Raw genomic sequence first — 128369 nt, 5'->3', positions numbered from 1 at the left:
ATATTTTTTAAACCAAACCAATAGTCAGTTATTGGAAGATTCATCGGCAATGTTGTCATTTTATTACGTGTCCACCTTCAAACTCTGCTGTCAGCTCGTTAATGCGTTCAACATCTTCTTGTCTGTTTATAATATTTAAATAACACTTCACTTCACTATCACCGCGGCTAAATCTGCATATCTTCACACTCTTGAGTCTGTGCGTGGTGTCACATTCATCATTTTGAAGGAAACACACAATGACCTCTCTGCTCTGAACCCTTTCTCTCTCTGCCCGTGTTGTCCAGGCCTTTGTCTCCCTCTCTCTGCTGTTCTGGGCTCTGCAGAGCTTCTCCCAGCTGCTCCACGTCAAGAAGAAGGCCGACTGAGTCAACACACACACGGACGGGTCATTTTATGAAGTTCTAGTTGTTGACGTAATTCCATAGTGACATATTTTTAATAATCTTTAACACCGTGTAAAGCCTCAACTGAACATCGTTTCAGTTTCTGCTGGACTCACTTTACTGTTTTTGTCAAACTGTTGGTGCCTGAAGCTTTATCACATACAGCGTCAGTAAGACAGGATGCTCAATAGGCTGCTTTTTTCTGTTTTTAATCAAATGATCTAATTCTCTCTTTAAACATTTCTTCTGTGCTTTTGTCTACACTGTCATAACAGAATTGCAGCAGTACTAATGAATTAACATTTGTATATGTCAGCTGAACCACCGTGTATATGATTTTACTCCTTTATTATGCAACATATACCTCTTACAAAACAAATCTCGCTCACACTGATGCTTTGTACTTTTGACTTGAACGGCGTTCCGTATATTGTTTTCCATTTGTCATCGCGATTAAAACGACGCGAGGGCTCCGGGACAAGAGGATGTCGATATGTGTACAGATCGTAAAGCCCTCCGAGGCAAATTTGTAATTTGTGATTTTGGGCTGTACAAAAATAAATTGAATTGAAAACAACTGAAACTTTGGGCAACCCGTTTTAGATTTTTCTAAAAATGCATATAGACAGAATGACACCCTGGGCGTTCGTGCAGTGTGTCAAAACGACAGATTGTTCGTATGAATTCCTCCTCCCGGCCTCCAGATCTTGAGTGGGAGTGACAAACAGTCCACAGCAGATGGTGCTGTTAACAACTGCCAAAAGTAAATCCACGTCTTGTTTACAAACTCACACGACAGCGTATTTGAGATACATCGAGTCATTCCAGGTGAACAGGGTAAAACATATGACCGATACCACGATGAAACTTCCCAAGTTAAGGCATTCTTTTTTTGTGTAATTTAATGTTTAAATATGCAACGTGTGCATTATATTATTAAATAGGTGCTAATTTACATACATTACTCGATCAGAAATCTAAACATTGGATTAAGTCTGGTTCAAAACTCTAGTTTCATGTTGGTGACATGTAGTCAAAGGTTTTTACTGATGAAATGTTGGATATCTACAAAATGTCAACAGCCATAAAGAATCATTTTCTGGCATTTTAAACTAATACCAGTAAACAACATGGCTTTGAATATATCACAGCACACAATTATACCCAAATAAATAATTTTTTAAAATACAGTAAATATAAGTAGTGTGGGTAAACATGGAAAAACTTCATCTTCATCTCGTTGCTAAATAACTTAAAAATAACATAACATTCACTCTAGAGCGGCGTGTATGTTCACATGCAAATGTGAAAATGTTAATATCTGTGTGAAATGATATAGCAATCATCACAGTAGATTATGTAAATAAATGGATTCTTTATGAAAAGGGTGTGAATATTCATGTCTCATCTTAACAGGCCCACAGATGGCATCACTCTACTGTACATAGTGGCTCCACTGAAACACCAGACATCTTATCAAATGTGTTCACCTGACAGATGCAGGTAACATCTGTGAAGAACTGTAAACAGAATGAGCTGATATGTATGTAAATGTCCACTCGGGGTGTAAGGAAATATTAATACACTTGAGTAAAAATGATGTTCTGACTCAAAAACACTGCATTGAATTTTGAAGGGTAACATAAACCCCAATGTACATGAGTAGTAGTGTTGGTGATGGATTCAGGTCCAAATCTTGACATTTTAGTAAATTCACAAATGATTATCAGGGCTTATACTGTGTTCTGACTTCACAATCCTAATCCTAACCATAGCAATAGTCATCATGCTAATATTTAGCATTAGCTAATTGAAAGGCTATCATGAACAGTACTTTTGAAACCATGTGAAGTCATACCCAGCAGTTCATTTGATGCTTTTTATGATCGGTAACTGTTGCATGAAAGCACGATGGAATTAGCATGCTAACTAGCTAGCTCCAAAAAAAAGGAAAATCTGAACACCTCAAGGCTTCATCCACACACTTTGCTGCAGCGTAAGAAAGCACATCGCTATCGCCGGATAATTCATTAACACGGATTCACCAGATTTTACAATGTGCTGATGGGTTTATTTAACATTTTTACACCGGTTATCAAATCTGCACAGGCACTAATGTGTCCCATTAAAATAATTCCCAAGTGAGGAAAATAGCAGAAATAGCTCAAAGTAGGATCCTGTGTGTTGAAAACGTGAGCAAACGCTCATCAGGCTACATGTGTATGTTCCGTCACTTCATCAGACCAACACAGGACACCTAAAATCAGAAAGCTGCCGCTGCTCTCTGTGGCTTCAAACTGTTCACGTCTCAATCAGAGATGTCACTGATTTCCAGCAGCTGTTTAACCGAAACACCTGCTTGTGACATGGCTGATTAGAGTGTGGTCAGATCAATGCTCAAAGCTCAAAGGTTGAAACCCATGAGGGGATCAGAAATGATGCATTTTTACACATTATTTCGTGACTTTGAATTATTTTGTGCCATTCACATTGAATTTCTTTTTGAGAAACCTCCTCGTTTAACCACAGAAAATAGCAAAGGTTTGACTGCAAACAGCTAACAGCAGGTCAGTCTTTCATCCACTGTATGGGGAAATAAATGGAGTAAAAGTTGGAAGAGTTTTCACCCGCCCAGCCTGTTTTACCAGCAGAGAATGTCATATAACCGCATACAAATGTGAGTATCACGACTGAAATGACGTTTCAGGTAAGTATTCCTGCGTCTGGTTAATAGCACCTCCTTATGTCATTAGCTGCTAAGGAACAGATAAGAGGCTGGTTTTGTGTTTGCCTGGTGTCACGCTTTCCATCGATGTCTGTCTGATGAGAGCTCAGTTTAATTCAGTGTGGATTTACACTCTTAAGGCATAAAAACGTTGTTATAGGGGGGAAAAGTAGGCCTTTGAATAGCAAAATGTGATTGAACTACTATGAATTAATGAACAAAATATAACATTTGATTGCAGGTCGCTTTTATCCACTGGTGAGTAGAAGTATTTAGATCTTTTACTGACGTGAAAATACTAATACCGCACTGTGACAATACTCTACTACTACAATGAAAACATACATTCAAAACATCTTATCAGGAAAATGTACATAAAGTATGAAAAGTAAAAGCAATGTCAGTGTTTTACTATTATTTATATAATGATGTTGGATTCATATTACTGCAACATTAATGTTCATGTTGCATTTTACTGCTGCAGTAGTTTTAAACTCCTTTTTATACTGTTGGCTAGTTTAATCTACAGCAATGCATCATATTCTATAAGATCATCATATGTTTGTAGCGTCGCTGTCCTGTGAGAAACACATATCTCTAAAAAACAGCCCTGTTTTCAGCTCCTGAACGATGCATTTGATACATACTCGATGCTGAACGAGTCTCTTTTTAAACAGCGCCTCGTGTAGGATTTAGTGACATCTAGAGGTGTGGTTGCAGATTGCAACCAACTGAATTCCCCTTTCGCTCACTCCTCCCTTTCCAAGACTGCTGTAGCGTGAGCCACCCAGTGCAAAACCACAGGAGCACCATTCGCCTCGCTCAGCGCTAGCTTCAGTTACGTAGCGCATGTTAAAATATGTCACGTAACATACTTGCATAAAAACAAGTCAGCGGGACCCAAACGGCGTTCTCCTGGGTGAATGTCCTGTGTTTGTATGACAAACGATGTAAACTGAAACAGTTTTTGGTCGCTGTAATCATTGGCCTATAAGAGACTCCTATGCACTTCCCCTGTTAGTGATGGGGGACAAAGTCCAGTCGTCCTTCTGTGGAGCCCATTTCTCACACTGGATGCTCCGTTGACTAACAGTATTTACTCCTTGATTTCATTTTAATGTCACTATCTGAAGTCCATTCAGTGAAACACAACAATATCAACCGTGATAGAATATTCTTTGGCAAAGCTAAAGGGTGAATACAGTACGAGCCTGCTGTGCTCATCCAGTATGCTCTGCTTTTTAATGATCTGTTGGGTTATTGAAGCGATGCACCGACGGGTCGAGAAGCTGAAATATTGATCACAGTGTGGACGGATATGGCCTTAACCTTTACATGAAATCCAACTAATAGGCTGTGAGGGAATTCTGCCCGGGGTCTCGCTTAATGGAACGAGGAAATGTCGCACAAGAAAGACGATCAATGAGACAGTCAATGGGAATTGGATCTCGCTGTAATGTAAAAGAGGCTAAAAGCAAACCAGCAGTTACTTCATCCTGGTTGCGTAATGGCAGCTTCTTAATTAACAGCCTCTGCATCATCTGAAAATGGCATCAATGAATTTTCAAAAACAATTTCATCGACACATTTTCTCTGATTGCAGCCGTGTCACTTAAACCATAAGGATGGCGTTCCGATTTCTTTAACCCGTCTACGGCTCTCAGCCCGTACGTTCCTACTGAGGAGCGTTAAAAAAAAGGTCACAAATGTTTAGTTTCATTAAAATAAAAAGACAAAATAATTTTATAAAACAGCTGGTCACAATTGTTTAGCAAGTATTACTTAAAAGGAGGTATTGCATTTGCTGGGCACTATTTTCAGCTGTGGATTAATACACATTTACTGTTCTACTGAGTATTTACAGGAGCAGTACGGAGTATGTGGGGTCGAGTCAAATAAACTGCACATTGTGTGTGTGTGTGTGTGTGTGTGTGTGTGTGTGTGTTTACGGCAGTAAAGGAGTATGTCAGTCAGCTCAACAGTTTGGCAGATTGATGTGTTTACAGCCGTGCAGGCCGGATTGGCTTTAGGGTGGCAATGCCGGTCTGCCGGTACGTCAAAGTCTTCACGTAGCCTGTGAAATATCTCAACATCTACCGGATGGCTCGGTGCAATATGTTGTACAGACATTCATGGTCCCAAGAGGATTAATCTTACTGAGTTTATTGATTCCATTACTCTTCCTTTAGTGACACCATGATGTTCACATTTGGGGTTTGTCTCAACAAGTATCTAGCACGCTAACATGCTGAACTAAGACGGTGAACATTGTAAACGTCACATCTGGTAAACAGTGGCCCGCTCGCAATGTCATGGTGAATTTGCTGCCATGCTAGTGTTAGCATTTAGCTCAAAGAAACGCTGTTTCAATGTACAGCCCCACTAGACAAGACAAGCTTTCACAAGCCATCATCCGAATCGGGGTGAAATTTTACGAAGGAGCAAGGCTAAAAAAAAATTAAATTGAGTTGGCACTGATCTACTTGGTGCACAAATCCCTTGTCCTTCAGTTTATCTTGAATTTTGTATTAATGTCCCTATTTTTGTGGACGTTATTCAGCCTATTCTGTATGTTCTCTTCGATATTTACTTGACATCTTGGCCCGACTTCTGCTGAAGTCCAAATCAGTCCTCTCCCACTCATGTTAACCTGTCGTTGACCTGCGCAGCAAACGCCCGTCCAGGCAGCCTGCGTTTTGGTTCAGTTCCTGCTATTGGGTCAGATTACGTTCTCACACTTGGGTTTGCTTGAAAAGCGGTTTGAGACCGCCTCTCTTAAGCGGTCTCGGACTGGTTGTTTTGGTGTGTTCACCGCACCAGAGTTTGATTAAAACAGACTAAATGTTGTCTTGTGGAAATGCCCTTAGTCCTGGAGCTCACTATTGGAATTGGATACACAGCATTTTGGTCTTTTTATAGGATTTGTTGACAACAAGAAAAATATGGAATATCGCCACACATATATATATATATATATATATATATATATATATATATATATATATATATATATATATATAAAACACTCACAGATTAAGGAATTGAACCGTGTCCCTGTCAAGAATATGATGGAAACTTAAATTTTAACAAAAACATCAATATTTAAAGTCCTCACCTCAGGTTTTTCTTCACTCTTCCATCAAAGAAAGTCAGAGGAAAGCAGCTCTGCTGCTGCTACCCACGAGATGTGAATGAAGATATTCGTGTGCCAGGTCGATATCATCACGGCACTTGCGTTTAGCGTAAGAATGCGTTCTGCTCGCTGGGTCGAGTACAAATCATATTAGCAGTGGTCAGGAAAACCTGCAAACGCTCGAATGCACCACTCCAACATCACCTTTGATGTGCAGGCTGCAGCGTACCTGGAGGATATGCATGCCTGTGCTTCCCCTCTTTACTACACCTGGTATCAGTGCATCTCGTGGGGATGAAGTGTCTTTGAGGTGGAAGTTGTTTTTTTTTAAACGGTGCCATCCATGTGATTGAGTCACAATGAGTTTGAGGGGCACACTTTTGGAGCCACGTTTCATAGTTTACAGTTTATATTTACTTTACATTCAATCTTTATGTTTGCAAACAGTTACAGTTTATATTGATCTATAGTGATACAAATGGTTTAATACTGATAGATGGGGAAAATAACATTTAAAATTCCCGTCCATACACGTTTTAATTCATATAAAAATACTTATTGTAATAACAATTTGAGTGTGGGGGGGGCTAGTCTGGCTCTGTCCAAAGGTTAAAAGAAATCCACCGAGCACCTCTGAAGCTCATTTCTCTCGCCTTTGTTTGACCTGTTTATGCTAAGCTAATCTTGAATGTCACTCTTTTCATATTTCCAAAATGAGTCGTATGTTTTTGTTATTGTCTTAAAACTGATTGAAGTAGTTGATGAAAAAGAGAAATGTTTTATTGACGTTTTTATGAGGTAGCAAATGCATTTACCGTGTTGCCAGGCTTGAATGGTTGTAAGACAGCAGAGTGTGGCTTCAGCCCACATGGCCACCAAAGCCGACGAGATAAAGAAAAGAACACCAGCTGCAGAAACTCAAACTGCTTCAATACAAATCCAAAAGAAAAGCACACCCAGTCCCACCCACACTGTTTGATTGTGTAAGTGCAGTTCAGCGATGAGAGTAGCAAAGATTGAAACAATAAAAGAGACATTCAACAGACTATCAATCACGTCTGCTTTTTTTGTGACATTTGTTAAATCTACAATCTTTTTTTTTATCTTTGTATGAACACAAACTAACTTCACACATCAGCTAAACTTCTTTGTCTGTGTGGCTGCTACTCCTCTCCTCCTCTTTGCCTCATTGCATGGCAGATGGGAACAGCTAACAAATGTGATTTACTCCCTCAGAGCCACAGAATGTTCCAGTGACTCATGCTATGATGGTATAGTTCAATGCTCTGCTGTCTGCAGGGGGACAGAGGGGAGTCACACTACACACACACACACACACACACACACATGCATGAATGCACAAACGTGGGCACATGCAAACACACACTGGACAGACATGCATGTAATAAGGTCTGTGTGATGCTCGAGCATCATACAGTATTTATATATGTTCTTTCACTGATGGACTGCAGGCTCAACTGTCTGAACAGGTGTGGATGATGGGCGCACATTAACTGAGATAACTGTGATTCAAAAAATGGAACAACTCTGACCAAGCATGTTATATTGAATACATTGTTATAGCCACTATATGTAGAATACATATAAATACACACATAGTGGCTATAATCTTCAGCCCGTCGCGTACAAATTACATTTCAAATGATATAATCAAACTCTTCTCTTCTCACTATTAACAGCTAAACGTTAATGATGTCGACGTGTTTTAAAATGTAGTGTCAACAGTTTTTTTTTTTTACATTCAAAGGAATTTAAAGGGTCTTCAGGGAAATATCACACATTCCCTTTTTCTTCCTAGCCGGTTGGAGAGGCGTGTCAGTGTGTGTGTGTGTGTGTGTGTGTGTGTGTGTGTGTGTGTGTGTTAGATTGACAGCGACCGGCAGGCTGAGCACCAGCAGGGGAGCCAGAGAAAAAGTTAACAAACTTTCACTCGAGCCACACCAGCATCTAAAAGAACTAAAGTGATATTTAACATGCTGACCAGCTCACAGGCTCACTAGCCTGCAACATGACGTGCACTTCTAGGGGGTGCCAGCATGAAACCAAAACATATCAAAGAGGCTATTTTCTACATTTTGCTTCCTGATTTATTTTTTTTCTCAAAGGAGAACACAGGACACAGGATATTTAAAAAGTGCACTGACGTGAAACATTGCAACCTTCTGGCATCATAATCTTACAAAGTGGTTATCAGCCTAATCATAGTCAACTAGTCAGGTTTACTATAAAATGTATTTTTGAAGCAAACAGTCATTTATATGAAAGTAGAATCTGAGTAGTGAAATACTGAGGTAAAAGCCATTTAACATTAATTTTGGACACAGTAGTCTCGGATGAAACCCCATTTTTAATGAGTACTCGCCCAACATACTGAGGCATTTCCTGAAAATAGAAGAGGCCTACAGGCTAATATGAAGTGTTTGTGTCTCTTGATGCTCTCTTTCAGCCTTGGGATGTATACTGATGGAGAGAGATGCAACTGTCTGTTACTCGGCCAGCATCAATGTGGCCTCAGCCCCGTGAGTGGGAAGAATCTGGGGTCAGCCATGTGTTGATGCACTGGACAGGACCTTACATAATGGTCCCATTATAATACATTGTGTTCTGCACTAGACTCCATACTCAGGCTGCTATTTATAGCACAGATGGCCAGAAGTAGGGTAGAATTGATATATGTGCTTTGGGCTGCTGTGACAGTCAGGGGGGGGGGCACGGTCGTGACCGAGTCTCTGGCTCCGTAACAGGGTGATTTGATTGGAGCTTAGAAGTTGTAATGTTAATTTACATAGCAGTGTATGTATTCTGCAATCCCATCTGCTGTGAGCAGATGGGTTCAGGCTGCATTATGTAGTGAATGAGAAGGACTGTGATTAGCTCGAGCTAATACAGAATCAACGCTGTGTGACGTTGAATCTCACTCTCCACAACAAAGTTGCCACATTATGTTTTGAAGTAATAATCTCACACATATTTATGGAAATCTTATAATGATCGTGATACTAATTTGGCCTATTAGTTAGAATGAGTAGCAATTAACCAGAAGACAATTCACCACCGCGACATTAACGTGTTATCAATGGAAAATCTAAAGAACCGGGTCGGATGTTACAAATCCTGCTCCATTTTCTGAATATCATCCAACATTTCCCCCGATACCTACAGGCTGTGTACCGTGGGACATCACTAGGGCTCCACGCTTTTGTTTTGCTATTTTTTGCTCAGAATTTCACGATTTTCCCCGAGGCCACTTCATGCAGACACACAGTACACACATTATGACCATCAGCTACTGGTATTCGGTTATAAGTGGAGACGGCTTAATCTGCCTAGAAAAGCATTAATCCCTTGTTTTGCAGTGTCAACCATATCCTTTCTGTATTCGGCTAACTGACGTAACTAGCCTTCGTAGGTCTGTTTTTAATATTCCACTGGATGTTTGCGTGGTTTGGCAACAGGGATATTCCGCTTAGCTTTTCAGGTGGTCGTACTAACTGCCGCATTTGATTTTACTCACAAAGTGCTTTTGGTTCCATACTACGGACAGTATAGTGTACAAGCAACTTGAATGGTTGATGCCTGTATTTGCGGTGCAAAAGCTCAGAAAAATTTTACCTGCTTCGAAAAAAGTTACGACACATTTTTAGTGGCCATTTGTCGTATAAAACAAACAATAATCAAACGTAACTGATGCACCGTGGTCGGTATTTTACGCAGGCAGAAGAGAGTAGATTGTCCATGCAGGATTCCGATTTTCTTATTTATTTAGTAAAGCAAACAAAACAAGCAAACAAACAAAAAGAACAAAGAAAACTCCTGTCGTGCTGGTGAAAACTATAAGCCCACCCCGGTGCATGCTGGTCCTTTCTGTCTACTCATATATATATATATATATATATATATATATATATATATATATATATATATACATAGCCACAGGTGCCCACAGTAATTACCAAAACAACAAATCAATGAACTAACTTAAATAAGCAAACATTTAGCATAATTAAATACTACTTATTAATTAAATAACAAAAAACTAATATCAAAAACCCGTAGTTTGCCGAAATTCATACATTCTTGCAGACATCCATACATTCCCTCTATTTACGGAGGCAAAAGGATTGAATTTGATTCGACTTGTTTCATTGATGCAGATTGTGATGCAGTCAGTTGCCAGGGAGGGTCCTCTAACCTGCCTACAGTATGCCTGACCCACATGCATAATGACTGCAAGAGATGTGATGATGATGATGCAGGTCTGATGCACTCAGCAGTGACGGGCACATCTGACATGAATCTCTCGTGACCCCTGCATGTAAAACACAACAACACAACACGAGTTGTGCTACATAAGAGTGCATGTTGAGAATCACATGTATTACCTTGGCGTGATTAAAAACATACTAGAAAACACTCAGACATACAAAGGACTGTCTTTCAGTTCATATAGAGTACATACTACTGTCTCGCATACATGCATGTCTTAATTAAATACGTAGTAAAGTGATTAATGCACACTGAACACTACACTAAATACTAAAAATATACTGACCAATCTGTTTAAGTAAAGTCTACATGTTTATGTAATTTGTTGTTTTATTCACATTTTTGTAATACCTACTGTACGGTTATCTGTTTTTGACTTGAGTTAAACAGACAAGAACAAAATGTCATGTCACAAAAAGAAATACAACAATATTACTGCTACTACTACAGCTAATAATGCTACTACAAATACTATAATAATAATAATGTCTACTTGTTAAGATTATTTCCAAGGCCTAAAGAACTTTCACACTCGATGTGTGTATATATATATATAATTATTATATAAGTCAATATTTTCATAGTAATAGATCAAATGACTACATGTAAAGTAAAAGGAGTCACTTGTAATGACAAACCCATGGAATGATCAGCTAAATCTGCAGTTTCCTCCAGCTGTACGCGCTTTAGCGCCTTTTCAGCTCAAACAGACCAACACTCCCGACTCATCTCACATCTCTATGAGTCTTATTCCAACGTAAACCCATCCTGGTCATTATAAGACTGACCTCGTATAAAGTGGGAGAAAGTCTCGAATTTCTTTTGAAAAGACATGACAGGTCCACAACCGACGCTACACCTAGTGCGTCATAGTTCAATGTGTAGGACCGCTGACATAGTATCGTTACTGGACGAGTGGGGAGTGAGAATGTGTTGGACAGACAGTTAGTGACTAGCTGGTGAACACAGTGGAACATTTAGCAGATATTTAGCAGATATTTCCCTCCGGAGATGTTGGCCACCAACCCAAAACACAAACTCAACTTCAAATCAATGCTAGCGTTGGTTCCAAAAAGGTTGTAGAAAAACTGACTTAAAGTATGATAATCAGCAATGAATTATTACATTTTTCTATCAATAGATTAGCAATTTTACCTAGAATTCCCACATTTAACTAAACATAGTCCAAATATTCTGCAGTAGGTTAGAGTCTAGCTAGTTCACCGTGACGGTCACATGTGAGGGACATGTCATTACTTTAACTTTGCCTCTGACACAAATGTAAACGCCCACATGACCTACACTGACAGCCTGGAGGCTGCACCAAAAACGTTATTTGCACACTGGTCAGCCGCCACCACCCACCCACACACCATATCCCATTTCTGGGTCATTGTCCAGCGATCTTTCATGAAACTCGATCCATGCTGATTCTTGTGGGTTCAGATTAAATAGTGGCTCTTCTAACTTAAAAAGTGTGAGCAATGTAAAGGTTATCTAAAGCTGTGCTGCTAAATGAATTGAAGGTATTGGGTTTTGTTCCAGGTAGCAGCATGCTTATAAGACCTTTTTATCCTTACAGCCTTGTCTCAGAAGCAGAACAGCAGGGCACAAACTGTTATTGAGTAACCTTTATGTCTCCCCCACAAGGGGTTTCCTGTGAACATAACGCTCTGCAAAGCCAGACATTTATACTGTACAGAAGCTCCACTGGCTCTAAATGTCTGGCTCAAGATCGAGCTCAAGTAGTTGAGGAGAATATTACTCATTTATTTTCCTCTCCTTGAAAATGCAAACATTGGTGTTTCTTTTCCCCAAACAACGAACAACCATATATACGTAATATAACAATGTCAACATAGAATAGTATGAACACATTTAGATGCGTTCGGACAACAACTTGTATGAGCTAGTTTGTTAGACGCGTACTGAATCCCTCAGAGCAGTGAACGTCAAGCGTCGGACTGAGGAAGCTTCTCGTCTGACCCACAAAATATTGATGAATTCACTGCGACTGCTGCAAGTGCAGCCTGTCGAGGTATCAGGAAATATCAATGAGAAATAATTGATATAAAGAAATAAATTGCTTATTTTTTTTCATTCTTTACACGGTATCTCGTGATGATTTTATGCCATAAAGTTCCACTAATATGCTCATGATGCTTAACTATCTATCAACCTAGCAGTCCCGCTTTTATGTTTTACATCAATAGCTTATATTTAAGGAGTTCCCTTGTGTGAAATTAAGTGATGGTTGCGCTAGAAACTTATTTATAAATCCCAAGAATTAACACAAATTACATTAAGATTGAACAATTTTATTACAGGCTCCATAAAATGCAAACGGTCTACAACGCGTATGCAGCTATTAAATCGGTCCTTAAAATATTGTACATTTTAAAAAGTCTTTTCTTCCCACCTAAAAAAACAACCTCTCTCATCTGATCACTGTCGCTCCGGGCGGATGGTTGGCAGACAACGAGCAGGACTTTTGACACTGGAGGCTGTTTTTTGCAGCCTGAGTCTCGTGTGCAACAAAAGCACATTGGTAAATGGAGACAGACTGTGGTTGTGATTATTAAAGTAAACATGTCATGTCTTATTCTTTAGGGCAGTTTGAATATGTAACGCTTTGATAGGTAACCTTGGATGAATGAAATGATTGGATAGGCTTAGCGTCGTCCTGAGCGTTGGATTTATTGATGGCTGTCATAAAGTAAAGAGAATTTCAAGAAGTAAAAACTAAACTAAAATACATTACACCACCCGAGCTTTGACCAAGGTCATCACCAAAAGCCTAAACATAAAAATGTTAATCATGCTAAGTTTGCATTCAAAATCATTGATTAATCAGTGATTTCATTTCTAATTTTTTTTATGTTGATAAAAGATGTAATTCGGGGGACATTAAACAGCATGTATACAATGTGTGTGGTTTAGCTGTACACCTATACACTGAATTCAAATTATTTGTTGCTGTTATTTGGTTTTATTGATTTAGTTTTCTGCTTTATTGATCTGTTCAATGTGAATGTGAACTGTGCTGAAAAGCTGAGTGTGCACCTTTTTAATAAACGCAATGATTACAATGTTCTAGAATGCTGTCGTACTCATTTTCTCATTTGATCTTATTGCTTTGCTCTGCTTTTTTTCCCCGCCTGTCTGATCATTCTGCGGTTGCTGGTAAGATTCCTTACATCTCATGTGTTGATGCTGCGTCTCTCACCCCTGACTTCATTACTATCGATTGCTAAAAGTGAGGCCGCCTGAGAATCTGGGCTCATTTCGACATGTGCGCTCATCATTATGCATCTCTGTGAATAATGCCGCTAAATGCCTAAAATGTCAATGACACAGTTTTGAATATTAATGATGGATGAACACATGTGGCCTCAAGCACTACCTTCATTTAGAAATGTAATTATGCAAAACAAAAGGTTATTTTATCCTTTGAGATTTTATTATTTGGAATTATAGAAGTAAAGAAAACAAAGATTTGTCTTTTTTTTTTTTCTACTGTCAAGCCAATGTAGATCCAAAAGAGGTTAATACGCATTTTGAAATGTTAATTAAACCTCCTCTTCCCCAGTATCCTCAGGACATATGGACATATTGGACACTTCAAGATGACATTTATGTCTAATGCCAACGCAGAGATTAGCATGCCTTTTTATGTAAACAGCTGTGGCGGTCGTGCAGTGTATGTGTGTAGCACGTCTGACTGTGCTGCTGGAGAATAGAGATCGAATGGAGATTGCAATATCTGCACAGATATTGTAGATGTTGAGAATTCTAAAAACTTTGGACGTACAATATTGCAGGGTTATGAATCATCCAGATTTTAAGGTTTTGACTGCCGATAGAATTGCTTCGCCAAACTACCTTTTCTTTCTCATGTTGCTGAAGATTGTAGTGGGCTTTCTGGACTTCTCGCACATCTTCACGTTATCTTTCTTCAAGTATACCACCCTCTTGATCCCGTACATTCAGCTACATGCTGTCAACAGTAATGTCATAAATTCAACGCAGTCTCCAGAAAGAATGTTGGCATTGAAAGTTCTCTGCAGCCCACAATACCTTTTGATGTCGACATTTCTGAACCAGAGATGTTTCATTAATACATTACCTATCAGCCTTGTGTCAGGCTTTCAGAAACACACAATGCTACTCTCTTTAAGCTGTGAAATGATGAGTTGGGTTTAGCCGAAAGAAACTACTTTAAGTTTCGAAAAAAGCTCATGGTTTGTATAGTATCGTTATATATTATCAATAATATCGTATCAACGTAACATCAATAAGTACCAATCACCCTGAGCGGACTTGTAACGTTATGTAACAAGCGTAACGTCGTTGTTTAGTTTGGGTTTCACATTGACATGAACGGCGGTCTCCTGGGTGAAGGTTATGCGTTTTAGTTTTAGTTATCAGCCAGAATGCAAAAACTTCAAGATTCAGCGTATCCGGTTATATTTCTTACATCTTTGTACATCTTCATCCTTTGTATTATCATGATACTGTATATCATGGTAACCAAAGCAAAGCTACATTACACTTTTCTTGCCGTGTGTCTTTTTTATATTTTTGAAATATTAGAGATGGAATAAGATATTAGTCGTTTATTTCATTATTATTTTGTTATTCTTTCTTTAGGTATACAGGATATGTAGAGAAGGAGGGAACTGACTTGGATCCTAACGTGTGTTGCTTGTTGCTGCAGTTAAATGGGCTGTGTCCAAAATCCCTCTCGCTCCGCCTCATTCACTTCTCCCTTCATACTGGGCACTCTGCAGAAAGCAGTATATTGAGATTTTGGAACCATGATTTTGCATCAGCACTAAGCACCTGTGATGTTTGTAGTCATTACTGTGTAGAAAGTATAGTGCACAATAGTGAATAGAACCTTGGCTGTGTTCAAATCTATTTGAAGGTTTTTGATTTGAATGGATCTAGAACAGACATTGTCTTTTAGTAGTGTATATAGGTATGAATTTTATTAACGAGTGTGCATTCTTTGACTGAATGCTTTCAAATCTCCATGTTTCTGTGTCCCTAGGAAGCAAAATGGGGAAAATAAGAAATTGGTCACAAAAACGTAAACCCTCCTCCACCACCTCATCATGTCCCTCTGCATAATCTTCATCTTCCTTCTCTCTCTATTTGTCCCCATTTCCCGTCATTCAGTCTTTCTCTGTGCGTCAACCCCCCCCCCCCCCTCTCCTTGTCTTCATCTTTCTCCTTTTCCCGCCTTCTTCTCAGCCCTGTCAGGGCATCCCACAGGTTGCTGCACTTACCGCCTGTCACGTTGAATGCTAATGGGGTAGAGATGGCGTGAAAGGAAGAGAGAGGTGTGTGTGTGTGTGTGTGTGTGTGGGGGGGGGGGGGGGGGGGGGGGTGTAGTAGCGAGCGGGATGAGAAAGACGGAGAGAAAGCAGGGGAGCGTAGGACCTCAGGGTATTTTTTCAGGGGGTGGGGAGAGAGGACCTGAGCGATTGAGGGGAGGGATGGAGGGATGTGACGTGAGCGAGCGGGAGTATGGAAACTGATGATTGCAGGCAGAGCAGTGTTGGATAATTATTCTCTCTCTCTCTCTCTCTCTCTCTCTCTCTCTCTCTCTCTCTCTCTCTCTCTCTCTCTCTCTCTCTCTCTCTCTCTCTCTGTGTGTCTCACCGCTCCACATCCCCGGCGATGCTGCTCTGACCAGACACCGCAAAAACAAACACCATCCACATACTCATACACTGACATGCAGCGGAGAGGGCTGCTGCTGCTGCTGCTGCTGCGGCTCTTTCCTCTCCTCTCTTTCATAAACCGATACTCACACTCCAGCTAATTACAAACTCCCACTTTTGCCTCGCAGTTGACAGAAGACCCAGAGGAGGGACACGGCAGGCAGGAAATGTGACTGAGGAGCTTCATCTGCAAACATCTGCCCTGGAGGACTCCTCCCTCATCCTCTGTTGGCGGTAAACCCCAGCTCTGCAGCAGGTGAGCTTCATGTTGATACCACGTCTCATTCATGGTGCTGTGTGGTGTGTCGCAGTGGCCACTGACTACCGACTCTGTGTATCACTGCATCAGTGGTGTCTCCTCCGCTAAGATCTTCTGTCACTGTGGTGTAACAGCGCACGGGTCCCACGCTGAATGCTGTAGGACTATGAAGCTGATCTGGTGATAAGTGTGCAAATGGATTCTGGTTGTTGAAAGGATGCCAGTCGAGTGTTATGTGAGGATGCGCTGCAGCAAGGCAACCTGGGAAGGAGCGGGAGGATCAGTGCAGTGCACAGCAGGAATACACTGCACACATCAGTGCCAAATTAGAGACGATATCACCGTGTTGGGATCCACCTCATTGGAGATTTAAGATGAAGAGTCTTCATCAGCTCCTTTCTTCTTTTTCTTTTTTGCCCTTCTGTGCAAAACATTAAATAAGACCTTGCAGAGCGTTTTTTTTAGTTTCAGCTCCAGCGGCAGATCAAAGTTTTTTGCGAGGGAGGCTGATTCCCACGCACCCAGCGTGTTCGCACTGAAACACTGGTGGCTGCACATTGCGTTGACTCCCTTTTTTTTTCATGTAGTCTATATAATAATAATAATAATAATGACGCTATACCCTTCATTATTTATATTGCTTTTGTTCCCGGAATTGCCCTTTCATGCAGGGGTTCTTCAAGGTAAAACGTGGCACCGCGAGGGAGAGTTTCCTGCTCATGTATTCTTGCACGGATACACACACACACACACTTGCATGAACACAGGCACACTGTGTACACGCATGAGGCCAAACCCAATTAAGACACATTTATACCTCACTCAAAAGCACATCAATGTATATTATTTGCATGCAAACACACAAATCCATCCTCCACGTGAATGAGCATGACCACTTGTTGATCCACGGTTTCAGTAATTGGGACAAATGCCTCGCTGGCGACGTAACACACACACACACACACACACACACACACACACACACACACACACACACACACACACACACACACACACACACACACACACACACACACACACACACACACACACAGATGCCTGAGTGACTTCTACACAAACATACAATTACGCTAATCACACTTGCTCAAGAGGGACAGCGAGGTCAAATAAATCTAAACAGCTGTGATGTTGTTCTAATCAGCACAGTGACACGGTTTTGTGTTGAGCCGATAAATCAGCTCGACACTTGGCTTTAATCAAATGACAAATATCGGTGAGTCATGTTATCCACCCAATGATATGACGGAGGATCTTGTAACCTGTAAACCCTGAAATGGATTTAAATGTTACACACTTGGGTGATTCTCTTGATTGCCTTTGGTGAAGGGCATCGTTCTGCCTCAGTGATGGAGAGGTCTTTGTGTGGCTCAGGTTCCATCTCTTTGGAGACGTCTTCCCGGATCCGTTCTCCATACACGACTATAAACCATCTATGATTTCGTCGTCTTGTTTTGTCGATACACTCACGACATCTATTGCATAAGGGTTCCCTCCTCTTCCTGAGGGTTCTCATTATCCGAATCGAGTGTCTCGGGATTCGCTGAACAAACTGTAAACCCATTGAGGCAAATTTGTATCTTGTGATATCAGACGATATGCTGCGTTAAAATGACTTGCCCTGACTTAAGCAGCGGTTGCAACCCTTGAATATTTTGTTTGCCTTGATGGTTTGAGTGCTGTTTTAAAAAATTAGTACAAAAATACAATTTTAGAACCAACACTGTCTCTTTCTAATTTACCGCCATTGAAACAATAAATATGCTTAAAAAATGTAAGTACCAGCCGACATAAATGCGATTTAGCTTGAACTTGATTGTGTTGTCATCATAACAACCAGTCGGGTTGATGCGAGGTCACTTGAAAAGAAGCACCGACGCAGTTTCAAATGCCCAAAATAGGCTTTTTTTCCACACAAGGACCTTCCCTTCTACTGGATGCAAACATTTCATGACGCTTCACTCCGAACCAATCAGTTGAACTGACGGGAGATTCAGGTTTTTTGAAACCTTGCTCCAGTAATCTATTCATTTCTTATCACTCACAAACATGAATGTCAAAGCCTGAAATGTCAAGTCCTTGCAACAACTCGATCAAGAGACAAAAGGAACATTTTGGCATTTGGTCTTTTTTGAGAGGCGTTGAGATTAAAATTGCAGAAAGGGGAAACATATGGCATATGTGAGATAGATGTATATTTAGTTTGTTGTATGAATATCTTGACTTAACTCATTTTATACTGTAACGTGCGATATATCTAAAACAGCCGGCAGATGTCGCCATCTCTCCACTAGGGGGCTTGTATTCACGCTTTCTTGTCAAGTTTGTCAGAAGACGAACGGTAGACAAGAGAAGAGTGCAACGCTGGAAACAGGCACCCTCAATAAAACAGTTCAAACTGTATTTAAGGTGACATTTCTATTTTAAAAGCACACATTGTTTAAGGCAACTGTTACGCTTGTTCGCTAAGGTGATAGATTGTAAGTCGTTGTTGATAACGGCGTTATTAGCATTAGCCTAACAAGCTAACCCGTTGGTTTATGTGGCAGCATGTTTATTTCAGTATTATTGTCTAGTTTAGACATTATTCAATCATTTTTATGTATCTCTGTATGTATTAACATATCTAATTATTTACAGCCTTGAGTTATATTAGTAATTTATATAATAGAATATTTATAATATATTATAAAATGTATATAATTGTAATTATATAATATATTATAATTACTTATATTATAGTTATTTATGATTTAATTCATATTATATATTATATACATATTATTACTATTTAATAAGAAAAAAGTATTTCTGACCTTTTTACAACACAGAAACAACCGCAGCCTCTGACTTCAAACAAGCGTTTCATTTTTACCTGCTTTGTCATTTTCACATCCAAAGTATGTAACGAGAGCGGTGGTCTGACGTCTGTTGTTGTTCTTCCAGCGTGTGACGCCCCGCTGTGTGCCGCCGCCCGGGTAATGCTCTGCGGACGGAGGTTCGAGGCCTGAACACAATGAGCAGCCAGGACACGTGGGTCACACTGACCCCAGCTGAATTCGCCCTGCTCCAAGAGTACACTCAGTGTGAGTAGGACAGCCACTCTCTGTTTGTGTCTCACTGTGATAAAGACGCTCTGTATTTTTCTAGGTGTCTCTATGTGTGTGTGTGTGTGTGTGTGTGTGTGTGTGTGTGTTTTCGTGTTCTACAAAGAACAGTAACCAGGTGACATGGCACTTTTCTCGCAGCCCCAAATCAACATCTGCTGGTGCGAATATTGTTTCACCTTGAATTTCATTATTATCAGAACAAAGCAGGGAAAAATGATTTCAGGGATTTCTTTTAACTTTTTCGTCTGATAAAATGTGACCGATTTAATTTTAGATTATGTAAGCATCTTTGTTAGCTACTAAGCTAACAATTGATCAAAGTGTGACATATGAAGGGGTTGCTTGTACAGAAAATGATCACACAGATCTGCTTTTCCTCTCATCTCTATGGAGAGTTTTTGGTTCTTACAGCTCATTGTTTTGGTTTTACTGATCGGCCCTGTTTCCTGCTGTTTTGAACAACAGACACATCCACTGCACACGCCCTACCCAGCACCAAACGTCAGATAAACACAATTAGTGACTGGCTGGTGAACATAGTGGAGCAATTAGCAGCTAAAGCCAAAAACAGAGCAAATTTTACAAGGGGATTGAGGAAACTGTATATCTGAGGTGTGTTAACATCGTTGTGATAACCCCAAACTGGCCAGAAAAATCAACTAATGCAAGTTTAACACCGGTTTGGGTAGTGTGACATTTCTCCTTTGGCTCGTGGTGGACAATTATTTTTTTTTGTTGACATTTTTGCGAATGAAACTTCAAATGACATGAAACGGGTAGCCGTAAATTGGGGGCTCTGATTAATGCAAATGTTGCTCATGAACAGATATAATTCATCAAGTTGAAACATATGTCAGTTATGAGGGTTTGCTGAATATAAGTAGCAGCACTCGCACAAGCAAACCTCCAAAAAGTAAGAGGTTTAGGTTAAGATCACACAAAACTATTGTTGATTGAATTCGGCTTTTTGGTTGACATCATTGCGTGTGTCAGCGAATGAACACGTTCGTTGTGAAATTGTTATTTTTGTAGGATAAAAGAGATATTCAGAATTAGACAGGTGGCTGCTTTTACTGGATTCTCTGTGTGAGGTTAACCTTGAACCATTTGCTGAGTGGTTTGGTTGCCATACAAAGAATTTCCAAATCTCATAATGTTATCACAGTTAGAGCAAGTAGAGAGCACTACATAGTTCATCTTCCTTTTAAAAGGTATTACATACTTATTTTGTTGGTGTTTTCACTTCATTCATTTGGGTTTTATGGAAAGTTGGAAAGTCTGATTTCTGCCTTCATATCTTCGGTGATCCTCTCGCATGGGGACACGTTAACAGATGGAGACATACATTCTCTCTGATAGCATCAATCCACCGAGTTAACAATAACAGGAGTGTTCCTCTGTCTGCTGTATGCACTGCAGCATAAATCAATTCACTGTGGTGAATCTCAAACATCTCTTGTTCTTCTAATGATAAAATGTTGACGTTTCACAGTAATTGCAGGCTGCATGTTCCGTCTTGCTGATGTAGGAAGCTGAAGCCGCTGAAGCATTTAATCTGTGTGTTGCCGCATTTAGCTCTGAATGATTAATTCGCAAACTCCCAACAAATGGCTCCCCTGCTCACCAGACTGTGCTCTGGACGCCTGGAGTTTACGTTATGCTCCCGAGATGTTGACACATTTCATCATTTGAAATGGTACCAGGGACGGAAAATATGACGATACCTTGGCAGGCTAACTGCGGGATTTTGTGCACCACCTTCACAACGTTTTTTTGGACAGACTTTGAAAGCACAAGTCACGGTAAATCGTCCGTAGGCAGACAAAACAATGGAAGTAACCGTGGACCAGAAATGGAGTCGTTAGGTGTCCCAACTCTTTTAGAGCCTAAGTGCTTTTCGCATGAGGGCCGACACAGCAGCGGGATACATTTCAGAGCTATTTTCAGTGTCAAACACGACATCTTCGAGGCATTTCAACCGCTGCACCGAGTATGAATCTTAATAATGAATGCTTTTCTCCCTGGATCTCGTTTCACGTGGTAATGACATCTCTCCCTTTTAATTTGCTCTGTGCCTGGTGACAACAGTGTTCCTTACTCTCTTGCTACACTCAAGAGCCAATCAGGTTTTTTTATGTTTGTGGTTTGTTTTTTTGTGGGTGGCTGAGGAGTTTGACGAATTAAACCAAATGTTTCAGGGACGTGAGGCTTAACGCTGTGTCGTGAATTTGTGTGGGAATAAAAGGCGGAATAAAATAAAAAGTGAAGCAGCAAGAGAGAACTAAAGAGTCTTGGTGTGTGTGTGCACGTCTGCGTGCACGCTAGACTGCTTTGGATAATCATGTTTCAACGAGCTCGGGGTGACTCTTTGTGCGCCGTGCAGCTACAGGTTATAAAATAACCCGTTCTCCGAGCAGCAACAATGGGCATCACATTGCCTCACCTTCTCTCCTCATCTCGCCTCCTACTGTATCTCTCCCTTCCTTCTCATTAAAGTGAGCCGCCGCACGCTTTCATAACATTTTAATAGCTGTGCACTGAGTCGGGCACACAAGATCTTACTCACAACAATTACAGTTTCTATTTAACTGATATAATTGCTAATGGCCATATAGCAGAGTGCTGCTTCACAGAGGGAACATTCTTTTACTTCTAAAGGTACAGAACATCTTCACTGTGTTTGTGAAACTAAAAAACAGGGAATAGGTCTTGTCCTCTGATTGCCGTGTGCCACACAATGCTTAAATCATTAGCCTGATTGAGAAAAAACATTGTAATTCAGCCGGCCATGTTGAACGTGACAGCCAATCAGTGGATTCATAATCACCCTGCCGCGTAATGGTTTTGTGTGTAGACGGCGCGCTAATATAGGTGGTCGTCAATAATGATGATGACACACTCGGCCCAATGGGAAGCAATTATTTCTACTCACTGTTGGTAAAAATGCATCTTCAGAAAATCAAAAGGTCCAGAGCCATTAGCGCAGGAGGCGACGCAATGTTACCACCAACAAAAAAGCTGTCAAGAGGAGCTCAAACGCACATTTTAAATGGCTGCAGACCATCACCTATCGGCTGTCGCCATACAGGCATTGAACACAGAATGAATGCATCAGGGAACACTTTTATTACATATTTGCTCTTGTAATATTTATATAACTTATGTGCTGCTACCTGCCCCATTTGCACTATTGTATATTTATATGTTTTATTAGTGAATATTATTATAATGTGTATTGTATGTGCCTTTGCTGTACTTTGTCAACTCATGGAATTCGTCAAATTCCACAACTTAGTCATTGCTCCACGACGTCTGACCGCGACGCACGGAGGAACCCTTTAGTATGTGAACGCGACTCACCGAGCGTTCAACTATCTCCAATGTAAACACACCTGTATCATTATTAGACGCTCAGAGCAAACAAACACAGGACTTTTATCCAGGAGACCACTGTTCGTGTCCTGCGAGAAACTGAAAGTGGACGTTGAGCATTTTGTCAAGTCACTTGCCAGTTGCACGATTCATTAGTCACGTGACTCGAGTTGTTAGGGTCAACCGCACCCTTCTCCTTCCTGTGAAGATGGAAGTTTATTTTAAAAAGAAAACTATGCGTGTAACAAGTGTATATTGACATGCCGTCCCCGACACCTTCAATACTGACGCTGGTGGTTCACGGTTTAAAGCTTAAAGCTGTGGTGTTGGACACATTGGGGGGGGGACGATGAGTTGACTTGGGAGAAGCCGAAGAAAAAGTTCCACTGAGGTTGACGATAAAATCGTATCTAATGCAACACAATACTCGTACAGCGTATGTCTGCTAACTAACACAGACGTATCCGTGTAACGTCTGATATTTTTGGGATATTTGCCTTAACACTGATGAAAAGCAAAAACGAATCAGTGTTGCATTTACTCAATCACACACTGTAACATTTATGATACGGTTTCACCAAGTTTACTGATTTTGAAAAGAGAATTTTTTCCTTTCTTACCTGCAAGGCCGAACCTCCCCCAACACACATGCTGATTATCAATCAGTGGCATGCTGTGCACTTTCATGAGCAGCAACTTTCCCTCACGGTCTCTGGCTGCTCCATTTAGATAATGGCAGGTCGGAGAGCTGCTGGGGAAGCAGACATGATTTCTTCTCGTGCTAATTAGGCCTGTGAAGAGGTGAGAGACCAGGTAGCTAATGTGGAGCACCAACTCAAACAAGCATCTGTGCGAGAGCTGAACCAGGCCCTCCAGTGCATGTGAGAAAATGGTACTTCTAATTAACTTCTGTAACATTTAGAACCTGGTATCCGCGGCGCAGCAAATTGATTTAGCAGCGGAACTCATAAACGCTCTGCAGCGTGCAGTAATTATCACAGAAAATCTACGTCTGATTGAGTTATTTTGGTCCATAACTGAGTGCGAAAACAACTTAACAAATTTCTTCAAACATGTGAAATAAATACAATATATTAAATATTATTATCTATTTTTTTTTAAACAAGTTCACTTGATTTTAAAGTGTCTATAATCAAGCTGAAAAGGAGAGTGAACTGTATGTATGCTAATGCTTCGTATTTGCTAAATGTGTTGCCTAACAAGTTCACCATATCAATTTAAAAGATGATAATCTGTCAGTTTACAGCTTGTTTCTGTTGTCCACAAGTTGTCAGAAAGAAATCCGTTAATGTAAGTTTGAATGCATCTTAATAACTGGCCCGAATTCGAATTAGCTTCATGGCTATAGTTAGCTAGTTGTTCACCTTTCAATATCATCAATGCCATATCTATGAAATGGGATTTGTGTGTCTACTTCACCAGTTTGGGTAATACACATATTTGCTTCCTAGAGAGGGAGAAGATTGATACCACACTCTTAACGTACGGAGCTGGAGTCAGGATGGAGTTAGCCTAGCTTAGCATAACGACTGGGAGCAGAAGCGGCTAACGTTAGCTTGGCTCAATGTTTAACTTTCAGAAATATGCCTTCCAACGCCTCTAAGGATGATAACGCGTGGTGGAAAGTAATTAAGTACATTTATATGTACTATACTTAAGTAGACCTAATTTTGAGGTACTTGTACTTTACTTGAGTATTACCATGTTAACTACTTTATTATTTTACTTCACTTCATTTCTGAGAGAAATATTGTTACTTTTTACTCCTTTACATTTATTTTTGATTTTTAGTTACCAGGCACTTTGCAGGTTCAGATTCATACAAAATATTATCAATAAATACATAATGATATACAAATATATGCTAAGATAAGATTACATATCTATCTTTATGAATTCACAAGATACCCAGCAGTGTATAAGTAGACTATTTTACCAGCTGCAACACTGATGTGATAAACACATTAATGCATTGGAAATTATAATATATTTAACAACTAATAACCAAGCAATTAAGTTCTTTATTATGATTTATTTCATACATGTTTGCCTGTTAGCTAACCTGTTGCTAACAGCTGTTGCTTGTTGTAGCTGCACATATTGAAGATTACAATTATTTTCCTTTCCAAGGGCCCAAAGGCAGTTAATCACTGAATAAGACGGTAGAGCTGAAGTGAGGTTCACCTTGTGTACCGACGTGACCTCGGTAGTCAGTACAGGATGTGGATAGGCGGTGTTTCTCTCTGCAGACATCATGGTGACGCATCCAAACCAAATGTATGATCCCATCAGGGTGCATGCAGCTTCTGCAGCTCTAAGAGGTGCAGACAAAGTGCAGAAAATCCATATCCATAAATAAGCCTGACCACTTGTTGCAGACTGAATGCGAGCAATAATCAAACTTGTCCTGTAAATGAATGTTTAGTATCAAATATATACTCTGATGCGAGAAGAAGCCAAACTTTCCAAACATAAACCGATCACAACACTCAAACACGGTAAATGGATTTTCCTCAGACTCGACCAAGAAGCTGAAGGATGTGCTGCAGGAGTTCCATGGAGATGGTGTTTTGGCTAAATACAATCCAGAGGAGGTACGTGCCCTTTATACTCTATTATATAACACATGGTTTATAGTGTTTTGAATCCAACTGGGCTAAGAGCCCCCGTACAGCGCACCTATCTGCATATTGACTTTTCCGTTATTTTCTGTTCTTCTATTAAAAATCTTGATTTTTTTTTCTTTTGTTTCGTTGAGGGGCTTCAATAATTTTGATTTTCCAGACGATTGAACATAAAACAGTTTTTTATGGTTTTATCATTTTCAATTCCTCTGCCTCGTTCACACCTTTTTTTTCAAAGAATATTTCGACGCACATCTGAACTGTAAGCTGCCGTTTAAGCATGAAATGTAATTGTACATCACTATGATAACAGTATTTCATGGTTAGATTTGTGTTTTCTTGCTTTGAAAGCATGGTAGCGTTATTGGGGTTTGGAGAATAACTATTTTCTCACTACATTTAACAGTCAAATAGAAACGCATACTAAAAAATCTTTCAGGAAAAGGCAGTATTTTAATAACAGGATCTCAATTTGTAGTATACAATACACTATTTCCATCTGCTATGCATGCATTATTAATTGTTCCATGGCAGTTATAATACCCTTTATATAGCGGAAGTCAATAAAGAGAGTTAGTCACCGTAAACCTGCATTCACAGACATCATGTCTTTGTGATTTTTACATGCACAGGTGTAATAAGGATATTTAGCACATTTTTAAAGGTGACAACTGCATGATACATCCATGAACATATTGGGTTTCTTTCTTTCTACAATGCTGCATGTTTAGAAGCAGGACATCCTCAGCCAGGTAATCCATCTCTCTCCTCTCTTTATCGTATTGTTGGTGTGTTTTGTTGAGTGTTCATAAAGTTTCTCGCCGGATAACTCCACTTTCTCAAGTAGTTTTTAATGAGAAACAAAAGTAAAGGCATTTATAGAGGATGTGCATCTATTTACGGGGAAATATTACTCATCTTAAATGTAAGACAACATTAACAACTCACAGATTTAAACAATCAGCCAACCTAATAGTCGTAGAGATGGACGAAGCTGTAAGCAGCACACACGCTGGAAAAACATTGAAAGCCCTCTGAAATAGCTCTTCGCCCGCCCACAGCCCAAACAACACTTGAGGCATCTTTCTGAGTGCAGAAATCTGAATTCTGCAACATTTTTGCAAAAGATCACAGATTGTTCCCCCCCCCCCCCCCCCCCCTCAAAGGTCAAACATTCCAACATTCACATTCAAAATCATCTGTGTTCCCTTGAAGCCCTTTTAGGCGCCGACTGCAGCTCCACATGACCAACGACACGCTCTATTTCTGCCCTGTTTTTTGTTATTTTAGGAGATTGACTTTGAGGGCTTCAAGGTCTTCATGCAGACGTTCCTGGAGAGCGAACTCCCCGAAGAGTTCTGTCAACACCTCTTCATGACGTTCAGCACCAAGGGACCCAAACCCAGTCCCTCATCTTCTGACAAACCCAGAGTCTCTGGTAAGTGTAGAAAGGAAGTCATCGCCATAACAAACCCTCGAGTTGTTAGCACAGCGTGTTGGTGTTGTGTAGCTGATTACTGCTGTTGTTGCTAATGTGCAGCCAGTTTGTCACTTATTCCATGCCCTCGCAGCAGTGACTCATTCTTGATTTTTAACGACAGGATACTTTCTTTGCCGTGTTAAAGCAGAACCGTTTTTGTGTATTTATCCGATTGTTTTTTTTGGGGCCATTAGATGATTACAGATTTCCTGCCAACTTCAGCCCCGTGGCACACAGTGTAGATTGTAGTGTAGCGGCTGCCAATTGTGTTGTTTTCAGCATGTGTACTAATATCTTGTTCTGGTGTGGTAGTGAGTCACCGGTACTAAAAGGAGAATGCTGCACCTTTTTTATGTCGACATCTGATCTAAATGTACTCCAATAAATTCCTCAGTGCTAGCTTATTAGCGAGAAAACTGATTTCTTCTGCTCGGGGTCACCTGCAGTGACTACATGTACCAGGATGCATTGCGTTGAAGCTACTGACGGGCAGCCAAAATGGGTTGTCCCAAGACGGCACATAAGACTCTTATGTGCCTTCTTTTATGGTTGAGAATTACAATCCTGCAATTATTGAAAAGATCTTTAATAAAAGTCCATAAACAAATGCTTTTTATTTGAATAAGTTCTATATAATTAATACCCAAAACGGCATCTCGAGAACGACAACCCAGAGACGTACAACTGAAACAGTAGCCGTCGCCGTTCTTCCTTGCATCCAACTACAATCACCGTCACGTTAAATATGACGGTGTGCTGGATGCAGGAGAAACAACAGATTTTGTAGCTCTACCTCAGAGAACACGGAGAGCTTCAGCAACCGCTGCAGACATTTTTCACACAATATCCCGAAACTCTGACAGACAGAGATGAGCTTCAAAATTGGCCAATTTTCCCTTGAAAGCTAAAATTCCCCTGCACTGACACTCTGCTGCACTCTTCTTTGACTGCCTGATATCTCAGGCAAATAATGATAATATGAATAATAATGACCTGATTTTTACCTGTGATATGTTTTCAAATATCAGCATCCACTTTGAGACTTGGTTGTGTTTTAGGCTGTAAGAGCTTCTTACACTTTGTCCAATGTCTCTGATGAAAGCTCATATAACTAGCGCTCATATTAGTCTTTGCATGAAGCACAGATGACTTTGGAATCCTCAAATAACTTGAAGTTTGTATACCAAGCTGAGTGGAAATGAACAGTGCATGTGTCGTGATGAACAGATGTTGATTTCCCAAAAAAAGCACGCATACTGTAATAGAAATAATTGGATTGCCTTTCAATCCATCTTGCCTGCATTTACCCCCCGTGGTGACTACAGCAGAGATGGTCCTGCACAGAAGGTCAGACGAGTGTGTTATGAAATAGAGTAACGTTCCCCAGTGACTGGCAGCGTTCAGCGGCTGGAAATTGGAAGACAACTCCCCACGGAGAGTGAGCTGAGGTTGCTACAGTACGACTGTAAATCTGTAAACGCAGCAGTGGGATTCCCACTCTGGCACAACTTCAAACACTAAAACCAAGCTGACGTTCATTAAAGCAATAGTTGACCTGCAGTTTAGCACTGAAACTATAATCTAGAGTCAGTTTATGATCACAGAGGCAAGTATCCATCAATTGCATCTTATAAGACAATTTGACTCCGTAAACTAGACTAAATTATCATTATGAAACATTATTAAGACATATTAACGTCTGATAGAACACTGACGTACAGAATACTCCCTGATATTTACTTTTTAAAATTTCAAAGCTTCCTCTTCGTGAAAAAAAACAAGAAAGTACAAGAAATATGCATATTTTCACAACGACTAAGAGAGCCAAATATTCTATACATTCATTGTAAAATCTTACTAAACAGTTTAATATAAAGCTAAAAGCTGTAGTAGAGGACAACGCGAGTAAACTCAGGACATCACCTCACATGATTTGGCACGTGAGGAGCTGCATCAGTGCAGCCTGCTGTATGTGAGTTATGTAGGCCTCATTGATCCAGTTTTAACAGTAAGTCCTCCCATCCCCCCCGACACAGATAGAGGAACCGCTGTACACAACATCATTAAAGGCTTTATTTCCACTTTAAAGCTCTTTTAGAAGCGATCAAGTGCTTGTGTGAGAGGAGAGTTTGTGGCCGCTAGCTGGACGTACACACTGACGTTATGAACAAATAGCCATCGCTGAGCTCTTTGCTGAGAGCACGGTGGTGAAGAATGAGTAGATTCATTAACGCTCCTTCTGTCTGTGGTTTCCATGCTGGCTTGTACGTCTCGTTAAATTAGAATTAAAGGGCCCAAAGGCCCTGAAGGTGACAATGGACGCGTCTCTTTTGATACACGTCATTTGATGCTCCTGTGGCGCACTGCAAGGCATCTGATTTGAGACGTCAACGCTACAGAACAAGCGTGACAAGATCAGAATTTAGGTGAACTCGGTGAACCGGGCACCGCCCCCACCAACGATCAAGCCGACTGCATGACTAAAGCCGGGCCAGCAGGGTATCGGGCCGACATTAGAGGCGTTGCGGAGGATGTTTTGACCTTTGGTCTCCGTCTCCCTACAGGCCTGAAGCTGATCAAAGTCAACTCGACCCCCGTGAGGACGGACGCCCTGCCCCCGCCTCTGGATACGGTGCAGCTGAAGGACATCGTGTGTTACCTCTCGCTGCTGGAGGGCGGGCGTCCCGAGGACAAGCTCGAGTGTGAGTGTCATCCCAGATCACGTGGGGCCGTCTGTTCATATACTGTACGACGAGCATTTTCCTCAGTATGTGACGAAAATGCATAGGATTTGAAAAGTAGACAAATCCTATGAATCGAAATGCAAGAAACACGAAAGATCAAATACACAACCGGCAAACTGAGACATCAGCAGGCAGAGTTAATGTCACCGGTCGAGTGGAACGTCAGTGGGTGGAAGGAAGTATTAGGAGTCAGGCTCAGTAATGTCAGACTGACACTCAGTGAAACAGACAACGGGGAAGAGAGGACACACCACGGATCTTTGCTCTGCTGCTTTGTGGAAACATGCAACATCAAGCCTCGCTCAGTAGCAGCTCTTTCAGCTTTTAAATACCTGGGCGGCCTTTAGCTTTAATCTAAACTAAGACCTGCACTGACTCACTTTTTAATTATTTAAAAACAGGCTGGGGAAGGGTGGAAATATTCCATAAAACAAACGTACGAGAAAAACTAATTCTCTGAGATTAAAATCACAGATTTATGAGACTATTAAATTACATTACAGTCATTTAGCAGACGCTTTTATCCAAAGCGACTATATACAGGACTGTCTCAGAAAATTAGAATATTGTGATAATCCCCATACGTGTGATTTAGTTTACTGAACCAAGCTGAGTGTTTTTCAAGGCTCAGGAAACCCTTGCAGGTGTTTCGAGTTAATTAGACGATTCAAGTGATTAGTTGAATACCCTACTAGTATACTTTTTCATGATATTCTAATATTTAGAGATAGGATATTTGAGTTTTCTTAAGCTGTAAGCCATAATCAGCAATATTAAAAGAATAAAAGGCTTGCAATATTTCAGTTGATTTGTAATGAATCCAGAATGCATGACATTTTTGTTTTTTTAATTGCATTACACAAAATAAAGAACTTTATCACAATATTCTAATTTTCTGAGACAGTCCTGTATATATTTTCTAAAGGAACCACATGACCTCACTTTGCCAGGTTGGATCGACCTCCTCCCACTGTCTGCCGGGTATTATTATGCCTGCGGTGGATGATCATCAGGTTATACTCTGCAGTCTGATTCTGCCGTCAGGAAGTACTCGTGTCTTCAGCCCAGAACCATCACCGCATTATCACGAGCATGGGATAGACTGTCGGTTGGATTAAACAAGCTTTTTAAAATAATGGGCTCTGGGACATTTGTTTATTTTTATTTTTTTGGACAAAACAATTAATAATTGGATCAAGAAAATGATCGTCAAATTAATCAAAAATGAGATTATTTATGTGCAGCCATAGTCCTGATATTACTGGATGAAGTGGAGTCTGTCAGCAGTCTGTTCTCTTCTATATTAGGACACTACCCGGTGTGCTGCGGCCACTAATCAAAGGAAAGTTGGTTTGCAGTCGGTCAGGTCGGGATGATCTGGTAATGCAGCATCCAGAAGAACTACTGTTGCTATGGTTACCTGCAGTATGATGTAACTTTCACACTCGGTGAAAACACCTGTTTGACGGACGCAACTTTTCCTCTGGAGATGCACGTTGTGGTTGTATACTCTTGTCTCCAGACTGGACATTGATAACGAGCACCTCACGATACACTTCAGCACGGAAGTACTCGGATAGAAATACCACAGTGTAGAAATACTGCAGTATGCGTGACAAGTATAAGTCCTGCAGTCACAGTTTTACTGTGAAAGGCTCTAATTTCTAAATTCAGTGCTGTTAGCATTGTTTGCACTGTTAGCATCGTTAGCTGCAAACCGCCGGCTCAGCTGTCGCCATGTTGAGAACCATTTAGAGGAAATCCTTCAATCGTGGATGTTATGAATTTGGAATTTTGCACATTTAAAAAAAAGTGCAAAAGTTATTGATGCATTGATATGTACGCTAAATGTTGGGCTTATTTTCCACTATTTATACAATAAGTACTCTTTCCAGCACTGCCCTGCATCAGTTTCATCCGTTTCTTTTTCTAGTTTCCTGTTTGCTACTAAGGCCTTTAAATCTTTGATTACAAATGAATGAGACTCAGGGGAAAACTTAACAATACACTCATTTCACAAAAAATATATACAAAGTTGTATGTCATATTGATACTCAGTTTCATTCTAAATGTTGCAGGTGTGTCTTTGTGTCTCAGTCTGTTTGTGTGTTTTCTCTGGTAGATTTTGGTGGTTCGCAATAACATTCAATCAAACTGCATCTTTATGTCGTCTTATTCTTTCCCCCTGGTGAACATAATAACTGAAATAAGCCATTTCAGCTCACAAACCAAAGTTAGTACCTTTCAGGTTTCTTCTGAATTCAAAGGCGGAGCTTTTATTTTGAATCGATCAGCACTATTTACTGTTTTTCGATCATTGCAGCAGCTTCCTCATAAAACTTCTCTAAAGAGAAGCTCGACGCCTCGTGGTCGCAGTTTATCGACACGTCTCTCCAGGTCTCTTAATTGCGTTTATCTCATGATTTATTCACAAGATAGCATCGCTTAATTGGTCATCAAACTTTTTTTTCCCTCTCTGTGTTGCTTTAATTCTCATCCATCTGCTGAATTATTGAGTAGAGTAGCACTCATTAAGCACATGGATGGCTAAATAATTCAACTGATGTTGCCTGTGTGTGAGAGCACATCGTGGATTTAACTGCGGCTGATGTCTTATTGAGCTCTGCGTCCGACTCGCTCCGACCACACGGTTGTTGTTTGTGAGGTGACGTCTCCCTCTGCTGGTTAGTCTGAGAACTGCTCTGGTTTCATCAGGATCATCATCTGACGTTCCAGCACGGATGTCTGCAGGTGAAAATACTGATATTTATCTTGCTCCAGTGCAGTTTCCCTCATTCAAGATAAGGCAGAATCAAGCCCTGTTTCGTGTTACAAAAAAACAGATACATTAATTAAAAATATATAGTTTAAGTCTCACAAGGTGTCACCGAAAATAGAAATCTCACTGTAAAATTGCTTTAACGCGTTTAAGGAGGATGATGTGTCACCGTTAAGCAGCCATAACCTGTTTCAACAAATGTCTTGCACTTATATGTGTTTTGATAGTTGAAGTTATTTAAAGCTTCCAAAACACCTTGAAGAAATTAATTAAGGATGTGAGATTACAGAGAACAAATGAAAAGGTTAGTAGTTAAGTTACATACAACAGAAAGAAATAGATAACGGACGAGTAGGAAAAAAGAGAAATTCACAAAAGAAAGGTGGGAACAAATAAAGAGAAATAAACTAACGCATGAAACTCCTAAAGTTAACTTGAGATCCGGTCAAAGTCAGTAGTTTACTGTACTAAAGTATATTTAGGTATTTAACTTTAAAGATATTTCATGTCTACAGCTTTATTGACGCCCAAAAATGACTTCTAAATACTCTGAACTGTGATATTGATACTCGGTTTATAGTAATTTGAGTACAAAAAAAAGCTTTCACTGAAAGTATTTTGAAACTTTTTTTATTTGAATTCATAAAGCATCATTTCAATTCGATTCAATACAACTGTATTAATCCCCGCTGAGACAATATGTCTTATATTGCATCTTAGTTGTACTGTAACGGCAATCATCAACTTTTCTGGTGGTTTTCAGTGGTTTTCAACATAAAAAGTAAAAATAAAAACACTTATAAAGAGCAAACACAATCCAGTCTTCCTCCTAAGAGACCGCTGCTGTCGCTCCGTGTGAACGGAGAAGTCAGCGTTGATTTCTTTGTCACGTAACTGCAGAACTTCAGTAACTTTAAGTAACCTAAACCCAACCAAGGAGTTGTGTTGCCTCAACCTAACTAAGTTGTGTCCTGTGAAGATGGAAGTTTATCCTGAAAAGACTGTTATGCCTGTAAAGAGCGGATATCGACTCGTGTTGTCGTCAATATGCAGATATGGCAAAACGTTATTTTTAATCAAAGTTACAAACTGTAGCTTTAATGGATCCAGAGGTTTTATTTCTCTTTCGTGAGAACAGTCCCAGAGGAAACTCTGTCCAACCCATTTGTACTGCAGGCAGAAGTTACCAACAATTCTCATCATCTTTAGCATTTTATTACCTCTTTGGGTCACCACAAGCACCACCTCGTGACACCACCAGCCTCCACCCAACGCCCAACGCCACACACCAGCAGCACTTCCCCTCCCTTTACCCCCCCCCAAAAGGTCACACCCCCTTCAGGAAACTGGCACTTAGCTCCTCGTTAGTGGCTTGACGAACCGCCATCTGACGTCAGCTCCTCATGATGTCAGCAGCACCCACCGTCTGCTGCACCTCGACCGCGCTCGCATGGAAGCCGGGGGTGGAGGGTGGGTGGTGGAGGGTGGTGTTGGGTTGGAGCACCTCTAAGTGCAGATATTAGCATGGAAATGATCTGCAGCCGGGTCATGTTGTTGTTATTGTCACGACGTTCAGACACATCACCGAGACGTCACGCCAAGAGCCAATCACGGGCCTCGATGTGGGATCTGTGTGTTTCCATGGTGACACGGTTGAGTGGTAATTGGGGGGGACACTTAAAGTCGCAGCGTTTCAGATGCGTCCAACTGCAGAGATCTGGGTTCTTGTAAAGGGAATAAAAGCTGTTTTATGGCGCTGCGGTGCCGCGGCTTCACCTGCCAATGACTGCGTTTAATGTTGACTTGAAGCGATGCTGCAGCTTGACACTTTGAGTTTTGTCTCCACAGTTATGTTTCGCCTCTATGACACTGATGGAAACGGGTCTTTGGACAGCTCGGTAAATATTTCTCCTCTTTAAGAACAACCTTCACCTGAAGTTCATTCAATCAAACAATCAAACTTTATTTCAGACTCAGGGTCCATATAAGACACATACATAATATGACATACAAGAATAATAAAAGTTGTTCAAAAGTGCAACATGTTACAAAGTACGAGAGGTTACATTCTCCTTTCTAACTAGCGTTTATTATTCTTATCTGCTGGTTTATTTCTTGATTAATCAATTAATAGTTTGAATTTAAAATGTCAGAAATCAGTGAAAAATGCTCGTAAAAATGTTTATTCTAAAACAGTCAAAACCAAAAGACATTACATTTATTATCTTTGGCCCACCGCCGCCCAGTACATTTACTTTGTTTTTATTATTTTTTCAGATTAGGAGACAATGAGGGAAAAGACAAATAATGGCAATAATATTCATTGTATTAAGGATAAAAACATTACTTTAAAAAAAGGAGATAATAAGCCGGCCACGTTGACGACATATAGACAAACGGGCAACAGTAAAGCACTCCTGAGTGTAAAAGGACCCAGATATGTAAGCAGAAGAGGAAAATAACAAAATCAACCATTGACATGATAAATCAATCTACGTAATTCTTCTCTGTGTGTTTCTGTACTTTCATTCAGCACAATATAATATCTTATTTAATTACTACCCATTATTTTATCTTATATTTTGGATATTGGCCACAAATCATAGAAAACATATTATTCTCTTCACTTCTTTATATTTATTCAACATTTAGTTCTAAAATTTAGTATAAAATTGTATAGGTTAATTAAACATCAGATCAATGTATAAAATATATAAACTCTAGTTATTGATTACTCACTATATAAACTTTAACATTAAAATGCTGCTCAGTAGTTATAGTTAAAAAGAAGTAAAGTACGATGAATACAGCAGTGTTTTGCATAATGAGTACTTGTATATTAAATGCTATGTACTCTTTGTAGTCTTAAGTACTTTCGGTGTAAATAATACGAACACATAATCAGTTTGCTCCCATTATCTCCATGTTATACATCAACATTGGTACAAATACATGAATGGATGACAGGAAAGAGAAAAGTCTGGCGTGGCGTATGTTTTATGAATGAAAGCGCGTCAGTGCCTTTGTGTACATGTATAGAAGGTGTGTAGGAGGGTGAGGGCTAAGTGGGTGGAGGGGTTTTGTAATGTATCCCATTATTGGCTGGGATGGAGAGCGTAATGAAAAGAGGAGGAAGAGCAACACAAAAAAAAGAGAGATATTGATTTAAGAAAATATTAAAACAACAAGAAGTCTTTTTTTTTATGTGTGGACTCTTGATTTGCACTCAACATCTTAAAGAAGTCCAAAGTGCATCATAGTGATTCACTACCACACTAGATAATAATCCCCCCCCCCCCCCAAAAGAAAGTCAACCATTGTAATTAAACCATCAGCCTCGGAGCTCTTCCCACGCTCTCTTTGTTTTTCTCAAAAAAACCTCTTCTGTGTGGAACAATGACATCTCCAACCTGCTTATTACGCGCCGTGCATCAGTCTATTCACGCCAAGGCCACTTAGCAGCATCGACTTGTAAAGGCTGCAATACACGGAAAAAGGTAAATACAGTATTTTTTGGGGGGGGGCCTGTGATTGAATGTCTGTGGTCTCACCGCAGGAGCTGGAGCACATTATCTCCCAGATGATGCACGTAGCCGAGTACCTGGAATGGGACGTGACTGAGCTGAAACCAGTAAGAGAGACATTTCACCCAGTTAACAGCAGTCGGTAATGGTGTGAGTTCAAACCTCTCAGCTGGTTAACAGACACTTCTTCAGCTTGCTGAGAGCTGTTTTTCTTCCACAACAATGATTTTGTGACTGAACTTTAACACTAAAGCCTGAAAATACACTTTACACGAGTTGAATATCATTTTCAGTATCCACAGATTTTCTCTCAACCCCACAGGGTTCAACTTATTCCAATTTACTACTTCTTACTGTCTCTGTTTCCGCTGCAGATCCTCCAGGACATGATGCACGAGATCGACTACGACCACGACGGCACGGTGTCGCTGGAGGAGTGGATCCAGGGAGGCATGACCACCATCCCGCTGCTGGTGCTGCTGGGCCTGGAGACGGTGAGTCCACAGAGAGACCACGTCCATTGGACAGTTGACGCCGGTCGCGTGCTGACAGCGGTGCAGCAGCTTCCATCAGTTTTAGCCATTTTACAAAAATGTAACCATATCAAAAGTATATTAAGATGACTGAGTCTACAGCCGTGATAGAAACCGTCCTGCAGTGAGAAAAGGTGTTGGCATTGTACGTTTCTGCAAACCACAGGATACGTTGAATGTTTATGTAAATATGAACTTTCATAAATACATTTTAATATCAGCCGCATATCACATCTGCAGAAACGCAACGTCACGAGGTAAACGTTGAGCAACGAGTTGTTCGGTTTAGGCAACAAAACTACTTGGTATTGGTTATAAAAAAGATCGTGTTTTTTGTTAATTTAAAGATGTAACAACGTAATGTAAGAACCGTTCTCAGGTAAATAAAGAACAGCTGCCCTTAGCGGACTTTTTTCTACGTGACAATACAAGCATTAATTTAACGATTACTTTTGGTTTCACACGGGACACGAACTGTGGTCTCCTGGGTGAAAGTCCTGTGTTTGTTTGACGTTTTTTGCAACAAAGGCTAATGGGAAATGTCATCGCAGGTATTAAACCAAAGTATTAATAAGAAATAAAAAATGGACCTGATGATGTGACTGGATGAAAAAGTACAATTCGTCCTGTGTGTGTGTGTGAGCCAAGTTTCATGTGAATCCATTCAACAGTTGTCGAGACATTTCACTCAAAACCCCAAATGTGAAAAAAGAAGTCAACGTTGATTATTTGTCGCGTGACTTCCGTACATAAGTAACACTACCTCGTAGTTATTGTTACCCAACCCACTTCTCCTGAACTGAGTTTCCTGTGAAGGCGGAAGTTTATTTTGAAAAGACTGTGTGTGTGTAACGAGCTGGACATTGACACGCGTTGCTGGACGTCTGTGGTAGAATACACAGAGAAAGATATTCACTCTGTTAAAAACAGCAACAGATTCACACCTTAGTGCATAAAATACAAGCAAACACATCTGTCTCCTGTCTGTCCTCCAGCTCCTAACTTTTATGATCAAAACATCCTAAACACACGGACTTTCACTGACGTATTGTTTAACAATGACCGATCACACAACACATGTAAATGAGCAAATTCATCATGTACTGTAGGTTTGGTGGCATGACTGTCATTTGAGGTCTGAAGCTCACCTGATCATGTTCGTGTGACTGTCTTGAGGGACAACAGTTCAGTTCCTGTATCTGGGCAAATATCACACGGGGGGGGGGGGGGGGGGGGGGTGAACTGTGCAAAGCTTTTCAACATGTGTTTTAAAAGTGATGCTCATTCAACCTGATGTGGTTAAATGTTACATTCCTTTCTGTTCATAAGAACGTGACACGTATTGCTATTTTAGAACAGGTGTTTAAGAGTGTGTCTGCACAGCTTTTCGTTCATCAGTCTTGCAAAGAAACAGAGAAATCTTCTCGCATCTTGAAGTGTAAATTGGCTTTTATCTCTCAGCTCTTTTTTTTTTTTTACTTTACTTCAATTAATTCCTGCAGAGATGACTATGCTAATCACTTTAAAGTCACAGGAGTAGTTCATACATCTAGAGTTCATAGTGTCAGCTAAACTCAGAGAATTTAAAATCTGAAATGTGTTGTTGTTTTCCTGCTGTTGTTGAAGATCTGGAAAAAGGACGAGAAGCAGTGAATATATTCCTCACCATTACTAATCCATTTACTGCGATGCATAATTGATCTGCTAACAGCTCACACACTCCCCAGCGGTTTCCTGACAACATCTGTACACATGTGTACCCCCACTGCTGCTGTTTTCCTGTGATCAGTTCTGCCTTCAGTTCATACTTCCTCCACTAGATGGAACCATTTGACCAGCTTCAGCAGAAATCCCTCCCTGAGTGTCATTTCTTTTATGAATGAATATTACCACTAAGGGAAGGCAGCTAAACTTGTCCTCCCAGTCGGAAGAACTGGAAAAAATACAACACGTGAGAAAAATTATGGAGCTAAACGACAAATAAATGAGTGAAATGATCAGCTGATGCTTCTCCTGTCAGAAGATAAAACAATGTAGTGACGCAGTTAACCAATTCATATTTGTTGTGTGTCTGCAGAATGTCAAAGATGACGGGCAACACGTGTGGAGACTGAAGCACTTCAACAAGCCGGCGTACTGTAACCTGTGTCTCAACATGCTGATCGGACTCGGGAAGCAGGGACTCTGCTGCTCCTGTGAGTTACATTACAATTATTTAGCTTTTATCCAAGTTAATCGCCGAGTTAATTCACTCACCGCTCAGGGTTCCACACACGCATTGATTTGAACAGCCGAGCTAAGCACACAGTAAACTCGGCCGGCGTCGTCTCCAGTGACACATTTGCTAAACAAGCTGTTGTTGTTTTTTTAAAAGCCTAAAGCTAGAAATGTTGAGTTATCTTCGATTTTAATTGAACTTTTGATGATCGAGTCTAGAAGCTAGTTCAGTCCTGTTTTCATCAACTTTGAATGTTTGCAAAAATGAGATTGTTAGTATCGTCCTCTGACTGTCAAAAGACGGTTTTCCGTGTGTAAAGAATAAAGCACATTCACGCCTTCAGGTTTTACAAAACGCTTCAGCAAGACTGTCGACTAGCTCAATCAAAAGGAGAGACTAGGATTTAGCTTTGAGGACCCTAAACCTCTGGAATAGTCTTCCTGTTGGGATTCGTCTTGAAACCTCGTTGGTTTCTTTTAAATCGCTTCTTAAAACTCATTTTTATGAACCTCCTCTTTTTGTTTCTTGTTATTTTGTAGTGTATTGGTGACGTGCTTTGCAACCCTGTTTTTGAAAGAGGCTTTATAAATATAGTTCCTCTGTGTTGCCTTGACGTATTATGAATGTTACTCTGGAGTCAAATGTACGCGAAAATAACGGCGTCTTATTTCTTACTTGGCCTTTTTAAAAGAGGTTTAAGCCCGAGTTTCCAGCGTCAAACAATGACAACCAAGGCGCTCCGGTCTTAACAAAAGAAACTTTATTCTATATAATTCTGATCTCATTCCTCACTGGCTTTTCTTTCTATAGAGCATCCAACTCTACACCCTCCACAGAAGCTGTTTTCACAAAATATTGGCAACACCTTCAGTGCAGCTTTCACAAACACATTACTCAAACCCTGGTGTAAAGCACTTATAGCACTGTTGTGTTTTCTCCTTTCCTCTGTGTTCCGTCTTCTCCTAGTTGAAAGTCTTAAATTAAAATGTTTTTTTTTCTTCTTTCTTCCCCCCCCCAGTCTGCAAGTACACAGTCCACGAGCGCTGCGTGGCTCGCGCTCCGCCGTCCTGCATCAAAACATATGTCAAGTCCAAGAAAAACACAGAGGTGCGTCCAATTGGAGTGTTTAGCAGTCGGCACGCTTGGCTCGGCGCTGCTCCACGGGGCTCAGGATGAGGGCCTGTCTTCTTCTGCTGGAATTTAAACATCTCAATCTGCTACTAAGCATTGCTAATCACCAGGACAAGCCTGCTTTAAAAAGACACGCTGCATCGTTTGTTGGGCCTTTCTGGCTCTCTGCTGTGCTTTTTTTTTCTCTCTCCATCTTGCTTTCTTTAATTGTTGTGTCACTTGCGCCTTTGTATACATCTTGTTTTTCTGCACCGTGTTTCTTTTCTCACCTCTCTGCCTCCCTGCGCGCCGTCTCTCCCTCTCTCTCTCCGCAGGTAATGCATCATTTCTGGGTGGAAGGGAACTGCCCCACCAAGTGTGACAAGTGTCACAAAACCATCAAGTGTTACCAGGGCCTGACTGGGCTCCACTGTGTGTGGTGTCAAATCACGGTAAGCCGCCACCCGAGGAGAGGCAGCTCACCTCCTCATTATATTCCCACTGCTTCTTGGTTTTTTTTTAGGGTTTCGTTTTAGCACCTCGGATGCCTCACAAGTCAATCCACCAATTTACACCCTGAAAACACTTGTTTGTGGTTGCAAGTTAATAGAAATGAAAAACCGAAGCAATGACACGTGTAACGCAAATAAATCTTTCGAGCATGTACCTGTAAAGTGTACAACTTTAACATGTCTGTGTGTGTGACGCAAGTCGGCTGCTAACTAACGGCTGCGACCTCCTCCAGCTCCATAACAAGTGTGCCTCCCACGTGAAACCTGAGTGTGACTGCGGACCCCTGAAGGATCACATCCTGCCCCCCAACTCCATCTGCCCCGTCGTCCTGGTAAGACTCCTCTCTGGCCAGCGGGCCCTCGTGGCTGACGGAGGCTAACCTTGTTTGACACCGTGTTACCTGAGAATGCAATCATCGGCCTCCGTCCTCCCACTGAGCTCTGAAATGGCAAAGCTTTATTATTTGTGTTTTTCTTTCCCGAGATTATAACCAAAATGGTACACTTCTATTTCAGGGGGAAAGACTGCACCTAACATGTGTCAAAAAGTGTCTGTAAAGTCTGGATTATCCTTGTGTAATCATTTTGACTTCTGTTGTTGGAAATTCAAACCACCGTCTCTGAACTTCACAACGTTGCAACTAGAACCAGATTAATAAAGTTATTTCCAGGTGACTTTCTGGATTAATGAATTATTGAGAAATGATGACCTCATACAACAAAGTGATTTATTTTCTTTTACCTTAACTGTTTCAAAACTTTGTGCCAGGAAAAAAAATTCAGTTGGAAAGATACTAAATCATTTGTTTATTGTTTATTGATTTATTAGCTAAAATTCATAAAATAAAATGTCAACATTGTGACCTCAGTGTCCACGGCCCGGATTACAACAAGAAATACGGCGACAGGTTTAGACAACTGTCACAAAAAACGTGAATAATATACAGAGAAGAAGCTCGTATTGAAGTTTTCAGACTTATCTAAATATCTTATCTTTTTATTTTTTAAAGTGCCATTCCTTTCTTTAAAATAAATCATTTTGTCAGAGTTGAAGTCTTCCTCGTGGTGGAAATCACCTCATTCATGGATTCCTCTGTTTGACCGTTGACCCTCAGGAGAGACAGTCGACGCTGAGGAAGGACTCCCGCTGCAGCCAGTCGAGCAGAGGGAAGATGCAGAGAGCCAACTCCGTCACGGTGGACGGCCAAGGACTGCAGGTGAGTCCGATTCTACCTCTGTGTTCTATTCTCCTGCTGACATTTGAATACATATAATATACCTCTATCAAACCGCCCTGCTCCAGTGTAAAACACACGGATCACTTCAATTTCATTCAACCGAATGTGATCTAAAGCTTTCCTTTCATAATAATACTGTTCAGTGATAATCAGGTTACACTGTGGTGGGAAAGAATTGGCAGAATTGGATATGAGAACCACCTTTTTAAGATTTTTCAAAACAAATCTAATGCACATTTCAGCCTGGACATATTTCACCAGAAATGTATTCATCTGAGTCACAACTTCAGTAGTAAGCCATTCGTGAGTAAGTCAACTTTGTCTTCATAGCGCATTTCAAAAGCAGAGGTTCAATGAGGGCCAAACGTTAAAAAAGATAGAAAACAGAAAAGATTTTAAGTGATTTTTGTAATATAATGCGGCTCTGACTCAGCTGATCTGATCAGAGCAGGAGTTGGTCCCTAAAACATAAATAAACCACGATCCACCTTTCTGTCTTATGCATGAACTTTTGACAATATCCGATCTGATCTGAGGCGTCTTGGTGCAGAATAAAAGGGTTTAAAAGTTGTGAACATAATCCGAAATTGAGCACACAGGACTGGACATATAAGAGGCCTCTCTGCTGCATTCTGCACCAATTGTGAACCAGCAGCCTTTAGTATTTGTATTCATGTTGAAATGAGCCTCTGCAGTGGGTCACATGCTGGTAATCAGTATTATACAGCAGCCCAGTCCGCTCAGATCCCGTCTCATATCTGTCAGCCAGCACGCCGTCTGTGGCGACTGCTCGTCTGCGCGGTGGCTGGGAGAGAAATCTGATGAATCATATCCCGGGCACATCCATCTATGCCTCTCGCCGGCTAACCAGCGTAATAATCAAGATTATTATTTATAATTACAGGAAGTAATGGATCACTCTGGACAGGGCGGGGAGCTCATTAATTCACCCTCGGCCTGCTGGGATAGCAGACAGGGGGAGTTAAGCGCTTCATCTGTGTCAGGGAGAGCACACGGGGCGAGTTGTCGCACGAAAGGGGCCGATTCAAACGGGGGCGCCGCTGGATCAGAGCTTCGTTTGTGTGGCGCTCTGTGAGTCCGGCCTCCGGCACCGCCGCCCTTTTTCTGTCCGTCCAAAAAAAAAAAAACCCCATCCCACGTCACGGCAGACAAACTGCCCTGCCAATTAGGAAGCGGTGACTAATGACTATTACGACTGAATTGTGAATCATGATTTATCAGGTTGAGAGTATTGATCGGCTGAGAGATGGATGGGTTGTTTTACTGAACTGTATGTCTGCTCACTGAAACCCGGCCGGCATCCGACATCATTTGCCACCATAACCTCTGATAAAAACCTTCATTTCGGGTCAAAACTGGAGCGAACGCACAATATTTAGTTAGTGTGACATATTCTGCATGCAGTATTCTTTATTTTTTTATTATTCTTTATTTTCGTCACAAAAACAAACAAGAAGAGAGCTCCATTGTTGTACAAAAACCATGAAAACACATCGATAAGCCTCACTGTTGCACTGGGTGACACGTTCCCTCATTACCATGAACACACTCTGAAGTTTTATTTTTTTTAAATCACACACTGTTCTGCTGAAAATGCTCACCAGAGCACTTCATTTGTATTAATCCGCCATTGAAAATAGTTCCCAAACAAATGCACTATAACGCTTGTTTGAGTCACGTTTGATAAACACTACAGTTCCCGGCTGTTTTAAGAAATAACTGAGCCTTTTTTAATTTAAACTAAATATATTGTGAGCTGATTTGTACCTTCAGGAAGAATGACTGCGGCTGAGCACCACAGACACAGCAGGGAAAGTCGTAAAGTATTGACATGCGTACTAATACATTGCTTTTTTTTAAAATCCTTTTATAGGATTCTTTGAATACACTACTTCAGCTAATCAGAAAAAGAACATTTATGTGATTTATTTTTCTAAATTTTTACTGTATAATACATTTCTTTGAGGACTTTTATCACTGTTCTCCTTTTTATAATTAGATATTATAATTAACACAAGATTAGATTTTGGACTCGGGCACAGAAAACGGTGAGCGGCCACACTTTGCCGTACATCCTGGTACCACTCGTGCATCCACGAAACAGGAAAGCTATGAAACGAATCGGATGACTGGCACTGCTTGGAAGTGCTGCGTAGACTCGATGTGAAAAAAAAAAAAAGAACAACGTCTGAGGGATATGGCTTGAAAGTGAATTCCTGTGAAGCATCCTGCAGTCTCCAAACACCGACGGTTTGTTTTGACATCTCCCATTCAGATCACAACAATAGAGGGCACTCATCCTCTGCTAGTGTTTGTCAATCCGAAGAGCGGGGGGAAGCAGGGAGAGAGGTAAGTACACAATCTGTCTCAACATGCTACAAGAGGCCTCTGAAGCGCCGCTCCTCCATCGCAGAGGGAAGGCGGCGGCGGCGGCGTGGCCTCTGGCTGCCGAGTGCCTCGGGCTGACTTAAGTCGAATATAAAACCACGAGGACATCAACCCTGGAAGCGCCGACCGCCTCCACCGCCGGCTCTCCGCAGACACCCTCCTCGCTGTCACATCAGGGCCGGGCCCCCTTTCTTTAACCCAGGGCTAATTGGGTTATTACTGAAACATATTCATTCGCTCCTTATTACGCCGGCCCCTCATTTGTTTAAATTATGAGATCAAAATATGACTTCAGCCAGTTGATGTAATGAAATTGAAATTAAAATGAATTAGTCTTTCTAATGGTTTCTCCTCAAGGGTATGTCTTTGGGTATGTCCCACCCCGCCGCCCAGTCCGCTGCCTCGTCCCGCTCTGATTGGACACTGGCCGCTTACAGGACAGAATCTGACACTAAATCCACTTTTAAAGTGTTCTCTGTGATTTAGTTTTTCATCTTTGAATGTTTGTGACTTTCGGTTTTGTTGCCTTGACTTTTATTTCTGATCCGTCTGCGTATTCACTCCTGCAGGATTTACAGAAAGTTCCAGTATCTTCTGAACCCGAGGCAAGTGTACAACCTGGCCAAGAATGGACCCATGCCAGGGTACGTCATGTCTCTAATGAACATCGCTGACAGCAAAGATTGAATAAGCAATAGGTGCAAATATATACATTAAAGCAGTATATCTTGCTGTTATCATTCCTCCTGTTCATACTGGCCATAGTGGTGGAGGAAGTACTCATGTCTAAAAGTAAAAGTAGCAATACTGCTCTGTAAAAATACAGTGTGTAGCATTTCTGGGGATCTTTTAGCAGAATTAGCCACCGCATTACGTCCGTTGCTCTTTTATAGCAGTAAGGATGTCACAGAGTTACCAGTGTTTTACATTCAGTTGGTTGCATTCTGCAACGTCACCACTAGATGCCACCAAATCCTTCACACTGTCCCTTTAAGGAAAAGTGCGAACGTTTGTTTATAACTAAAATGTCTCTATTATAAGTAAGTATAGTATAGTAAGTATAAATAACGATATTAGATGTAATATATCGATGATTTAGTGCATGAAACTACATGAAGAGAACAAAGCATTTCGTTATTACAGCGTGTTTAAAACACACTTCTAAAATACATTTTTGCTTTTCCTATGGTTTATTTTGTTTCATTTATTTAAATAAAAAAAAGACACAAAACAGAGAATGAATGCAAGAAATACAAAAAAATAAAGCAAATTTAGAAATGTAGTTTAAAGATTATAAATTGATCTGTCAATGTGTTTTTAAAAACTTAATTATGACGTTAATAGTCGTAAATACCAAAATAGAAGGAAGCGAAGAAAGACAAATCGTACAGTATCTGCTAATGATCTTCTGTTTACAAACAGGCTGCTCACATATAATAATAATAATAATAATAACCTCCATCACATGCAAGAGAGGGCCTTTAATATTAGACCCTTCGCTCGCTTCCCTCACGCGGCGCCGACACAAATGAGGTGGGCTCACTCGTAAGCAGTCCTGGAGACGACGGCATCATGCTGTAGCCCGGCTCCATATGCATAAGCCCGCATGTGAAACGGAGAGCGGGTGACACCGATGACTGACGGATGGAGACGGGGTGACGCTCTCGCCGTCCCACGTGTGTTCACGCATACAGACGAGCAGCTCACCGCGGGGCTGTAGGTGCGGGCGGCGTCGGGCTTCCTATGGTTCACATCTGTGATTAAGAGGATGAATGGATCATTTACATGCATAAGGCAACCCCTCGCCACTTTGGCGGTACACGACATACAGGACCGCCTCTCCGCCGTGCCGCCACGTTGTTTGGCTTTGATTAGATCTGAAACACAGGCTCTTTGTGGCTTATAAAAAATAAATACACAGCGGCACACAACCTCCTCCAAGGGGGTTTTTTTTTTCCCGCGCACGAAGCTGGAGCAGCTCTCTCTCGCCACAGATTGTGCCGATGCAGCACCCAAGTTTTTTTTCTTTTTCTTTGGGAGGGCTGACCTTGTGTCCACTGTTTTGTCTCTCTTCCCCCGCACGTGGCCCGGGACATCGCCTTGTCTGGAGCTGAAAGCCAGAGCTTCTCCTCAGAGCTGACAGCATTCCAGATGACCTGGCCCCCGACGTAACCTTGTTAATATTTAGTCAAGTGTACGCACCGCCGCGAACATTAGAGAAGGTGAACGGTCACCGTCGGAACACTGCAGGCCGAAGCAGCCGCACACGCTGCTGTCAATTAGCAGCCCCGCTAATGCAATCACGGCAAATTAAGTGTTTTTGTTTCTTGGTATTTAAATATCCCCAAAGTTGCCTTTCATGTTCGCGGCCGTCTGTTTTGCGTCTAATGCGGTTTGCGGTCCCAGTTGGAGAGTAATTGAGCGAATCATTTACCCGCCATACGAGGCTCGGAGGCTGGCTCATTCAGTTAGGGCTTTGTTATTGTGAAGGAACGGAAGAAGTTGGACTGAACATTGCCTGTCATGATCCAATTAGCCCTCCAACAGGCGGGCTAGCTCGTCGAATGAGTGATTGTCAGTGCGACATGTGTTGTGTGGGATTAGAGGGGGTTCGCAGTGGGCTCGAGGACATGATCCGCACACAGATCTGTCATGTGAACACTCGACACTCTCTTTTATCGGTGAGAGAATAGCTGATATTGTCTTCAGTAATTGTCATTTCTTTTAACACCTGATCAAACCATATCATATGTTTGACCGGAAAGAAAAGAATTGACTCATTCCATGTTATACAATATGACATGAGGGACATTTCAGCAACAAGGTGCCTTCTTCAGCACTTAATAGAGTCATTTTAACTAACTAATCAGAGCAACTGATTGACCTTATCTTAACCCTAATGTTCTGTTCAGAGTCCCCGGGGCCACTTTACTTAGATTGGTTTTAACAGCTTGATACTTTACGACTTTCCACATTTTAGGAATCTAAGAATCTAAGGAGCAGTGTGTAGGATTCAGAGGATTTATTGGCAGAAATGGAAAATAATAATATTCATTACTATGTTCAATGAATCAACAATCACCTCAAACTAAGAGTTCACCGTGTTGCTCCTCCATGTTTCTACAGTAGCCCAGAGCGGACAAACGGAGCACTGACTAGAGAGCCTTTTGCCTTTTTACCTGAAGGCCACACGCTTGTGAAGGGAGGAGTGAGCGGAGATTTTTTTTTTTAGATAGTTGCAATCTGCAACCTCACTGCTAGATGCCACTAAATCCTACACACTGTCCATATGTCTGCTTGTTATTTGCATTATCATTGGTGCTGCACTACCCTCCTTTCTGTTATTGGAGTTGTTCTCATGACGTTACACAACTATAGAGATGCTGATGCATAGCCCATATATAACATATACAACATGACATTTTTTTTTCATATCACTTTAATGTCTTTCTACATATTAGGTCTTAATAAGGTCAGAAGAATACTGATTTTGCAGTATTTTTATTATTTTTACAAAGTGTGTGTGTGCGTGTGCGCTTGTGAGACAATGAGGAAGTAAAGCCACGTCCACAAAAGTGTTAAATCCTTCAACCTGATATCAGCAGTGGAACGGACCACTTTGAGAACCTTAACTTCCCGACTGAAAGTAGAACGAGCACACCGGGGGAACATGTGGGTTAAAGTTCATCGTTCTAAAAAGATAAAGATAAAAAGTTACAGCGATGTTACACCACAGCGCTGATGATTTGTAAATAAGCACAGAACATTTATGTGCAGGTAACGTATCTTTCATTACACAATGAAATCCAAAGTGAACGACACCGTGTAGTGTTAGTGATGTGTGTTAGTGATGTGTGTGTGTTTGCAGGCTGAACTTCTTCAGAGATGTTCCTGACTTCAGAGTGCTGGCCTGCGGGGGGGACGGCACCGTGGGCTGGATCCTGGACTTCATAGGTACAGAATCGTACATTTCATAATAGCAACAATCTGGTCCATTAATTACTTCAAATTACTGACTTTACAAACTCTCAAACCTCCTGAGGTGGAACTTAACCATTTCCATTCCATTTATTATTATTTTTTTTGAAGGGGGGGGGTGAATTACATTTGTTTTTATTAGTTTTTCTCAGCCAGCAGCAGCTGAGGTAGTAAAGCGTACTTTATGGTTTGTATATAAACACTTTCATTACGTCCGAGTCTGCGTAATCAAGGGTGGTAAAGTGGGATGATTACGTGGGTTGGAAAACAACATACAAGTCATCATTTGAAGGGAGAAAAAGACCCCCACCTGGCCTTCTTTATTTGATCTCGAAGACGTGTTCTGGCTTTGAAAAAATTGCCTCAATTTTTTATCAATCAAAACAAAGAGAGGTAATAACCATCTCTTGAAATAGACTGTACAACTGGACGCTCGCGTTGACTTGTAGTTGTACGAGCGGGGGGCTGCAAAACGGATTTGATGCTTTCTTTGCAAGTATTCGCCCAGAGTTTTGTTTTCTCGGTGCGGCCTTGTTTGGTATGGTGTTGTGATATTTGTCCCGCTGTTCCAGATAAGGCCAACCTGGACAGGAACCCCCCCGTGTGTATACTTCCTCTTGGCACGGGCAACGACCTGGCAAGATGTCTGCGATGGGGAGGAGGTACTGACCGAAAATAGAAACGTTGCAGTGAAATACATGGCCTCAATTCTCCTCATTACATCCATAGTTATATACCATACTTTAACCCAGCGTGAATATTATAATTATCATTAACGCTGTTTTAAGTAGAAAGAGGTAGTTTGCGATCTTATGAAAAAAAACAGAGAAAAGCAACGAATTGTCACATTTGAGAAATGACTTAAACAGTGATTTGATTATCAAAGTAATCGATCAACTGAGCGATTAATCTGATTGTTTAAACTTAATTAATGCAAACGTTACACTACGAGGGGTTTGAGACCCACTGGTGACCCCTAGACTGAACATATATGGGGTGCAGTTCAGTAGAAACAATTTTAAAGCCAATATTAGTTTTCATTCGACTAAAATATAACGTTTTTAAAATTACAAATATTTTGTGTTCCCCTTTGTTCTTGTCAGAGAAAGAAATCTCTAAATACATTTGGAAAAGTCTCATGAAACTCTTGCTTTGAAACACACACAACAATCTTTAGAGCTAAATTAGTTAAAATATGAATACTTAAATTAGATAGTTACAATAGTTAAAGATAAAAAGTTATTCATATTTCTGGTTGCATGAATCCCTTGCTCTGGTTAGAAGTCTATAAAAACAGCTGTATATATCAGCCCTAAAAAACAATAAACCAGAGGAAGTTCTCACTCATAAGTCACCTCAAAGCATCAGCCAAGTAGTGAAAGTTGTCCTGGACATATTGTAACGCACATCTCGTGGTTTGTTTTCCTGAGGCTATGAGGGCGAGAGCCTCCTGAAGATAATGCGCGACATCGAGAACAGTTCAGAGATGATGCTGGACCGCTGGAAGATTGACGTCACGCCCACCGACAAGGAGGAGCGAGGGGACCCGGTGCCGTACGGCATCGTTAACAACTACTTCTCCATCGGAGTGGTGAGTCGGACTTCAGTCAGTAACCGTGGGACTGAGGAGACATATATTTACATATAATTATTTATACCTCTTGTAGTAATGTGTAGCTGTGCACAACGATCGACAAAAAGACACCTCAGTGCGATCAGAGCGATGGTGAGTCTCACTTTCTCACTGTCAAATGTGACCGACTCCCAAGAAGACAAAACCCGGCTAATATCTGCACCAACGTTGGTGTTTTTGAGAAAGATATTCATGTTATTTAAAAAATAAAAAGATTCCACCTTTTTTTCTATTATGAGAAAAATGGTTAAATAGTATATTTTGTATTGTAAAGCACCTTTCATACAATGCAAATATACATTAAGTAAGTAAAGCAATGTATAATAATAATACCAATAAAACAAACAATCACACCAATGATTAAATATGTTGAATTACTCCAAATTAAAAAAAGTATTTCATTCATTATTTTCTTTGTTATACAGCAAAATATTTAGTATTGTGTGTCAGATAGTGGAGTAGATGTAGTCGTGTGTATAGTCAGATAAACTACTTTTGATCCAGTTGTTAAAATAGCATTACATTCAGGTTTTTTAACAAACCTTTATCATCTATTTTTCCCTGCAAATGCTAATCTCAAGTGTACAATAGCACAAAGACGGTTATTGATCTCTTTAATGTCCTTATAATCGTATTAATTGTTGAACCATCATGGAACAAAAAGCCTCTGTCACATCCCGCTCATGTTTCTAAGATGTATTCGTAGTTTACGTTTAACGGCAGATTTCACCTCTCAGTTTGGTGTAACTTTGTATTTTTGCAGGATTTTCTTGCAGGACGTCTGCATCACAAACCTTTACCTGACTGTGACGGCACGGTTACAGTAATGGCACACTTGAGCATATGGCAGCTTTTCAAACCTTTCACACCAAAGTTAAGTTTAATCGTGGTGATGAAGTCTCAGCCGCAGAATAGCAGAGGTGCCAGTAAACAGCCTAACCCAACAGAACAGACGCAGGGTGGAGTGACACACTGAAAGTTCAACTCCCTTTGTCAACAATTCTTGATTTGGTTATTTAAAGTTCGATGTAAATTGAACCTGGAAAATAAAGAAACCTGCAGTAAGTATAATCAGTCAATTCATTTGTTTTGATCACATTCTGGTTAGGTCTTTATTGAGATGTGCTCAAGCCTCAACCACCTCTGATTGTTAAACAAGCATTCATAAGCCGTCAGCACCCCCCCCCCTCCTGTCCATCTCCAACATAATGACACTGATTTCACGTAGCTCATGTTAGCCATTACTGATAAATGTCAGGGGGAAATATGGTAATTGACATTTGCAGGTGGCGGAGCAGGGAGCCACTGGATGTTGTGAGGTTTGCACAGACTGCGTGGCGGCGACATAAGTGATGCATGGCCTCACAAATGTTAGTTGAATAACACCTCCAGCCCGGGCCCCTAATGACGATGTCGGAGGATCTTAGCGGACGGGTCTCGTTAACATTGTGATAGAGGAGAACACCGGCTGTCATCACGTCTGCAGAACATACAGCGCTAAGTGGTTACAGTGGGAAATAAATCTCTCCGCATTCATCCTGATGTCCGAGTGCATTCATTTGCACATGGATGTAACATAGATGTTAAAAACATGTCTCAAACAATACTTCCTCTATAGATTCATTCAGGCTGTTCTCATCAAGCATTCGTAGCATGATATCATGCGAACCACTGTGAGAGGATACGTTGGTTTAGTACATTAGTTGTGTCTTGGAATGGGTCAGAGCTGCTTTTGGCCTTATTAATACACCAGTTTAAAAACACAAAATAAGTGTGTGTGTTTAGGAAACAAGGTGAAGGGAGTAAAAATCCAGCATAAACCAGATATATACTTGCTTTTATCTTTGCTTCAGAGTGTGCATGATGGCTGCCTCATGTACTCTGTGTCTGTTTGCAGCATCGGTTTTGTACGTCCTGAGAAATTAAATAAAGTTTTAGTGTGATTCGTGCTTGAGGTTGTGAGTGTCCGCACGACCAAAGTGGCGTCACACTATCAGCATCAAAAATCCAAAACGTTTCCTCGTCAAAGTTCCACATCAACAGATTTCCCGAGCGGACGTCCTTGCGGAAGGAATTACTGCGGCTTTACTGGACGCGTTACAAACACCACAACTCTGGTATACCGCCAAATACAGACAAGCCTTCCCGAGTGGCCGTGGGCTGAATCAGCGTCATGTGAAATCGTTTGGCAACAGCTTGAATGTAAGAGATGTTCATTTATACTAAAGAGTCACATACTCCAGCTTCAATAAGAAAGAATATCTCCGGCAACTAAAGAAGAGAAATTCTTTCTCAGAAAATCATGTCTGGATTATATAAGGTCTAATATATAGAACTTCCTGTTTGCAAATTTTTACATAAGTACCTTTAATCAACTAGTATTGAACTATAGTATTTAAGTACAAATGTGAGTTACTTGTACTTTCCTTGAGGTTACATTTCTACTCCACTACCTCTCAGAGGTAAATATAGCACGTGTTATATGTCTGACAACTTCAGTTACCTTTTTATATCGTTTTTTATATTCCCCTTCCTGTCCAGTGGAACCCACGTATCTCCAGATGTGTTGATGTTGAGTATTGGTGATAAACCGAAGGTCAAGTGTTCCTGCATGTGTTACTTCTTAAGCTAAATAAAACATATTTTTTGCTGGAAAATGCATCGTCACAAAGCTGAAAACAAGTTGACTTTTTAGAACTGAGCGGTGCTCACGGGACAGGAAGGGGACGTAGAACTGTGATCCATAAAGTAACTAAAGCAGTCGGACAAACGTAGTGGAGAAAAGCGTATGAAGTGGCAGAGAATGCAGGACTTTTACTTGCTGTGGAGTATTTTCTTAGTGTGGTATTCGTACACACAAAGGATCGAGATACTTTTTCCACCACTGGATTTGGCTGAATGCGTTGCTGCATTTCGGGAAGCTCCATAATGTCTTAGTACAACCAGACGAACCTCTTCATGTGTCAGTGGGGGGGGTTTGTGGTCATGTGTGCCGGGGTTATGACGACGCTTTGGAGCTCGAACACGTAGCTGACCTCAAAAATGTATCTGGACCCGGAGACAACCAGAAACCCATCAGTCAAGCTTGTAAGTGAAGAAATAAAACATATAGAGGGATATGAAAGTCTTATAGTTTGAGGAAGAAGAGGAGTTTATTTAAAGAAAACCCTTCCAGTGGAGTCTTTTGGAAAAGTAAGGATGCGTTGAGGTTACTTAACTAGTATTGTTTCCCCCAAATGTTGTGGGTTTTAATGCCACTTTTTAAAATTCATGCAGTCAACTAAAGCTACAACACCCTGGAGACAACAGTACGTTTTCCTGCTTTAATGGAAGCGGTTGATTCCTTCTTGCTGAACCGTAGAAAGCAGCTTTGGCCGGCTGGTTCATGAAGTCATTATAAGCCCTATTGTCTCCGCTCTGTTAGCGGGATTAGCACCCAGCAGGCGTGATGATGACAAATGAAGTTGTTCGTGGGGGATTAAGAAGACTTTGAGCTCTCTATGGGATTTGAGTGTGATATAATATTTCGTGACACATTTTTTTCCATCAAATCTTTTTTTTTTTTTTTTAGCTTTCCGTTGGAACGAAAACATAAAAAAAAAAAGAAAATTACAATAAAGATTACGCGACAAGTCAAGCTAGTAATTACCTCAGAGATTATGCAGATGCAGAGTAGATTGTTTCTGTAATGACGCCGTCGAAAACCGAGAGATCAGCAAGAGCGTCGCCGCCGACGTGCGCTTGAATCTGAAGTCGTTGAGAGAGAACTTCTACATTTCTATTTGTCTGATTGCTCTCATTCCTCTCTAATCACGAGCAAACGGAAACTCATTTCATTTCAAGTCATTTCAATCCAACAACTCAGGTGATTCTTCCAAACCATCCCTTTTTTTTTTTTTTTTTTTTTGGTAAATTCTTCCAACCTAACCTTCTGCCACAGCCCAGTTGGTTTGAGAATTAATGGTCGCCATCCCTTTGGGGAGGATGTGGAAGTGACTTGAAGTGTAATGATCTCAATCAGGGCCAGGGGTGAGAGACAGAACTAATCACTGAGCGCGCTCCACTACCATAATGCAGTCAGTCGCCCTAATGACCCTGGCGCTCCTGTCAAAGCCATTACTCTCGCCCGTAGTGAAAGGCACATCAAACCGCTGGGGCCCACTCATAATTGGACTAAACTTTGAGCTATGAGAGGACATTACACATGTCCTGTATTAATTTGGGTGCCAGATTTTTACATTGGTAATTATTTGAGGGCAGCTAGTGGGAGAGAGAGAGAGCTGACGACTTCTCGCTGCCGCGAGGGGGTCAGGAGGATGGGAAAGTGTCCGACATGTGTTGATGCTGCGACTGACTCGTATGTATGTATGTATGTATGTATGTATGTATGTATGTATGTATGTATGTATGTATGTATGTATGTATGTATGTATAGTAGTTGACCACGAGTTCCAGTTAGTAGATATTTTGGAGCAGTTTTCACATGATCTTCATCAGTAGATAGAGTCCAGTTATGGAGAAGTTAAAATGTTTTTTGTTTTTTTTCTGAGCACTTAAAGGCGTTTTTTCGTCCATGTTGACTTAAAAGATTCAAAGTTCATTCTCAACCTTGTAAACCCATTCAGTAGCTGTTCTGGAGCTCTCAGTTATATCACATGATCTTCATCAGCAGATTCTTAAGAGGGAATTCTTGAACTTTATCTTTAATGCCGACATGAAAAGTCGACAGCGCTCAGAAAAATGATCATTTGAACATGTGTGATTTGATCAAAAGCTGCAGAACAGCTACACGGACCTAATTACTAACTAATTAAGCCAAAAGCGGCAACAGTTCCTCAGTGGAGTTTATTTCCAGTTCAGATTCTACAAACTGGTCTGATTTAGACAAAGGTTGGTAAACATTTAGTGAGGAGAACATGTCAGGGAACCGTTTTTGGGGAATGTTATCATCCTAGAGTTGGAAAATGCAATAATTTCAGCAACACAAAAAAACATGTTTTTTACTAAATACTTTTGATCACACACGTATGAACATAAAACATTATTTCAGGGTTGCACCTGTAACATCACCTCATGATGTCACGGCGTACACCTGGAGTGCACTTCTACATCACTGCAGCAGGGTGAGAAGTTAAAACACTGCAGAGAAAAAAAGCAAGATCGGTTGGTCTTTATCGTCAAACAATTCCACCAAAAGTGGTGAAATTCCACATATTTTTTTATTGTTTTACTAAATTCAGTTAGTCACGAGAAGTCTTAAAATAAAGAAAATGGGTGTAAAAAAAATGTAATAGAATAAAGACATTTTTATGACTCAAAACTATTATTTTTATAAAATTCCATATTTATTTAACAAAATGTATTTATTTTTTGCATATTTGCAATTTTTTTGGCATATTTCACAATATTGTGATGTTGATTTGAGCATCATGTGATGTTGAGCCAGTTCCTTTTTAAAAGTTTCACCACTTCAAGCACACGAACGCCGCATCGACAGAGAACGACAAAGGCCTTCATCCACTGCTGGCTGCTTGAAATCGCTGTTTACTGTTGCGAAAGCCGCAGCTCCTCTTGTACAGATCTCAGATAATAGAGCCCAAACCAAAGGGGAGACAACCTCTCCTCGCTTTTGCTCTCTTGTTTGCAGCTATTGTCCTGTTTGTAAGAAAATCAAGTTACGGTCTCTCAGATATATCCATCATCTCGCCTTTCTGGCTCGCGTTGGAAGCGTGAGGTGAGTCTGCGGGGATCTTGAAGAATTCTTTTGGTCTTCAGCTTACAGCGTCTTGAAGAGACATCAAGAGAAGCTACATTGATTTTTTTTTTCCTCTTTTGGCTTCTCCTAAATGTCTGTACAGAGAGCTAGCAGGGGGTCTTCCCTGCAGTGCAGTGCCACTCAAAATGGAGCGGGTCAAAACAGATTGCTTCAGTAGAGGGGAGGAGGAGGAGGAGGAGGAGGAGGAGGAGGAGAGGAACAAGCCCGAAAAGTTGACATCAACTTTCTCTCACTCCTTCCTGAGAAGTTTGTCAGAGTTATTCCTTTTCTCCACGAAGGCCTTGCCAGCGTTTTTCTGCTGACACTGACTTAGAAGTGTAAATTAAAGGAAATTTCAGCGTCTCTCAGTAGTTCATTACCTCAGACTTTACGATCTGTTGGCGAGGTCCTCTGCATACTTATTGACATAACTGGTATGGCGAACAAGGTGTTTAATTTAAAGGAGCTATTTAACATTCAGAGCCTCAATATAGCAGCAAACAACTATTATATGTAAAGGTATAGTGGAGTAATATCTCTCCCTCTGTGTTTGTTGTTAGCGTCGCCGTTCGTTGTTGACTAGCCGAAAAGTCGAGAAAGTGGTGACAGCGCTCAGAAAAATGTTAATTTGAACATGTGTGATTTGATCAAAAGCTCCAGAACAGCTACACGGACCAAATTACTCACTAATTAAGCCAAAACCGCCAAAACCGGCTGCGTGCGCTTTTAGTGCATGTGAGCGTGCCCCACTAGTTAGCTCATGGCCGCCGCTTCGCACTTTTGTAGTTGTTAGCACCGTTAGCTGCGAGCCGCCGATTCGCCGTTGCCTCGCTGGGAGCCGTTGAGTCCAAATTCTCCTCATCTCGTATCTTTCACCTTTCACTTTGTTTGAAAAGAAGAAACTTTCATGAAAGCAAAATGATTTATTTAGTTAAACTTCCTTAATAAAATCTCTAATAATACATTATTGAGACTTGAGAACTATGGTGCTCAACTAACACGTCTCAAAATGAACCAGCTCTGTCTCCTGACGTTCCCATACAACAAGACTGCTTTGTGAATTATGTTTAGAGAGAAAACTATTTTGTCATGGACTCCGTTTTCTTTTGACAAATCATAAATAAGTTTGAAATGAGTCGGAGGAGGAGGAGGAGGAGGAAGAGGTCAGGGTCGAGGGATGGGTCAGAAAACTAAGGCTTTCCCCCAAGGAGACTGCTGTTTGTGTCCCATAGGAACCAAGTACTTGTGTTACCTCAACACAACACAACATACTTTTGTTGTGTTTCATTTTGTTCCACTGTCGTAGTGATTTTAAACCATACCATGATGTTTTATAGTAAGTCGTTTTTTTGTTCCGTTTAATTTAAATTTACGTCGTTTACCGCGTGTTTCTAGTTGCTTGACACTGCTACAGGAGAAAAAGTGTTTCCCTCGAACCGTGATTGAAAGTGCAGTTTAGCTGAACCGTCATTTTGCAGGAGACGGGGTTGCATTAACTCCTGGTGTTCATAGCTCATGTTCTCTTTAGCGCATAATGCCTTGAAACTAAGAATTATTGTCTTTCCGTTAGCTTAGAATGAGCCCTTCATATTAGGGCTGCACAATTAATCGAATTTTAATCGCGATCACGATTTTGGCTGGCACGATTAAATGAGCATGATCGTCTGCGATATTGACGTTTAAAATGCTCTGCTACATATCAAATCAAGCGCTTCCTCAATTTAACAGTCAGCCGACCACCAGGGGGCGAACGAGATGAGAGCTGTCATGCGCGCACCCTGTAGAAGTAGAAGAGTAGAGAGACGGGAGCTTGAAGGACGAGTACTTGTGCTTAATGTTTCTAAAGAAGCTCAGAACAGATAAAACCAAACAATGGCTCTAGAGAGAGAACTTCACGGTGTTACGTTACCTGAAGGCCTCCGTAGTTCTACGTGCTTGGAAAGGGAGGAAGAAGCGAAGGGGAATTTAGTTGGTTGCAATCTGCAACCTCACCACTCGATGCCACTAAATCCTTCTCATTGGACCTTTAATTGATTACTTAGCTTCTGAAATTAGGTGATTTAAAAAAAAATCTCAACTCATGAAGGATTACTAAAGGATAGGATCAATTGTACACTCTATACTCTGTACACACTATAATCTATACTCCTGCTAACTTACTCGCTGAGCTCCAGTGGTTCAACGTGTGACCCCACTGCAGTGATGTACAGGTGTACTGCAGCACATCGTGACATCACTGTGGGGGTGTGGTTAGGCTTGAGACTTTTTAGCAATACAAAAAACAGTCTCTTTTCTGGCGGCTCGGTTGTTTATTCTGTAAATTGGCGCTTAAATAGCAGATAACAGCCTCACCAGATGGAGATGGTGTTCGTGGTGAAGTGTCTCCGTCAGTCACACCACACTAACACATGTAACATGAACTGTATCACTGTAACACCAAGAACTGCTGCAATGAGGCTGCCCTTTATGCCCCAGGGCACAGCGAGGGGGAGATGGGGGAGTCAGAAAGGAGGGTGAGAGGAAGGTCGAGAATGACATATATACATATGAGAGAGAGAGAGAGAGAGAGAGGAACGGGGAGAGAAAACAACTTGGTTGCCGTGGTGTCGGCAGCACCCTGTAGGTTGGCTGGGAGCTGTGATTACTCACAATGTGTGTTTAATTAATTAGCCTGTGTGGAGACGGCGTGCTGTTCATCAGGCGTTCTGTCAATACCTCTCCATCCCAGGTTCAACCCCGCTGCCACCTCCTGCAACATGGCTTCTTTCATCTTATAGAAATATACACGCAAGGTGTAGCTGCTGTCGTAGAAGTTGGGACCAGTTAACGAGGAAGACGTCGCTTTGAATGTAAAAAGGCAAAATAGTGATGCTTCTGTTGAGTAGCTCTACACGTTAGTAATTTGAGTAATTACAGCATGGAGGCCCCACCTGCATGTTTAAAGTTTGAGGAGGTGAGAATCACTTCGCAACAAACACGGTTCGCGGCACCTGAACTGAAGCGATGTGTTTCTGTGTTTCAGGACGCCTCCATTGCACATCGTTTCCATGTTATGAGGGAGAAGCATCCTGAGAAGTTCAACAGCAGGTACGTTTTCTTTGTCGGTATAGAAATGTAATGTGTGTAACCCCAGAGGTTTCCAATGATCGGTCCTCAGGGTATTGCAAAAGAAGTAAGTCAGCCTTACCCTCCTGATTTTCCCAGGAGACTCACGTCTTTCATCGCCCTCTCCCGGTTTCCTCCTGGGGTCACTAGTCTTCAGTCTTTCTGCCGGTTTATGACAAATTTTAAAACCTTTTTTCCCCCATTTCTTTACCTAAACATGTCTCTCGCATTGTACAGCGTGTATAAGCCCTATAATTCTTAAAGTACTGTTTCCATCCGGACAACAATAACATCAAACAGCGGTCATAGTGCGGCACAAGCCATTGGAAGTCCTGGGTTTTAGAGTGCAGTGGTGCCAATGACACTTTGTGTTCAAAGGGCCTTCAGTTCGTGAGAAATGGAGAGTACTAAGAAAGAAACCTGAGATTCAGAAACCACTCCAGACGTGCAAAGGATTTTGTATTTTTCCTGAGAACTAAAAGTAGAATTTAAGTTTTTAACATTAAAATGCTGTTGCAGCGTAGGCCTATACTTATTCATTTGTTATTTTCATTCTTTAAAAGGCAACAACAAAGTCTCTGAAACTCAAACTTCTCTGAGCAAGATTTAAACTCAACCGAACGTTAAAACAAAGTTGAGTATATTCTTTGTCATACTTGTGTTCAACCAGTGTGAATTTGTACAGACCAAGTGGGAAGAAGAAACACTAATGAGCATGTGCAGTGGGTCCAGTTCTTGTGATACATTATGCAGTTCAGTGTGGTGCAAGACGAGTCTGCATTGATTCCTTGTACAGTAAAGTTGAAGCGTCCCTGCTGACTCGGAAATGGTTCATCAAAATAAGAGACGCAATTACAGAAATTGGACAAACTCTCGACCTACAATATTAACCAACCTGTGAAACTGTAAGTTGCTTTTAATTGGGTGTTCCAGTGATGATAAATGATCTCCTATCCGTACCAGGCGGCAACCTCTGGGTGTGGAAAAAGTGAAGCCGATGCTGAAGTGCCTTAAACTTGCACTCTTTCCAATGGCCAGCAGGGGGCGACTCCTCTGGTTGTATAGAAGTCTATGAGAAAATTACACTATTCTCTCTTGATTTATTACCTCAGTAAACATTGTGAATATGGGTTTATGGTCTCAATCTCTAGTTTCATGTCTTCTTCAATACAGCATGATGTTCATTTAGTAGATTATTGTCACATTGAGAATGAAATGGACCATAAAGAAGGGGATGCTTTAGGGCGGGGCTACCTTATGATATACAGGTCGCTATTCTACCAGAGCCGTACACGTCTACGTCACTCCTCCACCGTCCAAATATGGAGCGATGTCTCGATGACTATACGTCCACTTCTTAGATACGGTCTGTGATCTGTGCTCGTTATCATATTCTGGATTCAGTTAAAAAACATTTTGAAATAAAATTCACATCATTAAACATATTAGAATACAGATTGTGGGAGTGTTCACGAGATATTTCATTGTTAACAATTACGCTCATGAGGAATTTTAAAACTGACAAATAGAGTTCCCAAGGGCAAAAGTATTGCCAGTGCTTGTGATAAACATTCCAGTCATTTGTCATTTTTGTGAAGATTAAAACATCTTCAGGAGACCATGTGGCCTCTTCAGAGTCTCAAATCATCTTCCTTTCTGTCCGATGCTGGTTTTTAGTCCATATAAACACCACTTCTCTTTGAGTTGAGGTAAATGCCCTGAGGCTTATTGACATTCATTTTTTTCCTTTTTATTTTTAAACTAAAGCCCACGATGGACACAAGTCTCCGTAATTTAAAAAGGTAACAGAAGATGCTCTCTCAGTCCAAACAAACACACCGTCTGCTGCCCCCTCCGTGAATCCTCTCCAGAGCGCAGCGTGACGAATGGACCGGCTTCACATTTAGTAATTTGTGATTACCTCGAGGAGATGCGTTCACCTTTGGAGATGAACAAATGTGGCATCTATGTTTCCATCAATATTTAACGTCTCCCATACGTCTCCACTAGCGCCAGGGAGTAATTGCAGGCCTAATTGAATTTGCTTGGCTAGTTTGACATCATGGATCAGTCAGACTGATGACACACAGCCTCCTAATAATCCCATTTGTACTCATTATCATATTTTAGCCTGGTCTTAGTACAACATTTAGCTAACTATCCCTCCGCTGCTTGTTGCTCGATCATGCGGATATGCCGGCGAAATGGTCCAAAAGGGGAGTGGATGGGGTTTCAGTCGTATGATGGTTACCGATGGTTTCGAGGGAGGGGCCTATACGGTAAAGATACCGACTCTAGATTTTCTGATTAAACAAAGGGGGTGATGGGTAGTCATCGCCGTGTTATTGTCAGTAACCATTTTTCCTGCTTCAGAATCGTTTGTCCCACTCTCAGTCAGCCACGGTCCAGATCCACACACAGCGGCTGCATCTCTGTTGTTTTACACTCCCGTTTTAAGCCTTTTGTGAAAAATGATTTAGGTATTTTAAGAAAATGATTCCGTCTGTTATTTGAATTCAATTAATAATTCAGGAGGGGGAATGGGTTTAGGATCTCTCTATTACACACTATCCTTTGCCAATTCAATAATGCATGATTATAGTTTTTCAAGGTAACACAGATTTTGTTGGATTTGTCCAAAGGGCTCGTGTCTATTGGAAGCGTATTGCGACTCATCACGGAGTCGTTTTGCTGCAGCTCCTCGTTCAATAGAGGGAGCGTGTCTCTGGGGGAAGGTTTCACTTCACTGGTATCTGCAATAAGTATGTTTTTGTCAAGAATGAATGAAAGGAATAAAGATTTTGATGAGTTGTTGTCAACCATGAAACTCCCTGATACTGTACATGAATCTACTGGAAGCTTTCTGTCCCAAAATAAGTTACACTGATATTCAGTCTTTTCTATAAAAGGCCGATACATAGAGACTTGAACAATAATAATTAAAACAACAGTGACGCGGATAATAATAACAATAATAATACCACTTCCAAAACATGGAAATGAAATCAACAACATAGTGTAAAATGATGAAAAACCAGTTTTCAATTAGATCCAAGTAAATATTTCAATATATTTAGTTATGAAATTGTGGGAATATCCTGTATTTTGATCATCTTTTCACATTTGATTTGACACCAGACCAAGTTATATTCAACAGCTTTGTAGCCGTTACTGTTAAAGGAGTAACCTCCCCTGCTCCTTTCACACATGGGGAACCTAACTAATTGCTTCTGTACCAGGTTCATCTTATCATACATTTTGTCACGTAAAATTAAAATATCTAATTTTTAAATTTTTTGAACACTGACTGGTTAAAGGGGATTTTATTTCGAAGGTAACAGTGGGAAGTGAAAGAGCTATTTTTTCACAAGGGAAAACTGGTTTTATTCATTTTTATTTTATATTTTTTCATTGAAAAAATTATGTATGTTGTGATTCTTACATTTAATTAATTTCAGGATGAATAATCTACGTTTTGATCTTTAGTATTGAATCAAAGTATTTTACACTCTTTCCAGCCCTAGAGATCCGCCTGACAATCTCTGCAACAAACAGTTATTGTAATGTCTCCTGTCCGTATGTAGAGAATACTAGAAAAGAGAAGATCTCTTTCTTAAAATGCTTTTAAAAACGCCAAAGCACTGTCGACAGAAAAATAATATAATGTATTGAATAAACGGCATCTGAGCATAATTTTCATGGATTCAAGATGTTTATTTTTGTTGCTGGCCTGTATCCTTTTGAAGCCTTGTGTTTGCTCCTGAACAGAGTTGAAAGTCAAAATAAATCGGTTTATAAACATGGAAGGTTTCAGAACATGGAAAAAGCTAAATGTCACATTTTGAATTATTGGATTTTTAATATGAGACAGCAGTAATGGCTCTTCACTTCCCATATGTACCAAATCTATACATTCTGTCACCAGTTTGACCCTAAAAAAAACTGAATATTTAATGAGCTTTAATTACCAGCCAAACAACATCATGTAGCTTTTGTTAATTATGAAACGAGGGGATTTTGTTGTTGAAATGCAGGGGTCATACCCCCCCCCCCCCCCCCCCGCCCCCTCTTCATTTCTCTCGTTCTATCCATCTTCTGTATTTGCACCTTGGGGTGATTACCAGGGCGAAGGTGTGAAGATTTGACACTCGGCAGATAGATTCATTTACTGCCACTGCCGGACCTGGAGGTGATAATGAGGTTGAGGATTAAAAGCAGACAATCAGTCGGCCCGTGACGAGGGCTGCGCCACCTCCTCCCCCCGTCGCCACTCCTCCTCCACCGCCTTGTTAAAATATACTACTCCCTTTTTTCACCCCGTTTTTTTTTTTTTTTTTTTTGCTGATCTCCCATGTAATTACACACTAATCTCTGGCTCTGAGGGGAAAGAGACAGAAAGTGAGAGGAACAAGAGAAGAGAGGTGGAGGCAGAGAGAGAGAGAGAGAGACGGGTTAGAAGAACTTTGTGCTGTTGTACAGTTTCATTCTTATATACTTACATCATGTGTTTGCCCTCTGATGTTCACTTACTGCAGTGACCAATTCTCAGTTTTAACATTCTGTAACTCAGATGCCAATTTCTGCACACCTCTAGGTTTTAGGGATTGGTTATATTTACTCTACACTGTAACTCATATCCAATATAGTGACACGAAATTGCAGTAACAAAAGATGTTACTGCAATTGGGACAATGATGTATTGTCCAAAATCATGACACTTAAGTCGAGTGTGTTTGTTGTTTAGTAGGACCAGTGCGGTGCCTGTTTGGGGCGTTGGCCCTCGGAGCATGTGACCGTTTGGAGAGGGATGATTTCTTGGCTCCTGGTCTTGCTGCGAGCAGGGTTTTCATTTGTTACCCTTGAACGTGCTGCGTGTCCATATTGCACTAAATTGAACACGGTGCTCCCTTGACTCCCCAGCAGTGATTGCGTTGTTTGACCCACAACCAGCGGGTCCTGCAGGTTGAAAATTATACAGTTTTCTGTGTTTTTGTTAAAAATTCTGGTGAGGTTAATGTGGTTGATATGAAATGCCATTACTCTTTGAGGCATTGTGCGACTTGAACCGCATTTAGCTGCCGAGTGCTCGTGTTAAGTAATCCTGCATCGTTTGATAGCTTTCTGCCAAACAATGGCTCTACAGCAACATGATGAATTTAAGCAAACCTATTTTCCAGATGAGAACATCAACGCTGACCGAAGATGTGGTGGACTGTGGTGAAGAAGATAATCACGAGTGAGGTGTGGAAATCATCCAATGTGGATGTTATTCATAGAGATACTGACCACAATAGCACAATTCATTCTGATACAAAACCTTCATAAATCGGTGAATATTATTCAAAATGTCTCTCGCTGATGTAAGTGAAAATGTTGGTATCTTTAGACACGGATCTAAAAACAAGTTTGAAATGTACAGGTTGTTAAATATGGAGGAGCAGCAAAAAAACATGAACATTTTATGATATTAATTAAACCATGTCTTCATTTAAAAGTTATAAACCCAATTTTATTCTCTGTGAATGAATATTGTGGCTACATTTAATGTCCTATCAATCATACGTTGATCATTTTTAATAGCTAACCTTGTCTCCTGTGTCACTGTACAACTTACGTTGAGATGACACTAATTCACGTGAGATCTTTTGAGGGGAAACCTCTGATTTGGGACGTTTGGGCTGCAGCGTTGAAAGCCGCCGTTACTCCACCTGCGACGTTTGTTTATTCCGCGGCATCAATCCCGGCGCCTTGATGTTCCCATGATATTTGCTCTGCATACCCGGATCTATTTTTGGTCCCGAGACATCTAACACCGTCACGGCGCTCCTCCAGAGCCGCTCTGCCCCCGTGCGCCCACAGGCTCTCGCTGTGCTGTGTAACCATCCTGAGTTAACCTTTCCTGAAGGCACAGGGAAGCCCAGGCATGGAGCACTCTTTAGCATAATGAGTATGTTCATCAAAGCCCTGCGATGTGCTGGATGGGGGCCGCCGGAATCACCAGCACATGCACACATCCACACACCTAATGCTAATGTGCGTGTAGGCACGAACGTGTGTGTGTGTGTGTGCGTGTTTCCTGCTGAGCTGGGAACGGGGGCCACAGGTGACGGCACTCTAAATTACACATATGCACACACTCGTTTAGGCAACACACACACACACACACACTCATGCATGGTGGACCTCAGTAGCGGCCGCCCTTGGACCTCATTTGAGGATGAAATCGTTTATGTGGCCAAAGTGTCATCTATAATTAATGAACACTTGTGTGTAATTTAGAGGGATCTCACCTGTGGCCCTGTCCCCAGCTCAGTGGGAACGCACACATACACACACACACACACACACACACACACACCACATAAACTCAAGTGAAGCCTCTGCACACTACATACATACATACATACATACATACATAGAGTAGAAGGGCTGAGCAATATGAACAAAATAATGAATTTACAGGTTTACCCTTATAATGACAAACTGAAGAAAATAGATATTTTAGTAGATTTAAAAATATAAATTTAAACGGCCCTCATGGTTCACTGAATATCATTCCAACGCTTGAACACGCGGTTAACGTTGTGAAGTCAAACAAAAGCAAAAACTACGTAAGATATTGTAAAATATGCAAAAAACACAACACAAACATCACTCCTATAAGTTTGGGACACAAACACCGGTCTCCTGGTTCAAAGTCGTGCGTTTGCCAATCAAATTAGTTATTATAAGAAAATATTTGCAAGGGTAATAGACTGCACATAAGAAGTGGCTGTATTAACCGCGAAGTCAACAATTTGAATACATTAAATACATTATTTAAAACATGGACAACTCCCAGACCAGACAACGCCGTGACAACGACCTGTCATCAAATCAATCATCAAGGTAGCCCCGCCCTTAGGCATACCCTGCTTTATGGTCTGTTTGACTCTAAATGGACCATCATTTACTAAATGAACATCATGCTGTATTGAAGAAGACTTGAAACTAGAGATTGAGACCATAAACTCATGTTTACAATGTTTACTGAGGTAATAAATCAAGAGAGAAGTAGAGTCATTTTCTCATAGACTTCTATACAGCCAGAGGAGTCGCCCCCTGCTGGCCATTAGAAAGAATGCAAGTTTATGATAATTCCACATTGGCTTACATTTTCAGACCCGTATTGGCCGCCTGGCACGTATGTTACCCGAGAGGCAGAAAAAACTTGCTGTGTTCGATCACATTGTAATGACCGAAAGCTAATTGAATAAATGTGTCCACTTCACTGCACCGTGGCTTGCTGAACGAGCTACCAAACAAAAAGTGCACCGCTAACATCAGTTTGCGAGCTAAATAGCTAATTGGCTAGTCAGGTGTATCACATTTACCTTCAAATGTCAAGAATGGAAGATGCTAAATGTTGAGATTCATACCCTTCAATGCTGCTAAGACCACTGGTCTTTGGTTTATAATCTATAATTTAGCGACTGTCGCTAAGTGGAGCACCGTCCTTCAATCAGAGGATCGGCGGTTCGATCCCCTGCTCCGCTAGTCGCATGCCGATGTGTCCTTGAGCAAGACACTTAACCCCCATATTGCTCCCGTAGCTGTGCCTACGCTGTATGAATGTGATAGAATCTGAATTGTAAGTCGCTTTGGATGAAAGTGTCTGCTAAATGACTGTAATGTAATGTTTGTCTACAAGAGGTTTCTCTGATGCATTTACCAAACACCTCTCAGAAAGACATATCAACAATGAACATGAAAATCATGTTTGACACAATTGTTGACAGCAAGCAGCGATGACATTTATCATTTCAGCAAGTACAAGTACAAGTATGCTAAACTGTTATAGCATTTCCCTTAGCACTCACCATGCTGCATGCTGCTCCAACGTAGAGCAAAGATGAATGTCAATGATTGACAAATACCGGGTTTAAAAGCTAATGGGGAATGATACCTGACTCGGTTGCACTCTCACTGTAGAAACGAAATAGGATCGAAGTAAGTTCCCCCTGCAGATGTGTTGCTGGAGGTGTCAGACCTCCGATAAACACCCCAAGCCTGGTAAACAATATGAAATCGTGAATTAACAGCGAGGCTTTGTTAAGTTAATTTCAGGTGTCTTAACAGTTCCCAGACAGCGTCACAAATGAGATTCTGTTTCATTTCAACTTTTATATTATTACAACACTTGTTTTAAATTGTTCCAACAGCCATCTTAACAACACACAGGTGTTAAAATCAATTACTGGAATCATTACTGGAATAATGTTTAAAAAGAAGCCAAGTTTCCATATAACGTTATATGCACTGTCACCAAATGGCTGCGAAAGAAAAACGTGTATAATACAAAGATATGTATAAAAGAACACATATCTGAGGTGTCAAGCTTATCGGTTCACTTCTATGTCATTTTATCACTTCAGTTGTTCCATTTGATCCTAAAGATGTTGGATAATGTATACCAGTGCAGTTTTAGTATAAAAAAGCACCTTGGAACCATTGCAGTGCAACAGACAGAAATACATTTTTCAAACCGCTCGCTGCGTCTCTGAAGGCAAGACGATGCAACTCGGGTCATTTCTCAAACTGCCAGCCGGAGTCGGAGCGCTCTAGGCGGTGTCATGTTAAACAAAACAGTGCATTGATGCAATGCACAAAGAGTTGGTTATGTCAATGCGATATTTATCACCTCTGATCAAGAAGAAATTAGTGTGAAAATAAGGTCGTAGATCATCGTGGGTTAGATTAAGTGTCAGAGGGGAAGAAAAATCAATGGCTCTGTGCTCGGCGTTCAGTGTGGCCGGTAGAGAGTGCATCTGAAGGTGCTGTGGCCTCAGGACAGCGACGCTGCAGTGAAGCTCATCGCCTCTGACATCCGTTAATATGAGGTGACCAACCAGCGGAGGGTTGATGAACAAGGGTGTTTCGATTCAGGCTGTTTGAGCTTCATTTGTCTTTCTGTTGCTCTGCCTGACTCTTTTTCTCGGCGTTAGGTGTTTTTCTGAAGCAGCTTGTGTTTTTCTTTTTTTTTCTCGGCCACACGGTTTGTATATGTCCTCTTCTTTCAGTTTGGTTTCATGATTTGCTTGTGCAAATAAACGACACCTCAGTAGCGCTGGAAACCTGAGCCGCTGTTTTTCTTTTCGGTGCGCCAGCTGTGAGTACAACAGCTGATCTTACATGAACACCGCTAAAGTTATCATTGCAGTTACACTTTGCATTGATACACTGCAGGTAAAAATCACAGCAGAGGCCAATTGTGGCTACTCGGAGGATTGAAAACCTGCTACCTACCTACTACTGAAAACACAAATCGCTCCCACAGGGAACACATTGAAGGAACCTCTGAGATGTTTATGGAAATGGGCACTTTATGTTCACATTTATTGCTCTTACTGTAAACTGAAATCCTCCTACTCTACCTTAAAAGTACCATCGTACTGAAACAGACTCCCTATTAATCCAAGCACACGCTGGCCACTGTAGAAGACGCTCCTCACGGTCAGCCTGTCAGAGGAGTCCAGTGTTCAGCATCGGTCGGCAGATAACAAACGACAATCCGATTCGGCCAATGGGATGCTCCTAATTACCTAATGAACAGGGACATGAGGTGATTTGTTGCCATGGCGCGCTTGTTAGGGTAAGTGGTGGGAATCGACAGGACGGTCAGACGTTGTCTCTTACTGTATCTGTTCTTACAGTGTGTCTTCAGTGTCGTTTGGTTCTGCTGTACTTTGAAAAACCCAGCTGTAGGGAGGGGAACAGTGGGTTAGCAGATCTTTGAATGTGAAATAGGTCATTCCTTACAGGAAGTGTGTAGGATTTATTGGCAGAAATGTATTATAATATTCATAACTATGTTTTCATTCGTGTACGATCACCTCAAACTAAGAATCGTTGTCCACCATGTTGCACCGCAGTGTTTCTACAGACTAAACACTGGCCCCTGTGAGGGCCTTTTCTAATTTTCACGTTACCTGGTGGCCACCAAGATGTTCTCCGAGACGCTTTGAAAGGGAGAGGTAAACGAAGGGTTATTCAGTTGGTTGCAATCTGCAACCTCACCACTAGATGCCACTAAATCCTGCACACTGCTCCTTTAAAGTAAAATCATAGCGAATGGCTAGCAGGTGAATGACGTAGCAGCTCGGAGACTGCAGTGTTTTTCGATGAAGAAATATTTGAAATTCATGCAGAAGAACCAGAGACGTTATCATTCTGATTTCATTGCACTTATTGCATTGCGTGTTAGCTCGTTGCACTTATTGTATGTTGCACTGTACGTCTGCCCTGGTTTATGCTCTTAGATGCTTGTTTAGCAAAGGAGATGCACTTATGTCTTCTGGTGACTAGTAGTTCTCTTGAATACCGATGTTGAATACACTTATTGTAAGCTTTGGATAAAAGCGTCTGCTAAATGACTGTAATGTAATGTAATGTAATGTAATTCCACACCTTGGAAAAGCCGGATGCCTACATTACCCACAATGCAACTCAACATCCTACAGTTCCATTGGAGATTCCTACAGCTTGCCAAATGTGTATCTCCACCACAAACTGCAGTTATGTGTTGCTTTCTTCTAGTTTCTAATTTCCTCTCTTCACATTCATAAAGTGGATGTAGCTGCATTTGGGATAATTGGATTTTATTCTTCTTTGAAACTGTCAATTAGGCCTTCAACTCAGTTTATGGCACCGCGAAGAGAATCCATGCCTTTTCACATTCATTTTCATTGACTTTTTTTTAGCTCTAAAGCTCAGCTTCAACACAGCAATAACAACGAGTCTATGCATACAGAGCATTCCTTGTATTTGTGTCTGGCTTCATTCTCAGACCACTCGTTTTGAATATGCTTTTCAAAGTGGCCACCTTCATTTGTTTGTTTGCAAAAATGGCCCAGGCCTCCGTTCATGTGTTCTCTGGGGTTTGACTAGTGAGCTTACAGACTGATGAGGAGGATGATGATGAGGATGATGATGATGATGCTGGGGAAGATGTAGGGGTGTGTTGTTGTGGAAAACCTCTCAGCGTGGCCCTGTCGCCCTCCTGCCTCTTCCCACCTCCCTCTGCTCCCATCCCTCTTCTATTGACCATGTTGCACATTATAAATCAACTGTGAGTTGGGCTACCTTGCAAGTACTCTAATGAAAGCTCATTTATAAAGTGGCTAAATGGTCCTGACAAAAGTCCTAATGAGGAAATCAATAATTCAGTGATTGTTACTCTTCTTATACTAATACGTTCCTCTCGTAGCGCTTTGATTCCAGCTATGAGAAGGCCATTTCTTACTGTGTTCAGTTCTGCGTGTCAGCACTGTTGTAGTTTTTTTTTCTTTTCGTCCTTGAAGCTTTTTGATGAATTGTGTGTTGTTGTCTGTTGTTTCTTGGAAAGATTAAAAGGCTTTTGCGATCCGTGGGACGGCATGGCGCTGGTTCAACGCTGTGATGCTGCTTCTAGTGATTTTCGTGACAACCGCTTTTGCTCTTTCTCCCTCCTCAAATTTCTGCTTTTTTATCTCTTCCCTCCTCTACTTCCTCCTCTACTTAGGGGGCCTCTGTTGGCGCCCTGTTAGCTAAGTTCCAAGCCTAGCTTAGCTTAGCTTACCCCGATGCTAATGCAACCTCACCAGGTGTGACAGCAGGCCTGTTAGTGATCGCACTGGCATGGCCTCACCTGCAGATAATGCAGAGTCATAGAAATGTTATAAGATTAGAATGGACAGTCTCCGGGGGACTTGACTAGTACAAAAGAAAATGGCGATTGTTGTCAGTTGTTATGGTGACAACACATCAGTAGGGCCAGGGCAGGAAGAGGAATACGAGGCAGAAACAAGTGGGCAGAAAGGTGGGTCAAAAATAAGGAAGGTGCCTAATTAGCACTTGTGTTAGAACTTGTGCAGGTGACCAATTATTCATCTTTTTAATCTTGTTCCCCTTCATTTTTTTAAGCTAGATTGTTAGAGAAATAACAACCTCATTCTGGCTGAAAACAAATATTTATTAGATATGTTATTTTCCCCCCTTTAAGTCCACATGATTTCTTTTCTATTTCTGGGGAACTGTCAGACGTATTTTACCAGGATTAGCCTGAATTCAACACAGACCGCCGTTACACAACTAATAAGAAATAAAAAAACAATATAATACAACGGGTGCAACAAATAATCAATATGCCCGATACAAAAGAAAAAGACATTTATTTGTGTAGTCATGAGAATATAATGTACCGTAGCAGCATGCGGACAGATGGTGACTCACCCCTGCGAGGTCATTGATCATCAGCCTTAGCGGTGGGAGTGTGTGTGCTGCAGGAAGCCCGGGGAGCAGCACCCCAGTCCTCCGTTAATTGCAGGGGCAGTTAGATTACCCTCTTACACCCCTCACTGGGCCCTAATGTTGGGCATGGGTACCCACTGGCGACCCCATGTGCTCCCTCAGATGCCTCCTTTAACTAGCTTTAGATTCATCATTATGCTTCAATATGTGATTAATGAGCCACATTATGCATTCTTCGGAGATTAATGACTGTGTGATTTTGGTCAGCGGTAAACATTAGAGGTGTATTTCCTGTGTAGTTTCAGAGGATCCTCTCTTCAGGCATGAATCAAACACACCTTTACAGAGTGGTCTCTTTTTCACGAGCTCAGCATATAAGGGACTGGAGACAGAAGAGATGCAACGACTGTACACGCTTCAGATTTTGATGTGGGGGAAAACACTCCTCTGTTTCCTCTCTATTCTTGATCCCTTTGCAGTTCCTGTTGTCTTGTTTTCTTTCAGAACAAAGAATAAGCTGTGGTACTTTGAGTTCGGCACTTCGGAAACCTTTTCGGCCACGTGTAAGAAGCTCCACGACTTTCTGGAGGTTGAGGTAAATCAAACCACATATATCTAGAAAAGGAAAACGGAAAAGGAACTAAAGTCACGGCTTTCATGTGCTCTGCTATGTGAATCCCTGGCAATCGCACATTCTGTTATTATCATTATAATATTCTGATAAAAACCATATGCACATAAATGCAGATACGTTCTCAGCCAAGAATAATGGTGCTTAAAACGTATTCTGGTCAGCCCTTGTTCCTTAAATGGCAGACATTTGTACTAGTTTCAAATTCGCCCAGACAGAGTGTTGATGTGTGAAGGCTATCTGTGCACCTCCCCGCCCGCTTCTCACTGAACATCAGTTCAACATAAAGGTAATTAGCCCTACACGACCCTGCTGTGTGTGATATTGAGTGATAATGAAGACGGTGTCTATACAATTCATCTTCCCCCTTCTCAGAGCTATCCACAGAGTGCCGAGGTCGTCATTAATTAGTGCTCGATAAGTACCCACAGTACTGGAGGAGGTAGGAAGATCCATACTGGTATAAAATCTACTATTTAGTACTACTGGCCTTTGTCAGCTTAATCACATCAAATTGACAAGAGGAATTGTGGTATTAAACAAAGACTCAGGTTAAGCCTCCAAATAAAGGTTCGGACGCAGTCTAATCCTGAGTCTGTATAACACCAAAGAGACAGATTCAGGTTTAGGCTCAGCCAGAGAGAAATAATCAGACTGAGACAGAGTAGGGCTCGAACGGAGATGCAGAGTCGGGATCAGACGGAGAAACGAGTAAATGTTCAGAAAGACGGATATAAGTTTAGGCTCAGTCAGAAATACATGTTTAGGCTCAGGCTTAAAGAGATAAATAGATTTAGGTTCAGATTCAAACTGGGTTAAACAAACTTATTTTCTGACATTTTACTCTGCAGAAGGTTTTTTTAATATGAACTCAGGATAGTGGCTGTCGAATCAGGTCCGGACCTTGTATAGTTGCCCTTTCACACAAGTTCGCACACAACAGGCGTTTGTCCATGTCAGGCGCTTTCTCACCTGGTGAAAAGTCTCTGTTTGGTTTGGTCGAGGGGTGGCTCCTGGGTTAAGAGTGATGGATGTAGGACATGACAAAAGATTCTGCAGTTAGAGTTCGTAATTTGGTCATAAACAACCGAGTCTCTTTTCTACTTAAAGACTAGGTAGCATTTGAATAAGCGCTGGCATCCAACTTCAACCTTCGTGCCTAATAAGTCGCTTTGAATTTTGTGTTTTAGCTCTTCTTCTTTCTCCTTTCTAAAAGTGTGATGGTGTTACGTTGGACCTCAGCAGCATCTCCTTGGAAGGCATTGCCATTCTCAACATTCCCAGCATGCACGGCGGCTCCAACCTTTGGGGCGAGAGCAAGAAGAGGAGGGGTAACCGCAAGGGGGGCAAAAAGGGCCAAGACAAGAGGACGCCAGTGCTCGACCCCAAGGAGCTCACGTTTGCAGTTCAAGGTAGCTTTGACAGCATAAGAATGAATACATTCATGACTGTTGTCTGTTGGTATTAATCCAGCTGTCACTGCAGAAAAAAAGCCAATAAGAGCATATAGCCAACCTAAAACCCCAAAAGAGATATAACATAATGGAAAATACCATTACGAGTTGTTTTTAGCCACGCTAGCTGTGTGGGTCTTGGGATGGCAATGTTAGCTTTTTACTTATTTATATTCAATACCTACCGTATGGAGTGCCATGAAATCTTTTGAACATTCACGGTGCCCAGACGATAAACCCTGATGACTTCTGAGCTAAAGCTAAACTCACCTACATGGTAAACATCACCAAGTTAGCATTTAGCTCAAAGCTCAAAGGTCAGCATCACAAAGCCGCTAGTACGCCCGTAAACTCTTCACCGTCTTTTAAACACAAAAACTTTTTAAAGATGCGTGTTTAAAAGTCAGAAAGTTCAACACACAGAGAGGTAATCGGCAAATCAGCACTTTCAAAGCCCTGCATCTGCTGTAGATCATGGTTTGTTTGCGTTATTGGATGATAATACCGTACGTCAAATAGCATAGGGAGGCTCTTTCGCCTGAAGCCCCAATCAGACAGTCTGTGTCCTTGCTCCTATCAGACAGATCAAAGCCTAAACTTTCGACCAAACTTTTCTCAGAGTGCATGAATATTTCACCGATGACAAGGTGAATCATAGCGAGCAGGTTTTGTTTGCAAAGAAGAGGTACAATCATGTCACTGTTTGGAACTGTCACTTGTGTATTAATGGTTTGTGTAGGCTCCAGTGGACAGGCTCAGTTAATAGGAGCGGACTGAGTGGGGGGGTGTTAGGCATTCCCCTGAATCCATTTACGTCAAAAGGAAGCCCGTCAATGGGAATGTATGAATGAACGAAGCAGAAGGAGTCCGCTGCTCTGTGGTAACTGTTGAAACGGTGTGAGCCGCTTGAAGGGCATATTATAAAAAGGAAGAAATATCCAGAATCGTTGTAGAAGAAGTATTCCAATCCAGTATGTAAAGGTATTAATATCACCATGCAAGCAGTACACAAGTATTGAAAGTATGGTAATACTAGTCAAAAGGAGTAGAGATTAATTTTGAGCTTGCTATGGAATTCATTACAGGCTTTCATGGTCCCCAGAGGACTTATCCTGGTAACGTTGGTAATTCCTCCAGCCTTGGGGGTTGATGCCCAACCGTAACCATTTATTTCCCATCATGTCTAACTCCTGTCCGCTCAGTTGATGAGTTTTAGGTTTCATAGTGAGATGGTGTTTTTTGTACTCGGGGATGAAGTGGATGTTACGGTCCATGGCGAGTCAGTGGGGATTTCCAGACATGGCTGCTGGTGATCCTTCTGAGACTTCACTGGTCAGAACATGTCGAGTGATCTAGTTTTTCCTGATGAGATTCCCTTTGGATCTCAGAAGCTGTTGCACCTTCAAAGTATAGCTTGATAGATTCTGTCAATATATGGATAATTAGTCCCTAATATACAGTAGCAGCATTTAATGTACCTGCCTGATGAAAGAAAAGGTGTTCTGTGTTGTAAAGTGCTGTTAATCACAGCAGGGCTGGTTAAACAGGTTAAACGTTTTTAAGAAAGTGGGAAAAAAACTATTATCAACCAAAACAAAACAGACTATCTTTTTACAAGTGCTGCTGCATGCTGGGATGCTTGTAACTTTCCACATGGGAGTGTTAGATGAAGGTGCAGTGTGGCCCATACTGTGAGGGGGATAGTTGATCAATTCAAAGCTCAACTTTGCTACAATGAACACTCCATTAATCCCTGAATAAAAATCAATCAGCGTGAATTAAAAAAGAAAAGGGGGCTACTGTCTGAACCTGGAAAGGCACTTAGTGTGAGCGGGGAGTGTGTATTCGTGTGCCACTACGTCTCTGTCTGTTTGGGCCTCTTTATTGATGTGTGTGTGTGTGTGTGTGTGTGTGTGAATGGATGCCCTTGTGGAAGGTGCCCTCAAGGTGAGCCGCCTTACTTGTCAGATCAAGAGAACGACGTATTTAGAGGTAAACACAGGAGTGCATTAGCCCAGAGGGGGCACCGCCGAGCACGATGCACGGATCAAACTGTTGGCTGGGATTATTTTGTGTCTGTTTGTGCGTGTGTGTGCGTGTGTGTGTGTGTGTGTGTGTGTGTGTGTGTGTGTGTGTGTGTGTATGGGTGGGTGGGTGGAAGGTGGCTGCAGGATAAAAAAAACCTGACCTTTCGGGAGCTGTTAAATCGTCCCGCTGGTGACGCCAGGAGACAAGCCCCTCAGGTGGAAGGGAATGGCTGCGGAGTGAATTATTTAGAATGGGACTGAGGTTTTTGCAGGGGAAGGGGTGGAAGGGAGGGGGTCCAATGCGTGGGTGGAGGGGCTGATGCTTGGGACTGATGCCCCACGACAAGCCCCATGAAGCTTTCACTGGAGGATCGGCCTCCGCACGCCCTCCTCCTCCTCCTCGTCCTCGCCGCCATTCCTCTTTAGTTTTACTTTCCGCTGATCGGCTGCTGGTCCTGCTCTGCTCCCTCCCTGTTGCTCCTGTGTCACTGTGACAAGGACGCCGTTTCTTATCCCGCACTGTTGACGGGAAGACATGACTGCCGAGATTAAAGCCACGGCGTTGCTTTTGTGAATCTCCCACACGGGCTCTCGCTCACATGACTCTCTCTTACTCTGCGTCGTCACCTTCACTGCCTGTTTGTTTATCGCAGTCAAATATTGCCTTCAACACTTCACATAATGTTGATTGTAGGTTGGGTAAGGGGGGGTGTTTCAGTTTATATTTGGCCTCAGGCTGCTTGTGTGTTAATATTTCATCATCCTTCTTGTGTAAACAGTGAGGTGACTCCGTTTCTCTCCCAGTCTGTCTCTAGGAAGTAAACATTATGGCTTTCTTCTAAATTTGGCAGAATCCCCTTTTGATTATTGTTCCAGGTTTCATTCGCAGTAATAAAAGAAATAATGGTTGGTGATTCAGAATGACAAGTCACCAGTAAATCATATGAAATCTGGCTTTCACTTTTTGAAATGTGTCTGTAATTTGTTGAGCTAAAATAAGATTGTTGTTGTGATTTCTGAGCTACATGTATCTTTATCCAAAGAGCACCTCAAACATACTCTATTTGAGTCCTGCTAGCTCTTACGCAAACATCTTTAGACCCAAATATAGTTGTATTGTCAGTTAGGATTGGTTTAAACATTCTCAGGTCATCTCGAAGTTCATGGTTTTACCCAAAACATGCAGGTCAAACATGTGTTCTTGTGTTTTTATTAAACATCTGGTTGAACACACCTGGTTGACCTTGTTATATTTAGCAGAGAGGCTCTCTGGTCTTTACTGGATCTTTGCCCGCGGGGCAATAAGGAATCCTTATCGCCACGGTCCATCACGCGTGTCAGCACGGGCCCGTGTGAGCCGTTTGCGTTAACGTGAGAAGTCACAATGGGGGGGCTTTAAAGCCCAGTGTCAGCGGGTCAACCTGCTGGGCATGTACACACACTCCTCCACTCCGACCCTGGAAAGCACTGCACTCACAGGATAGGGACAGACGCGTGTCCATCAGCACGGTGACAGCTGAACACCACAGCTCGGCGGCGAACAACAACACCTCACGACAACGGCAACATTACCCGCGACACTCCTTCAGGAAACCCACGCGGCTCAAGACAAACACGACGGCGATGGAGCGGCGTCGGTGACAGCGAGCTAACTTCGCTCGCACGCACCGAGCGGCTGAAAACGGGTCTCGGATTTCAATTAGTGTCTGTGTGCTCCCAGCAGCGAGGCAGCAGCTTCTTAATTTGTGGAGGGACGAGTCGACGGAGAGTCGGAGGCAGAGCGGGGCCCTGGAACAGATGGGGCCCGGCGTGACGCTGGGCTTCCAGCAGGGGCAAAATCAATGCTCATAACTGCAAAACAGAAGAGGAATTAATAATTATAATATCACAAGATTGCTCTGCATTGCCGGTGCAATCTCATTAAATAGCTGTTTTGTTTGTAGCTTGTTGTTCTTGTTGCCTCTTCTCTTCTTTCTTTTTTTCCCCGTGAATGTTAAATGTTTCTGAAGTGAGGAACATCACATCATGATCTTTTTATTTGAACCTCACTTTCTTCATGCGTTTTCTTCATCCCTCACTCCTCCTCTCCCTCACTGTGGAACTCAGATATCAACAACATTTATGGGCAAGAATGAACATATTGTGTTTTATTGAACCATCAATGGAACCATTGTAGCATATGTACCTGTATGAAACCCTGCAAAGCTACCGGCATGATTTTACTTTTAAGGCACTTTATTCTTGCTTACAGTAACAAAAGTATGAGGATTTTCTCATTTTTCTAGGTTGTAGATATTAACCCATTTGAGCCTGCAACGGAAATTTGTAATTCTCTTTTGTGGAAGTGATCTCTGGGTTTTCCATTTGGAGAAAATTTAAAAATTGGCCAAACCTGCTACTGCAGTTATATTTTTGGAAAGCACAGTACTCCTATGCCCCCTAAATATAGTATGATAAGGTAACGGCTGAACCTTAAAAACTACAAGGAGCACAATTTGGTATCTTTGAATCTAATATCAAGGATTATATGTAAAATGAAAAGAATTGACTTTGACAGAAGTGTATTTTTCATTTGATGTAAAAAATAAGTAAGTTGTACTGTTACAGCTAGTTCTTGAGTTTTGCCTCCATGACCGCTGCAGGTCTGGTTCGTCTGACTTCACGTTCATTTACAGATCTGTTCTTTGTGTCTTAGAGCTGTCTGACCAGCTGCTGGAGGTGGTGGGGCTGGAAGGAGCCATGGAGATGGGTCAGATCTACACCGGCCTGAAGAGCGCTGGGAGGCGCCTGGCACAGTGCTCCTCCGTCACCATCAGGTCAGCGTTCAGCTGGACTCACTTATTCAGTCGTGATCGGTTGTCTTTCTTGTGGGCATCTTTGCTAGAATGTGTTAGCATTAGGTAACAATCAGCAATCCTTTGGCCTGGAGATGAAAAAGTCCTTCAAAAAAGTCTGTTTAATAATAGTAATAAAGGCTATTTATAGGTCAAAGTTATTTTTTAACAAAGTGAGGAAACAAGAGAATTAATAAAAACAAACAGATAAAAATGCAATTATCTCGATTGATTGTCTTACATATTAAAGCATTGAAATATTAGACGGTATTAAACTACCTGTTAGCTGAACATTAACCTGTTGCAACACTTTAAGAATTTAGCTTTTTATTATTTTTCACAAAGTTTAATTGTAACATGTTTTCTTCACTGGCAGAACCAGTAAATCCCTCCCCATGCAGATTGATGGGGAACCTTGGATGCAGACCCCCTGCACGGTAAGTCATTAAAGGTTTCTAGCATCTTTGACGACACCCATCTTCCATGTTGTGCGTCATCACAAGTGTGATCCGTTACACTTGTAGCCACATGTAATGTCGATGTGGGGGTGTACTGAGTATACTTCACTACACCGCTGCAGCAAAGATGTTGGTATTTATTCCATTGGAATTGTTGCAATAGCAGCAAAATTGTGCCGTTTCAAATGTAATTTGTTTAATAGGTGAGGTTTGGTGACCTCGGGTGAAGTTAATTATTTTATTACTATTCTTTTTACCTCAGCTGAAGACTAATCAGCCAGAATAACTGACATCACCTGTGTGGCCTCCAGCAAGAACCTTTACAGACATGACCATCGCTTCAGAGGTTTTAATATATGTCTTGTATTAGGAATTAAGCCTTGAAAACTGTTTTGAGATGTTCCATAACGTCCTATGTCTCACAACATTTTGTGATGATTTAAAGGCTTGATGTTAAACTTGCATGACTTTAATTCTATGGGGCAATGCGCTATAATTGACTACATTGTTTTGATGTTAATGCTGGATTTTGCTCACATTCAGGAGCAGTTTTATAATAAGACAGATGCAATAAACTTGGCATCTAGTTCCGTATCTGCTCTTTCCATTTGTCCCATAGATCATTGCTTTGTGCAGTAATTCATCACAAATATGTTATGATACAAGTCTCCCTTCTCCTAATTTGCTTACCGTCTGCGTCTCAAACATGTGCTCCGACGAGTGTTCGCCCTCCGTCCAAGTTGGTCCTTTTTTTCGAAAATGAAATTCCTCAGTTTGCGTTGATTAGGAGGGTTGTGTTTAGTTTTAATTACAACACCACTGCAGATGAAGTGCTGCTGAGATTTACATATGGATTGCTCGGGCAAAGCTAAAGAAAAACAGTGCATGACAAAACGAGTAGCCTGTAAGTGCTCTTGTGTCTTTCTGGCACAACGCCACGCAGCAAAGTTAGGATCTGACAATCCATAATTGTGCTGCAATGATTTCCACGGCGAGTTATTCATACTGTTTGTCGGAGCTGAATTTGAATCAGTCGACCTGTTAAATCCATATAAAAACACCACAGTTCAAATGGGATGTTAACCCACTAATTATTAACAACAACAACTATGCAAATGCGTCTCGGTTCCTTGGCGTGCATAACATATTCAACACCTTTCAACCATTTGCATTTGGAAGTGACATATGACATGTATCACTGTCTCTTTGATAACTGGGTCTTAAGAACCTGCTGCAAACTGAAATTCTAAATATTAAATATAAAACCCACTGAGTTTCCTTAGTTTGGCGGATTTTTGATGGCAAATTGGAGAAGAATAAATAGATAATTTATTGTAATTGTTTTTAATTTCGAAGAGCCGCATTGCTCTGTAACTGGGTCTCTTGACATATAAATGCTTGATGTTGCATATTTAAAACGGAGCTCAGTAAGCTCCAAATGTATTTCAGGTATTCTTTTAGATCCTCGTGTGACCAGTGTTTTCCTTTAAAAAGGTTATAGCATTTTTTTGTATTTTGTAATGTACATCAGAAACATCAAGCTCAATCACGTTTAATGACAGCAGAAAGCCAACAAAAGCTGGTAATTACTACTGAGTCAGAGTGCAAGTACAATAAATGGCAGCTTTCCTTTGAAGTGAACGTGGTCCCTTTTAATGCAGATGGTAGCATTTCCTCTCCTCATTACTGCGTTTAGACTCTTAGTGCAACAGCATAATGAACTATGTGCTTGATATGAAAACCCTTGATGGTTGATATTTGTTGTTCCATTGATCTACAATTTCGGTAAACAGGATATTGTCAGCTTTTATACCCATAAAGACCTACTTTATCTTAATCCAGCATAATGTTTCCATTAATTCAGAGATGTGAACCCCAGGGATTCTCAAAGTTTGGCACATTAAGGACCAAACAGGCCCCGTTTGACAAGAACCCATATGGACCCATTGTTGTGGATGCATGCCTGAAATACGTTCTGTGGGTAGATAGTAATGGGTAAAATGAAAAACTTTTGTTTAATTCACCTTTTCTTTGCCCAAATTAGGGCGCTTTCCGCATTGTGTCCTTTTCTTACTGAAGTTTTATGGCAGAATTGCATTTTTCAGGTGAGAAAAAGTATGCCCAAAGTAATGAAGGGGCAAGCTAGCTAGACAGACGGACAGAGGTTGGTTTAATTAGACATCAGCTCACTCACTTCCTCACATTTCCTCACATATCTTTTGTACCGTAATGCAGCAACTTCATCTCAGCTTCTTCGCTTCTCTCCCAACACCAGATTGAGATCGTCCACAAGAACCAGGCCCCCATGCTGATCGGACCGCCGCAGTGCCGAAGCTTCTTCTCCTCCGTCATCAGGCGAACGCGCACCGAGGGCAAAGACTGATGGGTTCAAGACCTTTTCGAATCCTCACAAGCGCCTGCGAGGCAGCGGCCCACAAGTTGATCATCACTCGGGCCCGTTAGTGAAGGGGGGGGGTCTTTGATGCCTGTTGACAGCCCAGAGCAAAGTAGCAAACTGTAGGTTCAGTGTGTATCGCCGGCGGCGTGGAGACGTCACTGAGAAGCCCTTATTTAAAGTGGAACGAGCTGTGTTTAGGACCGGCGCTTCGACCAACAGCGTGTAGTGTAGTTTAGCTCCAAAAATACTGAAGCTATTTCGGGAGGTCCAATTTTCCAATAGTCTGTTTTTATTTTTGCTGTTGTGATCTGTGCCACGTGGAGAAAAAAAAACACGCAGATGAATGTGTTTTTGTGATATGATGTATTTATTTATTTATTCATATTTTGCTGCTATTGATGATTTGTTTTTTGCATTTGCATACCCTATGATGCATGATGGACAGTGAAAGAGGTTGCTGCCGTTGAAGCTGACATATCTGGAGCTTTCAGCTGATCTTTCCCAAGTGTTTAGTACGTTTGCTCAGCATTTCTTTCGGCGCTTCACCCGTGAATGGCTTCAAGTGGTGAAAAGACAGAGAATCACTTTTGCTTTCTTTTTTTAATGGTTCCTGCAAATCATCCGTGTCATGTTTTGATCTGCTGCGTTGCTGCTCCGTCAGTGGAAAGATTAGGAATGATTATTGATCTTCATGAAAAATGCATGACACTCTTTGTTTTTACGTCGCACGAGAGATTTTCCGGACAGTTTTACCAACTGTGTGCACACTTTCTGTCGCATGAGTGACCAAGATCTGTTTTGACACTTGTGGAAATTGATCGTTTTTGTTGAATCTACGTCTTCAGTGCTGCTCGGTTTAAACATATCATTCTTTATAAGATGGCTGCATTTTTATGAGATCCTGTATTTTTTTCTGAACAGGTACTCAGGTACTTTTAAAGTGGAAAAACAGTGAAACAGCAGCAGAAAAAAAAAACGTCTAGTGTTCAATCCGACTGTATGCTGATACAGTGACTGTACAGTTGGATATTCACAAGAGGCAGTTTGAGTGGTCATTGATTTGCTCTGATGTCTACGGTTGAGTGTTTACAGTCCGCTGCGTGCATTGACCAATTAAGGTCTAAAAACAAAACGACTATTGACATATATATGTACAAGCTTGATTTAAAGAAGACATAATGAAAATCAATCCCATTCAATAATTACAGTTTTCAGAGGCATTTTACAGCCACTGACGCGTGCACATGGCGTCTATAAATGAATTAATGATGCCACTTTGGCAGATTTTCTTTCTTCTAAAGTGTTTTATTTCATAAAAGTCTCCTCTATACATTCAAATAGCATTGAATTCTGGATGGTAATGGTAGTGATTCAGTACATTTCTGCATTTAAAATAGTATTTATTTATATTCAGTCCCACCAAAGACACATTTTGGGGGATTTCTTAGTGACCTACCAGCGGGACACACACTTGGTAAATGTGTTGTGTTTAACTAAGTTGCACTCCTTAGTCTCGAATGTTTGTCTTTTATTAAAGTGCCATACGCCAGAGGAGACGGGTCTGACGAGCCTCCCATCTCTTTGCTTTTTAGGGTGCTGCGTTTGTACAGTGAGGTTGTATTTTTGTACACAGTATTTATTTATTTTTCCGCTTTACTGCTTTCACTCTAGAACTCACACTATGTTGTTCTGCCTGCCAATGTTGACTGGGAAAAGTGATGATGAAAATATTAATGAATAAAAAAAAGCTTTTGTTGTTTGACAGAGTGTTGTGGTGTGTTTTGTACATTTGACCTTTCTCAGCCCAAAGCTTACAGAGATGGTTTTGTGCCGTTAACGTGTTGGGTAAGTTGGATAGCGTTCACGTTGTTAAAGCTGGGGTATGTAACTTTAGAGACAATCCAGAGCCCCGCCATCCAAAACTACTCCACATAAACATGCATGTTTAAGCCATTTTCTATTTTCTGTCCGAGCATTCAATGCATTGATTGCTGTCTTGAGTAAAGAGAATTTCAGGCTTTAAGGTTAGCTTGCTACTTTGCCCAGTTTTCCAACATTAACACTGATTCTCACTAGGTGTTACTTTGTGTGCACGATATTCCAACACGTAATTTGCAGCGCTAACAAACTCAGTCCTGTGTTCATTCTGCAAATCAGAGAAAGAGAGAGAAAGCTACGGTCGTCCCCCAACTGTAGCTAACGAATGACCCGTCTAACAGTAGCTTACGACAGCTAATTCGATATATAGCGCAGCCAACAGATTGGCTTTGTAACTGTAGCTCATCATTTAACTTTTTAACTGTAGCTCATGAAAGCTAATTGACCCTTTACTAAGCCCCCCCCCCCCCCCCCCCCCACTGCGTCCGTCCAGCTGTTAGGGCTATGTTACCATGGAGCCCACGCTGTCAATAGCTGCACTCCATGAAGAAATGTTATCTAATTTTCATTAATCAGGTGTGATGATGGAAAATGACTGTAACCTCAGTACATTTCCCAGGGATTTCGATTACAAAAGAGTCACAGAATAACAAATGAAGTGTTCAAATCATTTTTAATTTAGGACAAAGCAATTGTTAACAATGTCGACTGTATTAGTGCCCACGTATACACATATTTTTTACAATCAAATTACCTGTTACAACATTGTCAGTTGTTACCAAATATGCAAACCACCTTGAAAGAATACTTATGTGGGGGTTGCTATATCAATAAATACAATTTCCTCTTTTTGGTTGTGCAGGATAACCACCGGAAGTATCAAAAAAGCTCAAACTGGTGGAATAGATATCCGCACACATCTATGCAGAGAACACGTTGTACTCTTTTTGGTTATTACAATTTGTATCAAATACGTACCAAGAAATAGCAAGATAATGATTTCTTAACAAAAACAAAAGTAAATTCAAAGAACCTACTGTAGGGCCTTATTAGACTGGAGCACCAGCCGTGTCCTGAGACCAAAAGACATCTCTCGATCCTACTGTGGAGTGGCACTTTGTTTACTGCGTGTCTCGGTGTCAGACGGGTGGACGCCTGCACTTGAACTGCGTTTCTTCGTCCTCGGGGGGGTTCAGCAGGAGTGACACAGTATATCAGTTCACATCCACTTCACCTGCCTGGTAATGGAACCCTGCGTGGATCCAAGATGGCATCAGCGTGACCACTGCTGACTTCCGATATGTCCGTCTTTCAGTCAAGTGTTTAATGCAATGGTAAAGTTCCCTGTCGTGGGTTTATCCTAGATCTGTCCTGCACCAGTGCGAGGGGAAATCGGTGTTGATTGTTGTACTGTAGAAACACATCGTTATAAATCACAACTTAGCCTCTACAGGTACAAAACCAGTCAAGCTTCTTCCTGGTTGTGATAGGAAACAGTACTTTCCAATTTGCCCATTTACTTTCCTCCATTAGACGTACCATCAATAAATGTTGTTTTATCTGTTGTGAAATTATAAGCTGCTTACATTTTAATAGAAAGAGCAGGTGCCAATTCAGCTTGGAATATGGTCAAAATACCACAAAACTTTACTTTGAAGAAGAAATCCCCTTTAGAACTTGCTAAACAGTGGAGATTTTAAAAAGCCAAAGTCATGAGACATTAAATAAAGTTGTTTTTTTAACATTTTGCCCTGTTCATCTCTCTCCTAAAACCTGCTCACTATAAGATAACGTTTGATAAAGTGCAGACGTATCAAAATGTTGATAGTCACACCTTATATCATTATAATTTTGACCTGGCTGTGGAAATTTCTTAAAGCCACAAAAAACAGCCATTTTATTTATGTGTCCCAACATAACACAGTGTCGAGGGGCTTTAACTGTAACACCTACAAATGACAAAAATGTCATTTTAAGAGTTATTGACAGTTTCAAACCGGACAAACACGCTCACCAGTGTTGGGAAGTTTACTCAGGTGACATGTTGAATGCATGACAGTCTCTCACACTTTGTAAGGTCAGAAAGAAAGCCATTAACAAGGCAAGGTCAGTCAGAATGACAACATTGATTATTTATTAGCAAGCCAGTTTTGTCTTAAAGAGAAGAGGCTGGACAGCTTTGATAGCTAAGTTATTTACTTATTTTTATCAAGCTATATTTAATTTAATCTAAGCAAGGTAGCTTAGGAGGTGTTTTATGTTGCGGCTGACAGTGGTTTTCAGATGTAACATAAATCTCTTATGTTCTGATTAGTAAGCTAGCCATGCTATCCATTAGCTATCAATACAGCGTTACACTGCAGGTCTTGTGTTCACATGTTAATGCATAATATGTAAAACTTTAATGTAAACCAGCGAGATAATTCTGCCTCCTCTTTCGGTGTTTTACTTTTCTGCATTCACCGTATAACGTTATGTGAATAACTGCATCATTGTAACTAACCCAGGAAGCTACAGATAAATGGCACGATGAGAACTTCCAGCACTACACCAGCTTCAGACTTTAGGTTAGGACATTTCCCTGCCTCTTATATACAGTCTTTGTTCCCTGGTATTCATCGGCCGTGTGTGTGTGTGTGTGTGTGTGTGTGTGTTTCATTTCTGGTGAAGCTGTCCTTAGTTCTGCCCGGTGACCTGAGCTTTACTTCCAGGTCAGTGCCTTCTGCGGGTCCCCACAATGTATCCTTTACAGGAGAGCGAAGAGCTGGCGCTTAAAGCAAGTCCCTCTGGAGACTCTTCAAAACACAGTTACCATGGACACAAACTTGACCGGGAAAGGAGTGTGCGTGTGAGAGGGGCGGGTGTGTGTGTGCGTGTGTGTGTGTGTGTGTGCAGGTGCAGTTTGCATGTTTCTAACTTTAAAAACATGACAAATGATGCTGAAGTCTGGTGCGTATTTCTTTCTATTGAAAGAACTACAAAGTGCAGGCTTTCTTTTTCTGCCTTTTATATATATATCTTTTCCTATCATACTATCATGTTTCTCCGGTGCTTTACCGCCCGCAGCCGTGCGTGATTGACTGCCAGCAATCTGATCCAGTGAAAGACATTGACAACCAATAGGAAGCGGAGTGCGGCTTGTTTCCATGGGAGGCCCCGGGAGGCGATGCCAAGCCGCTAGAAAGCAACACAGTGAGCGGCGCGGAGAGAAGCGCAGGCAGCAGCGGGACTGTGAGGATCGTTCAGCCGCTCCGTGGCACTCCGCGCGCGGATGAAAAGCGAGGTCTCAGGGTAAGTTGCATGGTAGTTGTTGTTTTTTTCCACACACTTCCTGTGCTTCATAAGTTTATTCTGTCGTGTAAAACATTTCGGCGCTCCCTGCAGCTCAGCTCGTCGCCTCGTTTACGCACGGAATTTGCAGCTTGTCAACTTAACTTTACAGCATCGCTGGAGGTGTTGTCGGCAATTTCCCGTCTTTAAAACGCCGGCAAGAGGTCCCTAAACTGAACTGTGCCTTAATGAATGAGACGTTCTTTCATGTCCTCTTTCTTTCTGCTTTCCATCCATCTCGGATCTTTTGAAGGGGGACCGGACTGGAGACTCTGGGGACTCTGCAGATCGCTCGTCAATTAAAAGCCACAGCGGCGCAGAATGGATAGATTTCACGACCAGCAAGTGCCTTACTGTAACTCTAAAGTGAGTTGTCATTGACCAAAAAAAAAAACAAAAAAACTTGGGAGCAAATCCAATAAGAAATGTAGACCTCTCACATCATCTTTAACATCTTTTCTTGTTCCAAACGTCTGTTCTTCTCTCTAATACTTTTCTGTTGGTTCTGATCTCATCTCTGTCTTTCTTCCTGCTGCTGCCAAGACTCATTTCTCCCTCAGGGACCATTTAAGTTTCATCTAATAATCAAAGATCAACCGCTAAACAAGGTGCCCACTACTATACACACAGTGTTATTGGTCATGCACCGTGTTACAACTTGTTAATTATATCTGATGAGGTCCCTTTGCATGGCTTTGGAAGTGTGTGTGTGTGTGTGTGTGTGTGTGTGTGTGTGTGTGTGTGAGGCATCAAATGAGTGGCTCATTGAGGCTCTTTCAGTAGCACGTGCACTGCAGCCAACAACAGAATCACTGCTCCAATGATGGGAAAGAATAAATTGATTTATGTCTCTTTTTGTTGTTGTTGTTGTTTTGTTGCAGAAGCCACTAGGAAATACAACGAGCTGCGAGAGGCCAGCAAATGACAAAAAGAGAAAATTCATTAAGTCCGACCTGGCTCTGGACACTGAAGGTAGGCAGAGGGCAGAGGGAGAAGTTAATTTCACGGCTCCTAAACATTTAGCAAAATTCAATTGGTTTGTGGCCACCTGCGCTGCTAACTACAGAATCTCAATTACAACACAGCGGCCTGTGATGATTCTCGCAAGCCTCTGTCAGTGGTCAGAGACACAAATTGACTTGTTATTAGCCGCACACGTGCCCACTGAGCTCCAAAAGGGCTCTGACGGCAGATCAGCCCGCCGTAATGAAGTCGGTCGTTTCTGATGCTCCTCCAGGGCTTTGATTGTGTGTTTTTTTGTTTTTTTTACTGCCTTCAAGCCTTTTTCTCTGCTTCTTCCCTCCAGAGCTCTTCCAGGACCTCAGTCAGCTGCAGGAGACTTGGCTGGCAGAAGGTGAGTATTTTAAATCTCGAGCAAAAAAAAAAAATAAGGAGGAGAGATGGGTTGTGGGGAGGGAGGGAGGTGGGGGGGGGGGGGGGGGAGCTGCCTGGAGTTACAAGCCTAGCGTCGCAGTCCAATTAAAAGCCTGTGTGGAAGAGGCACCTTGTGTGTCATGCATACATTAGAGACTGTGAGCGAGGGGTCTTGAGGGAGACAGAGGAGGCTCTACCCAGAGAGTGTCATCACAAATTACCAGGAGAAGGCTCTCCGACGCTCACTGTCTCTTCTGCTTTTGGCAGGAGCTAACGCGCTGCACGCCAGCCGCCGCCTCCACCTCCACCAGAGCTCTGCTGGAGCCTACCAGCTCTCTCTCTCTCTCTTTCACTGTCTCATCTGCTCTCCCTCCCTCCCTCTCTCTCTCTCTCTCTCTCTCTCTCTCTCTCTCTCTCTCTCTCTCTGCTTCCTCTCAGCACACCTCTCTATCTGCTCCAGCTGTAGCACCACCTTGTCATCTTCAGTTTCATTTCTTGGCAGCAAAAAAAAAAAAAAAAAAAGAATGGATCTATAATTTTTCTTTTAATTCGCAGACTTTTAAAACACCAGAATCAGTCTCTGGAAGCGGCGATTGACTTAAAAAAGAAAATATTTATCCATTTATTTGCTTTTTAGTATTTTTTTTTCTCTAATGGCAAGACTTGCTGATTGTGGTCTAACTGAGACGTGATGCTTCAGGATTTAAGTGCGAGTGTCCTCTTTCCACCGTGTCTGCAGCACCGAAGTTTTGGTTAGTGGTGAATATTGTTCATGTTATTTATTCGACTTTGAATCGTTTTTATGTGCATGTTCCTCGTGGTTTATTTGCTTGACTGTTGTACTTACATCTCATTAAGATGCCACTCGCTTTGACTATTTGCATGTAATCTGAAAGTTTATGTTAAGAGTGCGAGTTGGGTATTTTAGAGATTAACAGTGTAAAGTAGAATATATTCAGGGTTAGAAGTTGTTTGTGATTTAGTAAAACTGAGAAATCCAAACAGAGTGTCAAGTTGTACAGCGTGAAAGCACATAAGTGCTTGGAAACGCTGATTTAAACTTTTTTTTGCGTGTATAAAAATCTGAAAAGTAAAACAAATTGCAAGTATTTTTAATGCAAACAAGCCAAAAATACAAAAATATATATTTTTAAACTCCTTTTCTCAATAGTAATACAGAACTGCTTCTTCCCTTTACTGCACAAACTCGTTTAAACATACAATGTTATGAGAATAGAAAAACCTAATTGTTAAACATTAAAAGTTTGCGTTAATTCAAAAAAAGCAATTCTTAGAATCAGTTTTAATGTGTAAAATTACAGTTTCAGTTATTTCTTAGTCCTTTAATCGAAATTTGGAGAATTAGAAACATTTTGACATTGATTGTAAGGCACACCTATTTACCTATTTGATATAATCCTGTTTCATTTGTGTAAATCAAGTCAATTAGACTTTGTGATTTTTAAAAGGTGTATTTTTTGTATCGTAGTATTGCAGCAATAAAATCCCAACCTCTGAAATGCCATTAACACATCAGTCAGTGCTCAGGGCTATGAAGCCATAATTCTAGTTGTAAAGTAGACCTCTCAAGTGCACAGTATAATTGAGTCAACTACAATACTTTTTGCTTTAAATAAGGATTGAGTCGTAATACATCCCCCTTGGAAAAGTGTCTAGAGAAATTTTAACTTGCAGCCTTCACACAGGTGAATAAGACTCTCAATCATTCATAGGCTCCATCTATTCTTTAACACATTAGAAAATGCTCGCAGTGCAATCCAAAGCTTTTAAAAAATGAAAAGTATGTGTTGAAACAGATATTGGAGTGGTCGAGCAGAAATCTGAGCAGCAGTTAGATTATGAGGCATGGCGGAGCACACCGCGGGGCGTGTAGAAGAAAAAAAAGAATAAGACACGATTTTAATATTTCAGTATCCAAAGTGAGAAAAGAGACGGCGGCGTCTTGATAAGAGGTATTACTGTTAAAGATTACAGTTCTGCCTGTCATGGATCAACGTGATGATGTACGCTTCAAGATTGTAGATTTAATGAATGACTTCCTGTCCATTAAGATGAACAGGAAAACCTTCCCATCTCTAAGATTTATTAGTTCAGGTAATTGGAACGAGAGGAGGAATTATGAGAGACGGACTGAATTTCCGACTCAAAGACCGAGAGGTTGAGGGCGTTCGTCAGCTGACAGGCAAAGGTTTGACCCCCACAAACCACGTCTGCCCTCCACCGCCACCCAGCTTTTTTTTTATTTTTTAAGACTTATTTAAGCACCTTTTTTTGCCGGGAAAAAAATAAAAATTTTGAGAGATTTCTCTACTTTATTTGCTTTTGTTAATTCAATGATGTATCTGTTACTGACAGCATATTGTTTCTCTAGAAATCAGCAGGAAGAATGTTTAAAAGCTCAGATAGTCTCTGTTGCTCAGGCCTCGTGTTTATAGCTTCTCTCTTTTCCTCCTCGCTCCCTTTTTTCCCTTCTCTCCTTCTCCCTCTCATTTTTTTTGTTTTTGTTTTGTGAATGGCGGCAGATTTCCAGCTCTGCCGTTCCTCCCCAGGAGTTTGTTGCAGAGATCAGCTGGCTCATTCACAGACTGAGGCTGGTGACTCATCCATCCTGTACTTCCTTTTTGGGCACAAACACTGCTGCCTTTCTCTTTTTTTTGGTTTTGTTTCTCATCTCTCCTCTCTTTGTCCCTTTCCAAGCTCGGCTCTCTGAAGTTTCTGAAAGTTTGTTTGTGTTGCGTTAATGGTGATGAGAGCTTTTTGTGGGTTCCATCGCTGTTTCCTATTTTTCCTTCTCGTCTTGGTTTGGATGTTGTGGTTTTGAGTTTGGGGAGAAGAGGGAAAAAAAGATTAGAATCAATGTATTGAAGCTTCTAGAAGGTTTGAGTGTCATGAGGTCTTTCCTTTGTATCTGTTAATACATTATTGAAATGTTTGTGCGAGGGCCCTTTAAGAAAGCAATGTAACACAGTGGAGTAAAACAGCAAAGTTGTTTCCCAGATTCTTTCTGGTTTTCCAACCAGGCTTGAATGCAACTTGTATTGAAAAGACTTGCATACAATAGAGAGCTGATAGCTTTAACTACAGCAGAATCTGGAGTGAAATCATTATACGTCTTTGTTTGCTGCTCTCTTCACCCGCTTGACATTGTTGGAAAATATGGAGCAATTTCGCCTCTTGATCTGTTGATTGTTTACTCTCCTCAATTCACACCTCTGGCAGGAAGAAAAAAAAAAACCCCATCCATGATCATATCAGGAGTCAAAAAAAAAAAGAAGGAAAATCAGTGTTTTTCATTTGAAAATCTCTAGACATGTCGAGACATGTTACCGATCCTGTGATAATGAGGATCCACCTCATTGTGTGTATAAATAGACGTGCTAATGACACATTTAAATCTCCCTTTGCCTTTCGCCAGAGAGAGACGAGCTTGAGGGACGCGGAGAACTGTCACCGAGTGTAAATATGTGTGATATAAATATGTACATGCCTAATTGGAGCCGGAGCGGAGCAGGCTTCATTATTTTAGCATTAGCCTGAGAGTGCAGGGGCGTTTGAAGCATTGGAGGGTTTGGAACAGACCTGACTCGGTAGGTACAGGTGGATTCACCAGTAGGGAAGAAGCCAATTAGACACTGCTAACAATGGGTGTTTGGCTGCTGGCAAGCAGTGAGAGCCGAGGCTGCGGAGCAGTCAATGGACAGGGCGACCTCAGGAAGTGGAATTAGGAAGTGTATATAAAACCCTCGCAGGCTGGCGTTTGTTGGAAAACATGGTTCATTGTGCAGCTCATTTCAGAAAATCATGGAAGACGTATTGTTCATAACATTTCAAGGTTATTTTGTACATCGATAGTGTGTGATTCTGTAATTTTGGAGCATTTCCTGGTTGCTCACAAGTAATTGTTTTATTTTTCTATTATCAAGCTCTTTTATTAAATCCCAAAATAATTATGATCTGGTAACTTCTCTCGCTAGAAATAAAGCTAAGAATTGTTTTAGATGTGATTGTTTGTGTGAAGATACACAGACACAAAAAGGATTGTTGCACTAGAATTAAGACAAATTACTTTGAGATTAAATAAAATAAAAATGTAAGCAGTCCTTAATTAAAGTGTTTTTAAAAATCTAAATTTGCAAAGACTGATCTATAGAAAGCTCCAGAATGACCACTGTACGGACTTTGTCGTTTGATTCCTGATTTATTTTCTTTTTAAGAGATTTGTTTTAATACAAAGAAAAAAGGACTTGTATTTATATGATGTTTTTACAAAAATAACACTCCTAGAGCTTAATAATAGATAAAAATGACTTGTCAAGATGAAGATATTTTTATAAAACCGTACTGCAACATTGGCACCAAGGAAAAAGAAAATACCTCTTGCCCTGATTTCCTGTAAAACATATTTTCGGTGTTCTTTAACCGACAGCGGAGGCGAACAATGCCGGGATAAGCCAAGCTAATATCCCAGGAGACTGTTTGCCAGAGGAGGGTACTGGGCTGTGGAGAGCTGTGATCAATGCTGCGTTGTCCATCAACATCCCAAACAATCATTCCCTTTCTTCTTCTCTGCCTGTGTCTTTAGCTCAAGTTCCCGACAATGACGAGCAGTTCGTTCCAGACTTCCAGACTGAAAACTGTGAGTAAGAGACCGCGTTGCTTTTCTCTTCTGTGTTGGTGTGCATGCTTGTGTTTATGTGTGTCAACATCTGTGGTAGTTTTTCCTTTTTTCGTTTTTTTTTCTTCACTCGTCTCGACGGGTTGTGTTTGTACTCGGGGAGAGTGAACGCGGTGGTGGTGGTGGTGTGTGCTTTTCCCCGTGTCCCTCACCTTTGCTCGCACAAGTGCTCTCTGGAGAGCTGCAGCAGTCTTGCAGGTCTGCAGGTGCATGGGCCGGGGGGGGGGGGGGGGGGGGGTGTTCTCTGTGTCTCTGTCTCTATATCTGTCTCCCCCTTCCCTCTGTTGCTCATGTACCTCTCACCACCACTGAGATATTATTGCACTGTGATTTATTTGCATAAACATCAAAATATTGTGGCAGATTTTTTATTTTTTTTTCCCCCAGTGGGTTGAAGTGATATTTTTAACTCCAGGTAGGACAAACTGCTGTCAATTGATGGCTGTTTTGAATTTTTTCAGAATAAAATCTTGCTCGTACGCGACCTTTCCTCGAAGTGCTTTTAGTGCAAACCATCCAGTGTGGTTGGATTTTCTAAATCCGGCAGTTTAATATTAGTTAAAACTACATTTATCCTTTTCAGTTGAAGGCTTGTTGGCCTCCTGGTACACGGTATGAAAGCAAGCAGGATTTTATTTCCTCCTTTCTCTATTATTTATATCCCGCATGAGAAAAAAAATTTGTTTTTAAAAATACTCCTTAACAGTTTGATAAAAATGTCTTTGGCCCGACCTGAGCTGCTTTTACACTCTCGGTATTGAGGATTAGGTAGTTGGTCGTACTTCACCTGGTTGTGCACGGTGGTTGCACACGGTGACTGGTGACTTGGCACGGTCCACTTCTGGAGGAAGTAGTGCCAAGGTGGGGACAGAAATGGAGTGAGTGGAGCTCAGTGGGACCCCGAGCGAGCACATGTCTTTCAGATGAGCCAAAACGCCCATGAAACTGTGAGAAAAGACACAAAACAAGTCTTGCCTATGTCCTCAACGCCCTTTAACCTGGAAACAAAGTGGGACAAAATGCAGAAGTGAGGAACTAGAACAAAGAGGAAAGGTCACGTGTGAAATTTGTTAGTTTTTTTAAGGACATTTGGGTAAGATTTTAACCCCTTGTGAGCCAGTTCACAGCCTGAGATATTCAAGCAGGTTCCTGTTGGTTGCTTAGATTAAAAACCAGAGGGGGCCTGTATCTCTTTTTTTTACCATTAATTCTCAGATGACAAGAACAATATCATCCTTTCAAACGCATCGGCCTTCAAATTGTCCTACCCGGATTTTGCAACTTAAATATTGTTCATGAATGTATTTATTTAGGGCCATATTTGCTCCACAGGCTGAATAAAGAAAAGCTAAGATTAAGTAAACCATAGTTGGATTGTAAAAACAAATAATCCTCATCCTCCTCTATGTCCTTCAAATATTTTGTCCTCTCAAGTTCTTTCCATTCATCCGGCTGGATGGATTGTATTGTAACAGTGAACTAAAATCCCGACCCTTTCGTGTGAATTAGCGTACCCTCACATCCAAGATGGAGGAGCGGCGCGGTGTACAGTAGAGAACCAGAGGTCACCGAGACTGTCCCGTTGTCCTTCAGAGGTAGCCGGGGTGGGTGGCCACGGTGGCAGGAGACTGCTGACCATCTGAAATGTCCTGTTGGCAAACCTGCAGCAGACTGGAGAGGCACTAGCAGATGGCGGGAGGGTGAGGGCACCGTGGTTGGGCGCGCGAGCAGGCATCCCAGCCGGCAGCTCTCCCATATGGGTTTCACCGAGCGGAGAGACGGAGGGGCGGACGGGGAGGTAGAGAGCCAGAGATGAAGCTGGAAAGAGATTTATCTCTGAGTTGTAAGAGTGCGGAGAGAAGGACAGCGAGAGGGTTGGAAGTTATTACATGTAGGGAATCTCATCACTGAAATCAGCTTTCATGCGTACTACTTATTTTCAATAAATACCAAGAAAAGACCAAAACTAACAGTAAATGAATCATACGAACACGTATTAGTAGTATCTAAGTATCGGAAGGCTGACACTGTTTTAAATTTTGTAGCCTTATTAAAAATGTAAAGAAATATTTGTGACCTCTTTCAAAGATTTACTGTTCATGTTGATTTGTTGACAATAAGGAATAATACCTATTAGCAGCAGCCTTATTATATAAGATAATTCAGTAGCCTATTTTGGTGAAGTCAGTATAATTTACTCGGACTGCAGAGTGCTGCAGCGAAGACGTATTTTTGTAGGCCAACCAGAAAGTTAGCATCGCTCTGGTTCCCTCCACAAAAAGGAAAAATCACATTGGCTTTTGGATTATTGCAGAAAATAAGCTCCGTGGCAAACAAACGTTAATGATACCTACGTGTTTTGTTCAGCAAGATAATCTTTACAAATGAACTCTGCTTAATTAAATACAGTCACCAGAGGTAAAAAGCTAACTTGAGACTATAAACGAACTACCCCACGTCCACATGACTTCACGTCACCACCACTAAGATAAAGGAGGATGAGGGTTCTAGTGAAGATGTTTAGTTGTGTAATTTAGCCATTTGTTAGCCTTTTTAAAGACACGTAAAACCTTCAAAATTCTCGAGTAGGGTATTTATGTTATGTTAACCACAGGCCTTATTTCAGGCATCAAACCAAAAACCCACTGGCTTCAATAAAAGTGAACTAGAAGTGAAAAATGCTAATTAAGTGTTGCACTTAGCTAAATTACAAAATATAATCCAGTACAGTCTAAATTTTGTCACTCTTCATATAAGCGTTAACTTGTCAGTCATTAATTGTCGGCATCAAATTTCAATTGAACCAAATAAAATTAACTGCAAGTGCTGAAACATTTCTTCGATAGTAGCATAGTTAGCATTAGCCAAAACGTAATTTGTCCTCTTGTGTTGTTAGCATTACTGTTTACTAGCTAGTTTACTCTCGATGCTAGCTTATTGGTAGCATTAGCAAAATAAACAACTAGTGTAGCAAAGGTAAAGTAAGGGTAATTAGCATTAAATGTAAATGTCGAAAAATATTTTGATAGTTAGCATAAGCCAAAAAGTAATTTTTCTGGTTGTGTTGAAAGCCTGAACATTTGTTATACAGGTTGCTATCTGTGCTAACAAATTGGTAGCATTAGCAAAATTAACAACTTGTGTGGCAACAATAGTAGTTTTTCTCAGTAAAATATTCTGACAGTTTAATGAATTGCAGAATCTTATTTTGAATCCAGTAAATATATACTCGGAATAGTGTTGAATCTGAATCTACTATTACTCCATTTTAAATTAGCGGATTTTTACGTAAATTATTTTTTAAATACTTGTAGTTTTACATCTGTTTCTATTGAATTCCTATTAGTAGTAAAACAATAGTAGTTTAACATTTGTATGTGCTTTGGTAGTCTGTTCAACAGACAGGAAAAAAAAAAGGTAAATGAGGATAAAGAGATAATCTGGGGTTTTGTAGCTTCAAAGATTGTATCAGAAAAGAAATTCCTTTCCCTGGGTGTCATTTTATTTTTTCGTGGCCTCAGATTTATCACCTCTCAGGAAGCTATGGCAGTTTCTCTCAATGTCGACTTCGCACTCTCCATCCATGCAGCACAGAAGCAGCATGTGAGCGGCCTCGAAGCGAAAGTGTCCTCAGGCTGAAGAAGGAGAAGGAGAATTTTCTTTGTCTCAAACTCCAACACAGATGCTTGCCATTAGCATAACTTAGCAGGGAACGAAATAGTAGTGGAGGTGTAAAATGAGGCCACACGTTTCCAGCAGATCTGAGCCTCCGTCATTTAACAGCAAAGGCGAGCACCTACAGTAGGTGAAAATGGAATGGAGGGTTTTTCGCTGTTGCCAAAAGACCTGTATTTTTTTCATGAATGGACCAGAGAAATATCTGCCAAACGCAGGCTCTGATTCTGCCAAAACACACCATTTGTACCTGAGAATATATAACGTTTGGGGCCAAGGGTTCTTTGACAATGTACCAAAATGATTGCCAGAAAAATGGCAGCTAAAATTGAATTGTTAGAACAAAGTTTTGTGAGGAAATATATGAAGATTAAATAAATCTTGGACAAGCTCAAATACACAAGCAATTGTGTTTTTTTTAAGATTTCTATTGAATCTCTCCAACAAAGTTTTAAAAAAATTGCAGACTATTTAAGTTAATGGCTCAGAAGAAAAAACACAACGACAAAAAAAACATTTGCATTCGAAATAGACCCAGTAATTGTTCTAACTGCTTCTACTTTTAAACACCTCACCATCTCGGCTAATCAATATGTAGATAATGAGAGCAATCAAGCAGTGATGGGCATGACATTCTGGACTAAAAAGGAAGTCTCTGTTTTCGTCAGAGGCAATGCCCTCGCTATTGATTTGTGTACCTTGGCACCCCACTGACGAAATCTATTGTGACATTTCCATTTCTAATTTAAGGCCTTGCGCTGCAGCACACAAGAAGCTATCGTTAATGGCTGATGTGACGCAGTAGTTAACCGTTTTTATAGACGTATGTAAATTGAATGAACTGATGTCGATTTAGTGTTAAATGAAGAAAATAAATGTAGTCTGGCACGAGGTGAGCCTTAAACCAGAAGTCACGGGGAGACGTTTTGAACTCAGAAAAAAAATTAATATATGTTTGTTTTTAGTAGGTAATTAAAGTGACACTGAACACTCATAACTGCGGTATTGTTTTGACTCCGTAAGCCCTTAACGAGGCTCTGCCATGCCACCGTCGTCAAAGGTCTCCCCTCAGGAAGTGTCTCTTTGACCTCCGATCGATGACCCGGAAAGGTCAGGCCCCCAGCGAGGGCTGCGAACAACCCCTGAGCTTTGTCATGCCGGGCCCGTGTGGCCCGTCCCCCAGGGGCTCGGCTGTGCGTCAGATGGGGTGTTGGCAGATCGACCCCTGCTCGTACGGCAGCTGTCAGTCAGCCGTGAGAAAACTCCCCAAAACATCCTCCTCTCTCAGCTCCTAGCAGCCGTAGAGACCGTCCGGAATGTTGGCGTATTTAAAAGAAAAATACTCCCAAAAACCACAGATTTGAGTCTCTAGGGTCATCAAATGTCTAAATGTTTGTACTTTAACTTCTCCATTCACAATTTCAGCTCGCCCTGGTTTTAAATCAGGAAAAACAGGCCGTCTCTCAGCCTCAAACGTCAGTCAAAAATCATTCCCTTCAACCGTGGGATGCTGTGGGGACGGCCTCACCGCTGCTTTGTGTGCAGCCGCGGTGAGACGGCGATTGGCGAGGCAACCCGAGCCTGACTTCATTCTGACTGACTGGGTTTTTTGTCGTCAGAAGCGCAGCCAATTGGATTAGCGTTGATCATGACTTGAGATGATGGCATGTTAATCAGGACTGATCAGGCACTTAACAGATGCACCGGGCTCACTGTGGGGCCATAGGTAGCCCCCCCCCCCTCACCCCAACCCCCTCCAGATCAATGAGCCCTGTTGTTGACGTCTGGAACGTATTGACAGCCAGCTGAAAGCAGATAAAGCATTTACAGGAGAGCGCCGCACATCCAGTTTTATGATTGTCATATTTCACTAAAAGAGTCCCTGTCGGGAATAAAAGGCCGAACAAATGACATTTGAAGTGAGTTGTTTGTGTAGGCGACGTCAAAGGGAGGTCAAATCTGTCGATGGACGGATGTTTCCAAGAGTCTCTTAACTTGTCCATCATGAATTGTCTTCATCACACACGTTCATATATTAGTATATTTACTAAATATGGCTGCCTGCGGTTCATACTGTAGTACACGGACGCTTTGTCCTTTTGTTAGATATTGTTTAATGGTCGGTCACATTCTAAAAACCAGCAGCAAAATGTATTCATTTGATTGTTTTTGTTCATGTTTTTTTGTGAATGATTTTGCAGACGATGGTTAAACTGCTAATCCTAAAAAAAATATTCAAGTTGATTACGTGAATTTCTGTCCAATGAGAGTATAAATGCTACTTCAGGGGCTTATTCTTCTTGCTTAAAATAATATTCTGCTGTAAACCTATGCAAGAATACTGAGCACTACCAAAAAAAAAAGTCATCTGCACCTTCATAAAAAATAAAATAAAATCTGCACCTGCTCTTAAAACCTGTCTCTGATACCTAACAAGGATGACAGGGAGGTGGTTTGTTGTCGTTCAGTATCTAAATGACTTTGTCCTCATCTTCTCCCCCCTCTCTTTCTCTCTCCCCCCCTCTCTCTCCCTCGGTGCGTAGTGGCTTTCCACGGACTGCAGCTGAAGATCAAGAGGGAGCTGCACAGCCCGTGTTCAGAGCTGAGCTCCAACTGTAGTCAGGAACGGTCCTTCAAACTCCAGTATGGAGAGAAGTGCCCCTACAACGTCAGGTGGGCCCCGAAACCTACCTCAAGTACTCTAAAACACAACTCTTTAAACATTTTTAAATTATATTTGTTATTTTGGTTTCATATTCTGTCCTTAAACAGCAGCAAGAGATTTATCGTGAAATGGTGAAAATTAGTTTTGAGTATTTGAGATCCGGTCATGTCATTAGTTGAATATTAAGTTATTATTATTATTACATTATTTTTATATTTTAGGCTTTGACCAGGCATCAGTTTATTTTAGGTAGTTATATATTGAGCTTCAGTTGTTTAATTCATTTTAGATTGTTCAGCTCTTCATATTTCTCTCAAAATGACTTTAATTCAGATCAAAGTCGACGTACTTAGAAACTCCTGGCGTCTCTTATTTTATTTCTAAGTAAATCCAAAACATTTGGACGAGTACAGTCATGTTGACTGCTTTTTTTTTTTTACTTCTAATAAACTGATCTGTTATACACAACATTAATTCTCTTTGCATGCTCGTATAATGACCTTGTATGCAGAGAGAAACTGTTTCATAAGTGATGAATCATGTGTGTGATTCATTTGCTCACCTGGTGACGAAAACAAAAAAAGCAAAGTCCAACATTTGGCAGAGCTTGCTTTACATTAAAACCTCCACAGTGTACGCCAAGAGGTGGTGTGATGTGTCTTAATATATCCACCGAAACAAGTCAGCATGCGTCTGAGCTAACAGAAAACATAGAAGGACAAATGTGTGGCAAACAAAAGACAATATAGGACTTCTGTTTTACCAAAATCCCTTAAAGAAAATACAAATTTAACATGATAAAGAGTGCAAAAGCTCCTTAAAATGAGTTTTAATCCACCTTTTGTTTGACATTTTGCATAGTGCACCTAAGTATTGTGAAGTAAAGTAACATTAAGTAAAACCCTCTATCCCCCTTTTGTTGAGTATTTTTTTTCTTCCATATTTACCTCACCCACTGTGAAACATGTCAGCAGCAGAATCTGTATGGATAAAGCCTTCTTCCAACGCATGTAAGACATAGAACAAAGCATATGATGAAATTCTGTAATTAACATACGGGAGGCTTTTCTCATCATGAAACACCTCAAACACAAACACTGGCAGCACCAGAAGCACATTTGACTCTCGTCCTCTTGTCTGCCACAGTGCCTATGAGCAGAAGCAGCCTGCAGGAATGAAGCCCTCCAGCCCAGTGACTCCCCCCTGTAGCACCCCTGTGTCCCCCCTCCACCATGCCTCACCCACGGCGGCCCCGACGCCCAAACCAGACAGGACCTACGCCCACATACCGGCCTCGCAGCCGCTCCCTGACAGCGCCTACTCCATGGACCACAGGTACCGCAGCCGTTTGCATTTACATCCCATTTACATGTGGAGATTATCACATGATGTGGATCGGCGTTTTAGTCACGGTGGAATCTCATTGGTCCAGTATTTTCAGTGGGAGGAGCCAGCAAACTGCAACAAATGTTATCTTAAACGGCTAAATGTGACTGACAAAGACGTAACTCAATATACTGGAAAACTAATGTCGGTGACTTTTATGCAGAATTTCATGGATCCCAACCTCTTTGGCTTTAGGATGCCTTAAAATAAAGCAACGACATGTAACATCTTGTGTCACTGGTTTCCATTTTTTCCTGGTCCTGTTGAATAATTTTAAAAGCTCGAGGAGGTAAATGTATCCAGTAATTAATAATAAAAAGCATAAAAACTGAAAGTATTCTCTGCCTTCCTGTCCAGCTAATCATGTTCGCGACCCTTCAGATACATCTTGTGACACCTTTGGGGGTCCTGACCCACAGGTTGGGTACCACTGAGTGTCAGCACTACTGTAGCTTTCTTATTTATATCACTGAGGATGGCTAGACTGCTCTTATTTCTCTTGGTAGCAGCATGTTTTTAGGATGTACAACTGTCGTAGAAGGGAATATAGCCACAGTTTGTTGTAAATATTATGTGTTTTAAATTTTAAAAGACTTGGGATGACTTGTAATTAATATTTGGCCTTTTATTTCATATGTTTTAGGTTCTCTGTTCTGCTTTTCCTGCGTACTTTGCTCAAGTTGTTGTACAAATCTCATTTGAGCATTAAAGTTCATTCTTGACCTTTGGGAACAGTTTGTTCAGTACAATTATTCATCAACTAGAAGTTATATCAATTAGTCTATAGATAGAAGAACAATCAGCATCTAACTTCATAATCGGTTGATCATTGAAGTCATTTTTCAGGCAAAAATGTCAAAACATCCTCAAGTTTAATTTTTTCATTTTCTTTGTCTTATGTGATAGTAAAGTGAATATTTTGAGGTTTTGGACAAATAACAAGCAATTAGAACAGACATTTTGTCGACTTACATTTGTCAATTAATCAAGAAAATCTGTTGCAGCGCAGCTTTCAACTACGTCTCATAGTCTTCCTTTATTCTTAAATGAAAGCTAGTAAGCGGGCCTTTGAGCTGACATTATTTTGGTTCATATTGACTCATTTAAGTCCAATAACTTAAACGGTGTCATGTCCTGTGTATTTTATTGTTTTAACTTGGCCTCTTCTACAGGGTAAAAGTAAACTAAATGAAGTGTGTAGCTCTTTGTGTCTGGCTCATAATGAATCTTCTTGACTCTGCGTTCCTCCTCAGATTTCGCCGTCAGCTCTCAGAGCCGTGCCACTCGTTCCCCTCCCCGCCCACGATGGCTCGGGACGGCCGGCCCATCTACCACAGGCAGATGTCCGAGCCCAACATCCCCTTCCCTCCTCAGGGCTTCAAGCAGGAGTATCCCGACCCCCTGTTCGAACACCCGGCCGTGATGGGGGCGCCGCTGCCCCACGCGTACCCGGCCACCATGATGATCAAACAGGAGCCGAGGGACTTCACCTACGACTCAGGTGAGAGGCTTGAAGGTTAAAAGGCGCCGTTTCACCCCCGATAGGTGGAAGAGGTATGAAGAGAGAGAGAGAGAGCAGCTGCCAGAGCGTTATCATCTCAGGAATGGGAGAAGGCGTGGGAGGAGGGGGGTGGCGTTTATTGAGTTTGCCCATTATTAGGGCAGGGGGTCTGGTTGGGCCGGGTGTCTGTGCCGGTCGCCATTTCCTGTGGCGCTCTAATAGGAAAGAGGAAAGAGGAAAGGGGGGGGGGGGGGGGGGGTCAGGGGGCCTTGCTATGCCTGGTCACAATCCAAAATCCGCCCTCCCACGCTTGTCCGCTCCCTTTAGTTAGAGAGCAAAGGGTGCTAATCATCAGCCCGCGGGCCCTCGGTGGAGCCCGGGGGCTACACAAGGACATGAATGGACATACGCCGGACTGCTGGGTTCATTCACAAGGCGGACAGAGAGGACCCAGGAGAGGCCGAGCTGGAGGAGAGTCTGTGTGACCAGTCAGGGAGAAAAGTCGCCTCTTCCCATGGCGGTAGAAAAACACTGGGCCTCTTTCAGCTCTCTGTTACGTTAGACCGTCTCTGTTTCCACAACAGCAGCTCTGCAGTTTCTGTCGAGGAAAACTGGGGATTTAGTTTTTTTACTTTGCCGTAGATGTATTTATTCTTCTAGATACAAAAAGAACACTCTCTGTAGCTTCCAGGTTGTAGACAATTAGCATAAATATGTCTCAAGATTAGGGCTGCACCTAACAATCATTTATATTATTGATTTATCTTCTATTACATTATTTTTCTCAATCTATTTCTCAATTATTAATTATAAAAGGGCAAACAACAAAAAATCCTGTAGTCCAAATGTCTTATTAAATCTGTTTGTTTTGTCAGACTAACTGTCTAAAACCAAAATATATTGAATTAATCATGATAAAAACAATGAAATGCTCAAATTTAAGAAGCCAGAACCGGCTCGGGACATTTTTGCTAAATAAATGGCTTAAACGATTAATCAATGTTCCGAATGGTTCTGGATTAACTGTTAAACTATAGTTACTTGTTTCACAGCAAGTCAGGATGTTAGATGAACATTTCACTGACTCACAAAGAGCACAACTGTAACATAAAGTTCAATTATTAGCTTCCAGTCATTACAAGTAACCAGCAGCACTATAAAGATTCAACGTAAAGGGAGCGAGGAGGTATATTTTGGTTCATTGAGGTCTTGTGTGCACTGCTGTCCCGTGCTGTCCTGTGTCTCCAAGATGGAGCATCAGAGTGGATTTATTAGTTACAGTGGAGCATGTTGACTGGAGCAGGCCTGTTGGAAAGGAAGGGAGGGGAGCTGGTAATTTCATTAGCAGCAATTTCCTCTACAAGCCCATTACTTTGATGAAGTTCAGAGAAATGTTTATGGGCCTAAATGAAGGGCCTCAGTCTGTTTATTGAACATTCGCTTCGTAACCTGTTTGGCCGTTTTTCTTGATCACGAGCCACGGCCGCGATGTCTGTGTTGTGGGAGGATCTGACATATAGAGTGCAGTAAATTAAGCCTAAATACAGGCTTCTTTATAGAGAATGATGTGATTAAATACAAGTGGTTAAACAATTTTTCGGTTCAAAATCTTTCAAATGAGATGGAAAAAAACAGATTATTCTGCAAAATATCAGGGAATCCAGGTTCTCTGTGGTGTTAATGAAGGAAATAAATAATAAACAGATGTGTTACAGAAGGAGACGAGACAAAGTGATCCTTTCTCGATGGAAGAGAGGCACCACCAATGTATTTTAAATTGTGTCAACTATATTATATTAGTTTTCTCTATTGCAATAAATAAGGATTAATTAAGCAACAGTCAAAGTAAAGAGAAATAAAGATTTTTAACATTGATTTTTAAAATGTTCTTTCAACTGAGCTCCGCCCACTTCAAACCTGCAGGAAGAATAAAAACAGAAAATGCTTTGATCACACGCAGTCAGAACCTGATTGATGCGTTTTCAGGGCCTTTAAATCTAAAACGCCACTTAGCCATCGTGCTGCAGTGACACAGTAACCAGTGAAGGAGTCAAACTGTAAAAGCTTTACATTGAGCCCCGTCGCGTTATGAAAAAAACGTACATCATGCCGCCGTGTGTTTTCACACCAGCGACCGTGTTTTTGTTCGGTAGTAAATCTTCCTCCCGAGTGGAGACGCCGGCGGCGAGTATTAGCAGGGTGATATAGTGAGCCGGCCTGCGGCTGGGAGCTGTTGCTGGGGGGCACGTTCTTTAATCAGAGCCAGTGGTGCATTGGGTGAACAGGCTGTGACTGCTCTCAGATAACTGAGATAGTGTTCTTCATGCTGCCTTCGGGCCCTTTAACACCCACACTTCTCCCATTTCTTTCCTGGCTTTCAGCAGAAGTGCCTAGCTGCCATTCTGTCTACTTACGGCAAGACGGCTACCTGGCTCACGCTAACAGGACCGAAGGTACCAGCGATGATACAATGTTGTGATCGTGCACTTTGAATTTGGGCTGAATATTATGTCAAACTCTTCCCTTTCTTAAATCTTTCCAGGTTGTATGTTTGACAAAGTGGCGAGGCATTTCTACGATGATACCTGCGTGGTGCCTGAAAAGGTTGAAGGTGAGTTTTTCCATCCGAGTTCTTTTCAATTCTACATTAAAAACACGTGCAGTTGTGCTGGAACCCCACAGAGCAGTGTTTCCTCTAAACGTCACGACCCAATTCACAACTGGCCTGATCTTTAAATCGTGAGAAGAGCAAATTCTTGCATCATGACTATTTTTACTGCCATCTCCAAATCCCCTTATATTATCATGAACAGGTAAACCAGCCATTTTAAAGAGATATACATTTGATAATCACAGCTTAGTTTTATCAATGTGTTATTGAAAACCAATGTATCCTCATAAACGTGCGTATGATATCTTACGAAAAGTTACTCCTCGTTTTTCATGCGTTTTCCAATGAAAGACAGAAACACGCGTCGATCTCCGCTCGTTCCATGCATACAGTCTCTTCAAAATAAACTTCTGTTTTCACCCACGTTACGCAAGTTACGTGCCAAATACAAGAAGCAAAAGCATTCTCCTGGCTGAAAGATCGCTATTTGTTGGACCCGCCAGCCCAGTGTGTGCCAATGGTCTTCATACTCCCTCGTTCACGATTACATGGATAACATAAGATATCATTTTGTGGGATATCTACGAATTACGGCGCATTTCTTTTCGTAGGTAAAGCTAGCTTTATAAATGAGCACAAATAAATGCATTGAGGTGGAGTTAACAGACGTATAAGTAGCTACAATCATGAGAACAATGTGGCTCAAAGGTTTACTACAGATACAGTATAAGAGTTTAATATAAGACAAAGGAAGAAATTCCACACAATTTTTTGGCAACCTGGTTAAAATCACCCGCGACCCTCCAGTGGGTCTCGACTCCGTCTTTGTGGATGAACGTAAAGGTCCGTTATGTGTCCTCTAGGTGACATCAAGCAGGAGTCGGGCATTTACCGCGAGGGCCCGTCGTACCAGCGCAGAGGCTCGCTGCAGCTCTGGCAGTTCCTGGTGGCTCTGCTGGACGACCCGTCCAACTCCCACTACATCGCCTGGACCGGCCGCGGCATGGAGTTCAAACTCATCGAGCCAGAGGAGGTGAGGGGCTCGGAGAGACGTCGTTACTGTTCATTTAAAATGTTTTTACATGGAATCTGTATAGTCTCAACAATGGATTGGATTTGAGGCACCTTTTACGCCACAGAAGGTCACTTTACAAGCGAAATACATCAGTATAAAGCTTGTACTTCACTTGATTTGAACCACCACATTGTATTTCTCAACGCATTGTTACTTGTGCACTGTAATCTGTTTAATCGGTCAAAATTACAATCATTTATTCAAAGAAAATTGCCAAACTTTCGATGGTTCCAGCTTCTCAAATGAGAATTTGCTGCTTTTCTCAGTTTTTTTCTCATTGATAACTGAATGTTTTTAGGTTTTGAGCTGCTGGTGTGATACAAACAAACAATATGAGGATTTCTACTTCTGATCTGGGAAGTCATGATGGCCATTTTTCACCATTTTCTGACATTTAATAGACAATAATAACAGATTAATTGGAAACAATAGTTAGTTTCCGCTCTACTCCAGTGTGTTACATTCATATGTGTAAAGAAATTCAAAAAAAGGTTGCGTGAGACATCCAGGCAGAATAAGACTGTCAAAGGTCACCGTTTGAAGTGGGATGAATAACATTCGCTGCTCTTAAAGTGGTCAAGTCAGTTCTGGATCTGCCTTAATAGGTTTTTTTTTGTTTATATACGTACCTTGTACTCAACCACATCCATCCAAGCTGACCCCTTAAGGCCAACGCCCTGCTAAATATTTCACAGGTCCGTATTCCTAAAAATATAACCCATGTTGATGGTTGGGCCTTTTGAAAATGGAAACAGAGGCCGAGTCTGTGAGCGCCCACATCACACACAGTGGGGCTCAGTCACTATCGCTCGCTGTTGGGAGGATGGAGGAGGATGCAGGTTGCAGGCGTGGGTGGGGGGGTGGGGGGGGTTGAAGAGTGGAGGAGATAGAGTGGGTACCTGGCAGCAGTCCACGCAGCCCGACAGTGTCTAGAGGCGCGGGCCAGCTGCAGCTAACAGGGGGGCCCATTCATGCCATCAGGTGACCGAACGCACTCGCTTTGGGGAAGGGACGCGGCGGACAAGCGTTTAGCTCGCGGATTCTGCCTTTTCACAGGCAGGTGTGGCATGTCAGCGAGAAAAGTACAAAAGACTCAGAGGAAAAAAGCTGAAATAATTGAACAAAAAAAAAAAAAGGAGACGAAGAGGAGAAGAGTAGAATCTGCAGAGGAGAAGCTGGCGAGAGCGGCGCGGGGGCTGTGGGTTTGGACCGCGACGCCGGGCGGTGGGTGGTCTGGTAGACAGGTGCTACAACATCTGCTGCCTCCTCCGCTGGGTGTGTGACAAGCTCCTAATGAACACATCCTTGGTCAGGTCTGCCGAGGCTGGACGCACTCTAATGACTGTTATTAGCAAAATATGGATTAATACGTTTGTTTAACATTTCAGCTGCCGTGCGTGTTTGTGTTTCAATGCTTTTGTCTGTTTCTGTTTACCCACTCTGCCTTCGTGTTGTTTATCCGTGTGTGGTGCAAAGGTGGCACGTCGGTGGGGGATACAGAAGAATCGACCGGCGATGAACTACGACAAGCTCAGCCGATCGTTGCGCTACTACTACGAGAAGGGAATCATGCAAAAGGTAAAATAAAAAGACAATATAAGACAGAGAATATATGTACCAACAATAGACATTAAAGGAATTTAAAATCTCTGTTGGGCTTTGCTCAAATCATGAAAACTCACCTGTATAAGGTAAAATGTTTGCAGCTCAGATCCACAATGAGAGCCTGATTGATACCACCTGTGTGAAAGGAGGAGCGTGTGCTCGCTCCCCTCCTCATGGTAGCTTATATAAGGAGGTGGAGCGTCTCAGATGCACTGACCCTGATGAAGATCGAGGCTTTGAAACCTTGTTCTTGCACACTTGAGTTAAAAAGAAAATATCCAAATCAGAGCTCCTCTGTGTTACGGACATAGTTTCTCATTTCTTTTTGTATTGTGTTTGCAGTTAGTATATAAGAAATCAACTTGCTTCACAGTTTTATACTGACGTTAAATGATTAAATTCAGACAGACGTCAATGAAAGTACAACTTCAACATGTGATGGCCAGTTAAACTTTCATGGTTAGTTAAATTTGTTCTGTGTCCCCGAAACTGTTTCGCCGCCATCTACAATCTTAATTTTTACCAGCTGTAAAAGTTGGCAGCTCCTCTACTCCCTTTGTGCAATGCACTGTGGATAAATACTGTAAACCAACAACACACTCGAAAGTTAAGGGAGTTTTTAATCCTGGTTTAGATGCTTTTTACAGTGTGAACACAAAAGCTGCTCAGAGTTCCTATGTAGCATGGATTTGGGACACTGATTGAGTTAAATCTCCGTTTGGCTTGTGGTTGCAGGGTGAACACAGGTGTAATTAATCACATTCATTGTGGCCCCGTTTCATTTAGGTGGGCCAGTGACCTGGTTTTGAGTATGCTGGCTCACTGGAATGACTGTAACACACTAAATATAATGTGACCATTGTTCTTTTTATCAGTTAAACTGTGTTTACCGGCTATGAACCTCAACATGTCTGCAGTTAGAAGGGCCTATTGTAGTCAGTAATCAGGCAAAGTTTAATGACGTTTCGTAAAAGAAGGGACTCTTTAAATAAATCCGCCCACTGAGATTATATCTGCCTCTAAGAGATGTTCACCAAACCCACCATGCTTTATTCACCTAACATTGTTAACTTTCTCACAATATACTCAAATGTAACTTTAACCGTTTTGGTAGATTGATTTCGAAATTTGTTGGAAATTTCCATAAATAGGAAAAAATAAAGAATGTGTTGACGTTAATTGAATATTAAACCCTTTTATTTTTCTAGGACAGTTTTGTGTCCACTGAGAGTCCGGTTATTTTGTAAATAGTATTTTTAAGAAAAGGATGATCGTATGATAATATCTCTGGTGATTCATCAGTCGTGTTTACAGTTCAATGGACTCTCCTCGCCGCGTGTGCGCGCTCTCACAGTTTAGTAATGTCCAAAAAACCAAAATGTCCTCCCCACTCATTTGTCCCACCCCGTCCTGTCCGTCTCCGTCCAGGTGGCCGGCGAGAGATACGTCTACAAGTTTGTGTGCGACCCCGAGGCCTTGTTCTCCATGGCGTTTCCCGACAATCAGCGGCCGGTGCTGAAGACCGACATGGAGCGGCAGATCAACGAGGAGGACACGGTGCCGCTGTCGCACTTTGATGAAAACATGGCCTACGTACAGGAGGGGCCCTACTGCCCGCCGCACCCCTACAGCGAGGGCTACGTTTATTAACGCCAGCCCATTAAAACACACACACACACACACCTCTACTCCACCCCTCCCCCGCCTCCTCCTCCTCCGTCCATACACCTGAGACTGTCATGTCCTCTAATTCACAGTCGCTCCGGGAATAAGACTGAACACACACACACACACACACATGCAGCGGAGCTTCCCTTATCTCTCTCTCTCACATAAACACACTTCTTTTTGTTTCCCCAAGCCGCACAGCAGGATGGAGAGTGCACTTTATGGACAGGAAGCGCGGTGTTAACCTGCCAGGGGCTAGCTACGTGGTTGGCTTTTTAACCGTTGTTTATGTTTGTACATTAATGTGGGAATCATTCGGTTTGTTTGTTTTTTTATTCTTATGATTTTCGAGCATGTGGCGCCCCAGTGAGACAGGACTCAGTGGCAAACTTACGGTCACCCGAGGACTGAATCTTAAGACTTCCTGCAAAAGAGACTCGTCCACGCTCGCGCTGCGAACGGAAGGATGATCACTCCTTTCGTCTCAAACAGCCGTCCTGTACTTTCATGCTCATTTTAAAAGGGAATACTGGCAACGTATTGATGCTGTCATGGTGAAGTGACATGATTATAGACTGACGTGATGATGAAAGAGACATTAAGCGGCCATCAGCCAGTTGGATCTCGTCAATGATCCCCTCGTCCAATCAAACTGCAGATCTCATCATAACTGTGTGTTTTTTTTTTGCCGTATTGACATGAATCATTCTCTCGATGAAGCCTCTCGGGGTAGTGAAGTAAAGAAACAAGGGTGCATCATGGGAATGTGCTGATGAAAATACGGCCTGTGTTTATTAAGGTAATTCAATAAAGCTCCAAGCCGCTGTAAAATAACTCATTCACTGTAAACAGCAGTTTTCCTTTGTATTCTGAATCAGCAGCGTTCGTTTGTCATTCAGGTGTTCAGTTTTCTCGATGAATAACAGGTGAACGTGTATGTACAGTCAAAGTGGACACAGCAACCAACACGTTCAGGATTATTATTTGCATCCCCCCCCAAAAAAAAATAAGATTTTATTGGCTTAAATAATAAAAAGCTAGGAAAAAAAATCAAACATAAAGTCAAATATTTCGCTGATTTCTTTTCTCTGTTTTGTTCCAGGTGAACATGACGTGTACATTTTTGCTTTTGCCTTTTGATTTTTGGTAAAAAAAAAAAAGTATAAGGAATATTTACGAGTCTTATAATGCGATTTAAAAAAAACACATTCATGTTATAACAAAAATAATGTTCCATTGTATAATCAGGTAAATGCACATTTTGTTGCTGCTTCAAATTGTAAGTGTATTTTCTAGTCTCAAGAAGAAGAAGAAAAAAAAGAAAAGAAGTGCGGCAGTTACGACCTGCTATTCTGGATTTCTCTCTTTTTTTTATTATTATTTTTGACTTTTTATTTGTTTTTGTTCAATTTGAGCATTAAAAAAAAGAATCTGGTCTGAGTTTTGTTTCTCGGTGTTCACGTGTGTGGGATGGGATCGGCAGCAGCGTAAAATTCTGTAATAAAATAGTTCTGGAAAAACACATTTTTACGTAATTAATCATTACATGGAAGTTTTATTGTTTAAAGCCGTATCATTTCTTCTCTTGGCGTTGTTATCTGTCTGATTTACACTCTCAAACTTCACATTTAGCTCGTCTTTTTTTGACAGAAAAGAGTTTCAGGTCATAGATTTGTACATACTGGAAGTGGAAAAAACACTAAAGGACTAATAGATTATGGCCTCTTGTCAATTTCCAGGTTGGAGAGAAAACTCCCAACCTCAAAGCATTTAACCAAAGTGACACCTGAGGAAAAATCAATGGCTAATTTAAGACACCACTTTTTCATGTAGGTGAATTGTTTCTGCTCTTACAAGACTGGCAGTAATGAAAAAAAAAAAAAAAGCAACCAGCAACACTCCCTTAAAGTTATTATTTCCTTCTGCAAAGCGTCACTATTGCTAAAAAAAAAAAAATCAATGACTAATTTAAGGAAGCATTGTTTAATTGCTTCCACTGATGGGAAAAATGAAAACGGATGTGTAAGTAATGAAAAAACACTACTTGCCTTAATTTGTCAGAGCAGGTTACAAGCCAACCCTATTACAGTCCCCACTCCTGGTTTCTTTTATTGATTGTCCGTAGACGAGGGAATTGCCCTTAACTTAAAACACCTGATTGCTTCCCTGAGGATATTTAACAACATCTAATCCGACATGTGCAAAAGCAGAGAAGCAGCAGTGAAGCTTTGAATATGACGAATGAAACTTCTAATCTGGGTTTTCCCTCTAAAATGGCAGTAATCTGCAGTAATAACCAGTGAAGTAAGTACTGTACACACACAATATTACTCTCTCAGTGCATTATGAAACTGTCTATATCGCACGGAAGATTGTAACAAACAACATCGTCTTATGTTTAATCGTCAGTGCAGTTTGCTTCGAGGAAGTCCTCACATATTGTACCGTGATTCTTAGAATAACTTCTCATTTTTAAAAACACGCAGTCGCTCAGATGGAGCTTCATTTGAGGAGAGTGTGTTCATATCCTATGTATTTGTGGGTCTTTTTTTCTTTTTTTACTTTCCACAATAGATACTTCAATATGTTTAATATTTACAGGCTGTTTACAGTATATTATTGTTTAATTCTGTACTTTTTTTGGCTTGTAAAATGTTTGGTATTTCTCCACCAGTGAGTGTGAAGAAGGCTCTGAAACAGCAGAAATTAAAAACAATATATACCATGAAAATTATCCAAATAATTACAACATTGTACGGACTTTTTAGCAGTAGTGGAAAGTAAATTTACTTAATTATACCACACTACATTTCAGAGGAAACATTACTACTTTTTACTCCACTACATTTAGCTACGTTTCAGATTAAGAATTGAAAAAGCTTTAACAAGCATATCACATCAAATGCATCGCAAATCAAACCACCCAACAGCGTTCAACATTAACATGCTGCTAACGTATGGACGCATTAGTACTAAGAATCCAGTAATAGAATAATGCATAACAAATACTTTTACTTTTATATACGTAGGCCTACGTATTCCTGATAATACTTGCTACACTTTAACATAAGTAACATTTTAAAAGCAGGCTTTTCACGTGGAACGGCGTCCATAACTTTTGCTTATCAAAAGGATCTGAATATTTATCCCCCCGTGCTGTCTAGTAGATGTTTTTCAGGGAGGGGTAGGGCTACTTTTGAGCCCTCTGAGGCTGCATGTGGTTTGACTTTTGCTGTTCAATGAACTTCACGGTTACAGACCGGACACAAATGACTGCGGTTTATTCAAACGCACATCGTTCAAATCTCATGCAAACTTCTCTGCGTTTTAAATACGTGGTGAGTTTTTAATGTCGGCGGTCAGAGTTTCTGATGTCAGTATTTTCCACCTGTGTGTGTGTGTGTGTGTGTGTGTGTGCGTGTGTGTGTGTGTAGGTGTGTGTGTGTGTGTGTGTGTGGGGAAGAGTCTTAAGGTCACTTGCAGGATTACGAGTCTTACACCTTCTGAAGGTGTCGTGTCACTGAGGCTGAAAATCACCATGCAAATCCTGTTATCTGGCCCCAGTTCAGGGAATCAGGGGCCTCCGCTATCAACATATTTACCATTTATGGACATATGCTTTACATCCTGTGCCACTGGCCAAAATCCTCCCCTCCTCCGCCGCACTACCAGCTAATATTCTGTGTATCTGAACTGCGAATTGTGGTCCTCCCCCCACTGTAACTAACAGATGGCCGCTCGATCTTGAGTCATCACAAAGCCATTACGGGAGTGACTTGTCCTCAGCCGGGCCGCCTTGATTCGTGCCCGATGGCTCTCGCCAGTGTTTGCTCGGGCTCTTAAGTCAACCTCGGGTTTCGTGACACGTCGTGTTTGCTCAGGTTAAATGGCCTGCGTTGCCCCCGGAGCCCCCTGATTGGCTGTGACACCGCGGTGTTTGACGAGCGAGATGACACCGCGGCGGGGGCAAATGTGTTTGGCTGTTTGAAACAAGTTGGCTTTTAATGCAGTGTGTTTACACACCGAAAAGCCCCTAAGTGTGTTTCTATCTGTGTTGCCAGGGTCTATCAGTGGCCAGACCAGTGAGCATAAATCATTCAGGGGTAATTCAGAGGAACAACAGAGGCTCTAAAAGGAAAAAGCAAGGAAATTATAAAGCCTCTATAATGGAGGCCCCTATTACGGCTGCTGGTCCGGTTTAAGACTGCCTTATAAATGGTTTCATTATCTAGGAGGCTAGACAACCAGCACTAAGGCTACATCTGTCCAAAATCACTTCGTGGACTCTTATTTTACTGTACTCCTGAACACAATTCTGAGTTGTAATCACAATCTTCCCCACACATCCCCATTTTCGTAAATGTTTTGGGAATCGTAAAGTAACGATTCCCAAAACCAAACTCAATTCAACTATTTTTCTTTTTCTTTTTGGTCAGTTAGAAAACACAGCAAGGTGTTGTTGTAGGACACACACACACACACACACACACACACACACACCGGGTCGCTGCAGCGTTGTGGATCAAAGGTCGTGGAGATGAGAAGCTGCTGACTGCGGTGTCGTCGTCGTGGTCTAATTTAACAGGGCTGCTGTGTTGTTTTATTTTAGGGGGTTTCAGGCAACGCCACCGGTTCCACTCATTACACTTTTTTTTTTACTCTCTTGTTGATCATCTTCCTGCTCCGGAGCAGATGAAACACTAAAGCTACCCCCCCCCCCCCCCCCCCCCCCCCCCCCCCCCCCGACACAAAAGCCCGTGACAGTAATAAATAGCCTCCGTGATCCAGGTTTAGAAAGCTGTGAAATTGGATATTGAGATGCTCTCCGGAGCTGCGGGTCGGGAGTAGTTTCAGACTAGACTGTGGGAATCGTCTAATCCGATCACCGGGAATGTAAGACGGGCTAATCGCCTGACAGGCCCGGTCTCTCGTGTCCGCGGGGCGCTGGCGGTGGGGAATTGATGCCGTTGCAGTTTTATGTCTTTCGCTTGTCAAAATGTCGGTACATTAGAGGAAATGTTGTTGTGTAATACAGATTTCTTTGTCTTTTTTTACTCTTGATACTATTTTATTCGATCAAATCATACCAGTTGACACGCATTTAAACAACTCCTCGTTAAAGTGGTAAGGAGACAATATTGCTGGAAAACAACAATAAGTGAAACTACACAGATACGAAGACATTCTGTAAAGCTGCGTTGGAACAATTTTATTCTTTCGAGAAAACTGACACTTTACATCTGACGCATGGTGTAAACTACATGCTAACCAAGCGGCAACCTGCAGATGCTAAAAATGAAGCTGAAAAAAAGGAAATGCCAAAAACTGCAGTTCTTTAAATAGCCACTTGAGGCTGGCAAAAGCGAGTCAATCCCCATAGACCTCCATGTTAAAAAGCCCAACTTTACAGCAGAAATGAACAGGTTTACAGCCTGGTACAAAAAAACGGGTTTGGACGTTGTGATTGTGATGTCACCCATTGGTTTGCGGACTGCCGTTTGGAAGCCTCGAGTTTGTCGATTTTGGCTTCCGCCATCTTGACTTTTTTTGCAACCGGTGAACCGAAGTTACAATATGTGGACTGCGAAAGAGTGACGCAGAGTATACTGCTCTGGTAGTGGTATCGACCTGTCAATCACAGTAAGCCCCGCCTCAAAGGTCTATTTGACTCTAAATGGACCATAATTTACTAAATGAACATCATGCTGTATTGAAGAAGACTTGAAACTAGAGATTGAGACCATAAACTCATGTTTACAATGTTTACTGAGGTAATAAATCAAGAGGGAAGTAGAGTCGTTTTCTCATAGACTTCTATACAACCAGAGGAGTCGCCCCCTGCTGGTCAGTAGAGAGAACGAAGGTTTTAAGACACTTTCACATTGGCTTCACTCGTCATAACCGGAGGTTGCCTCCTCAGCTCCACTGACGATCCACCTCTTTGCCATTTTTTTAAGAGTTAGGCCTCTGACGTCACTGCCGAGATGTCGACAGCCGGAGCCCCCGACTCAGAAACTCATGGTTAACATTGCACGGAGACTACGACCATATTTCATACAGTCTATGCTGCTAACGTCTCTGCAGTTGATCTGTACATACAAACACACCTCAGGCAACCGAACAGAGTAACTGACATACACTTAAATATACATATGGCTGAGGATGAAGCAAAAGAAATATTCAATTTAATCAAAGTAGTCGCACGTGATGTCCTCATTTCCTTCACTTTATGAAGACGCCAACGTTTGTGCAAACGGCTTTGATCGGAGTGTGATGAAACCTGCTGAAAGCTGTTTGCTGTAATGTTGTCTTAATAAACAATCCCCCAAATATGAGAACACAGCGTGCGGCTCCCTCAGTTTAATGAAAAACTGAATATTGGCCACTCACGTCGTTCACCGCTGATGTGATGCAGTTTCTCTCTGACCTAACAGTCTGTAACGTCTACATATTTTTTTTCCTGATAATGTTTAATTAGTCTTCAAGCATTTTATTTACAACAATAGCAATGCTTTTGGATGGTTTCTTAGAAACCTTATTTTTGAGTAAGTAATTATGTTTTTTGATGAGTGCAGTTTGTGTATCCAGTGCACTGTAACAAGTAAAACTGAACCAAGACCGTGTTTTATCCTTAGATTAAATACGTCATGTCAGAGTTTTAAATATCTACAAGCATTAGCAACTCCTCGTAACACCCAGACACATGCTAGTTGACCATATTTTAAATATAAAAATGCTTTTTTTCTGCTAAAAAATGGATCATTATTTCCTCTCAGATCTGTTCTATTCAAGTTGCAAACAGTCCTTTAAGCTGCGAAGCCATAAAATCTGGTCTTGCTTGCAGATCTCTCAGGCAGGTGGACCCACAGCTCCGGGGATTCACTGCTGCCTTTAAATCAGGAATTGATCAACAAGAAACATTGATGAATGGATAAAAGGTTTACAAAGGAAATTGAGTTGTAGGAGAGGTTCAGCAAACCGTTGTTACGCTCCGTGGTCAAGGAGATCATCAGATTTACGCCGGACTACATGGAGTAATTGAGTATCAGGTATTTCATGAAAGCATTTATATTCATTTAACTAGAGTCCGGCTCTCAGTGGAGACTTTTAGTGTGTGATAATGAAGCTAGTTCAGACGGATGTTCAAGAATATTTTTGTCAAAAACAACACCATAGACTTTCTGTGTGTAATTTGGGGGGATTTTCCAGGCACTGAACAATAAATTTAAAAAAAAGAGCTGGTTCTAAAAATATCAGCATTGGCGACTTCCTCCAAAACTCCCCAAATCATCGGGAGTCCTAACGCCGTCTCTCCTGCTCTGGCGGGGCACGCCACCCCCGTCTCTTCACCTTCCACAATGTCGTTTGATCTCTGCGACGCTGTCAACGCCGCGGATCAACCTCACGACAGACCTTGTAGCCACAGACACCCAGTGAGGTGGCCGACCATCTGTCACCGGGGCCCACAGACCTCGGGCGGCAAAGGGCCCAACCCCCCCCCCACCCACCTCCACCCCTCACCCACCCCCTCCCAGGGCCCATTAGCTCTCCCCTAATGCAGCCGCTGTAGCTCCGAGAGGGCCCCTAACAGGCACAAAATGGACTGCTACTTATCCTCCTTAATTCCCAAATGAGTTCTCTTTAGCGTATACATAATTCATTTCTCCGAGTCACTTACGGGCGCCTTTCACCCGTTTAGCAAATACTTGTGTCAGGTTTATCTTCTTTCTTTTTTCTTCAGGTGTGTAAATCTGATTGCAGCTTGTAATCCTGGTGGGAAGAAACAAAGACAAAAGAAAAACAAAAGGAGTCTGGATTTCAGAGTCACGCCGTGTGATTTAAATAGCGAGCGAGGAGCCTGCAGAGCCTGCAGAGCCTGGAAAAGTATACTAATGTAGTCAGATGAGGATAGATATTCCAGGGGTAAATTTAGACCACCTCACATTCATAACACCTAATGCCCTTTAAATAGGCTTAAGAGGAGGACTAGAAATAGGCTCTGATAATTAATTATTTTCAGAACATTTCTTCTTCTGCTTTCGTTTCCACAGGCGTATTAATTCTTTCTCTGCGAATATGTGGCAGCCATGTCAAATCTACTAAATAATGCACTTGTTTCGATACACCTTAATTTCTCGGAGGGAGGAACTCGCCGGTTTAAATTGAATGCGGGCGCTAATGTTTTAGTAATATTTTTCTTCAAGTTATTCTGTTTCCCCTGCACGAGTTGAGCCATGAAGAGTAATGTGAGGATGGATGAGGGTGAAAAAGAAATGGGAGCTCAGATGTAAACAAGACTCGTGTTTGATTTAACAATCACGGCGAAGTGAGATTTGTGAGTTTGTAAGAGATGAGAATGGATTTCAGGCGTCACACAGAAATATAAATACTGTTTCTCTGCACGATGTTGCATGAGGTCATTTTGAAAACCATGAAAGCATCACGTATTGGCCCTTAAAATAGATCACGTGTACAGTAAATGCACACAAACTTAAGTGAGCAAACAATTATCAACATACAGCCTGAGTTCACTGGCACTAAAAATTGCCAGAAAAACAAACCTCCGCCGCGGTAAACAGTCGTATTTAAAGGCTCCGTCTCAAAAACACGCGTCGTAAATAGAAGCGACCAAGATATCTCTGGCTATCACAAAAAAAAAACTGCAAAACACACAGGACAAGCACACCCTTCTTCTCGTAAAGTGGCACGAGAAACAAAAGGCGTAGTGTGATAGCGCACGTGGCTCGCTTCCAGGATGCTCTCGGGCGAGCCGCAACCGTGAAGAGCCGAGTAAATACATTTACACCCCGACAACCCGGGTGCACAAAGGCTGCAGGAACGGGCCGTGGCAGCGGGCTGACCGTTACCGAACCGCTCATGTGAGGAGAGATTTCTGCTCTGGACCCCCTGTCGTCTTGTTTTGGCAACAGAGGGCAGGGGGAACCGAGTGCTGAGCCAGGACAATATGTTTTTTCAAACGCCCCTCAGCCAATATTTATTTAGCTACAAGCTGGCACGTCTTGAGGAGCTCGACGCGGCCAAGACCGGGCGCACAACCGTGATTTTCAAGACGTTACAAACATCAGGCTTCGATGTGATTCTGACCTTGCTAATGTCCAATAAATGACAAATTAAGTTGTGCGCGCCATAACTGCTGCGGCGCCACAATTTGAGGAGCGAGGAAATAAGACAGAAAAAGAAAATAATTGACAATTTAGTTATTTACCCGGAAAATAGATGGAATAAAATAGTTTTCTCAAAAAAGAAATTGGTTAGTTTCTCGTCCTGGCTCAATTTGAAAGGCCAATACAGGGCAGTAGAGATTCAATAAAGTCCCCAGCAGTAATTTTAGTAGCCGGCTGTTGATTGTAAATGATGAAGAGCGAGGAGCAGGATAATAGCAGAGCTCTGCTTACTGTAGACTGGTGGTAGAGGGAGAACGTGGGGGGAGAGAGGAAGCACGAGAGGGAGAGAGGGGAGCTCTTTATTTATTTATTTCTGGCTTTTTAAAACAGATGGTTCCTTATGTGCCGAGCGGAAGTGTCTGTTAACTCGGTTGGCTCACTATTGGTGGCTGCCGGCCAATGACAACAACGGGATCGGGGAGTGTGAGCAACAGTGCAGTTTGCTTTTTCTTCAGATGCTCTGCGAACAGAAGGACGGCAGCCTGCAGATACTGTTGCACGGCCACCCGAGCCCGGCGGTGCCAACGCCGGCGCCCATCGCACCTTCACGGCGACTCCGCCTCGCCGCTGCAAGTGCCGGTTACAGGACAAACAGAGGCCAAGTTGTGAGGGAGAGCTGAAAGTTGTAGCGCTGAATACTGAGGTTGTTTGACAGGTTGCGGATCAGAATATAACCTGGATGTAAAGGCGTTAGTTTAGTGTTGGTTCCTTAAGTATTTCAACTTTCCTCTGGTCCAAATGGCCCATGATATTCCACCACTGTCTCCTAAAAGTCACCTCATACAACAAAGCTTTATTGTCAATTCATGCTTCGCTTTTGATGTATCACAAAAAAGTTTCAAATGAGTCGACCCGTGATGTTTTTACTAAACATAACCAAGTAGTTTGGTTGCGTTTCTTGTTTTGTTTCAATTTACAACGCTAACCACGTGTTTCGAACTGTGGCCGCGATTCGATAGAAAATACTGTTTCCCTCGAAACGTAATTGATAACGCAGTTTGTACGGGAACCTAATTTCGTAGGAGACAGTTTTGGATTATTCTCTATTTTAATGCAGACATTTCAGTCTTGGAAGCTTTAGCAGTAAAAGAAAAGTGCATTTTTTCGAGAGAGCTTTTGCAGGACAACGATCTGCGGCGTCGTCTCAGATTACGAGGAATCGTTGGAAGTCTAACAACGGCTGAAGAGAGTTGGGAGATTGGGTTTTATTAAAGACTGACACCAGGACCAAGAGTTTGAAAAATAACTACCTCAACAATGCTACGATGGAAACAAAGGAATCTTTTAACTAGATAATGACGTTTCTTATGAAAAAAACCCAACATGTCAGACACAAATTACAATAAAACGAGCCTGTAGTTACCACAAACAGTTCATAAACATTGGCATTCAAAAAAGACGATGTTTATTGCGTTTTCTTTTTCTGGCAACACCACGAAACTGTTGAACACACGGGATCGAGTCTCCTCACAGCGCTGTGAGTGTACGTGTACGTTTTTATGCTCACATAGAACCAAACTCTCATTCTGCTGAAGTCAAAGGAGGAGCGATCGCTTTTTAAATGTTGTTTTGCTGCCTTATCTAAAGCCCTCTGCTCTGCCTTTCTGATTAAACATTGTTATAGAATATATAATCTTACCTTGCCTCCGCTGACAGTCAGAATAATTAAATTACTCATGCACTCTATATGTGTTCACACCAAGAGGTCGGGAGGCGTAATCAGCCTATAGGAAATTTCTCTAATTAACCAGTTGATTAATCAGTATGCTAATGAAACTATATTGATACAGTTCCACGTGTCTGGTTCGAGGCCTAGCGAGGGATGAGATCAAATTAGAGCAGTGGGACAGTTGCTGTGCTGAAAAGATGCATCGACCGTCTGGCAATATGTTTGGGAGAAAAACACACAAGACAACACTTCTCCGTCTATCCATATGGCCGCGTTTTGTGGTGCATCTGGCTCAGCGTGCCGTATACAGTCACCAACCTATATCTCCAGTTGTATTCGCACCTCGAGATGCCGCGCTCAGAGTGTAAATTAAGGCAGAAGGCTTGTGTTACGGGAATAATTAAACGGAGGCCAAGTGAAGTCACACTTCTCGTGGCAAGCGCGCTCCAACCCTCAATTACTCACAGTGAACAAAGCAATTAAAAGGTCTGTCCTATGGAGTTACCTGGGACTGGATTGTGAGCTGTCTATGGCGAAAACCCCCGAGGGGCCCGAGGAGCTCCGCCAGCCAGGTCCACAGGTAGGTAATTACTATTGATCAACTGGCATTAGAGCATGAGAGGAGACATTGTTATTTTAGCCAGCGCTCTATTTTAGGTGTCCACTTCAACAGCGGGGTTGTTTGGTAGCTGATGGTCTGTTAGGATGGATGGATGGATGGATGGATGGATGGATGCAACATTAAAGTGACGTACACATTAATGCATCAATAATTATCATACAGTGATATTATATATATATATATATATATATATATTATTCTCAAAACAATGCTGCACAAGGAGTGCTATTACTTCAGGCTGTTCTCATACAGCGTTCATAGCTGTACCTACAGGGAATGAGTTGTAATGAGCTGTTCCCATGTCGCAAAAAAAAAACGACATGTGAACATCTCCTTAGGCAGACTGAGGAACATAAGAGTTCTTTAACCTGTTCTTGGGAGGGCAAAGTTAGTCTCCAACCTTAGTCGGCTAATGTCAGGAAAAGATGCATAAAGTCAGAACGGCTACATGCCATCCTTACTCACGCTTTGCCCCATGAAGGACAAAACTGCTTCCTGCATTAGCGCTGAACGCTTGTCGTAGGACATACATCGTGATTATTTAAATCCTGGGGGGGTACTGGACTGGATGCAGGGACACGACACTAAGAATGAACTGAGGTCTCTTAACAATGTAGCGTGAACTTCCTGTGTGAGCGTCAGTGGTTGTTCAACAAACAGCTACAGGACACAACCCCCGTGTGCACTCCTATTAATTGAATACAGGCTGCTGTCTTTCAATAGATTCATTGACTATATCTGCTCCCTCCTGCACTTACACACACACACACACACGAACACACATACATACACACACACACAATGCTCCCTTATTAACTCTGCAGCATGTTGTTCTTCAATAGACTCATTCACACACACAAATACACACACATGTATCTCCGCTCTCTGTGACCAGAGCAGGGGCCTCGGGGGCAGGGTACACACCGTCACCACGGCGTTGCCACCCACGCCTGCCTGCCCACACACACACACACACACACACACACACACACACACACACACACCAGTCCCTCAGACACTTGATTGATTTAGATTGATCGTCCCAGTGTCGTGTTTAGTCCCGATCCAGATCGAGTCCCCGAGATCGCGCCGATGATGTTTACTTCGTTTGACTCTTTGACGGAGCCATTGTCTCATTCACACTCCTTCCTGGGTTATTTTTTTTCTCCGTCGCCCACTTCCTCGTTTTTTTTTTTTCTCTCTCTTCTCCCCTTTGTTTTGTTTTTTTTCTCTGCCTTTCGTGTTGCCTCACTTTCCTCACTTTCTCCCCTCTCCTGCAGCTATTCTTAGCTGGGAGCTGTGTGCAGCGACTGTCTCTACCTCACAAACAGAAAACCTTGAGGGAAGAAGAATACAGGGTTTGCACCTCAAAGCAGTGAATTTCTTTTTCCTTTTTAAAGACTCTAGAAGTCCATCCAAAAAAAATGCCTGCACTCCAGATCCTTGGAGGCCTTTCAAAGTTCAATGTGCTGTAATTGAGACTCCAACAGAGGATCCAAAGAGTCTTCTAAGAAATGATCCTCCAGCATCAAACACAACGCCATTTTATTCTGACAGGATCATTTACTCAGATGTTGCCTTTTGTCATTCAACAAAGCTCAACACTTTAAACGCATCCAGTAATTTTATTTCTTAAAAGTGTCATTTTTGCATTTCTTGTTTGTTATAAATTATATTCAAAGACCTTAAGGTGAGATTTTGTCTGTTTCCAAGGTCATGAACAGATTTTTCAAAACCTAAACATCTACAACTCCACGTCAGCTTGGTAAACTCCATCTTCTGATGAAGATCATTTGATATGATTGAAAGCTCCAGAAGTGCTATTAAAGGGACTTTGCTTTAAGCCAAACAAGGAAGAGAAGTCTTTAATGTACTCGTAAAAAAATATTGTAAAAATCTACAAATCCATGTCTATACTGGGCAAGCTCCATGTTCTGATGAAGCTTATTTGATATGATTGAAAGCTCCAGAACAGCTACTTCTTGGACCTAGAGGTGAGATTTCTTTTTCAACTGATGATTTCAACGTCAAGAATGAACTTTGGTACTCAACTTTAACCAAACATAAAAAAAGAAGTCTTTTAAGTGCTTGGAAAAGAAAGGAAATTTGACACTTCCGTGTCAAACTCCATCATCTTATGAAGATCATGTTATATGCTGAAAATCTCCAGAACAGCTACTAAATGGACCTTGAGGTGAGACTGTTTTTTTTATCTGCTGCTTGCCAATGTCCCAACAAGTTCACCGCTAAATGGGACAGAACATATTTAGGTATTTTCTTGTAAAATACCAAAACTGGAAAACATTTACCAGCTTCGTTCCTGTTCAACATCAACACGTCAATCAGTGAATATAAATTAATTTCTTGAATATCCGATTGACTCAGAAACAGCTCTGTGCCTGTTCTAGTGTGTGTGTGTGTGTGTGTGTGTGTGTGTGTGTGTGTGTGTGTGTGTGTGTGTGTGTGTGTGTGAGGACAAGGCTAACAAAATCAAGGCTTCCCAGGAAAAAAAACCACACACACACACACACACAGGCTCAACTTCAGCGCTCCTTGGCTTAATTCTCATTGAAGCCCCAAATTGACATGTCTCCCTTATGATCTTGACATATTATTAAGATTTAATGGTGGAATTATGATCATTAAAACAACATGACTGATACAGGGGCCAGATGATGAGCTATTCATTTAACCTACGTTTCCTGTAATAATATTGAAACAGACAGTCTGCCAGTTATTAGATCATAATTAGCTGCTGCAATCTGTACGGAATCCGAGGAAATGACGGCAAGTTAGCGTCGCGTCGCTGCTCGCTCTCCGTTTAGCCTCAGAGAGTCGCGCAGACGTCGACAGACCCTTTTCAGTCAGTTTTCAGGAACAAACTGTACAGTGTGAGGGGAGTCCATGTTTGAATAAAGAGGAATATAATGAACCAGATGGCAGCTGATGAAAATAACTGGCACTGTTTTGACGACAGAGCTACCACCTTAACATCAGCGCGTGTCTGGGGGTCTTGAAACCAGCAGTTGAAGAAGTAATTAGATGCTTGTTGTAAAAAGCAGGCCACTTATAGAGTACTGCACTGTAGAAATACTACACTAAAAGTAAAAGTACTGCATTCAAAACATTCGCCTATTTAAAGTTACTGCAAGTAAATTCCATTTCGTGTGGACTTTGGCGGTCCCTGTGGACGAATGTGGTAGTGCATTCTCTTTATAAAAAGTCTCATTTTACAGCAGGGGTCTGACTGTTTTGCCCCTTTGCAGTCTTTAACTGATTATGAAACAGTCTCAGTTTAATACTGATGCCTCTATATGACCAACATAAGTAAGCGAGACCATCAGCGAAAAGATTCCTTTGGGGCCTCCAACAGAGACCGGCCCGCCGCGGACAGACCCAGATCCGGCTTCGCTGCCACCTTTTGACCTGCAGTCGGAAGCACCTTGCGGGAGGTGAAGTGCTCAGCGTCCTTGCTGCTCCTCCGGTCCCCGCTGGGAGCCAACACCACGCTGCTGGAGAGCCGGGCTGTATTGCTGGGCCCCACTGGAGGGAGTGGAAGCACGGGAGAACCAGAACTGAGCAGGGCAGACTGTCAGACAACTGCTTCAGGAAAATGAGAGGTTTTCTAAATGGATTCTGGTGCTCAGAAACACAACTGCTTTTGTCCACAGAGGTCGCCAAAATCAGTTCCTCGTAGTAACTTTAGTAGAGAACATGAGTAAATGTTTGAAACCAAGAAACGTTCAGTGAAGGGATCATCTTTGTTTTGTCATCTTTACCTTTATTTACTGTCTTTCTCCTGCTCCCCAAACACACAATAAACACATGAAGCTCTGTGCTTTTCATGCATGGCTGACTAACACACCCTGGCTCTCTGATTTCCATAAAGTGTGTGTGCACTATTGTGTGTGTGTGTGTGTGTGTGTGTGTGTGTGTGTGTGTGTGCACCTTAATCAACTGTGCCAGTTTAGCGATGAGAAATCTGCCCCCTCAGCTGTTTTTCCTTCTTTTTGCACAGAAGAGAGAGAAACCACACTGTAGGCGTCCCTCTCCTCCTACAGTAGCTTCCCCCCTCCGGCTTTTCTCCAGGTAGCGTTCGCCAAAGTCGTCCTATTAATAAGCAACATATTTGATTTTCAATACCCCCCCCCCCCTCTTCCCCAAATGAGATGTGATACGTATGGTCGGGGCAGAATTATTCAGAGGAGTCGGAGAGTGTGGGAGACGTGTCACGCCGCCCCGGGGCGTCCAACATGCTGCATGGAGCTCACCAGCTCAGACGCCCCGGGTGAGCTGTGAGCTGAGAACACCAGATCCTGCAGTTAGATTTCATTTTCCTTGTCACAACATGAATTGTTTGCCACGTATACGAGCAACTGAAACTCAAACTGCCCTGGAAGATCAAATAGATTGAAGGATTCAATACAACATTAATTAAAAAAAAGGACTAATCAATTAGGACTGATCAAAGATATTATATTTAAAGAACACTGATTAACACGTTGTATGTTGTGGTTTAAGCCGCACAAACGACATTATGGTTTTCCAAGGAGTTGCAAATAAAAATTCACACACTGACTAATTAGTTTCTCTCTGCTTCCAGTCTTTATGCTAAGCTAAGCTAATCGCCTCCTGGCTCCATAGTCACTGCACACGAGGGGTGATAAAAATAATGATAAATATAAATTAAGTTTTTAGAGCACGTTTCTAAAGTAGGGGTACAAAGTGCTTTACGTGCGTGTTAAAGGCTGTTTTGTCAACAAAAAATAGGTTTTGCAGGCGTCATATTTTACAAACAAATCTGTTTATGGAAGAACAAACTAAGATGGAGTGATGTCCTTTAAACTGTATTCACTGTTATCTCTATTTGAATAAACTCACTTCCTCCTTCAAATATGTTATTGTTTTAGCAGGAGAGACATCTGTTATAAGGATAGAACAAAAACAAACACAGAGTACAGTAAGTCTGAGAGATTTCAGCTTTCAAAACCCTAATAAATATAAATAAATATGTATTTATATGGTGAATTTTGTATTTTTATGAAATTACATTGTACAGTAAAACTTCCCTTGTGACAAACTAAATAATTGATTTATTTCTGCAGGTTTGTGACTTTTCTTTTCTTGATAATGATGTGTGATTGTACTCAAAGTTGTTGATTTCTCTTTGTCTTTTCCCAATTTATCCTCACAAACAGGTGTTGTGCTTTGAGCCTGATGAGGATGATCTGTGAGCTGCCTCCACACCTGTTACTTGTTGCCCATTACTGCTCCTCCAGCATAAAGGTGTTTGAGTCTGTCGCTGCTCTGTTCGGCACCAAGACCCGAGAGGTGCACTTTTTTGTCACTTTACTTTCTGCTACTTCTGTTTAGTTTCTTTTCGTGCCGCAGGTGTCGTGTGTAAAGTTTTAAGTGGAATCTTTAACTCCTATAAAAGCATATAGGATGTTAAGACTAAGCACGTCTCAGAGTAACAAAGTTCAGACACTTATTTGCAGACAAAACAATAACATGAGATGGGAGCCTGCTGCTCTGCCCATTGCTGCCCTGGGTTAGGGAGTGGTGAGCAGCGGTGACTGTGTCCTGTGCTGATTACGCCGCTGATGGGCCTCCGTTTGTCACTGCTCTCGCGAGCTCCAGCGCCGAGCAGCAGGGTTCCCTGATTACTTAATTGCTTGTAAGAGCTCGTTAAAGCTTCCTATCCATCATAAGTCGTATGGCGAGTATCAATTTCAGAGTGAGAGATGGAGACAGAAAGAGAGGGAGAGAGACGCTCTGATGAGCAATTAGTGACGTGAAACGCCTTTTTGAATTGTTGTAGTTTCATTTTTTCTTTCGGAAAATAAAGTGGAATTCATCACATGGATGGATGCTGCTGTGTTACCAAGTGATAAACACATCCCTGATTTCCCTCTCCTACATCTTACGAAAGTTTTAGATTGAAGAAAGTGGAGAAACTAAACGATGGGGGAGAAAGTTGAGTGGCTCCATGAAAACAAAATATATTTTCAGATATTTTCATAAGAAGACGGAAAATGTTTTTTTCCTCTGTGGCACGTGTCTACAGATTCTGTTATTTTTGTATTAGGATCATATTGTTGCGTGAGGATAAAAGATCCCACACTTTCTCGCCTCTGAAACCCCCTCAGCTAAATTCTGTCTTCACATCTGAAGCACGCTAAACGGTCATTTCAATGGTTTCCACTGATGTTGGTCTTGATGGGTTATGGACTTTTGCCACCGTCTATTTTTTTTTTATTTTTTTTGCTGCTGCTGCTGCTGCAGAGGTCCCAAAAAGGGAGGGCAGAAAACATCCAGTAATTTGGATCCATAGCTTAGAAGAGCTTTACAAGATACTCACAATCTTACCAGGTGCAAAATTAGAATTGGATGCTGTTCGTATTAATTGGTGATCATTTGCAAAGCGGGTGGAAAAAAAACGTCTTTTGCCAAGAGCAAGTCTTACAAGCCCCCAGCTGGGGTTGTCAGGGGCAGGCTTGTTGGCATTGTGGCAGCATATGTTTGGTGCCAAGAACACCATTGATTTGCATTTCTTTTATATGAATTTTACAAAGCAGAAATGCTCTTTTGTGCAGAAGTGATCCCAAAAGTGAGTGTTGCAATTAATCACAAGTGAAATTTATCGGCTGATGAAAAGCCATAATTCTACTTGCAATCTTTTTTTTTTTTTTTTTTTTCTGTTTTTTTTTTTTAAGAAAAAGTGGCAGCATCTGCAGTGCGCTCGCACTCGCTTTTTGATGAATGTGCCTTTAAAGCCGTGCAGTTTGGCTCCATTTAAAACTGGCTCGGAGGAAGAAAAACAGCAGTGCGATCTTTGAGATACTGCAAATGCCATAAGTCATGAAAATAGTTCTTCTGTCTCAAAAACAAGCAATGCATAATGTCGTTGAGTGACGCAAACTTGGAAAAAGATTGAAATGAGATTGTGACACGAGCAAATGAATATTAAGCACGGTTCGTAACTCGTCTGGGATCGTCTCAATGTTGTGCGAGGGAGACGCAAATAACCCTCAGCATTCGAGGAACCTGGATGCAACAACCGCACAGTCCTTTCAAATATTGATTCACATTTTATTCATAATTATTTGATGCACCTACCGCACGTCTTCAAGACCTATTGGGACATCTAATTGATCCAATTAAGCAATTAGTTCTTTGGTAGGATTAGAGACGATCAGGCTTGTATGTGTAGAGACGAGGCCGGCCCTGCCAAGAGATGGACAGGCTCCAGGTTTTTTGCTTCATCTCCAAGATGGCTCCAGATGGGTTGGGGGCTTGAGACTCATCGGTGGCCAACTGGTCCAAACCTCACACTGAGACTAGCCTACAGTATCATAGGCACACAGTCCCAGAACAACGCTCTGCAGCATATTCCGGCATTCTTGTTGTCAATATTGGGAAATCATTATTAAATGATGCGGACCCCCGACTACTCTCCTCCCTGTGCTTTGAAGGAGCCCTGTGGAGTTTTCTTGGAAACATCAAACACCAAAACACACTGTGTGTATCGTCGAGGTATAACAGACATATAACATTAGAAAATAAAATGTTTTAAAGGCCAAAGTAAGAACATTTAAAATTTAAAAATTCTGCCTTCAACAACATCTGAAAGGTGAAAAGAATATTTTACATATTTTTCTTTATTTGGTTTTGTTCATGTTCATACAACGGTGTGCATTGGCTTAGCTGTCTTCTTCTTCTCTGCCTTTTGCTGGCAAAAGACAAACTCAGGGGTCAATCCCATGTTGCGTCTGAAGACGCGTTGAGAACGCCAGCCGTGCCGCTTTCATCCTTTTTATTAAGGTGCTTGGTGAGGGGGTGGGGGGGGTTGCGCTACTGTCGCGCCTGCCATTACTAAGCAATCAAAACCTTCACGCTGCGATGACAATGATGATGAAGTTGCGGTAATTTAGCAATAAGCCTTTCTGACTAAAAGTCAAAACAGAGAAATTGGTTTCCATCACCGTAAAATCCGTCACAGGAGCTTCACTTGTTCGATTTTCCTGTGTCGGTTTGGCTGACCTTTCAACCAGATGTTGTGACGTCCTCGGACAGAAAGGATAAAGCAAGTAAAATAATCAGAGGGAAATATAGCCAAGCTCTGGCTAGCCCTGCCCTAAAATGATACATGTACAAAAGGGTACAAAAAATGATACGCGTGAATAGCAATAGCATGTTAGCACTTTGCAATCAGATTCACTCAGGACACAAGTGCAGCCATGATATTAGCAAACTAAAAATGGAAGAAGTCTGTGTTAACGGGAGCTCGTTCCTACGTGTCATATTTTGCCTCTTGTAAAGAAGCCTCTGGCGTGGTATCTTGACGCAGAAGGTTCGTGCGTGGATAACGTTGTAACACGTGGTAAACATTGTGAAAAGATCGCGGTGAGGTTCAGGCAACAAAACAACGTATCTCATGGGACTCAGTGACTTAGCGTCACATGAACGTCGTCAGTAAACACAACTCAACTTTTGGTTTTCACACAGGAAACAAACGTTGATCTCCTGAGTAAAAAGACCTGTGTCGCTCTTTATACTGCGCTTCCGTTGCTCTGAGCGTCTAATCATGACGTGGATGAGTTTACGAGTGTGAAGTTTGAGCGGTTCTTGAGCGGAGTGCTAAAAACAATCTGAACTACTCGATGTAACATTTTGGT

General features: G+C 41.6%; 3 protein-coding genes across 7 annotated transcripts in view; all 3 read left to right on the top strand.

Moving 5' to 3' along the window:
* The window catches only part of agmo (alkylglycerol monooxygenase), a 44387-nt gene extending 42645 nt beyond the window's left edge, over window positions 1-1742 (top strand). Inside the window, exon 13 of the mRNA XM_079165198.1 lies at window positions 288-1742. Coding sequence (XP_079021324.1) covers window positions 288-368 — 81 coding nt within the window. The 3' untranslated portion in view covers window positions 369-1742. The remainder of the gene's footprint in view (window positions 1-287) is intronic.
* Window positions 1743-19553: 17811 nt separating this feature from the next.
* Window positions 19554-80736, top strand: dgkb (diacylglycerol kinase, beta; the record flags this gene model as incomplete). 2 transcript variants are annotated; one of them, XM_079165318.1, is made up of 24 exons in its annotated part: window positions 19554-19623; window positions 25558-25634; window positions 26396-26416; window positions 26955-27102; window positions 29709-29846; window positions 34516-34565; window positions 36224-36298; window positions 36566-36685; window positions 38802-38919; window positions 39961-40049; window positions 40388-40504; window positions 40798-40896; window positions 41680-41781; window positions 44099-44172; window positions 44781-44855; window positions 48080-48165; window positions 48762-48851; window positions 49620-49780; window positions 58600-58664; window positions 71454-71544; window positions 72797-72992; window positions 77757-77877; window positions 78272-78332; window positions 80629-80736. In XM_079165318.1, the coding sequence occupies 24 exons, from the start codon at window positions 19554-19556 to the stop codon at window positions 80734-80736; spliced, it is 2352 nt and encodes a 783-aa protein (XP_079021444.1). The 2 variants fall into 2 exon arrangements, with proteins under 2 accessions (XP_079021444.1, XP_079021445.1); XM_079165319.1 differs by lacking the exon at window positions 26396-26416.
* Window positions 80737-86280: 5544 nt separating this feature from the next.
* etv1 (ETS variant transcription factor 1) lies at window positions 86281-108197 on the top strand (the record flags this gene model as incomplete). Of its 4 annotated transcripts, XM_079164913.1 has the most annotated exons (12): window positions 86281-86325; window positions 86841-86931; window positions 87266-87313; window positions 91937-91990; window positions 98248-98377; window positions 99516-99704; window positions 101009-101256; window positions 103641-103709; window positions 103799-103867; window positions 104731-104900; window positions 106419-106520; window positions 107976-108197. In XM_079164913.1, 12 exons carry the CDS (start codon window positions 86281-86283, stop codon window positions 108195-108197), a joined length of 1437 nt encoding a protein of 478 aa, XP_079021039.1. The 4 variants fall into 4 exon arrangements, with proteins under 4 accessions (XP_079021039.1, XP_079021040.1, XP_079021041.1 ...); XM_079164914.1 differs by lacking the exons at window positions 86281-86325; window positions 86841-86931; window positions 87266-87313 and adding an exon at window positions 88025-88085; XM_079164915.1 differs by lacking the exons at window positions 86281-86325; window positions 86841-86931; window positions 87266-87313; window positions 91937-91990 and adding an exon at window positions 88025-88085.
* Between the last annotated feature and the right edge of the window lie 20172 nt (window positions 108198-128369).

This window comes from Pholis gunnellus, assembly GCF_910591455.1.
Source record: "Pholis gunnellus genome assembly, chromosome: 8".
Taxonomy (NCBI): domain Eukaryota; kingdom Metazoa; phylum Chordata; class Actinopteri; order Perciformes; family Pholidae; genus Pholis; species Pholis gunnellus.
This window is presented reverse-complemented; position numbering and strand designations above follow the sequence as displayed.